Source organism: Pelobates fuscus, chromosome 2 (genome assembly GCF_036172605.1).
Source record: "Pelobates fuscus isolate aPelFus1 chromosome 2, aPelFus1.pri, whole genome shotgun sequence".
In the NCBI taxonomy this organism is placed as follows: Eukaryota; Metazoa; Chordata; class Amphibia; order Anura; family Pelobatidae; genus Pelobates; species Pelobates fuscus.
Window position 1 is genome coordinate 35,983,936 of NC_086318.1, and position 137,940 is coordinate 36,121,875.

The 137,940-nt window shown below is 42.0% G+C and overlaps 1 protein-coding gene across 2 annotated transcripts; it reads right to left on the bottom strand.

Annotated features, from left to right (window-relative positions):
- Nucleotides 1-11,506: 11,506 nt before the first annotated feature.
- Nucleotides 11,507-117,533, bottom strand: LOC134586524 (cytochrome P450 2K1-like). Of its 2 annotated transcripts, none has more exons than XM_063442082.1 (9): nt 117,307-117,533; nt 95,762-95,924; nt 43,584-43,733; nt 38,394-38,554; nt 31,173-31,346; nt 29,653-29,794; nt 26,500-26,684; nt 25,546-25,687; nt 11,507-11,780 (listed from the first exon to the last, which is right to left on the bottom strand). In XM_063442082.1, exons 1-9 carry the CDS (start codon nt 117,499-117,501, stop codon nt 11,599-11,601), a joined length of 1,494 nt encoding a protein of 497 aa, XP_063298152.1. In that variant the 5' UTR covers nt 117,502-117,533; the 3' UTR covers nt 11,507-11,598. The 2 variants fall into 2 exon arrangements, with proteins under 2 accessions (XP_063298152.1, XP_063298153.1); XM_063442083.1 differs by lacking the exon at nt 117,307-117,533 and adding an exon at nt 96,340-96,398.
- Nucleotides 117,534-137,940: the final 20,407 nt, after the last annotated feature.

The window sequence follows — 137,940 nt, forward strand, 5'->3', positions numbered from 1 at the left end:
CTCATACGAGGATACTCTGACTCTAGACGCAGAAGCGAAAAAAGAACTCCAATGGTGGCTCCTACACATGGAGGCATGGAATGGAAGAGCCATCTTCGGCTCAGCCCCAGATATAGTCATCGAGTCGGACGCGAGTTCTTACGGTTGGGGCGCACGCTGCGGAGATATCTCCACAGGCGGACGATGGTCGGAAGCGGAATCCAGGCTCCATATAAATTGCTTGGAACTCCTAGCAGGATCCTTTGCGATTCGCAGCCTCTCCCCGACACTGTCCCAGTGTTCAATCCTACTGAAGATGGACAACATATCGGCTGTCCGTTATATCAACCACCTCGGTGGCACAAGATCCAAAGTTCTAGCGAATTTGGCTCGAGATTTTTGGCAGTTTTGTCTGCAACACAACATGACGGTCAAGGCGGAATATTTGCCGGGGTTATGCAACACTACGGCAGATTGGTACTCCCGCCACCTGCGGGACTCCAGCGACTGGCACCTCGATCCCCAAATCTTCCAACGCATTTGGGATCTGTGGGGTCCTCTAGCAGTAGACTTATTTGCCTCTCGCTTGAACTCCCAACTTCCGACCTTCTTCAGTTGGAGGCCAGACCCCACGGCCGCGGCTACGAATGCATTCTCACAAGACTGGTCAACAACCAGGAACTATGCATTCCCTCCATTCGCCCTTATCCCTCGTTGCCTCCTCCATCTACGGCGCCACTTGGGCTGCCTGGTTATGATAACCCCCCTATGGCCCTCGCAACCTTGGTTTCCTCCTCTGCTGGAGATGGCCATAGATCATCCACGACTCCTCCCGGATGCCCAATCTCTCCTCCGGGACCCCGATGGGAACCCCCACCCCCTGATACTTCAGGGTCTCCTCCGCCTCATGGCGTGGCTGATTTCCGGGGACCCTGGTCAATCGAGGGAGTTTCGCAATCGACTCTACGACTTCTCGAGGGCGCATGGGCACCCGGCACGAGACAGTCTTACAAGTCCGCTTGGCGCACATGGGATGGTTGGTGCGTGGCACGGGGTGTGGATCCCCTATCAACTCCTGTGACAACTGTCCTGCAATTTTTGACCTCCCTGTATGATAACGGGAAAGCATACAGAACGGTAAACCTCTACCGATCAGCTATCTCAGCCGGCCATACCGGCATTGACGGGGTTCCAATAGGACGACACCCATTGGTTTGTCGCCTTCTAAGAGGCATCCACTTCGCAAGGCCACCCTTACCTCGCTATTCCTCCCTATGGGACGTTTCCCTGGTACTAACATTCCTGACTAGGTGGCCAGACAACGAGTCTCTATCCTTAAAACAACTCTCAGCTAAACTAGTTATGCTGTTGTGTCTAGTCTCATGCAAAAGAGTGTCAGATGTTCGAGCTCTCGATGTCACGGCCCGATCCTTCACCCCAGAAGGAGTCGTCTTTGACATCTCACGGAGGACGAAATCGTCCTCCAGATCGGTCCTGTATCCAGCGTTTCCCACGACACCGATCCTCTGCCCAGTAGCATGTCTTAGGGCGTACGAAGCTCGTACTGCATCTCTCCGGATGGGGTTGGACCCCCAACTCTTCATCTCCTTCCGTAAACCACATGCTCCGGTATCCTCTCCTACCTTGGCCCGCTGGGTCAAATGGATCATGTCCTTGGCAGGTATTGATACCTCCATATTCTCTCCTCATTCAGTTCGTGGTGCCATGGCCTCCAAAGCCTCAATGGCGGGTTGTCGCTTAGAAGATATACTGAAGGCGGCTGATTGGTCCGCAGAATCTACTTTCCGTAATTTCTATTTCAAACCAATTCAGCATTTCGCAGAAGCCGTGATATCACAGCTTTGAAATAGCATAATAGGAGCCTCCGGGTCTTAAAAAATTCAAGGATTTTACAATTATCATGACGGAAAGTCATGATTTTATTAAAGACACGGAGGCGAGTATTATCCCACCCACCCACCCTCGGACGGCTCAGTGGTGGGTCGAGGTAAGTTTTCAGAGAAAAGACCTCCAAGGTAAGTTCAATTTGACGGTAGGGATGATATCATATATCTACATCGCTCTAGAGCACTATATAATGATGGGACTTTATTGCCATTGTTGTCCTCAGGTTGGTAGTTGCCTCTTACTACTGATATGAAAAGTTATCACTGTTCATGCAGGCATTTAGACCTATATATATGCGGACAACCCATAACTTTCAAGAAATTACCATATTTCTCTTGTTTCTTTAGCGTGACCTGGCTAAAAGACCTCTTGGAATCACGTGCTTTGTTACGAATCGTTTGGTTTACTCTGGTTTCCTGTTCCGAGTTTGAGTTTCTTCGGGAGTCGCAAGAAAGAAAGAGGAAATGGTCATCAACACTCAGCCAGCTATAGGGAAAGGATGTCGCTGATTGGATGATCATGTTGCTAGGCGGACATTGCCTGTTGGAAGGCAGACCTGTTTTAATGTTTTTTTTCAATAATGTTTCTTTGCTGCTGAGGGAAATAAAGAAAGAGTGCAGCATAATACTCGCCTCCGTTTCTTTAATAAAATCATGACTTTCCGTCATGATAATTGTAAAATCCTTGAATTGTTGTGTTAATGAATGAATCAAGATTGAAGACCATGTCTAGAGGTATAACAAGCAAGATCAGCCATCATGGAGAAAATGCAGGACATGGTATTTGCTGTTGAAGTATTGACATGCAAGGTGAAAAATAGAGGCTGAATATGCATTAGTAGGGAAACTATGCATTGGGAAACAAAATGAGTGGTGCCACCAGTTATATATAATAAATCTAGCCAGAAGGAAGTCAGTATATAATTAAGCACTCGACTTAAAAACAGAATGTGAAAACACTTGTTAAATATAGAACATTTGTTCTCAGTTGCACCTTATCATTATTATGGTAGCTATCCAACAGAAGCAGTGAGGCATTACTACCAGAGGTTAAGTGTCTCCCAAAGAGGTCTTTGAGGCTCAAACCAAACAGTGACAGAAAGAAAAACTTAAGCAAAGCTACCAAAATAAAATATGGGAGTTAATAATATGGGTGCAAATGGTAAATGTCAGTGTCCCAGTTTCAGCCAATACCTCAATTATGGTCTAGCACTATCAAGTGACAAGGTGTCAAGGGCATTCGACAAGGCCTACATAACTTTGGAATCGAGGTATAAAGGCTACAAATGTCAAAACTGGCAAGTATGTCATTGTCACCAATATTCATATCTGAGACCTTAATCAAAATATCAAACGTTTTTTAAATAGGACCTAGTCTTTAGTAGGCATGGAGAAACAACTTTGTAAAAGAAAATTGACCAGGACGAGAGAACCAAGTTAACCCCCACCCCGTATGTGGATAGTAAGTATAATAGGTTTCTTATTAACCAAACATTACACAAGATTGGATTCTACTACACCCTCATCACAATGTTACACACTAAGTTATTAATATGTTGCAAATTTCATTACTAGGATTGTAGGACACCACAGAATAGGTTACTGTATCATTAAGTTGTTTCAATATCTCTGACACATAATCCTTGCTTTTCAAAATCCCAATAGCCCTACCCTTACTTGCTGGTTTGATGGTAATTGACTTATTTGACTCCAAATCCTGGAGTGGCAAGTGGCAAAATTAACTCTTTACATAAAACAAAAACAAACAAAAATGTTATGCATGAAGAGTGCTGAATCTCCAAATGCACACTGTTTTGAGTCTCCATGTGAGATCCCTTGCACTTGTTTTCAGTACGCTGAGAATTTTAAATTTTCCACCTACAGTTTTCTCCTATGATGCAGTGGAAATGGAGAGTATTCTGGGTTCAATCATGAGTTCCTCACATCACCTGATAAGGATATTGACAACCATGACTAGGACAAAGCACGTAAGGAATTAGTTGGCTGTCACCTACACGCTATTACTTTGGCTGAATACCACAAGGCATGTAGGATTCCAAGAGGTCTACGCTTGTGCTTGAAACCTACACTTTTCTGTGATAATGAGGATTTCACTAAAAGCTTCAAAAGTATTTTCAATAATGCTTGATAGACATTATGCTTTTCACTATTGGTTATTTCAAGGAAATAATCAAGTTGGAACAGGAAATTAAACAGTTGGAAGATTCACTTTGCCTTGCTGCAACTAAAGAGGAAATTGCATCTGTAATACTTATAGTTGATACGCACATTAACTCTGTCCAAAAGGATGTCAAGGCACATAAATGCAAGAAATTTCAACGTGACTTTGACAACAACTTTAAAGGATGGGTTTACACTTAGCAGAGAGAGCGCCAAGTTCAGAATAGAGAGTTAGCTGCTGTGCACTTCCGAAATGACATTTGAAGCCGTTATACCTCAATTGCAAACACAGAAGGCATGCAGGCCATGTCGAATACCATAGCACTTGATAGAACTAAAACTGAGTTTCTTTTGGATCTTTAACATACTGTTTTGGATAGGAATTATTTCTGCTTTGTTGGGAAATTTTATTTCCAAACCAGGGGGACTGCTAAGGGCTTGAATGTTGCAGCCACTTATGTTAGGAAAATTTTATTTATCAACATCTATAATCTGTGCTAATATGCGCTATTGGTTTTGCTATATTGATGATATTATGGTGGAGTTGGGGTGGCACGTTCGAGTCCTTACAATGGTTCCATAGTGAATTTAACTTACTTTCTGAAACATTCAGTTTACTATGGTTCATGGTGAATTTAGTATAATTTTTTATGGAAACTACTGTGTATAAAATAGACTTGATTCTTGTGACAGATTTGTTTGTTAAACCAAATTACAGAAATATTTTGAGAGTGCTCATCCTTCTCAATTACACTTTGCCCTCCCAGGTCGTCAATTTCTTAGGGTTGAACGTATAGTGCTGAATAATAATATTTGTACACAGAGACTTCTTGAAATCAGTAGCACATGTCTACAAACAGGTTACCCCAAAACACTACTGAATAAAGAATTAAGTGCTGGGGGAGGAATGAGACACATGGAGGGGCTGGCGGATGAGACACATGAAGGGGCTGTGGGGATGAGACACATGGAGGGGCTGGGTGGTATTGAGACACGTGGTTGACCTGGGGGGTGAGACACATGAAGGGAATTTGGGGGAATTGAGACACATAGAGGGGCTGGGGACAAATTGAGACAAAAGTAGGAGCTGGGGGATGGGGATAAGACATATGCAGGGGCTGGGGGTATATGAGACAAATGGAGGAGGTGGAGGAGGAATGAGACACATGGAGGAGATGTCGGGAAATGAGACACATGGAAGGGCTGGGGGAGGAATGAGACACATGAAGGGGTTGGGGAGAATTGAGACACATGGGGGGCTGGGGGAATAAGACACATGGAGGGGCTGGGGCAGGATGGGATGCATGGAGGGGCCGGTGGAGAAGGATGAGACACATGGAGGGACTGGGGGAAGAATAATACACATAGCAACGCTGTCACGGATCACAAGAATGGAGGACCTGCTGCTGCTGGTTGGGAAACAAGCGTGGATACTATTGATATGCCGGCCCTGTGAAAGTGTGCCCTGGGCACTCCCTTAGTGAGTGGTACCCGGGGCAGACCACCCCCACTGCCCCCCCTTAGTACGCCACTGTAACCACCTATAACATCAGGAGAATGATGGGGAGAATGAGACAAATGGAGGGGCTGGGGGAATGGAGACACATGGAGGAGCTGGGGGCGATTAGACACATGGTTGCGCTGGGAAAGGAGGATGAGATACATGGAGGGTTGATGGGAGAATGAATCACATGGTGAGGGGGGAACTGAGACACAAGGAGGGGAGAAATGAGACACATAGAGGAGCTGAGAGGGGATGACACACATGGATGGCCTGAGGGGGGATGAGACACATAGAGGAGCTGAGGGGGAGAATGAGACACATGTGGGGCTGAGTGGGAGAATGAAAAACATAGAGGGTCAGGGGGAGACACATGAAGGAGCTGGGGAGAATGAGACACATGAAGGGGGCTGGGGGAGATGAGACACATGGAAGGGTTGGGGGAGAATGAGACACATGGAAGGGTTGGGGGCGAGGAAACACATGAAGTGGCTGGGAGGGGGAATGAAACACATTGGAGGGGTCTGCAGGGCAATTTTTCTGCACCAGGCCCAGTGCTTTCTAGTTCTGCCTCTGATAGGCACTATTTTAAGAACATATTAGCACATTCAACAATGGGCCCATCCGGATCTTTCTGGGTTCAGTCAACCACCACTGAAGGCTCACAAATTCATTCAAGGCTCAGATTCATTCAGGAAGTTAAAACAGAATTCAAATTAGAAATAAACAGGCAAAAATGTTAAAAGTAATCACCAATTTAGTAATTTTCCATGTTTGAATTGCAGTTCATGTGGCTCAGTCATCAAGGGGCATTTTTTCACATCACTGTAATGGAAAAGAGTTTGCAATAAAGCTAATTTTTACTTCTGAATTCACTTTCATAGTTTATGTTCATAAATGCCCTTGTGGCTTGATTTACATTGGTGAACCACCCAGGGGCGTACTTGGAGTATTTGGCACCTGGGGCGGATCCTACATTTGGGACCTCCCCCCACACAACTTTAAAATGTAGAAAACACCCTGATTTTTTTTATGTATTTAGCACTGAGCAGTGTTTGTATATTTTTAATGTAAGCATGTTTTTGTATGGAGTATGTGTGAGAGAATGAACAGGTGTGTTTGCACGTATTTGAATGCAGGCGTGCATTTTTCTGTAGTGTGTTTTTTTAATATGGTGGTGTGTGTTTATGTAGTGTTGACATTTGGATGCAGGGTTGTATTTTTGTGTAGTGTAGGCGAAATGCTGAGATGTATGCACATATACACATATACTTACATATACACACACTGGCACACGTACAGAAACACAGACACATAGGTACACACATTCAGTTACATAGAAACACAGTTATACACAGATACAGACAAATACTGACACACATACAGACACACAGAGAGAGACACACAGGCACACATACAGATAGACACATACATACAGATACACAGACACACATATACAAACACAGACACACAAACAGATACACAGATACCCATGTATAAGTGTGTGTTTGTATAGTGAATGCAGTGTGTTTGTGTAGTGAATGCAGTGTGTTTGCATAGTGGATGCAGTGTGCAGTTGTATAGTGGATGCAGTGTGTGCGGTTGTATAGTGGATGCAGTCTGTGTAGTGGATGCAGTGTGTGTGTATAATGTATGCAGTGTGTGTATAGTGAATGCAGTGTGTGTATAATGCATGCAGCTTGTGTGTATAGTGTATGCAGCATGTGTGTATAATGTATGCAGCATGTGTATAGTGTATGCAGCGTGTGTATAGTGAATGCAGCATGTGTAAAGTGAATGCAGCGTGTGTATAGTGAATGCAGTGTGTGTATAGTGAATGCAGTGTGTGTATAGTGAATGTAGTGTGTGTATAGTGAATGCAGTGTGTGTATAGTGAATGCAGTGTGTGTATAGTGTATGCAGTGTGTGTATAGTGAATGCAGTGTGTGTATAGTAAAAACAAAGAAAACGTTACCTGTGCTCTGGCCTAAATCCCCATGTGCATTTAAACAAAATGGAGGCTCTTTAGTTTTATTCCAATGGCCATTTGAATATATAAGCTCACCAGCCATGTCAAGGTACTAAGCTACTGCTGTTGTAAGCGCGGTGCTTTATCTTTGTGTTTGTATATGTACTAAGCTACTGCTGCTGTAAGCGCGGTGCTTTATCTTTGTGTTTGTATATGAATTTTGTATCACACAGCTATGTTACATTGCTGCCAGGCTCCCCACGTTTGTCTTATTAAGACTTTATAAGTATGTAGGGGCAGCACCCCTTCCTGTCTCATCAGAGAAATTTGCCTTTTAGCTGATACCAGCAAGGTGATTTGTACGTGTTATAGCCCTATTCAGGGTAAAGTATGTAGGGGTTTATAAAACACCCCTTAATGTCTCATTAGAGACGTTTAAACTTTGTCTGATACCAGCAAAGTTTATTGAATGTGTAGAAGCCCTATAAAGGGTTAAATGTTAAAGGGTTTATAAAACACCCCTTCCTGTCTCACTTTGTCTGATATCAGCAAAGTTTATTGTATGTGTAGAAGCCCTATAAAGGGTTAAATGTTAAAGGGTTTATAAAATACCCCTTCCTGTCTCACTGGAGATTCTTGGGTGATATCAGCATATCTAATGGCTAGTGTAGGAACTCACCTATTGAGGCTTGCCTTGATGTGGCTGGTGAGCTTATATATTCAAATGGCCATTGGAATAAAACTAAAGAGCCTCCATTTTGTTTAAATGCACATGGGAATTTAGGCCAGAGCGCAGGTAACGTTTTCTTTGTTTTTACTATGTATTTTAAGCTATTGGATACTAAACTACTGCTGCTGTAAGCGCGGTGCTTTATCTTTGTGTTTGTAGTGTGTGTATAGTGCATGCAGGTTGTATGTATAGTGAATGCAACTTGTATGTATAGTGAATGCAGTGTATGTATAGTGAATGCAGTGTGTGTACAGTGTATGCAGTGTGTGTACAGTGTATGCAGTGTGTGTATAGTGAATGCAGTGTGTGTATAGTGAATGCAGTGTGTGTATAGTGTATTTAGTGTGTGTATAGTTCATGCAGTGTGCGTATAGTGTATGCAGATGCAGTGTGTGTGCTGGGAAGGTGAGCAGTGTTTATTGTATATTCTTTGCCCCCCCTCTCTGTCCAGGGAGGGGACGTTTCCTGGTGGTCCGGTGGCACAGGATAGATAGGGCAGTGAAGAGGGGCCCAGAATTCTGCACGCTCTTTTCCCATCCAGCAGCAGCATCAGCAGTTCCTCCGTTCTTGCAATCCGCGAGAGCGGATCACAAGAACGGAGGACCTGCTGCTGCTGGTTGGGAAACAAGCGTGGATACTTTCGAAATGCCGCCCCTGTGAAAGTGCGCCCTGGGCACTCCCCTAGTGAGTGGTACCTGGGACAGACCACCCCCACTGCCCCCCCTTAGTATGCCACTGGAACCACCTATAACATCAGAGAGCACATGTCTAAACACAGAGCTGATATCTAGTTACCTAGTTACATATCCTCACATATGTGTTTGCTGTTGATCCAAAAGAAGGCAAAAAACACAGTCAGAAGCACTTCCAATTTTGCAACAAACTAGAAAAAAAATTCCTTCTTGACCCCAGAATGGCAAACAGATTAATCTTTGGATCAAGCAGCTATTACCCTACTAATTAGACATTATATCCCTGTGTGTTATGTTTTTGCAAGTATATATCCAATTGCAGTTTAAACATATTTATGGACTCTAATAAAACCCCCTCTTCAGGCAGAGAATTCCATATCCTTATTGCTCTTACTGTAAAAAAAAAAAATGTTTCTTTGCCTTAGATTAAATCTCCTTTCTTCCAGCCTAAATGCGTGACCTTGTGTCCTATGTATAGCCCTGTTTGTGAATAGATTTCCAGATAATGGTTTGTACTGGCCCTGAATATATTTGTATAATGTTATCACCCTTTAAAGCGCTCTCTTTCCAAACTAAAGAGATTTACATTTTTTAACCTTTCTTCATAACTCAAATGCTCCATTTCTTTTATCAATTTTGTAGCTCATCTCTACACTTTTTCTAGTGCCATGATATCCTTTAGAACATTTGCCCAAAATTGCAAATGAAGAGAACTGATAAACCTGTCCCTGCTAATTTTTGTTTCCACAATCATGCAGTATACCAAATGAGATGGCAAGCAATTGATTTTTGTGCCCATGCAATTTAGGGGTGGTGAAAGACAAAAATTACTTAAAATTTGTGAGGAATTTTGGATGCACAAACTGGATTGTCTGGAACCAAGATGTCTTAATTGAGATTCTGATTTATCCTTATTTTTGTAATCCATGGTGTTCCCATTGTGTTTAGGTTATATATATATATATATATATATATATATATAAATATATATTTGTGTTCGGGGCCATTGCAGTAATGAAAATGTAATCGTGATTAAGTCAATTACCTTAATTAGCAAAAGTCAGTTGAGGTGTGCCGATATTGGCTGAGGCATATAAACAGCATAAGCTGATGGCTTCCAGCGGCCTAATGTTTTGATCACATGTACCGGAATTTATTGGCTTGAGGCACTGAATGCTGCCCCTATCCTGAATGAGTGCCCTGAATATTTTGTGGCTTTCTAGCTGAGTTGTGTAAATAATAATCATATGTATACCATGAATTTAGAAGTGGTATGGGTAGCCCCGTGAAGTGACAGGAGAGGGAGTGAGGCGTGAGGGGGTGTTGACAGTAGGTATATGTCAAAAACTTTCACTGGGCACCATGAATTGTCAGTGGGGTAGTAATGTATAAGAACTGCTTGACCCATCTGACTGGTCTTAACACCGTGTTGCCCCGTGATAGTGAACTCTCGTGGTCTTAGAAATCCATAGAAAGCCAAGTATATTGCTGTTTTGATAACAGAGTTTGTATGGGGTTCAAAAGGCGTTGTATCCAGTAAGCCTGAAATACGTTTGAACAGTTGTATGTCGATAGGCAACCTACATTGTGGAGTAGGACCATTTGCTTTGTATATACCCTTAAGGATGGTTTTGATGGGGTAGGATGTGAAGCGTGAGGACGTCCAGCTACGCTCTAGCACAGGTTTTCTGTGCTATAGAGCAGGAAGGGCCCTCTAGTGGCTGTCTAGTAGACAGCCACTAGAGGTGGAGTTAACCCTACAAGGTAATTATTGCAGTTTTATTCTTCCAATGGGCAGAAGTTGTCTGGGTGCCTGGCGTGTCCCTTTAAATAGAGAATGAGGTTAAGAATGGTGTGTTGCCCCATACATGCACACCACTAAGTGCTAGAATTAATGAAGAGTTTTTACAATATCTAAGTCACTAAGTCATTTGCAGTGGAAGGATGATTACTGGCATCCAGGGCGACAGCTTACCAAGAGCTGTTGTAGGTATATAGGCCAGGGAGGAAAAGAGAAAGATATACAAGTAGGGGTGTAAGGGAGAGAGAGAAAGGGGGTAGTAAAGACACACACACAGAAGGGGGATTGTGAACAAGGAAACCCAAAATAATACAAAAAAAATGTGAGTCACAGAAATTTGCAACAAAGAAATACACACCTTCATTTAAAATGTTCTGATTTAATGTTTTTGAATAACGTTTTCAAATGATTTAACATTTTGTTTATACATTTTTAAAATGATTCAATATTTTGAAAAATCTTTTAATATCGCAATACATTTTTGATTAATTAATAAATTTTTTTATATATGATACATGTTTGTTACGTTACTATTTTGAAAATCACTGTTAAAAGTTAATTTAAAAAAATATATATTAAATAATTTTAAAAGCTTATCCAAGAATATTAAACTGAGGCCTTAGCTATTTATCCATGCTGTATATTTGCCCCTAAAATGTCTTTGTCAATTTTGAACAATTGCTAAGTTATTGAATAAACTCATGTGTACATTAGGACACATGCATCTTAGCCATCAAGAGGTCTTACATTAATATTAGAAAATAATTTCTACAAGCCTACTGTTGTTCATCTAATGGAATTAAAAGAGATTCACACAAGATCTTGTTTTTTTCTGTTTTTAGTAACGTGATATAGCACAGATCTTTTGTGGTGTTGGTGTATTTGTAAATCCAACTAGAGTATCGAGGTTGACATCCGTAATACCAGGAGGAAGGTGGAATGTGAACTTCTGTAGTAAGCTTGCAAAAAAGATAAATAGTTCCATCCTTGCAAGGTTTTCACCAGCACATACTCTGCGACCTGCAGTACATACAGAGCATTTACTTGGTTATATATACATATACTATATTTAAAAAAAAACAAAAAAAAAACACTTGTTCTAAAATTGCTTTAAACAAAACAAATATGCATCCATAGGCATGCGCAGCCTATTGCATTAGGGTGTGTACCCTAAAGCACAAACACACGCCGCGTGTATATGTATGTATATATATATATATATTTATATATATAAACAAACACACACACGCACACACACACATACATACACTGCTGTGTGTGTGATGGTGTTGTGTGTTTATGGGTCCTGTGTGTGTGTAAGGGTACTGTGTGTTAGGGTGCTGTTAGTGTGATGTGTGTGCGAGGGTGCTGGTAGTATGTGTGTGTGAAGGTGCTGTTTGTGTGCTGTGTTTGTGTGAGGGTGTGTGTGTTTGTGAGGGTGCTGTTAGTCTTTTGTGTGTGTGTTTGTGAGGGTGCTGTTAGTGTTCTGTGTGTGAGAGGGTGCTTTGTGTTTGAGGGTGCTGTATGTGTAGGTGCTGTGTGTGTATAGGGGCTGTGTTTGTGTGTGGGTGCTGTGTGTGTGTGTGTGGGTGTTCCCTGGATCCTCTCCTGCCTCCCCCCATGCTACAATGGGCTGGTGGAGAGGGAGGCTTAGAGCAGATCCGGCGCTCGGATAGCTCCTGTGATCTCCCCTGCTGGTCTCAATACAAAGGCGTGCCACGGGGATTAGGGTGTGCCCAGGCACACCCAGCACACCCCATGCGCACGCCTATGTATGCATCACAAAATGCCTCCTAAGGTGATCTGATAGAAATGTTTAGTAAATAGTTTTAAAATGCACTGCTAATTAACTAATTGATGATGGAACAACCATAACTGCTAAAATAAGTTGTCCTTGAAGTTGGTAAAAACACTGAAACCAAATATTGCTGGTTAAACCATAAAATTAAGACATAATTGTGCTTGTAGTGTTCCTTTAGCAGAAAACAGCTTTCAAACTGTAAATTATTGATTTATTGTTGGTGTTAAGTGACAGTCCCTACTAGCATTAGCCACAGCAAATCAAAATTCGAATCACCCGAAATGATGGGCTATCGCACTATTCGGTTTATATGGAATTTAGGTTTCCGACTTTGTTTTGGAATTTGGAAATTCGGGCAAACCCTTCAAAATGTGGCGAAATTTTATTTTAGAGTGAACAGAATCTCCAAGTGTAATAGTTACTACTACATCTCATATAAATGTATTCCCAGTGTAAGCGAAGATAAAAAACAAAACAAAAAAACAGTAGTATATAAATTGTGCGATTAGGTATGTGAGACACCAGCAGGAAATAAAGCACACTTGGCATAACATTAGCCCTTATAGTGTTGCTACTGAAAATAGTGCATTGTATTGCTTTCTTCAGCAGCACTGAAAGAGAAAATAGTAAAAAGATACTCCACTACCCAAATACCAATACACTACCTAAATACAAGGGATATACCCATAATAAAATCATGAATGCATTTAATTGTTCATTTTTCCATTGGGTGTATATCTAAAAACAGTTTTCAAAGGCTGCAGATCTCGTCTTCTGCTTTTGCAAGCCATCCCTTTCTAATCATGGCTGAACTTTCTATGGCTGTCTAATCACAGACTTCCCAATGCAGCTCAATGAGAAGAGTTTTCAAGGCAGGTGCACTGGACAATTGCCTGTCTCTAGAGCTTAGCTCCACTGAGTTAAACAATCCAGGTAGTAACATGCACGGAATAACAGCCAGAGAGGTGTAACAAGGTTAATTTATTAGATGGACGAGTTGATCCATTCATTATTACCGATTCATTTCGAGGAATAATTTCATAAATTACATCACGATCCGTGCAGTATGGTATTTGAAACCATAATCTCTAGCTGTAATGTGTATATATTATTGTTATTTATTTGCTTTAGATCACTAAGCTATGGTGAAATACTGATCAAAACCTTAATAACAGTAAAATGTAGTGATCAAGGTGTTAAAGGGACACTATAGTCACCCAGACCACTTCAGCTCAATGAAGTGGTCTGGGTGCCAGATCCCTCAGGTTTTAACCCTTCAGATGCAAACATAGCAGTTTCAGAGAAACTGCTATGTTTACATTTGGGGTTAAGCCAGCCTCTAGTGGCTGTCTTCCAGACAGCCACTAGAGGCGCAACTGCAACGCTGGAGGCATATTATGCCTCCATCGCGCAGAGCGTCCACATAGGAAAGCATTGAGAAATGCTTTCCTATGGACACTTTGAATGCGCATGTGGCACTTTGTTTTCCTGACACTATAGTGATCCTTTAAAGTGGCTCTGTCACACTATAATTACCTTAGTTGACTATCAGCACAGAAATAATGATTCTTGCTGTTGGCTTAAGCCCCGAGTGGGCTTCTACGAAACTTGTCTCATTTTAGTTGATAAATATTGTTAACACAGAGTCTGTCACTTGCCACTTAACAGTAAGTAGGATTCAAGTGTGTAGGTGTGCAAGTGTGTTCAAAACTGCAGAGTGCCGATTCTGTAATGATTATATGCACTACACCGGAGGTAGGTAACTTTTGACACTCCAGGTGTTGTGGTCTACATTTCTCCTGATGTTTTGCAAGTGTTTTGCAAATGTGTAAGAGCATTATGGGAGATGTAGTCCAAAACATCTGGAGTGTCAAAGGTTGCCTCAAAACAGGGTAGTACTAGCGCTAATTTGCAAAAAGTGAATAACGGATGAGCAGCTTAAACACCAAGTTCTTATCTTTAAGAGTGAGTTCAGTGGTAGTGTACTGGTGAAGCGCTATAAAATATTCAATTATAACAATAGTGTTTTTTCCTATTTACAATTGGTGAATAAACTTTGACATGTGAATATATATATATAAACAGTACCTTTTAGGTATATACAAAGGTGTCCTAAGTTGGAAATCAGTACCTTAAAAAGAAGAATATACCAAACATAGTGTAAACTGTGACAAAAATGAAAATAGATTTAAATTAAGAGGGAAAATTCCCACTCACACTTTGGAGAGCTAATAGTGTATAGCTCAATTTGATCGCCTGTGGGGTCCGTGGAGGCGACCCTATCCCTTCTTTTTGCTGGATATTGTTGTCTTAAAACTCTGAAATGTTAAAACATATATATGGTGCAGTACCGTATGGTTCCAGATATGTGTGAAAAAGAACAGATTTGTACTCACAGACACAGAGCCATCCACATCGGCTCTGATCACGGGTATATGTGGTTAAGGACCACACACCTTCTTTAAGAGCAGGAACAATGCCACCAGTGTTTATAGAAATATAGGTAAATTTATTACATAAAACTATTTATAACAATAAAAAACTATATATAGCAATATAAAAACACTGTATAGGCATAAAAAAGTCCAAATAAATAAAGACCGGTATTCTCCAAGTTCCAGGACGCGTTTCGCTTCAACAGCTTCTTCAACTGGATAAAAAGAGTCTCTATTTCTTCTTTGGGACCTGTTCCTGCTTTTATACGTCTTTAAGAGTCCAATCCTTGATTAAGAGTCCGTGATTTCGCGGGCTATCTCCATGGGAACGGTGACGCCCTGCGATTCACGTCTCATTTTCGTGTATTTCCGGGTTTCCGCATCACTTCCGGTCACGTGTCTCTCGGCCGTTACGTCATGCGTTCCACCTTGCGGTTCACTCGGCCGATACCCGGAAGTGTGTGGTGTCATTCCACAATGATGGGAGATAGATGTAGGGATAAGAAAAACACATACATTCATAATGGCAGAAGTTTAAATGAGGGGAAAGGTTGATTCTTTCTTAAATCTTATACTGAAAACGGGATAAATATATTTGTATCTTTCTAAATGAATGGAGCTGTAAATATATTTATATTACAAAGAGACCGATAGTTTTATATAGAAACATTAAGCTAAATTTGCAGAAAATCCATTGTAGCTACAGGGGAAATGAATAATACACATGTATAGATAACCAGGACCATAAAGTGCATAAATTTTTTCCATAGTGAATCCTTGCTATAAGCGGCCAAACGGGGCGTTAATGAAGAGATCTAATGTGGCAACTAGGCAATTAATCATAGAAATGTATACATGGCCAGGACCATAAAGTGCATAAATATAGTCATAAGGGATCCTAGCTATAAGCAGCAAAAAAGGGCATATATAAAAATATCCAATGTATAAAATTAACAATATCAGAACTACAAAGGCATACAAAGACCCAATTAAAATTCTTCATAAGAACAATAACCTCCTAAAATTGAAATAAAACATATATTTATCTTAAAAAATGGCACATCTCAAAGTCCGTGTTAAGACCATATGGGATGAGCGTGTTTAGTTTAAAAATCCATTCCATCTCGTTCTTACTCATTCTTGTATCAAAATGTCCTCCTCTCCAATCTCTTTCTAGTTTTTTGATCGCAAAGAATTGAGTACCGGCTGTTTCACAATTTTGGTGGATTTTGTAATGGGCCGAGACACTATGGTTCTCAAACCCTTTAGATATATTCCTTCCATGTTCTTCAATTCTTATATGCAGTGCCCTTGTGGTTTTCCCTATATATTGTAAACCACAAGGGCATACCATGCAATAAATGAGATTATTGGAATGGCAAGTCAGGAGTTCTTTAATTTTATATTTAGTTCCGTCTTTGCTAAAAAAATGATTCAGGTGTCTTTTTTTGCTGGTAGTTCTTTTACATGCTAGACAGCTTCCGCATCCAAAAAAACCCTTTTCTAAACTTAAAAATGTGTCATTGGTTTTTCTTTCTTTTAGGAAGCTGGATGTAAGTGCCGTGCGTAAATTGTTTACTCCCCTATGTATGAATCTGGGTCTTTCAGGGAGGAAGGTTTTTGCTACCGGGTCTTGAAGGAGAATGGGCCAGAATTTGGAAATAATATTTCTGACTTTATGATTTTGCGTGCTATAATTGCATATGAAGGGGATTTCTTTGAGTTCATTGTCCTTTTTTTCTTTGTATTTTAAGAGCTTCTCCCTCTCCATTATTTTTACCTCTTTCCTAGCTTCTTCCAATTTTATTTCCTCATAGCCTTTCTCTATGAATTCTTGTTTGATCTTATTTGATTGGGTCTCAAAGGTGGTGAGATCCGTGCAATTCCTGCGAATACGCAGGAATTGTCCTCTAGGGGCGTTCTCGAGCCAGGGGGCAAAATGACAGCTTTCTCTACCTATGAAACTATTAACTTCTACCGTTTTGAAGTGGTTTCTGGTCTTAATACTACCATCTTCTATATATATTTGTAGATCCAGAAATGTAATTTCTGATTTGCTCCAGTTGTTGGTGAGTGTTATCCCCCATGAGTTATTATTGAGATAATTTAGAAATGTCATCAAATCTCCTTCCTCTCCTTCCCAAATAAAAAAGATGTCATCAATGTACCGGCCATAGGTGACCAAGTTCTGCCTCCAGCCATGCTGGCCGTAGATGAACTCTTCCTCCCAATGGGCCAGGAGCAGGGGAAAAGAAAGACACAAAAGGGAAGACACCACAAACATCACAACACCCTACAAAAGACAAAGAAATTCGAGTGTAGAGGAACTAGAGGAGGAAAACATATCCAAAAAGGAAAAACGAGAGAGGCCACAAAGAAATCAGATCCCATAATGGGGATCTTTAATTTAAGCCAGAAAATTCTAACAGAGCATCATAAAAAAGTGCTAACAAAAGGCCTAAAATTTGCCCCAAATAGACCTCTAAACCAGTTTGAATTTTACATAGATCTAAATAAATTTAAAAGAAATGTGTGCCTAAAAAAATACTTTGCTAGAAACCCTATAGAACGACAATATAATCAAGAGGAGGAAACAAGACACACCAGATTAAAAGAAAAATCTACATTTTATCCAAAACAAATGATCTCTGAAAAAATGGTCACATTTGAAACCATGGTAATGACGGAAATTAAAAAATTGGAGAAAAAAGATAATTTTAATTATAATCTTACCATGCAAGAGAGACAAGCCTTGAAAGATTTAAAATCAGACACTGACCTGGTTATCAAGCCGGCAGATAAGGGAGGGGGGATAGTCTTAATGTCAAAAGAGCTATACTGCAAAGAGGCCGAAAGACTACTATCAGATGCACACACATATCAAAAACTCAATTACAACCCCAGTAATGATATGAATCAAAACTTTTTAAAAATTTTTAACAAGGGAAAGGAGTTACAAATATTAAATGAAAAAGAATTCGACTTTTTAAATATTAAATATCCAAAAATTCCTGTATTTTATTTTTTACCGAAAATTCATAAAGATGTAAATAATCCTCCAGGGAGACCCATAGTAGCAGGAATAGACTCAATATCAAGTAGGTTATCCCAATATGTAGACATTCACCTTCAACCCCTTGTTAAGAAAACTACCTCATACATTAAAGACACCATTTCCATTTTAAATATTTTAAAAGAATGTTTTTGGAACTCAAACTGTTTTTTAGTCACTAGTGATGTTACGGCCCTCTATAGTAATATCCCACATAGTTACGGGTGTAATGCCACTAAATTTTTCTTAACCAATACCTCAGATCTAACAAGCACTAAAATAGATTACATTTTGGAAGGTATGGATTTAATCCTAAAAAATAACTTTTTTTGGTATGGAGAAGAATTTTATCTCCAGATCAATGGTACGGCCATGGGGACCAAGTTTGCCCCCAGCTATGCAAATTTATTTATGGCCCATTGGGAGGAAGAGTTCATCTACGGCCAGCATGGCTGGAGGCAGAACTTGGTCACCTATGGCCGGTACATTGATGACATCTTTTTTATTTGGGAAGGAGAGGAAGGAGATTTGATGACATTTCTAAATTATCTCAATAATAACTCATGGGGGATAACACTCACCAACAACTGGAGCAAATCAGAAATTACATTTCTGGATCTACAAATATATATAGAAGATGGTAGTATTAAGACCAGAAACCACTTCAAAACGGTAGAAGCTAATAGTTTCATAGGTAGAGAAAGCTGTCATTTTGCCCCCTGGCTCGAGAACGCCCCTAGAGGACAATTCCTGCGTATTCGCAGGAATTGCACGGATCTCACCACCTTTGAGACCCAATCAAATAAGATCAAACAAGAATTCATAGAGAAAGGCTATGAGGAAATAAAATTGGAAGAAGCTAGGAAAGAGGTAAAAATAATGGAGAGGGAGAAGCTCTTAAAATACAAAGAAAAAAAGGACAATGAACTCAAAGAAATCCCCTTCATATGCAATTATAGCACGCAAAATCATAAAGTCAGAAATATTATTTCCAAATTCTGGCCCATTCTCCTTCAAGACCCGGTAGCAAAAACCTTCCTCCCTGAAAGACCCAGATTCATACATAGGGGAGTAAACAATTTACGCACGGCACTTACATCCAGCTTCCTAAAAGAAAGAAAAACCAATGACACATTTTTAAGTTTAGAAAAGGGTTTTTTTGGATGCGGAAGCTGTCTAGCATGTAAAAGAACTACCAGCAAAAAAAGACACCTGAATCATTTTTTTAGCAAAGACGGAACTAAATATAAAATTAAAGAACTCCTGACTTGCCATTCCAATAATCTCATTTATTGCATGGTATGCCCTTGTGGTTTACAATATATAGGGAAAACCACAAGGGCACTGCATATAAGAATTGAAGAACATGGAAGGAATATATCTAAAGGGTTTGAGAACCATAGTGTCTCGGCCCATTACAAAATCCACCACAATTGTGAAACAGCCGGTACTCAATTCTTTGATGCTCTGTTAGAATTTTCTGGCTTAAATTAAAGATCCCCATTATGGGATCTGATTTCTTTGTGGCCTCTCTCGTTTTTCCTTTTTGGATATGTTTTCCTCCTCTAGTTCCTCTACACTCGAATTTCTTTGTCTTTTGTAGGGTGTTGTGATGTTTGTGGTGTCTTCCCTTTTGTGTCTTTCTTTTCCCCTGCTCCTGGCCCATTGGGAGGAAGAGTTCATCTACGGCCAGCATGGCTGGAGGCAGAACTTGGTCACCTATGGGCGGTACATTGATGACATCTTTTTTATTTGGGAAGGAGAGGAAGGAGATTTGATGACATTTCTAAATTATCTCAATAATAACTCATGGGGGATAACACTCACCAACAACTGGAGCAAATCAGAAATTACATTTCTGGATCTACAAATATATATAGAAGATGGTAGTATTAAGACCAGAAACCACTTCAAAACGGTAGAAGCTAATAGTTTCATAGGTAGAGAAAGCTGTCATTTTGCCCCCTGGCTCGAGAACGCCCCTAGAGGACAATTCCTGCGTATTCGCAGGAATTGCACGGATCTCACCACCTTTGAGACCCAATCAAATAAGATCAAACAAGAATTCATAGAGAAAGGCTATGAGGAAATAAAATTGGAAGAAGCTAGGAAAGAGGTAAAAATAATGGAGAGGGAGAAGCTCTTAAAATACAAAGAAAAAAAGGACAATGAACTCAAAGAAATCCCCTTCATATGCAATTATAGCACGCAAAATCATAAAGTCAGAAATATTATTTCCAAATTCTGGCCCATTCTCCTTCAAGACCCGGTAGCAAAAACCTTCCTCCCTGAAAGACCCAGATTCATACATAGGGGAGTAAACAATTTACGCACGGCACTTACATCCAGCTTCCTAAAAGAAAGAAAAACCAATGACACATTTTTAAGTTTAGAAAAGGGTTTTTTTGGATGCGGAAGCTGTCTAGCATGTAAAAGAACTACCAGCAAAAAAAGACACCTGAATCATTTTTTTAGCAAAGACGGAACTAAATATAAAATTAAAGAACTCCTGACTTGCCATTCCAATAATCTCATTTATTGCATGGTATGCCCTTGTGGTTTACAATATATAGGGAAAACCACAAGGGCACTGCATATAAGAATTGAAGAACATGGAAGGAATATATCTAAAGGGTTTGAGAACCATAGTGTCTCGGCCCATTACAAAATCCACCACAATTGTGAAACAGCCGGTACTCAATTCTTTGCGATCAAAAAACTAGAAAGAGATTGGAGAGGAGGACATTTTGATACAAGAATGAGTAAGAACGAGATGGAATGGATTTTTAAACTAAACACGCTCATCCCATATGGTCTTAACACGGACTTTGAGATGTGCCATTTTTTAAGATAAATATATGTTTTATTTCAATTTTAGGAGGTTATTGTTCTTATGAAGAATTTTAATTGGGTCTTTGTATGCCTTTGTAGTTCTGATATTGTTAATTTTATACATTGGATATTTTTATATATGCCCTTTTTTGCTGCTTATAGCTAGGATCCCTTATGACTATATTTATGCACTTTATGGTCCTGGCCATGTATACATTTCTATGATTAATTGCCTAGTTGCCACATTAGATCTCTTCATTAACGCCCCGTTTGGCCACTTATAGCAAGGATTCACTATGGAAAAAATGTATGCACTTTATGGTCCTGGTTATCTATACATGTGTATTATTCATTTCCCCTGTAGCTACAATGGATTTTCTGCAAATTTAGCTTAATGTTTCTATATAAAACTATCGGTCTCTTTGTAATATAAATATATTTACAGCTCCATTCATTTAGAAAGATACAAATATATTTATCCCGTTTTCAGTATAAGATTTAAGAAAGAATCAACCTTTCCCCTCATTTAAACTTCTGCCATTATGAATGTATGTGTTTTTCTTATCCCTACATCTATCTCCCATCATTGTGGAATGATACCACACACTTCCGGGTATCGGCCGAGTGAACCGCAAGGTGGAACGCATGACGTAACGGCCGAGAGACACGTGACCGGAAGTGATGCGGAAACCCGGAAATACACGAAAATGAGACGTGAATCGCAGGGCGTCACCGTTCCCATGGAGATAGCCCGCGAAATCACGGACTCTTAATCAAGGATTGGACTCTTAAAGACGTATAAAAGCAGGAACAGGTCCCAAAGAAGAAATAGAGACTTTTTTTATCCAGTTGAAGAAGCTGTTGAAGCGAAACGCGTCCTGGAACTTGGAGAATACCGGTCTTTATTTATTTGGACTTTTTTATGCCTATACAGTGTTTTTATATTGCTATATATAGTTTTTTATTGTTATAAATAGTTTTATGTAATAAATTTACCTATATTTCTATAAACACTGGTGGCATTGTTCCTGCTCTTAAAGAAGGTGTGTGGTCCTTAACCACATATACCCGTGATCAGAGCCGATGTGGATGGCTCTGTGTCTGTGAGTACAAATCTGTTCTTTTTCACACATATCTGGAACCATACGGTACTGCACCATATATATGTTTTAACATTTCAGAGTTTTAAGACAACAATATCCAGCAAAAAGAAGGGATAGGGTCGCCTCCACGGACCCCACAGGCGATCAAATTGAGCTATACACTATTAGCTCTCCAAAGTGTGAGTGGGAATTTTCCCTCTTAATTTAAATCTATTTTCATTTTTGTCACAGTTTACACTATGTTTGGTATATTCTTCTTTTTAAGGTACTGATTACCAACTTAGGACACCTTTGTATATACCTAAAAGGTACTGTTTATATATATATTCACATGTCAAAGTTTATTCACCAATTGTAAATAGGAAAAAACACTATTGTTATAATTGAATATTTTATAGCGCTTCACCAGTACACTACCACTGTCAAAGGTTGCCTACTCATGCACTAGACCCTAAACGTCAAATTGTTGCGGGTAGCTGGAGTATTGACAGATTAGGTTCTCTGTCAAAATCCGTTCCCTTACACCTCGGCAATCAGTCACTCTACCTCCCTTGAGATTACCGTGGCTGAAGAGGCTGCTCGGCAAGGTAAGTAAGATTACTGTTACATTGAACTTTACAGTAAGGGACTTCAGCACTGAGATTTAGGACATTTATATTAAGATGAAGGTTAATCTTAACCCTAAATGCCCTATGCTATTTACCTGTTTTCTATTTTTTTGCATTTTTTGTTATAAACAAACTACAATTAATGTCTTTAAATTATGGGGAAGGGTCAGTATCATCTGGTGGGTAGGTACAGGGTAGCTGCCAACGTTGTCACGCAATCTTTTTTTCTTTTTTTTTTTTTATTCTTTTTTTTTGGTTTGCCATCAGACATATATCAAGTCACACAGTACAGGATATTGGCAAGTATATTACATGCAAGGTTTACAATTTGAATTGTCATACATGACTGTTGCTATTGTGATGGATCATCGGTTTTCTGTATGTACAATATGCACTCTGACGACAAGAATTTTTTTTTTAGTATGGATACAAATTAACATTAACAACCATATGAAAACCAAACATGCAATACCATAGTGCCTTTGGTGAGTACTACAGGTGGTGATTTCTATTTTGTTGAGGACTGTACGTCTCACCTTCAGTGTTGCAGGTATTAGCAAAGGAGAAAAAAAAAAAAGATAAAGTAGAAAGATATAATGGGGGATTCTACGTTCTTTAACCCAGCATCTCCTGCTAACTAAGGATATAAATAAACCTCTATAGCCAATGATGTCATTATGATCAAATTTACATCCTTGTACACAGCAACCAAAATCAGTTTTGGTTTGGGTAGTGTTTTTAACTTATGACTTACAACAAAGGGATTTTGCTACAACATAGCCTTAATAAGCAGAAAGAAAACAAGTGAAAAAAATCACACGGCAGCAAGTTATTATTAAACAAGAACAAATAATTGTTTTCATTTTTTTTTTTTTTAATTAACCCCTTAAGGACGGTTAACGGTCTTGGGCAACTTACCTGATCGCTGTCGGTCCCACGGCGGCGATCAGTTCTCCTCCCGGTCCAGGGGGGTTGCCTGTCTGCCCGGGCAGTCCACCCTCGGCAGATCAGGACCCCACGGCCATGTGATCACTCGATCACATGACCGCAATAGGTGTCTGTATATCTGCCTGCAGGGGGACTGTCTGTGCTGACAAGCAGTCTCCCTGCAAGTGAAAAATCTAAAATAAAGTTAAAAAAAAAAACAATCAGTGTAAAAAAAAAATATGATATATATGATATATATACATGTATTATATCTATATATACCTATATATAATATATGTATATATATATCATATATATAATGTCATACTAAGTGTATTTTTATATTTATATATACGTATATTAATATAAAAATACACTTATATTTAAATTACACACAAATATATACAATATATATAATAACTATATATATGGTATATATATATTATTATAAAATACAAATAATATGTTAATAAAAATAAATAAAAAATAAAAATCATTTTTAATAATTAAATAAAATTATATATATATATATGCAATTTTATTCTAACAGTATTTTGATATTGATATATATATATATTTATATCAAAATACACTTAGAATGTAATGATATATATATCTATGTATAAATAAATAAATAAAAATAATACGAAATATACATATGTCCACATACATAATTACATAAATAATTTCATAAATATACACGTAGACGTCAAATATATAAATATGTATATATATTAAAATTATACGTGCATATTTATGTAATATTTTTACCTAATTAAGTAATTTTAATGATTGCAATTCGAGGGACCTGCCTGCCAACCCAGGCCGAAAGTCCAGATAATTTAATTTTCTAGCACTGTGTTTAACCCTGTAACTTTCTATGACACCCTAAATCCTGTACATGGAGGTACTGTTTTACTCGGGAGACTTCGCTGAACACAAATATTAGTGTTTCAAAACAGTAAAACATATCACAGCGATGATATTTTCAGTGAAAGTGAAGTTTTTTTGCATTTTTCACACACAAACAGCTCTTTCACTGAGGATATTATTGCTGTGATATATTTTACTGTTCTGATACACTAATATTTGTGTCCAGCGAAGTCTCCTGAGCATAACAGTACCCCACATGTAGATGTTTTATAGTGTTTGTGAAAGTTACAGGGTCAAATATAAGGCTTGATTTTACTTTTTTTTTTTTTTTATTGAAATTTGTCAGATTGGTTAGGTTGCCTTTGAGAGCATATGGTAGCCAAGGAATGAGAATTAGCCCCATGATGGCATACCATTTGCAAAAGAAGACAACCCAAGGTATTGCAAAGGGGGTATGTTCAGCCTTTTTTAGTAGCCACCTAGTCACAAACACTGGCCAAAGATAGCGTTTTTTGCATTTTTAACACACAAACAAATATAAATGCTAACTTTGGCCAGTTTTTGTGACTAGGTGGCTACTAAAAAAGACTGGACATACCCCATTTTGAATACCCTGGGTTGTCTACTTTAAAAAAATATGTACATGTTAGGTGTGTTTCGGGCATTTATGACAGATAACGGTGTTACAATGTCACTATTAAAACATTTAAAATATATATATATTGAAACAGCAATTTCCTACTTGTATTTATAGGCCTATAACTTGCAAAAAAAAAGCAATAAAGCATGTAAACACTGGGTGTTTTTAAACTCGGGACAAAATTTTTAATCTATTTAGCAGTTTTTTTCATTAGCTTTTGTAGATAAGTAAAAGATTTTTCAAGTAAAAGTCCAAAAACATGTTTTTTTTTTAATTTTTCACCATATTTTCTTATTTTTTTTAATACAATATATGACATAATACAAATAATGGTATGTAAAGAAAGCCCTTCTCGTCGTGAAAAAAACAATATATAACTTGTATGGGAACCGTAAATGAGAGAGCGGAAAATTACAGCTAAACACAAACACCACAAAAGTGTTAAAACTGCTCTGGTCCTTAACGTACAAACATCGCAAAAACAGGCCGGTCCTTAAGGGGTTAAAACACATACCTGCTGAAAATGGAATGAATGCATCTTTTTTTAAGAAATTCCCTTCTGAATCAAGAAAATTATTTGGATTAAATTCCTCTGGATAATCAAATTGTGTCTTGTCTCTCAGAACAGATGTAAGCAATGGAATAACATATGTTCCCTGCGTTAAATGGGAAACAAGGGCTTTTTAAAGGTGATCATAAATAATAAGCAATATTTATAATGTGAAATATATAGGGAAATGTATCCTATTATAGGTAGCTTAACAGCCCACAAATTATTAAAGTAGGCAACCTTTCATCAAGTACCCTTCATCACAAAATGTAATATGGCTTTATGCTCTGCTTTCCTTTTTATTGTTTAAAGTGGAAACAGGGATGGCAGCACATCCTTTCTAACTCAGGATATTCCAAATATTAACATGTGAAAAGATGGGATCTGTGCGGTAGGTTAAATGTTGTCATATTCAAGTAAGAAAACAGCACAAATATCACACACTTTACTGTCTGCCTAAGCAGATTTACGGAAGCTTTCACTAAACTCTAGTAACACAGTGACACATTTATAGATAGTAATTTTGGTGTAAATTGCAGTAAAAAAAAGCACAGTTATTTTGCCAAAGTTAATAACTTTTGAAATGTAGACCACCTCCAAAATTACTTTACATCTCCAAATGTTTTTAAAAGCGTCAGAATAGCAACCAAAAAAACTCAACTGTTCTACTCAATGCACACATTCAGGTACATTCTTCATACATAAAGTATTTCAGCAAACTGATGTCATTTATTGGTCTGGAATTTCCCTTGAAGTATAACTTTCTTAATATTTCCACAGCTCTCTAAGCCTAATATCAACTTCTCCAAAAAAAATACTGTACAAATTATGACGAGACATAGAAAGAGTATTCTTGTTCAAATGCAAATAAAGCCAATTTAGTAAATTTTGAATACAATATGTGTTAAACAAACTTACTTTAGGAATAAAATATCCTTTAAATATGACATCTTTTGTGGTTTCATGAGGAACGTTCAATGGAACCACATCAGCAAACCTCTGTATTTCATGTACCACTGCATTGGTGTATGGCATATCTCCACGATGATTGTAACTGGGATTGGCTAATCCAATTATTTGAGAAATCTCTTCCTGGACCTTCTCTAGACATAGCAACAATAAATACATTATCATTCTCCATCACATTATAATTAATTTATAGAATCAAAGTAAAATTATTTTTATGTTTAATGCCCTCCTTAATACGTTGCTGTATATGTTATGATATCTCAGTCAGAACTTCTTGCTGGCTTATGTAATAATGACAATTTCTGGAAAGCAAGACTAGCAATTTATAAGCTCTCAATATGAGTTGAATTTGAGTATTTAGCCTTAAAATTGGTTGCAGGATATTGCCTTCCACAACACCTTCACAATAAATTGATTTTCTCATTGCATGTGATGTCACATATCACTTGGGGGCAACCTTAATTTGTATAACGAGGTGGGATCATTTGATCTTTAGAAATGTTGAAATATAGTGGATGCCATTGTATTGACATTGTCACTTGCAGTGAAGGGGCTATGTGGCTTGACACAAAATCTAGGTACCCCTGGGTGCCTATCATTTAGACCAGGGTTCTGCAAACTCTGGCCCTTTAGATGTTGCTGAACTACAACTCCTATGATTCTCTTGCTGTCTATTTCATTCAAGGGATCGTGGAAGTTCTAGTTCAGCAACAAATGGAGCACCAGAGTTTGGAGAACCTTGATTTATTATTATTATTATTATTATTATTATTATTATTGCCATTTATATAGCACCAACAGATTCTGTATTGCTTTGCAATATTATAAGAAGGGAGAGTTAACTATAAATAGGGATATTACAAGAAAACAAGAAAACTTACAGGAATGATAGGTTGAAGAGGACCCTGCTCAAACAAGCTTATAGTCTATAGGGGGTGGGGTGTAAAAGACAATAGGACAGAGAATAGCAATCAAAATAAGTGGGAGTGAAGCAGAGCTGGAGGAGAGAGTAGAGTGCTGCCCTTCAGGAGAGAGCGAGAGACAGGTATGTGAGGTAGAGATTACTCTGGAAGGCCATAAGCTTTCCTAAGAAGATAGGTTTTATGGCACTTCTTAAATGATTGAAGACTAGGGGAGAGTCTGAATGCTGTAGGCAGGCTGTTCCATAGGAAGGGAGCCGCCCACAAGAAGTCCTGCAAGTGTGAGTTGGCCGTACGGGTGCGAGTAGTGGATGGAAGAAGGTCACGGGCAGATCGGAGAGACGGAGAAGGGGCATACTTATGGATCTGTGAAGAGATATAAGAGGGGCTAGAATTGGTCAATGCTTTATAGGTATGACTTAGCATTTTGAATTGACTCCTATAGGATACAGGAAGCCAATGTAAGGACTGACAAAGGGGAAAATTAGTCTGGCGGCAGCAGTCATTACTAACTGTAGCGGGGCAATACGGAAGACCAATTAGGAGAGGGTTACAATAATCCATGCAGGAAATTACTAGAGCATGGACAAGCTCTTTGATACCACCTTGAGTAAGGAAGGGGCGGATGCGGGCTATGTTTTTAAGTTGGAATCTACAGGATTTGGTAAGATGCTGGATGTGAGGCTCAAAGGTGAGGCTAGAATCAAATATGACACCAAGACAGCACGCTTGCAAGGATGGACTAATGTGGATACCACTGCAGTGAAGGGAGAGCGAAAGAAGATAATCTGTATTAAGAGGAGGAAAGACAAGGAGTTCCATTTTAGAGAGATTTAGTTTTAGAAAGCTGGAGAACATCCAGTCAGAGATGGAAGAAAGGCAAGCAGTGACACGTTGCAGGGCGGCAGGGGAGAGGTCTGAGGAGGAGATATACAGCTGGGTGTCATCAGCGTACAGGTGGTAGTGGAATCCAAATGAGGCAATACGTTTGTCAAGAGATGCAGTATAAAGAGAAAATAGAAGGGGCTCAAGGACAGAGCCTTGGGGGACTCCAAGAGAGACAGGATGAATGGAGGAGGTATCATTAGAAAAGGAGACACTGAATGAGCGTTGGGAGAGATAGGAGGAAAACCAAGAGAGGACAGTGTTACAGAGACCGAGTGATTGAAGAGTTTGACGATGGAGAGCATGATCAACAGTGTCAAAGGCAGCAGAGAGGTCAAGAAGTATTAGTATGGAATATTGGCCTTTGTATTTAGCTGCAATTAGGTCATTAGTAACTTTGATAAGAACAGTCTCAGTAGAGTGGAGGGGGCAGAAGTCAGATTGAAGAAGGTCAAGGAGAGTGTTAGAATTCAGGTGAGACATACGGGTAAAGACAAGTCTTTCCAGAAGCTTTGAGGAAAAGAGGAGCAGGGATATGGGAAGATAGCTAGAGGGGGTGGATGTGTCGAGGGATGTTTTTTACAGGATAGGGACTACAGTAGCATGTTTAAGGTCAGCAGGGACAATGCCAGAAGAAAGAGAGCAGTTGAAGATGTGTGTTAAGGAAGGCACAAGACAAGGGGAGAGAGATCTGATAAGGTGAGATGGGACAGGATCAAGTGGGCAAGTGTGGGTTGAGAGGAAAGGAGAAGCGCAGCCCCCTCTTGTTCAGTAGCCGGGGAGAAAGTCTGAAGGTTAGGAAAAGCATGATCTACATGTGGTTGAGAAAGAGGAAGGCAGGGAGGGGAGCATTCTTTCCTTAGCTGTTCAATTTTATCGGTAAAGTAGCATGCAAAGCTCTCGGCTGTAAGGTTAGTTTGAGGGGCGAAGAGAGTTAAAGGTGTCAAAGAGATGCCTGGGATTGTGGGAGCATGAACTAATGAGAGAAAAAAGGATGACTGTTTGGCGAAGGCAAGGGCTGCGCTGTATGAACACAGTCTAGACTCTCACTCAGCAGTTTGCTGTTATGGAAGTTACAATTCCACATTAGTAATATGAATTCTCTATTCATTGGATGAGTACATCAGTTGACACACTCAACACATGACTGTCATCCATATATGGACACCATTGATATTACAATGCTCCATTAAGCAGAATTCCTCAATTGGGTTCTCAATAATATGTTGTACAAGAAGATAATGACTACAGAAATAATAAAAAGTAAAATGATGATGATGATGATGATGATGAATACCTTGAACATGTGGGTACTTAATCATTAAAAGCAGACCCCAGCGGAGTGTGGTAGAAGTTGTCTCCATTCCTGCAGAAAATAAGTTCCTTACAAGACTGGATAGGTTATCATTGTGAAAATATGATTCACTGTTCTCTTTTTCCTAAGATTTCAAAACACAGAAATTGTAAAACTATTGATGGTTTTCACAAAACACATTGTAAAATTATCTTTTTATGTTGTTTTTTCCTCTTCTTTGTTGATTGCTTTTTATACTTTCAAACTTTGAGCGGTTAGCAAAAACAAATGGGAGAGCTAGCCCATTCATTTTTAACTACTTGATGAGAACAAGGATTTCATGGGGATTTTTGGATACATTCAAGGCAAATGGTAAGTGTATCATTTCACATCATAAGTATGTATTAATTCAATACAATAAATTAAAATTGTCAGACAAACAACACTAAGCTTATCATTGCACATCGTATGCTTGTATATTAAAGCTTAATGTAATATAATATACCCAATTCAGTAGGAATTATAGGAAAATGTATCCAATCTGCACAAAAAAAACCTACAGGGATGAGCTTCTTCTTCTGGTTTCATTTCCAACAAGATACTTGCTGCAAATAATACAGTTTTACATTTTCAGTAGAAAGAGCTAACACTTGCATTGATGGCAAAGGTATTATACTGAAATTTAGTAAGCACATATCTGCATGTGATAAGATTTTGAGTGTGTGAGTGAGCATTGAATTCACTACTTCTACAAGAAGCATAGCTTCTACTTTGAGCTATTGCTCAAAGGAACCAAGGAGAGCTCCCTCCCGGCTGTCTGTATGAGCTTTATAAATTTGCACTCTGTTTTGCAGTATTCTGCATTATTTAGCAAGTAAAAGAAAACTGTAGTAATTATGGATTTAGAGACCAAGACCTAGGTTACATAGCACGGTGACCACAAATGTGTTATGCACCCACAAGTGTATATTTAGTTTTTTGTGTATTTTACTATGCACCCCAACTTTCTTTACATGCACATACTTTCATTCACATACACATTCATATTCACATATACATTCACATAAAGAAATATATTCATTCACACACACACACATACATTCATGTACACACCCACGGACACATACAAAAGATACACAGTTTTACACACAAACATATGGACACAGAAACACACACATTTATACATACACATGCATTCATATATGTATGTGCATTCATCCATGTACGACAGCAGCAGAGGAGGCACGACAGCTACATGGCCAGCAATGGTCCAGTAGACTTTCTCAGATGGGAGAGGATGCTCTGTGCAACCCTCTTCTGCCTATCACCGAGGGTGGACTGCACCCGACAAGTATGCCACTAATGCATACAGTTAATATTCTCTTTTCACTTTAGAGGCTATTTTTAGATATTGCATTTTGAGCAGTAGATAATATCAATCAATATAACAAAATGTTAGTTCATGGAAATGTGGGTCCGTGTGCTCAGAGGGTTAGCTCTCCAAAGGTTCATATAACACTTACCTGTTTTTGACGTACTAGAAACGCATCAACTATACTTCGTGGATCAAGTATGTCTAAATTCTTCATATGTTCCACAAATGTACTTTTAATAAATGCAAAAAGTTCTTTCAAATTTGTTGTAAGCTTTTTGTAATCTCCAGGAAGAAATTGAATAAATGGAAATATGTTATAAAGCTATTAAAAAATAAAAGACAAATAACAAATATCATACAACATATAAGTGAGATACATGTGGTAATACACAAATCGTTACTGAAGACACATAGGACTATTTCCCATGATTATTGCTAAAATAAAACCATATTTATGGCTGCAGGACAGACTAAATCTGAGGGCAAGGATGCGGGCTCCTGTGGCTCCCTGGGTCTGATGGCGTGGTATTGGCTGGATTTCAGTGACCTGAAATTATAGCCATGTCCAAACTCAAGCTACTTTTCTCAGTTATAGATTTCTTTTTTTTTTTTTAAATTCAACATTTTTATTGACAAAATTTTCAAGGGGATGGGATGGGATACAGAAATAAAAAGAAGGGATGGGGTAGGGGTTTCAGGATTAACAATGCGTTCTGGTGTGTGATACAGCATGATATTGCGCATTTAGTTATAGATTTCTTAAGTCTAACGTTGGGACGCCAAAGAAAAACAAGTTACCTGCACTCTTTCCTTGATCCCTATGTATTTTTAAACAAATGGAGGGTTTTTAGTTACCTCCAATGGCCATGAGAGGATGAGCCCACCTGCCTTGACGTTGGCAAAAAATACCCCTTTCTGTCTCATTAGAGATTTTTGCCAGAGGCTCAAGGAAGCAAGCTAAGCTAAGTATGTATGCCAAAGGGTGTATGAGTCCGCACTCATACAACTCCTTCGACCCTGCGTTCCTGTGAATTTTTCATAGGCCACGTTTGTGGAAACGAGGTTCTGTAGTTCTAGTTTAGTTGGAACTGCTGACGTTCTCCAGTATTTTGCTATGATTGTCATTGTTGCCATGTGTATGAGATATATCGTTTTGCGTATGTGTTTCAGGATGATAGTTGGGAGGATGTGTAAAAGGCATGTTTCTATAGAAGGCGTCACCTCCCAGCCCGTGCTTTGAGTTATAATGTCTCCCACCAATTCCCATACCGGCTGTATCTGCGGGCAATTCCACCATATGTGTAGCATATCCCCATTAGGTCCCCCACATCTCCAGCATAGGCCATCTGTGTTAGTATACATTCGTGCCATTCTATCTGGCGTGAGGTACCACCGGTACAATACTTTTCTAGCTGTTTAAATGTGTGACGCACAGCTGGTCATTCCCTTATGGGCTGTGAATGCTGAGCTCCATTCCTGAGGTGTAAGGTCTCTCCCCAGATCCCTATTCCACTCTCTTTGAAATTTCCAGAGCTGTGGCTGTGGTTCCCTAATTAGTAGGTTATAGCACATAGACAGAGATTTACCCTGTTGTCTAGTGTCTAGGCATTTAGATTCAAAGTGGGTCAATTTTGTCTCCCCTCGTCCTGGCTGTGTTCCTGTGCCCTCTGGGCGCAGGGTGTGATACATTTGCATATATGAGAATTGGGCCTTGTTTGGTATCAGGAATTGTGTTTGTAGGTTATGGAAGCTTTGAACTGATCCCTTGCGGGTCACTTGGTGGATATGTGTTATGTTGTGTTCTGCCCATAGTTTATAATTAAATGTAGGGTTCACAGCGTGCAGCGTTTTCAGGGGGGTTGCCGGGGACCATTTTTGTTGCGAGCATACTCTGTGCCTATTTTTGTCCCATATGGACAACATTAGCCTGGTTGTCGGCAACATCTTGGGTGTGTGGGGTCTCCTATTTTTGGGTGCCCATAGGAAATATGTTAAATGGGACCCTTCTAGTCTGCTGGATTCCAGAGATAGCCACTGAGGGGGTTGGGTCATTTGGTGGCATCCCAAGATATTAGCCAAGTGTGTAGCTCTATGGTATTCTTTCACATCAGGGAACCCCAACCCTCCGTCCTCTATTTTTCTAGATAGGAGTTTCCAGGATACCCTGGTTTTTTTGTTTAGCCAACCAAACTTGAGTAAAGTCGTCTGTAGTGCTTTGAGGTATCTAGCGGGGACCTGAATTTGCAGCGATCTGAATAGATAAAGTATTTTTGGCAGAATCATCATTTTGACTGCTGCGCACCTGCCCAACCATGATAAGTACTTTCCCTCCCACTTCTTCAGTGTGGTCACTATTTCCGTGAAAAGTTTTTGGTAATTCATGGAGAAGAGCGAGTTGCGCGATTTAGTAAGTCTGATACCCAAGAACATAAGGTAGTCTTCCCTCCAGTCATAGTGGAATGCTGATTTCAGTCTGTCTAGTGTGTCCCTCGCTATTCCTATCCCCATTGCTTGAGTCTTGGAGGTATTGAGTTTATAGTATGATTGTGTACTATAATGCTGGAGTTCGTTTTGGAGGTTCGGGAGTGATATCAACGGTTGAGATAGTGTTAGTAGGACATCGTCCGCGAAAAGATTAATCTTGTATTCTCTGTCTCCTATGTTTATACCATGTATGTTTGGATTGCGTCTGATTGATTCCGCAAGTGGTTCAAGGGCCAATACATATAGGAGCGGCGATAAGGGGCAGCCTTGTCTGGTACCATTAGTGATGTCAAATGGCTCCGATTGGAACCCGGACGTTGATACCGCTGCATTTGGGCAGCTGTATAGAGCTTTGATAGCTTTGAGAAATGTGGGGGGAAATCCAAATTTAGTGAGGGTAGCCTCCAAGAATAGCCAATTTAGTCGATCGAAGGCTTTCTCTGCATCTAAGGAGATTATGAGTCCTTGGGTTTTATCTATGTGAATCGCTTGTAAAACGTCTACTACTTTACGTGTGTTTTCCGATCCCTGTCTCCCATGTACAAAGCCTACTTGGTCATCCGAGATTATAGTGGGGAGGATGTCTTTGAGTCGGTTGGCCACAATTTTCGCCTATATCTTGGCGTCTGAGTTTAGGAGAGATATAGGGCGGAAATTTTGGCAGTGTGTTGGTGGCTTGCCCGGTTTCGGGAGGGTGATTATTCTGGCCGCTAAATACTCTACGGGGAAGCTTCCGGTATGAAGTGCCCTGTTAAATGCCCTGCATAGGTGTGGGGCCAACTGGGGCAGGAATGCTTTGTAATAGTCGTTGGTGAAGCCGTCCGGGCCTGGTGCTTTCCCTTTTGGCAGGGCATTGATGCATTCTGCCACTTCGTTTTCTGTGATCTTGGCGTCTAGGAGTTGTTTTTAGGCATCGGATATTGTCGGTAGAGGTATGTCCGACAGGTAGGCCTGTATGCCACTATTGGTGGGCTGAGGTGTGTTTGGGTCTTTCGAGAGGTTGTAAAGTCTGCTATAGTATTGTGCGAATTCGCCACAAATCTCTAGGGGCAAATGTACTTTTTGTCCTTTCGTGTTTACTATGTGTGCAATTCGTGTTTGTTGTTGCCTTTCCCTTAGGTGATGTGCTACTAGTTTGGTGGCCCTATTCCCCTGGGCATAAGTGCGGGCTTTCACCTTGTTCATCATTAGACCAAATTTGTGGAGTCGAATCTCCTTGAGTTTATTCCTTGAGTTTATTGAGTGTAGTGATTTGTATTTTGTGCGCCTCTGAGGTTTGTGTCTGGTTTTCTGCATGGAGGCTGGCTAGATGCCGCTGGAGTTGTGTCACTTCTTTTTCCTGTTGCTTTTTAAGATACGAGGCCCTGCTGATCAGCAAGCCCCTGATTCGCTTTATGTGCAAGCCACACCATGTGTGCATTCATGTTTGTCGAGGTGTTCGTGTTGAAATAGTGTTGGAGTTCTGTTGTCAAAGTTGCGCAGTACTGTGTGTCTGAGAGTATGCTCTCGTTCAGGCGCCATGGACTCCTGTGTTTGTACTCGTAAGAGTTCGCTAGTGTTAGTGTTACAGGTGCGTGGTCCGACCAGTCAACCGTCAGGATGTCACAGTCTATTATACCGTTCATGGTTGATTCGTGCATAAAGCAATTGTCAATTCTGGAGTATGAATTGTGTACTTTAGAGTGGTGTGTATATGCTCTGTCCGTCGGGTGGAGTGCTCTCCAAACGTTGCGAAGACCAAATAGAGACAGCAAGTTTCTAATGCCTTTGCTTTGGTTTTTAAGGAGTTTGTAGTGTTGTGAAGCTGCCGGTCTGGTGGAGTCTAACCCCGGATCTAGTACGTGGTTGATGTCCCCGCTAATTAGTAATGTGCCTTTTCTTATGCTCTCTATTTTGGTAAAGATGCTATGTAGGAAGTTCCTTTGGTTGGTATTCGGGGCGTAGACATTCACCAATGTGTATTCGAGATCATTGAGTGTGCATTGCCATATGATGTACCTGCCTCCTGGGTCAAGAATTTGGTTATGGGAGGATACTGTTAGGTCCTTTCCCAGGAGTATAGACAACCCTGTAGATTTTTTGGAAGTGGTGGCGTGCGCTTGGTGGGGATATGAGGTTGGGTTAAGCTGCGGGTGGTCACCTGACCTAAAGTGGGTTTCTTGCAGGTATACAATGTCAGCTTGAGTCTTTTTGAGTTCTCTAGTCAGGACATGGCATTTGTACGGTATGTTTAGTCCTTGCACATTATGTGAATATAATTTTAGACTGAATGTGTATGTTGGTAGTAGTGCTGCGTAGTTGCAACGTACCCTGGTTGAGATCGTGCATATTCTGTGACAGTTGAGCGGATTTGTTACCATGACTACTGTATTGCGGATGAAGGAATCGCATTATCCCTTTACCTTGCCCTTCTGAGCTTCGTGTGTGACTGTATGTGGGAGACCTGATGGTGGACCATAGGAGTAAAACAAACATTGAACATATATACAAACAAAAATACAACAAGAAATATATCTTATCCATTGTGCCCTGTCTTTCCCTAAGGGCACCAGTTAACCTGCTAGTTACCCTCACTAGCTCTCCCTGTCCGGGGGGTTGAGGATGCCTGGTCTAGCCTGCAAACTGCCCGGGTGAGTGCAATCCCGAGCCTACGGCTCTTAAACTATCCGTAGTCCTTTGCTTTTTGTTTTTTTTTATTTTGATATATTACATTACGTGCCACTGGACCTGCTCCTAGGAGTGGAGCCTGGGGGAGCGTAAGCTTCGTCTCATATATTGGGAGACCTCCCTTGCATGTAACTCTTAATTGGACCTGGATTGGTGATATTATTAAAGCTATTGGTATTGGTATTGGTATTGGTAGGTGTGGGCCTGGCTGGGGCGTGGGTGGGGGTCATTTTCTCGTCCGCCATTATGAAGCTGGTGGAGAGGACTAGTTTATACGAACCGGGCGAATAGGACATTTAAGTCCCCCTGGCCGGTTCGGTAAGTTAGGTAAGGTTAGGCCCCTTTTTTCTTCTAATGGGCATTTCGTTCGTCTGATGCGGGACGTTCTAAAGGCTAAAGGGCAAATCTCCACACACATTACCGTCAGTACATTACCCACACCCGGTTTTTCGTCCGTATCATATGGACAGTCTGTGCCCCTTAGCTGTAGGATCTATCAATATAGTCCAGGTTTAGAGAGTTCATATCAGGTGTGTTGTGTTGTTTCGTTCGGGAGGGAAGTTCGGCTCAAGTGCCACTGGAAGGTCCTGTTCGTGCCTCCGTCAGGTGAACTTGGTCTTTCTGTGTCATTTATGCTGCCTCACCGTCTGCCAGTCCGGGATTAATGGTGGTCTCTGTAGGGGTCTAGTCGGACCCGCCGGTATGTCGATACCCCAGGAATGCAGTAGGCGGGTGCCGGTGTCAACGTCCGGTGCGACATGTGTTTTACCGTCTTTGTGAATTAATAATTTGATCGGGAATCCCCATTTATATGGAATCTTCCTGTTTCTTAGTTCGGAGGTGATGTCTCTGAAGGTTCTTCTGCGTTTCAGTGTTTCTGCTGAGAGATCCGTGAAGATCTGGATCTTCTTATATTGGTCCGGTAAGGTTTTTTGAGGCCCAACAGCACGCATGATGGTCTCTTTCACATGAAAGTAATGGAATTTGAGGAGCACATCTCGCGGCGTGGATGTCGGCAAGTGTTGGGGTTTTGCTACTCGGTGCGCCCTGTCCATGAGCAGCATGTCGGTAGGAATGTCAGGCGCCAGGGTCTGGAAGAAACCTGTTAGAAATGCCATTAGGTCCAAATTTTGGACGTCCTCTGATATGCCTCTTACCCTCACATTTTGTCTCCGAGACCTATCTTCAAGATCCATGTTTTTCAATTCTTGTTTCTCCATTTGTGCTGTCAATACCTCCAGCTTTTCTGCCAGGCTGTTATGGGCCTCGGCGTATTCCGCCATCTTGTTTTCCATATGTGCTGTGCGGTTCCCTATGTCTGTAATATCTTTTTTTAGATCTGCGATTGCCGTCTGGACAGATAGCTGGATATTCACAGCCATATCGTCCAGCATTTTTTGGAATATATCCACTTGTATTTGCATGGTGCGTTGTGGGGAGTGCTGTGGGGATTGTGGTTGAGAAGGCACCTTGTCTTCACTGCCGCCGTCGCCATCTTGAGAGTGATTCGCGGTACTTTTGGGAGTTACCGTTTTCGAGGTGAAAAACGCATGTTTATCCTTGTTGTCTCCCGTTTTTCTCAGTCCCCGTTGTGACATTGTGCTTCTTCCCCTTTTTGGAGCGGTATCCTGCTGATTTGCCGTTTAAAGATTTGCTTTAGATAGCCGCCGGCTCGGGAGCTCTGTCCTCACACAGCCATTCAGCTCGAGCGCAGGCTCCGCCCCCATCAGTAATATTCTTGAGACAAAATTGAAGCCTTTGGCACATAGTCTTTTTCAAGGACAATATTGCCATGTTGCTGCTGCATGAAAAATGTGGTTTCAGGAAAATCATAATACACTACTAGAATGCCCAGGTAATAGCCCTGACTTGAATCCAATAGATACATAATGATAGTAATAATATTAGTAATAATAACAAATAGCAAACAATACATCAGTGATATACTTGAGCCATAAAGAAGTCTTACAAAGGACACATTTGCAATTTGTTTTATCTACATTATGTCAATTTGTATTTATATTAGTAACTTTGTTATCTATACTACACTGTTGCAGTCTGTTCTCGGCAATTACACAGATGCATTTTTTGTTTTGAAATTATTAACTTGACATAGATGTACATTGACTAATAACTATCAAATTTCAATCCAGTTGCTGGTCTAATAAGACCTGTTTTAGATTTAAGTCAATAACAGATTAATAAAGTGTTTTATTACCGCAACTTGTGGTGATCCTAAGAGCTGCACATTCTCATTTACCAACTTTAAGAGTCTTAAGAATGTGTTGTCTTCATAATCCATGCGTTTTCCAAGTAATACTGACACTATTATGTTGGCAACTGAGCCATTCAGTATCATGGCGTTATCAAAGGGTTTACCTGTAAATTTCAAACAAACATCACGAGATGAAGGATTCATGCAATAAAATGATAGCTCAGATAAACAGGTAAGACAAAGAGGAAAGAAAACATTATACATTAATTTGTTCCATAAAAAACAGAAAATGACAACTGGGTGAACCTATGGTTTTGTAAAATCGAAATAAATGGACACTCCAAATAGGCTATGTAAAATTATTTTAAAAAAGAAATACCACTGCATTTAAAGCCCATTCCATGTGATTTTTATGATTCTTTCCTAAGTTCTAAAAGTGGGAAGAACTGGAAGGGGATACAAAAGTTTAGAGATCAGTAAATGCAGAGATCTTTAGGATGTAGGTCCAAAATAAACAATAGGCAGCGAGGAGGTGGGGCAAGGGAGAGCTCTGTCAAATTGTTCTGTCCAGGGTAAGGTATGGAGAATCATAGAAATTGGTGATAATGCAAAAAGTGAGGAAATTCTGTAGATGGAAGACAAGATAGAGAAACCTATCCCTATACCATATACATATCAGTTTGAAGAACTGGAACACTATTATGACTTTTTATGCAAACAAAAATTAATTTAATTCAACAAACATCAAACAATGATTTTTAAATTTTTGATACAAAGACAATGTCACAAATGTAACAATCATGGTTTGATTTTTTTTCTTAAAAGAACACTATAGTCACCTAAATTACTTTAGCTAAATAAAGCAGTTTTAGTTTAAAGATCATTCCCCTGCAATTTCACTGCTCAATTCACTGTCATTTAGAAGTTAAATCACTTTGTTTCTGTTTATGCAGCCCTAGCCACACCTCCCCTGGCTATGATTGACAGAGCCTGCATGGAAAAAAAAAAACTGGTTTCACTTTCAAACAGATGTAATTTACCTTAAATAATTGTATCTCAATCTCTAAATTGAACTTTAATCACATACAGGAGGCTCTTGCAGGGTCTAGCAAGCTATTAACATAGCAGGGGATAAGAAAATCTTAATTAAACAGAACTTGCAATAAAGAAAGCCTAAATAGGGCTCTCTTTACAGGAAGTGTTTATGGAAGGCTGTGCAAGTCACATGCAGGGAGGCAGGGCCGTTTGAAGGAATTTGGGGGCCCCAAGCAAAACGGACATGGAGCCCCCCCCCCCGAGTCCACCCACAGGGATCAGGGCCAGTGCAAGGATTTTTGCCGCCCTAGGCAAAAGTAAAGTTTGACGCCCCCCATGTGACATCACAGTGCCCCACCCATATGATCTGCCATGTTAACTAACACAGTGCTGCAGTGCCGCCGTGTTTCCAATAAAAGGCCAGCAGGGACAGGCTATAGACACCAGAACCACTACATTAAGCTACAGTGGTTTTGGGGACTATAGTGTCCCTTTAATGTGAGGTAAATTAGAGATTAGTGCCACGAATAATATACTAGATTGGAAGGAAGGGGTGAGTGTAGTTGGACTAGACAACTCCCACACACTCCAAATGGGTTACTAGAGGTATATAAGGGGCTTAACCCCAGATAATGTCAAGGAGAGAAAAGATATGAAAACTGAATCTGGAGAACACTCATATATAATGGGTGTAGACCAAATTTGCCTTCAAATATATATACCTCAGAATAATAAAAGTCACATGTACAGGGGAGGGAGAGGGGAACAAAGTATAAGTATCTGAAATCTAATAGAGGGGATACCAAGACGGGGCAGGAGAGGAAAGGCAAACAATGTTCATATAAGTGCTATGGACCCCTAGGTCCGAGATATTAACACAAAAACTGTGTATATAGCACTATATACATGAGAGTCCTAGGGAGTAGAAGGGCTGTGGTTGCTGCCAGGGGCAGGTGTTATAGAGAGTGGGGTACACAGGAGCGAGGGGAATGCTCCAACAAAAGGAGACACAGACTTGCTGCTACACAGCGCAGCTAGTATCCACACCTTAACCACATACCACACAAACGTCTCAAAACTTGCCCTGGGCTAGCTGTCTAGCTCACATCTGTGAGTGTCAGAGCTAACTGCTACTTCAAGGCAGCCTCAAGGTGTCCCTAGCTCCCCAGACAATACAACATGCAAAAATATATCAAAATTCTCTCCCACCCCTTAGTAGGTAAACCACATAACGGAGATTCCAACTATTCAAAGTGTTAACCCATCCAAATAGGAAACTTAGTGGTATAGATAAAAATATTCGACTCAATCTTAGGAATTAGCGTCGGCTCAAATCATTCCAAGTTGAGAATACAAAGTCTAGGAGTGAGCATCGGCTCAAAATGAACGCTCAACGCGCGTTTCGGCGTATCTACACGCCTTTGTCAAGAGCTGAAAAGTCAGTGGGCTCGTTGCCGGTTTTTGAAGGGGAGGAAATGCTCCCATTGGCTGAAAAACTTCTACTCCCTAGGACTCTCATGTATATAGTGCTATATACACAGTTTTTGTGTTAATATCTCGGACCTAGGGGTCCATAGCACTTATATGAACATTGTTTGCCTTTCCTCTCCTGCCCCGTCTTGGTATCCCCTCTATTAGATTTCAGATACTTATACTTTGTTCCCCTCTCCCTCCCCTGTACATGTGACTTTTATTATTCTGAGGTATATATATTTGAAGGCAAATTTGGTCTACACCCATTATATATGAGTGTTCTCCAGATTCAGTTTTCATATCTTTTCTCTCCTTGAATATACTAGATTGCCTACTTACAACCAGATGAGGATGATGATGGGCTTCAGCTGCCGTCTGGCTCCACTGGTCTGGTGTAGAACAGGCTCTCTCGAGGCGGTTTGTAACTGTGGTCACAAAAATCAATGTTCTGGGAGAACGGGAAGCAGCTCCATTTTTTGAGGGCCATTTACACAGCTCAAGGTCTGGGTCCCAGGGTCCACCTTCATGTTCCACCAATGAGTTTGTTCACAGGGGTGTGTGTGTGTGTGGGGGGGGGGATGTCCTGATGTGTGTAAGGAATGCATTGTGTGAATCTGTGTTTGTATGTGTAAGGGCTGCAAGGTGAGTTTGTGTATGTATGGGATGCAGTGTGTGTGTCTGTAAGGCAGTGTTTCACAACCCAGTCCTCAAGGCACACCTACCAGTCCAGGATTTAAGGATTACCCAGTTTTGTCTAAGATGTTTTTAGAAAAAAAAGAAAAAACACCTTAGACACAACTGGGTCACCCCTAAATCCTGGACTGGTAGGTGTGCCTTGAGGACTGGGTTGGGAAACACTGCTGTAAGGGATGCACTGAGTGTGTGGAAGGGATGCATTGTGTGTTGCTGTGTGTAAGGGATGCATTGCTTGTGTATGTGTGTCTGTGTGTAATGCATTGTGTGTTTTTCTGTGTGCAAGGGGTGCATTGTGTGTGTGTGTGATGGATGTCAATATCTCCCCCTACCCCCGTCAATTTCCTTCTTCTCCCCCCTCTCCAATTTCCTTCTTCTCCCCCTCCCTCTCATTGCCTTCTCCCCTCCCTCCAATTTCCTTCTTCTCCCCCCCTCTCATTTCCTTCCTTCTCCCCACCTCCAATTTCCTTCCTCCCCCCTCCAATTTCCTTCCTACCACCTCCAATTTCCTTCCTCTCCCCCTCCAATTTCCTTCCTCCCTCCCCCCCTCAAGTTTCCTTCCTCCCTCCCCCCTCAAATTTCCTTCCTCTCCCCCTCCCTCAAATTTCCTTCCTCTCCCCCTCCCTCAAATTTTCTCCCTTCCTCTCCCCCCTCCCTCTCCCTCAAATGTCCTCCCTTCCTCTCCCCCCTCCCTCAAATGTCCTCCCTTCCTCTCCCCCCTCAAATTCCTACCTCTCCCTCCCCTCCCTCAAATTTCCTTCCTCTCCCCCCCTTCGAATTTCCTCCCTTCCTCTCCCCCCCCCAAATTTCATCCCTCCCTCTCCCCCCACTCCCTCAAATTTCCTCCCTCCCTCTCCCCCCCACTCCCTCAAATTTCCTCCCTCCCTCTCCCCCCACTCCCTCAAATTTCCTCCCTCCCTCTCCCCCCCACTCCCTCAAATTTCCTCCCTCCCTCTCCCCCCCCACTCCCTCAAATTCCCTCCCTCTCCCCCCCCACTGCCTCAAATTTCCTCCCTCCCTCTCCCCCTCCACCCACTCAAATTTCCTGCTCGGGGCCCCAAGCAGTTGCTTGTTTTGCCTGTCGGGTAGCGACGGGCCTGCAGGGAGGTGTGACTAGGGTTCATAAACAAAGGGATTCAACTCCTAAATGGAAGAGGATTGAGCAGTGGGGCTGCAGGGGCATGTTCTATACACCAAAACTGCTTCATTAAGCTAAAGTTGTTCAGGTGACTATAGTGTCCCTTTAATTAAAGGAGATTTTGTTTGCATAAAAAGTGAGTGCTCCAGTTTTTCAAATTGATTGCTAAATACAGCATTGTAGACACCAAGGTATTTGGATTTGAAAGTAGAGTGTCAGTGTTTGTTTTATATAAAGTTGGAGTACAGATTTTTGGAAATACAAGATTTGGGAGATCCTCCCTTTGATCTAAAATATTTCTGTAGCAGAGAATTTTGGAATGACAAGATTTCGGAAAACCTATTTTTCTCAAGTTTGATGCATTTCTCATTGTTTAGTGAATAAGCGAGTGCGCTGGATTTTGTTTTTATATATGTATATATATATATATATATATATATATATATATATATATATATATATATATATATGTATATTCATATATATATATACTTCAAACTATACTAATTTCATATGATATTTTAGACTTGAGAAAGGGGGGTTCCCCCAAAGGTTTGTCATTCAAAAATTTAGATTCTGTTCGTCCAATAAAAAAGATATTATACAATACTAATTTCATATGATATATATATATATATATATAATTCTCCATATATATTCTTCAAACTATACTAATTTCATATAATATACTTGAGAAAAAGAGGTTCTCCCGAAATCTTGTCATTCCAAAATTCTCTGCTACAAAAATAAATACAAATATTAGTATATACATAAACAAAGATAAAACTAAATCTCAAATCATTATAGCAAACATATTTATATTTTAAAACTTTAAAATGTTTATGTTTACAAACCTTTAAATGATTCAAAATGCTGAATCAAGTGACTACATTCTTCAGTAATTTTCTCCTCTATGCTGGACTTTCCCATTCCGAAATCACGGAGTGTTGAGATGGTGAATCTTCTCATCACTTTCCAGTTTTCCCCATTTGACCAAACAATTCCTGAAAGTGGTAAATGGTAAATATCAGATCAAAGTAGCAATGAAGTAATAGTCTGTAGTGTTAAACGATAGATGCTGTTATTAGATAATAGTAAACAAAGGACCATTACTAACCATCATACATACATATAACATTTAGAGTGTAGGTTGGAGAGTTAGGTAGGGGGTGATAAAAATCAGTCCTCTCCCAAAAAACTCAGTGAGTGGAGCGCTAAAGCATACTTACCCCTAAAAACAGGGGTATCAAATGTCCCAAGGAGAAGTTGAGTACATAAATCAAAAAGATAAAAGTATAATAGTGAAGTATGCTAGGGCTGATGTGCAGGTCCTTAGGTATAAAAAATGCAACTCACAAGTGTAGAGCCAAGTGTAGGACTGGTTCAAATCTCAAACGCCATGGAGTACACAGGGAGACACCTTCCCTCTTGTTGTTTTCTTCCTTCAATACTCAGAAAGAAACAAAGGGGAGATATCTATCTAGTGTAGTATATTAGACCAAAGTATGGATATAAATAGATATCAGAAGGTATAGTGCTCACCTTATATAGAGCCAAATTGAGAATACCTGGCTCAGGTTTTAAACAGCTTATTACCCACTAAAGGGATGAAGATGGCAGCACAACAGACTAATTATGATCTCAAGGGTCTCGGTGTGTTTCACTCACTCTTTAAGTCTATATGTTGCATTCTAAATCTACATTTGAAGTGCTAATAAGAATTAACTTTAAATAGTTAAAGGGACACTCCAGGCATCCAGACCAAACTCCCACCACCCTTAACCCTGCAAGTGTAATTATTGCAGTTTTATAAGTTAAGTCCCCCTCTAGTGGCTGTCTATCATGAAAGGGGCTGTCTATCATGAAAGTCATGAAAGGGGTTTTAACACATACAGCAACTTGGGATGGGGTGTGGGAGGGAGAGGGGCACTGTAGGGTCCTGCAGTGCCAGGAAAATTAATATGTTTTCCTGGCACTGGAGGGTCCCTTTAAATAAAAGTTCCTAAACTGCATCTACTATTTCTTAGGTTTTTTGTTTGTTTTGTTTTTTCATTGATTAACCCCTTAAGGACGGCGGGCGTGCTAGGCGTCCAAGGCAGTGCCAGCAGGAGGAGTGCCTGTAAGGACAGTTACTCCCCCTGCTGCCTAAAAAAAAAGAAAAATAAAGTTTAAAACAGTGTAAAATTAAATTATATATACTTAGATCATATATATATTTATTATATATATGATCTAAGTATATATATACACATACATACATACACACATATAAATACACATACACTGTCTAAGTGTATTTTAATATTGATATATATATATAGTTATATATATATATATTTATATATATATATATATATATATATATATATATATATATATATATATATATATATATATATATAAATATCAAAATACACGTAGAATGATATTGATTAAAAAAAAAAAATATATATATATATTGATTAAAATATATATATATATAATATATATTTATATATAATATAAAAACAAAATATGCAAATACGTAAAAAAATTATAAAAAAATAAAATAAAAAAAATAAAAATATATGTTTTAATATTGTTCTAACTGTATTTTAAAATGAATATATATATATATATATATATATATATATATATGTATATATATATTGACATCAAAATACACGTAGAACAAAATAATATATATATATATATATATATATATATATCAATATACATAAGTATATATGTATATATCGCTATATACCTATATATATATATATATATATATATATATATATATATATATATATATATATATATATATATATACAGGACATAGGAAGAGCACTCCAGAGGTCTTATTCAAAGGTGTTTATTCAATGAAAAAATGAATGATTTTTCATTGAATAAACACCTTTGAATAAGACCTCTGGAGTGCTCTTCCTATGTCCTGTATATATACCTACGCTCTGCAGCACCGAGGCTTTTTTGCAAGTGAATCAACTTTAAGGTAGAGTGCCAGATTTTGAATATTTTTATATATATATATATATATATAAATAAAAATATATTTATGTAATAATGTGACATAACTAGAAAGCTATAATTTCTGGGGGAATATATGTATTAAGGCCTTTTGGCCTGTAATTGTGGGAGGGGCGTATGACACACCTCTTCCCTACTTAAGGGACACCCCTTACCTGGCTCTATATCGTTCGAGGTCAGCGCTGCATCATTTCCACTTCCGGGTCATCCAGACGCCATTTTACCTGATTACTCCATGAGGTTTTTTAAGCAGAGCTGTGTCAGGAATCCAGCCACAGGCTTTTCCGGCCTACCACCTTCTTTCTTCAATCCATCGCCGTGGATGGTGTCCAAGTGACTCACAAACTGTAAGTCAACCTACCCGTTATGCCAGGCATCAGTCCCACGGCACCATGCACGGGTCAGGTCCTCACTTTACGGCTGCATTTTGTCTAAGTCTGTTCTAAAACCATTGCATGTTCATGCATATCATTCGTTTAAACCCCCTACCGGTCTTTGGGTGTACTACAGGCTTCTTAGACATTATCGCATTTCATGTACAAACCAACGAACCACTGCATTTTCGCCTACACACTGACCCCTACCGGTCATTCGGTGTACTACAGGCTTCTCAGACATTATTGCATTTCATGTACAAACCATCGAATCACTGCATTTTCGCCTACACACTGACCCCTACCGGTCATTCAGTGTACTACAGGCTTCTCAGACATTATTGCATTTCATGTAAAAACCAACCTTGCTTCATTTAAACGATTGTCATTTCGGTTTGTGTTTTCTGGTCGGCACTTATTCATAGTATATTCTATGCACGATTGCTGTTCGCATTAAAATGCACACGGTTAAGCTATTCATGCTAACTTCTGTTTCCCTTCATACTAAGATTCGGTTATTCTGCTATGTATTCACATAGATCTTTTCTTGAGTTACATTTCACCATTTCATGTATTTACATTTGGTTAAAAAGTTGCTTGGTTAAATAGACAGACCATTTTCATGCTATTTTTAAGGTATCACTTATTACATCAAGGGTATGAAACCAGCTAACATTTCTGTATAGACATTGGACTCCCACGCTTACTGGAGTTTTTTTTTTTTTTTTTTTAATATAATTATCCATTTCATTACAATTAAATCAGCCTACGTTACAGGCCTCATTTCTTTGTTGTTAACCATGACACAAGGATTTAATTCCTTTTCATGCATACTCGGGTTGAATCACACGTACTGATCCAACCAATCATACGTTTCCTGCACAGTAATCGGTTAAACTTTCAAATACTTATTTTACACGATCTTATTTTGTCTATTTTGTTTCAGTTTGCTTATTATATATATATATGGTTTTAATAATAATAGTTATTTTATTTTACAATGCAGATATTACATGTATATTACTGTTATGGTTAGCCTACATTACGGCTCCTTTTTCTGTCATGCTCGTACGACATACCACGAGTTCAAGGACACGGTCCTATTTTCAAAGAGTATAATGGAGATATGATGTTATTACAACCATGTACATTACGATTACATGGCACTAACTATTCAGGACATTTCTTATCATGCTCATACGATATACCACGAGTATATAAGAACACGGTCCTACCTTCCACAGAGGGTTTCGGGTTGAATCACACGCATTGGTTCAACCACTCATACGTCACGTTACAACATTTTCTGCATAGATTGTCATTTCACATAATTTCACATGGCATTTACAAACTCAGGCCTTTTCTTGACACACTCAGACGACGTAACACGAGTATTCAAGAACACGGCATATACGTCTCACAAGACTTTCGGTTTTTGAATCACACGTTCTGGTTCATACATTCATACGTCACTTTACAGCAACATTTATGATTCTGCATATTGTCACTTCACATTAAAAAGTCCCTTGCATTCCCAGATCAGTTTAGTGACATGCATATCATCTGATCACCTTCCATATATACACATTACACGGCCAATCCCCTGCTGCCAGGTATCGGACTCAGCGTAACGCTTGTCACCAAGCATGGGCAGTCATGTCACTATCATACTCATAGATTTTACACCTCCCACACATACTGCTAGAAGCCCTAATCCCAGCCTATACAGATTACACAGGTCTCACAGGATCCATTCTCACTCTATCCCTTTTTAGGTTTATCCAGGTTTTCATACCTGTCGAATCTCAAAACTTCATACATACTACCAGGTACGTAAGCCTGCTCACGTTGTAGTTCACATACGTTTCATTCTTCTAGGCCATAGAGTACTGGCAAGTTAGGGGTATAGGCCCAAATAGGTACCTCCCTTCTTGGCATTTCTGCCTATCGTTTAGTGGTCCGCGAGGCCAACACCCCGCCTCAACGTTTCGGAGGCAAACGCCATCGGGCCACACGTGAGTTATCCGCCTCGCAATATTATAGAGAGGGCCTCACCTGTCACTCCCTCCCCCTGTTTTCTTTTACTATCACCGAGAGGCCTACGATTCCTGCCACTACGACGGGTGGCCTCAATAACCCCTCGCGCCAACTCATAGACAGAGCCTCTCATAGCCACTTGGCAACTAGCAGGGCCTCACCTGTCACAAAACAAGATTAATTTTTCGCCTTTCAGGCCTAGTTAGCCTGCCAGTATCACCCCTGGGGAATCGGTCACTACACCCCTTACCATGGCTGGGTCGGCAGCTGCGACCCCTCCAGCACTGGTTGAGTTGCAATCACTTTCTCCAGCCATCTGTTTCAGGGCACATGCTAAATCTGTGTCCAAATAAAATGTATCCCAAAACTATACTTAACATCAATAAACATTTCTGTACTTACGACATTACTGCCACATCATCCATCTAGACATTTGGTGGAATTCATTATCTTGGGTCTATCAGAAGGATTCACACAGGCCTCATACACATGCCTTCCGGAATCCTGGAATGTCCTAATTTACAATCCGCACAACAAACCCTACAGCGGTGGAGACACTCATAGCCAGGAAGTGGCAGAGGACTTCCTATGGGGGCCCTTCCAGTCCCCTCCGTTCACCACATAGCGGACAAACCCCATCGGTATTGTCACAGGGAAATCTTCTCACAAACAGAGACTTATCATTGATCTATCAACACCTCACACCTCTGCCACTCCTAGTTTGAACTCCCTCATACCCTCTGAGGAATTTTCACTGCAATATTCCACCATAGATCACGCCATTCCGGCTATCATGCAGGCAGGGGCCGGAGCATGGCTCAGTAAGACTGATATCACAATGCTTTCAAGTTACTGCCTATCCACCCTACACTGTGTCACCTGCATGGTATCAAGTGGGCAGGGAACTACTATTTTGCTCACGTTTAACATTTAGGTTCCAAAGTAGTCCGGCCATTTTCGACGTATTCGCCGAAACCCTATGCTGGTTTTATTAAATATAGCCAGATGCCCTACAGTTATACATTATCTGGATGATTTCTTACTGGTCGAGAAGAATATTTCCCCTCCCAGTAGCCTAAAAGAAACCATCAGTCTATTCGAACAGGTGGGTGTCCCAGTCTCCTCCACCAAGACTGAAGGACCAGATACCTTCATCACATTCCTGGGTATCATACTAGACTCAGCCACCATGCAAGCTAGCCTGCCACGCCCAAGGTCGAAAACATTCTGATCAACATAATCTCTACATACAACTCGGTACTTGCAACCGCAAGAATTACAGTCTCTGCTTGGGTCACTGAATTTTGCCATTCGCATCATACCTCAAGGCCGGGCTTTCATCTCACAACTCCTTTACATGTTTCCCACTTTTAGACATGATGGACACAGGTCACCCCTGGATACCCAAGCCACGGCAGGTGTAATTATGTGGAGAATTTTTTTAACCACCTTGAATGGTAAAAGCATGTTCCTTCCAAAATTGTCTGACTCCTCACCTACCATTTGGTCAGACGCGGCGTCTACCACAGGTTTTGCAGCAATTTTTCAGGAACGAATGGCTTTGGGGCAGCTGGCCTTCAGAAGTTCAGGACCTGGAGGGTTTTTCCACTACCTCAGCTCTGTTTGAGATATATCCCATCGTGACGGTTGCCGTGGCATGGGTGCATTTATGGGCAGGTTCGTCTGTACGTTGCTACTCAGACAACCAAGTAACTTGTCACATTATAAACAAGGCCGATCCAAATCACTGACTATTATGAGATTCTTGAGGAAACTCACTTGGCTGGCTGCATGTCATAATTTTCTCTTGTTTTGTATTCATGTTCCAGGTGTATGTAACACTGCTGCTGACAATTTGTCTCGCTTTAATTTCCAGGCTTTTCGTCAAATACTCCCGTCAGCCGCACTCACAGCCACGAACACCCCACTATTCCACCATCTAGTAATGGACTAGATGCTATTATGCAACATAGCAGAACATTGTCCCAATTAGCACTGTCTACTAATACCCGGGAAACTTACGATAGAGCTTTCATTTGATTTAAAGATTCCTTTCTGAACACAACATCTTACAACCTTTCATCGTGACATCCTGGTTGGGTTTTGCTTCTTTTTGCCACCTCCAACTCAAACTATCATACAACACAATCAAACCATATCTGACAGGCATCCAACATCACATGCTAACTTTACAACCAGACAAATCAAGTGTCCTCCTACCAATTAAGAACATCCTTAGGGGTATTCAGAGATCCGAACCCCCACGTACGGCCCAGAGGCTACCCATAGATTTCCATATTTCTAAAGACTTATACAATTCACTAGATGTAAACCCTTTGCCAACAACACAAACCTCATCGTTAAAACCGCCATATACATAGCCTTGTTTATGGTTTCTTGAGACCAAGAGAATTTACTGCCATCAGCACAACACAGTCCACTCACATCCTGCTTCATTCACACTTAACAAAACACATGGACTATTATATCTTGACTCTGCCTCACTCCAAAACCAGTCAACATGCACTTTCAGTAGAGGTTAAGTACTATCCTACTCACAACAGGTGGAGCCCCGTCAAACTACTGGACTCATATACCCAGCATAACAACGAACCACCATCTCAACCACTTTCAGTCTACAAGGTTCGGTACTCACTACCACCACCTTTATGACACACGTTAGGTCTTTACTTACACAGCTGGGCCTCAAATCAGCTAACTATTCGGGCCACTCCTTCCGCATAGGAGTGGCCTCCACAGCATCCAGTGCAAACATTCCAGTTCATGTTATCAAGTCACTAGGGCGCTGGAAATCATCGGCTTACTCTAGACACATACCTAACCCGGTACAAGAAGTAAGAAATGCCTTTCAAGACATGTCTGGTTAAAGTATGTATATTGCTGGTATGTAATAAATTTGATTTTCTACTTTTGCCCTCTTTATTTACAGGCCTACCTCATCGTCGGTTCCGGCACACCACAACCGACTTGCTCTTTTAATACCATCCTACACTTATCAGTGTTTGTATCTTCTGTACTATCATGAGCCCTTAACACAAGTATTAAGGCCTTTTGGCCTGTAATTGTGGGAGGGGCGTATGACACACCTCTTCCCTACTTAAGGGACACCCCTTACCTGGCTCTATATCGTTCGAGGTCAGCGCTGCATCACCCTCCCACCCACTCCTCATTATTAACTCCTTTTCTCTTTACATTTCTTCTTGGTGGGCCCTCTTTATTTACAGGCCTACCTCATCGTCGGTTCCGGCACACCACAACCGACTTGCTCTTTTAATACCATCCTACACTTATCAGTGTTTGTATCTTCTGTACTATCATGAGCCCTTAACACAAATATATATATATATATATATATATATATATATATACATCATAATTCTACAGATATATTTATGTAATAATGTGACATAACTAGAAAGCTAAAATTTCTGGGGAAGTGTTCTTGCCTCCACCAGTAGTCTATAACTGGAGTGGGCGGAGTAACTGTTATTATTTATTTATATAGCACATTTAATTGCAATGTTGTTGCCCAAAGTGCTTCACAGTTAAATTAACCCCTTAGCGACTGAGGACCTGAACCGTCCTAACGGTGCAATGTACTTACCCGATCGCCGTCGTTTCCCTGGCAGCGATCGGCGGTGCTCCCAGTGTGGGGAGACTGCCTGCAGCCCAGATAGTCTCCCCATGGCGGATTAGGACCCCTGGGGCCATGTGATCGCTCAACAGGGCGATCACATGGCCACAATAGGTGTCCATGTGTCTGCCTGCAGGGGGACAGTCTGTGCTGACAGGCAGTCTCTCTGCTAGTGTAAAATCAGAAAAAATAAATAAAGATACATGTTAATAAAAATAAAAATTATTATATATGTGTGAATATATATGATATATAGACATATATTATACTTATATAATATATGTCTATATATCATATATATAATGTTGTGGCGAAACCGACCTCGCCACGTGTCCTTGGAGGGGGCTGATTGCCCGCCTCTTGCCTTTGGACTATGGACCAGACTTTATGGGAATGTGATACCCCAGATAGCCATACCATGGAGCCTATTCATATAATGAAAGACTTTAGCTCCATGGCAATTGTACTGTGTGAGTAGGATCTGCGCGCTATTCGGTAGTTTTGTGCGTGCAGATCCCAGCTATCTGGGGATAGGTGAAATGTCTGTGTGTTATGTGTAAATGTGACTTTATGTATTTTAAAGTGTTTTATGTCGTTTTGCAACCATGTGGTTAATGGAGTCTGCCTTTAGTCCTGGGTAATTGGATTACTTCTCCAATTAACTCCAGGGCAGAAGGGAGGAAACCAGGGTGCATTGTGGGGATGTTTTTCTGCCAGCCAGAAAGGAACAAAAGATACTTTTAGTAACTTTTGAATCCCTGGTCGGATTCATGCCATTTTTTAATATGTTGTTCCCCTGAATGGATTGATTGTGGATATGTATTTTTATGTGAATGTGATGTATGGTTTTAAAGTTATGAAAGTTGTGTAAAAGTATATTTTACACTGTATGCATAATGGGATTATGTGTCACACTAAGGGGAGGGGATGTGTGGGAGGTAACATCTATGTCATTGGTTCTTTTATGCCTCCCCCTGGGTGTGGCCTGTATGTGTGAGTTGGAAATAAAAGCCAGGCTGGATGAGCCAGTCCAGAGTTCCTGTTTTACCCTCAAAGTGATGTGTCGTCTCATTATTGGGGGAAGGATTTATTGCATGCTGTTCCAGTTGACTGCTAGGAGTACAAGCCTATTCGTATGGTTCCTATTCAATGGTCTACAGCATTCATATGCTTGGGAGAATTTAAAGGTTTCACGGATTCGGTGATTGTGGTGTCTGCCAGAGTGCTTGGAGTCCTCAGGAAGCACTAGGAGCATCCTTTAACGGAGGTACCAAGTCGGGGTGCCAGGCGATCCGTTACATTGGTGGCAAGCGGTGGGATGGCGTCCTAGTGTGAGGTAAAGCAGCTCGGAGACACAGTTTGTTTGGATTACAAAGGGAGGGCAACGCTAGTACCCGTACAGCGCCCCTATCTACAAAAGAAGCAACGTCGGCAGGGCAAGCATGGCGCCCAGTTACAGTCAACAGGAGTTTGACGCTATGATGAAAATGCTGCTGGCTTTCTTTGGACCAGAACCCCCGGAGGAGAAATACATACAGAGCACAAGGAAAGTAGCGGCAGCGTATCTGCAGGGTCTAGCAGACAAAAAAGCAGCTGAAGGTGTCGTCCTTCCTCCCCAGCGGCAGTCTACGGTTCAGGGAGAGGAGCCAGTTATCCCCTCTCCCCAGCGGCTGAAAGTGTGTAACGGAGAGGAGTTTGTTACCCCCTCTCCCCAGCGGCAGCTTAGCACACCAAGGGGAGATAGTAAGCCCCTCACCAGCGCAGATGGGACCGTGGTCTCTGCGCCCAAGTTACAGGGAGCTGAAGGGGCCATCCTTGCTCCCCAGTGGCAGGTTACAGTTCAGAGAGAGGAGCTTGTTACACCCTCTCTCCAGCGGCAGCCTAACCCACCAAGGGGAGACCGTACGCCCCACACCAGCGCAGATGGGACCGTGGTCTCTGTGCCCAAGTTACAGGGAGCTGAAGGGGCCATCCTCGCTCCCCAGCGGCAGTGTGATTTGTTGGGAATTGGAAGCCCAGTCTCCATTCCCCAGCGTCAGAGTATCCAGCAGGGAATGGAGAGCCCAGCCCCCTTTCCCCAACAGCAGGACTCTGTGCTGGGAGGAGAGACAGTCGGTCTCCCTCCGCAGAGACTGGAAGTATGTATGGGAGAGGAGATTGTTACCACCTATCCCCAGCGGCAGATTATTAATGTACAGGGAATTGGGAGCCCAGTCTCCATTCTCCAGCGGCAGAGTATCCAGCAGGGAATGGAGAGCCCAGCCTCCTTTCCCCAACAGCAGGACTCTGTGTTGGGAGGAGAGACAGTCGGTCTCCCTCCGCAGAAACTGGAAGTATGTATGGGAGAGGAGATTGTTACCACCTCTCCCCAGCGGCAGATTATTAATGTACAGGGAATAGAGAGCCCAGTCTCCATTCCCCAGCGGCAGAGTGTTCTAATGGGAGAGGAGCTGGTTACCACCTCTCCCCAGCGGCAGCTTAATGTACCAGGGGGAGACTGTAAGCCCCACACCTGTGCAGATGGGACCGTGGTCTCTGCACTTCCAGCACAGGGGGTAGGGACGGTCGGTCCTGCCCCCCCACAACAGGGCTGTTTAGCCAAAGGGGAGACAGTCTGTCTCCAGCAGCAGAGCTGTGCAACTAAAGGGGAGACAGTCGGTCTCCAGCAGCAGAGCGGTGTATTTAAAGGGGAGACAGTCTGTCTCCTGCAGCAAAGCGGTGTAACTCAAGGGGAGACAGTCGGTCTCCAGCAGCAGAGTTGTGTAACTCAAGGGGAGACAGTCGGTCTCCAGCAGCAGAGCGGTGTATTTAAAGGGGAGACAGTCGGTCTCCAGCAGCAGAGCGGTGTAACTCAAGGGGAGACAGTCGGTCTCCAGCAGCAGAGCGGTGTATTTAAAGGGGAGACAGTCGGTCTCCAGCAGCAGAGCGGTGTAACTCAAGGGGAGACAGTCGGTCTCCAGCAGCAGAGCGGTGTATTTAAAGGGGAGACAGTCTGTCTCCAGCAGCAGAGCTGTGTAACTAAAGGGGAGACAGTCGGTCTCCAGCAGCAGAGCTGTGTAACTCAAGGGGAGACAGTCGGTCTCCAGCAGCAGAGCGGTGTAACTCAAGGGGAGACGGTCGGTCTCCAGCAGCAGAGCGGTGTATTTAAAGGGGACACAGTCGGTCTCCAGCAACCAGGCTCCAACCAGACTACTCCCGTGGTAGTGCTGGCAACAGGACAGAGTACCGCTGGTCTCTGCCCCCTCAGCAACCTACCAAGGCAGCCTACCAGTCCCCCACACAGCCGTGGTGAGGCACCTGAACCTGGACAAGATTCTCCCTCACCCAGGTGTAGTAACTGTTTATTGTGGGTGGGCTGCTCTGCTGTTTCTGTCTTGTGGGTGGGCTGCTGGACTAACAAGGGCACTGACCGGCAGGAGGTCAAGTACCCTGTTAGTCTGGGGGGTAAAGGGGAGAAGTGTGGCGAAACCGACCTCGCCACGTGTCCTTGGAGGGGGCTGATTGCCCGCCTCTTGCCTTTGGACTATGGACCAGACTTTATGGGAATGTGATACCCCAGATAGCCATACCATGGAGCCTATTCATATAATGAAAGACTTTAGCTCCATGGCAATTGTACTGTGTGAGTAGGATCTGCGCGCTATTCGGTAGTTTTGTGCGTGCAGATCCCAGCTATCTGGGGATAGGTGAAATGTCTGTGTGTTATGTGTAAATGTGACTTTATGTATTTTAAAGTGTTTTATGTCGTTTTGCAACCATGTGGTTAATGGAGTCTGCCTTTAGTCCTGGGTAATTGGATTACTTCTCCAATTAACTCCAGGGCAGAAGGGAGGAAACCAGGGTGCATTGTGGGGATGTTTTTCTGCCAGCCAGAAAGGAACAAAAGATACTTTTAGTAACTTTTGAACCCCTGGTCGGATTCATGCCATTTTTTAATATGTTGTTCCCCTGAATGGATTGATTGTGGATATGTATTTTTATGTGAATGTGATGTATGGTTTTAAAGTTATGAAAGTTGTGTAAAAGTATATTTTACACTGTATGCATAATGGGATTATGTGTCACACTAAGGGGAGGGGATGTGTGGGAGGTAACATCTATGTCATTGGTTCTTTTATGCCTCCCCCTGGGTGTGGCCTGTATGTGTGAGTTGGAAATAAAAGCCAGGCTGGATGAGCCAGTCCAGAGTTCCTGTTTTACCCTCAAAGTGATGTGTCGTCTCATTATTGGGGGAAGGATTTATTGCATGCTGTTCCAGTTGACTGCTAGGAGTACAAGCCTATTCGTATGGTTCCTATTCAATGGTCTACAGCATTCATATGCTTGGGAGAATTTAAAGGTTTCACGGATTCGGTGATTGTGGTGTCTGCCAGAGTGCTTGGAGTCCTCAGGAAGCACTAGGAGCATCCTTTAACGGAGGTACCAAGTCGGGGTGCCAGGCGATCCGTTACAAATGTCATACTAAGTGTATTTTTATATTAATATGTACATATATTAATATAAAAATACACTTATAATTAAATTGCACACGTATATATATATATATATATATATATAATATATATTTACTATATATATATTGTATCTTTATATATATTATAAAATACAAATAATAAGTCAATTAAACTAATTTAAAAAAATTAAAAATAATAATAATAAAAAAAAAATGAATACAAATATGGGTATTTTATTGCAGTAAAAGCAAAATTATGTTTCATACCTAAATATTTTATGTTAAATGAAAGCCCTTTTTCCCCTGAAGAAAATTATATATAATAAGTGTGGGTGCACATAATATGAAAGAGGCGAATTACGTCTGAACAGACATATGGCGCAAATTCAAGTTTTTGTTTACATTTTGGTTTGCTCACAACGTGTCCATTTGGCTCAGGCCTTAAGGGGTTAAATGTTTCATTTGAAGGAAATAATACTATAAATATATTACACAATGCATAACATAAATGTACATCTTACACTCTTTATTATGCCCACAAAAAACACACCAAATATTGCATGATTTAAAAAAAAAAAAAAAATTATCGTGTAAATTAAGCCTTGTAAATATTATAGCTAATCATCTAATGCTCTTCACCTGCTTTCACTGCTTTAATAAAAGCTGAATGAAAAGATTATTTGTAATGTTTAGATGGATTATGAAATATTGACCCTTAGTCTGCAAAATAACTCTGAGACTCATATTGTTAAATTGTTAAGCACAGTTCACTTGGTTCTCAAAGAGTTAACACTTGGGTGTAGAACTTGGCAGGTGACATAAATGACATACAATGAGTAAACACTTATACCCTGAGTTTCTGGAATCATTTAGAGATAATTATCCATGCGAAAACAAGACATATGATATGGCACAGCTTTTTGTATTTAATACCAACCTACTATTGAGTATTTTCTGTGCAAGATCAGGCATGAAAGTTTTAATGTGAAGATTGAAATGTTATGCAATGAGAACATTTTGTTATTGCAGGGTTTTTTAACTGTTTGTCTTTGCTGTAGGTGTGTCCTGGGAATGAACTGAGTTTACAAAAAAACAGATGTCTGTCTAAGAATTGTAAAGTAATTAATATCTAACCCTGATCTTCAAACTGTCTGTGCTAATGTTCAAACCATAATTTCTCTCTCCAATTAATCTATAAATTCTAGTTTTACACTCTAAAGAAGATCATTAGTGTTGTCGCGAACCCGAAATTTTCGGTTCGCGAATGGCGAACGCGAACTTCCGCAAATGTTCGCGAACCGCGCGAACCGCCATTGACTTCAATGGGCAGGCGAATTTTAAAAACAACAGGGACTCTTTCTGGCCACAAAAGTGATGGAAAAGTTGTTTCAAGGGGACTAACACCTGGACTGTGGCATGCCGGAGGGGTATCCATGGCAAAACTCCCATGGAAAATTGCACAGTTGATGCAGAGTCTGATTTTAATCCATAAAGGGCAGAAATCACCTAACATTGACACCTGTCCTCAAAGCCCAGCCCTGATACACACTGACACAGAGCAGAATAGAGACTGTTACCCCTACATAGGGTCACTTGGCAGATATGGATTGACACCTGTCCTCAAAACCCCTGATACACACTGACACAGAGCAGAATAGAGACTGTTCCCTGTCCACAGAGACCATGATACACACTGACACAGAGCAGAATAGAGACTGTTCACCGTCCACAGAGACCATGATACACACTGACACAAAGCAGAATAGAGACTGTCCCCCCTACATAGGGTCACTTGGCAGGTATGGATTGACACCTGTCCTCAAAGCCCCTGATACACACTGACACAGAGCAGAATAGGGACTGTTCCTCCTACATAGGGTCACTTGGCAGATATGGATTGACACCTATCCTAATGATCCCTGATACACACTGACACAGAGCAGAATAGAGACTGTTCCCCCTACATAGGGTCACTTGGCAGATATGGATTGACACCTATCGTAATGATCCCTGATACACACTGACAGAGAGCAGAATAGGGACTGTTCCCTGTCCACAGAGACCATGATACACACTGACACAGAGCAGAATAGGGACTGTTCCCCCTACATAGGGTCACTTGGCAGATATGGATTGACACCTGTCCTCAAAACCCCCGATACACACTGACACAGAGCAGAATAGGGACTGTTCCCCCTACATAGGGTCACTTGGCAGATATGGATTGACACCTGTCCTCAAAACCCCTGATACACACTGACACAGAGCAGAATAGAGACTGTTCCCTGTCCACAGAGACCATGATACACACTGACACAGAGCAGAATAGAGACTGTTCACCGTCCACAGAGACCATGATACACACTGACACAGAGCAGAATAGAGACTGTTCACCGTCCACAGAGACCATGATACACACTGACACAGAGCAGAATAGAGACTGTCCCCCCTACATAGGGTCACTTGGCAGGTATGGATTGACACCTGTCCTCAAAGCCCCTGATACACACTGACACATAGCAGAATAGGGACTGTTCCTCCTACATAGGGTCACTTGGCAGATATGTATTGACACCTGTCCTCAAAACCCCTGATACACACTGACACAGAGCAGAATAGGGACTGTTCCCTGTCCACAGAGTCCATGATACACACTGACACAGAGCAGAATAGAGACTGTTCCCGTCCACAGAGACCATGATACACACTGACACAGAGCAGAATAGGGACTGTTACCCCTACATAGGGTCACTTGGCAGGTATGGATTGACACCTGTCCTTGACACCTGTACACACTGGGGGGAGCTACTGTCCTCCCCAACCCCTGCGCGGTGGGTGGGGGCCATAAATCACAATGGGGGGACCTACTGTCCTCCCCCCTCGGCCCCCACCCCTGCGCGGTGTGTGGGGGCCATAAATCACCCCACAGTGTTTGGTTCTAATGAGTGCAACATAAATGGCTGCACAGGAGCTGGCCAACTGGAGAATTCAAAAGAGAAAACATGCACTGGAACTAATCGAGAAAGAGGAAAGACAGCCATACCAGATTCAGATGACAAAGCTGACACACAAGGGGTTAATTGAAATTGATACCGTGCCCGATCAGAACTTGACCCTAGAGGATCTGTCTGATTCTGTGTGGCAGCCTCAGGATTCTCAGCAGGATTGCATCTCAGAGAAAAGGGACACAACATCCCAACACAAGAGCCACCTTTTAGATCAGGACTGCCTTATATGCAAAGGGCTGATAAACCCCCCAGGTGATGCTGACTTAAGCCAATGGGTAATTACCAAGAAACCATGAATATGCTCCAAAATTTGAGCAATGGCCTTCAGTTCCCAGGAGAATTCTCTGTAATTATAGGAGAGAGTCAGGGTGCTAATATTATGCCACCTCTCCATGTGCCAAATACTGTTCCAGCAGGTCTCCCATATCCATCTTTTCCATTGTATCCAGAAGCAGCCTACCCTGGCTGGCATGGTATGTTGCCCCCTACTCATGCAGTAAATCCATTGTCCATTGACCCAGCCAATCTCTTCTCTTACCCGCTTTCACAAATAATACCACCTAACTTCTTATCTGATCAACATTTTACATATAAATATATATATATATATATATATATATATATATATATATCAATATTAAAATACACTTAGACAGTGTATGTGTATTTATGTATATACATAAGTATATATGTATATATCGCTATATACCTATATATATAGATATATAAATAAAAATATATTTATGTAATAATGTGACATAACTAGAAAGCTATAATTTCTGGGGGAATATATATATATATATATATATATATATATAATAATTCTACGGATATATTTATGTAATAATGTGACATAACTAGAAAGCTATAATTTCTGGGGAAGTGTTCTTGCCTCCACCAGTAGTCTATAACTGGAGTGGGCGGAGTAACTGTTATTATTTATTTATATAGCACATTTAATTGCAATGTTGTTGCCCAAAGTGCTTCACAGTTAAATTAACCCCTTAGCGACTGAGGACCTGAACCGTCCTAACGGTGCAATGTACTTACCCGATCGCCGTCGTTTCCCTGGCGGCGATCGGCGGTGCTCCCAGTGTGGGGAGACTGCCTGCAGCCCAGATAGTCTCCCCATGGCGGATTAGGACCCCTGGGGCCATGTGATCGCTCAACAGGGCGATCACATGGCCACAATAGGTGTCCATGTGTCTGCCTGCAGGGGGACAGTCTGTGCTGACAGGCAGTCTCTCTGCTAGTGTAAAATCAGAACAAATAAATAAAGATACATGTTAATAAAAATAAAAATTATTATATATGTGTGAATATATATGATATATATACATATATTATACTTATATAATATATGTCTATATATCATATATATAATGTCATACTAAGTGTATTTTTATATTAATATGTACATATATTAATATAAAAATACACTTATAATTAAATTGCACACGTATATATATATATATATATATATATATATATATATATAATATATATTAACTATATATATTGTATCTATATATATTATTATAAAATACAAATAATAAGTCAATTAAATTAATTTAAAAAAATTTAAAATAATAATAATAAAAAAAAAATGAATACAAATATGGGTATTTTATTGCAGTAAAAGCAAAATTATGTTTCATACCTAAATATTTTATGTTAAATGAAAGCCCTTTTTCCCCTGAAGAAAATTATATATAATAAGTGTGGGTGCACATAATATGAAAGAGGCGAATTACGTCTGAACAGACATATGGCGCAAATTCAAGTTTTTGTTTACATTTTGGTTTGCTCACAACGTGTCCATTTGGCTCAGGCCTTAAGGGGTTAAATGTTTCATTTGAAGGAAATAATACTATAAATATATTACACAATGCATAACATAAATGTACATCTTACACTCTTTATTATGCCCACAAAAAACACACCAAATATTGCATGATTTAAAAAAAAAAAAAAAATTATCGTGTAAATTAAGCCTTGTAAATATTATAGCTAATCATCTAATGCTCCTCACCTGCTTTCACTGCTTTAATAAAAGCTGAATGAAAAGATTATTTGTAATGTTTAGATGGATTATGAAATATTGACCCTTAGTCTGCAAAATAACTCTGAGACTCATATTGTTAAATTGTTAAGCACAGTTCACTTGGTTCTCAAAGAGTTAACACTTGGGTGTAGAACTTGGCAGGTGACATAAATGACATACAATGAGTAAACACTTATACCCTGAGTTTCTGGAATCATTTAGAGATAATTATCCATGCGAAAACAAGACATATGATATGGCACAGCTTTTTGTATTTAATACCAACCTACTATTGAGTATTTTCTGTGCAAGATCAGGCATGAAAGTTTTAATGTGAAGATTGAAATGTTATGCAATGAGAACATTTTGTTATTGCAGGGTTTTAACTGTTTGTCTTTGCTGTAGGTGTGTCCTGGGAATGAAATGAGTTTACAAAAAAACAGATGTCTGTCTAAGAATTGTAAAGTAATTAATATCTAACCCTGATCTTCAAACTGTCTGTGCTAATGTTCAAACCATAATTTCTCTCTCCAATTAATCTATAAATTCTAGTTTTACACTCTAAAGAAGATCATTAGTGTTGTCGCGAACCCGAAATTTTCGGTTCGCGAACGGCGAACGCGAACTTCCGCAAATGTTCGCGAACCGGCGAACCGCGCGAACCGCCATTGACTTCAATGGGCAGGCGAATTTTAAAAACAACAGGGACTCTTTCTGGCCACAAAAGTGATGGAAAAGTTGTTTCAAGGGGACTAACACCTGGACTGTGGCATGCCGGAGGGGGATCCATGGCAAAACTCCCATGGAAAATTGCACAGTTGATGCAGAGTCTGATTTTAATCCATAAAGGGCAGAAATCACCTAACATTGACACCTGTCCTCAAAGCCCAGCCCTGATACACACTGACACAGAGCAGAATAGAGACTGTTACCCCTACATAGGGTCACTTGGCAGATATGGATTGACACCTGTCCTCAAAACCCCTGATACACACTGACACAGAGCAGAATAGAGACTGTTCCCTGTCCACAGAGACCATGATACACACTGACACAGAGCAGAATAGAGACTGTTCACCGTCCACAGAGACCATGATACACACTGACACAAAGCAGAATAGAGACTGTCCCCCCTACATAGGGTCACTTGGCAGGTATGGATTGACACCTGTCCTCAAAGCCCCTGATACACACTGACACAGAGCAGAATAGGGACTGTTCCTCCTACATAGGGTCACTTGGCAGATATGGATTGACACCTATCCTAATGATCCCTGATACACACTGACACAGAGCAGAATAGAGACTGTTCCCCCTACATAGGGTCACTTGGCAGATATGGATTGACACCTATCGTAATGATCCCTGATACACACTGACACAGAGCAGAATAGGGACTGTTCCCCCTACATAGGGTCACTTGGCAGATATGGATTGACACCTGTCCTCAAAACCCTCGATACACACTGACACAGAGCAGAATTGGGACTGTTCCCCCTACATAGGGTCACTTGGCAGATATGGATTGACACCTGTCCTCAAAACCCCTGATACACACTGACACAGAGCAGAATAGAGACTGTTCCCTGTCCACAGAGACCATGATACACACTGACACAGAGCAGAATAGAGACTGTTCACCGTCCACAGAGACCATGATACACACTGACACAGAGCAGAATAGAGACTGTTCACCGTCCACAGAGACCATGATACACACTGACACAGAGCAGAATAGAGACTGTCCCCCCTACATAGGGTCACTTGGCAGGTATGGATTGACACCTGTCCTCAAAACCCCTGATACACACTGACACATAGCAGAATAGGGACTGTTCCTCCTACATAGGGTCACTTGGCAGATATGTATTGACACCTGTCCTCAAAACCCCTGATACACACTGACACAGAGCAGAATAGGGACTGTTCCCTGTCCACAGAGTCCATGATACACACTGACACAGAGCAGAAAAGAGACTGTTCCCGTCCATAGAGACCATGATACACACTGACACAGAGCAGAATAGGGACTGTTACCCCTACATAGGGTCACTTGGCAGGTATGGATTGACACCTGTCCTCAAAGCCCATGATACACACTGGGGGGAGCTACTGTCCTCCCCAACCCCTGCGCGGTGGGTGGGGGCCATAAATCACAATGGGGGGACCTACTGTCCTCCCCCCCTCGGCCCCCACCCCTGCGCGGTGGGTGGGGGCCATAAATCACCCCACAGTGTTTGGTTCTAATGAGTGCAACATAAATGGCTGCACAGGAGCTGGCCAACTGGAGAATTCAAAAGAGAAAACATGCACTGGAACTAATCGAGAAAGAGGAAAGACAGCCATACCAGATTCAGATGACAAAGCTGACACACAAAGGGTTAATTGAAATTGATACCGTGCCCGATCAGAACTTGACCCTAGAGGATCTGTCTGATTCTGTGTGGCAGCCTCAGGATTCTCAGCAGGATTGCATCTCAGAGAAAAGGGACACAACATCCCAACACAAGAGCCACCTTTTAGATCAGGACTGCCTTATATGCAAAGGGCTGATAAACCCTCCAGGTGATGCTGACTTAAGCCAATGGGTAATTACCAAGAAACCATGAATATGCTCCAAAATTTGAGCAATGGCCTTCAGTTCCCAGGAGAATTCTCTGTAATTATAGGAGAGAGTCAGGGTGCTAATATTATGCCACCTCTCCATGTGCCAAATACTGTTCCAGCAGGTCTCCCATATCCATCTTTTCCATTGTATCCAGAAGCAGCCTACCCTGGCTGGCATGGTATGTTGCCCCCTACTCATGCAGTAAATCCATTGTCCATTGACCCAGCCAATCTCTTCTCTTACCCGCTTTCACAAATAATACCACCTAACTTCTTATCTGATCAACATTTTACTGCAGGACCTCAAACTTTTGCATACATGTTGAAGTTTTGTTATATTTACGTTTTTTTTTTTTTTTTAACTGTTATGTTTTAGCGAAATATTGAAAAAAATACATGTAATGTGCTGTCTCAGTAAGTTGAAAGCCATACTTTCTATGGGAGTTTCAAATGTTCAATAATTGTTTCCTGAAGAAAGCATAACTGTCTGTTTTTAGCAAGCAACAACCCCATATTAAGCTGTTTATTCACTGAACATCTATTTGTACTGAATTGAAAACTGAATGACAAAATGTAGGCAGAAAACGAATGATTTGAATATATTCTTCAAATTCCAGAATTTTTTAATTTGTTTTTTAGTTCACTACTATTCTGTGTTTAGTAATGTATAAGTGTGCCAGATGTGACAAGTTTACATAGGTTAATTATAGCCACTGTTATATCTGGGCTACAAATACATGCATTTTGGCAAACACCTCAAAGCCCATGTAAGCTTTGTGTTGTTGAATTTCAGTGATTTCTCTTACATTTGTATACTAAAAATGTTAATATACGTTGAAGAAAAAAAAAAAAAGGACGCATGAGCCTACAGGCATTGCGCATGAGCGTCCAGTAACGTGGCAAAAAAATTCCCAGATCCCCAGAGGCTGTCCTAGCACCCCGGTCATACAAATATTCATTAACAGCTTTTTCTTGTTGGAGCAGGCGGTCGAACATTAGGAGTGTTGAATTCCAACGTGTAGGGCTGTCGCAAATCAAGCGCCTCACTGGCATGTTGTTTCGCCGCTGGATATCGGCAAAGTGAGCCATGGCCGTGTAGGAACGCCTGAAATGGCCACACACCTTCCTGGCCTGCTTCAGGACGTCCTGTAAGCCTGTGTACTTATGCACAAAGCGTTGTACGATCAGATTACACACATGTGCCATGCACGGCACATGTGCCAACTTGCCCAACTTCAATGCCGCTATCAAATTTTTTCCGTTGTCACACACCACTTTGACGATATCCAGTTGCTGCGGAGTCAGCCACTTTTCCACCTGTGTGTTCAGGGCGGACAGGAGTGCTTGTCCGGTGTGACTCTCTGCTTTCAAGCAAGTCAAACCCAAGACGGCGTGACACTGCCGTATCCGGGATGTGGAATAGTACCTGGGGAGCTGGGGGGGTGCCGTTGATGTGGAGCAAGAAGCAGCGGCACAAGAGGACTCAGCCGAGGAGGTTATGGAAGAGGATGGAGTAGGAGGAGTAGAGGAGGTGGCAGCAGGACTGCCTGCAATTCGTGGCGGTGTCACCAACTCCTCTGCATTGCCACGTATTCCTTGCTTGTCAGCCGTCAGCAGGTTTACCCAATGAGCAGTGTAGGTGATATACCTGCCCTGACCATGCTTTGCAGACCAGGTATCAGTGGTCAGATGGACCCTTGCCCCAACACTGTGTGCCAGACATGCCATTACTTCCTTTTGCACAATCGAGTACAAGTTGGGGATTGCCTTTTGTGAAAAGAAATTCCGGCCGGGTACCTTCCACTGCGGTGTCCCAATAGCTACAAATTTTTTGAACGCCTCAGACTCAACCAGATTGTATGGTAAAAGTTGGCGGGCTAATAGTTCGGGCAAGCCAGCTGTCAGACGCTGGGCAAGGGGGTGACTTGGTGACATTGGCTTCTTACGCTCAAACATGTCCTTGACAGAAACACAGGACTGTGGGCAGATGAGCGGGAACTGCTCAAGGCGGGAGACGGAGTGGCGGATGGTTGAGAGGGGGCAAGAAGGACAGCAGTGGTTGACGTGGCTGAAGATGCTGGACCAGGAGGAGGATGGCGGCTTAGAGTAGGCGTGCTGCTTGTACTCATGTGTTGATCCCATAGGCGTTTGTGATGTGAGATCATGTGCCTACGCAAAGCAGTTGTACCTAGGTGGGTGTTGGACCTCCCATGACTCAGTTTCCTTTGGCACAGGTTGCAAATGGCATCACTGTTGTCAGAGGCAGACACACAAAAAAAATGCCACACTGCTGAGCTCTGCAATGACGGCATTCTGGTGGTGGACACAGCATGCGTTGATTGGCGTGCTGTCGGGCTGACCCCGGGTGCCGATGCATGCTGTCTGACTGTGCCACTAGCTCCTTGCGACGACCCCCCCCCTGCTTCCAACTCGTCTCCTCCTCCTCTCTGTCTCCCCATCTGAACTTTCGCCCTGTTCTTCTTCTTGCCGAGCGGGCACCCACGTGACATCCATGGACGCATCGTCATCATCAACCGCTTCGCTTGTATCTGACAACTCAGAAAAGGAAGCAGCAGCGGGTACAACATCATCATCATCACACCGTACCTCCATGTGTTTAATGCTGCCTGCCTGAGACATATCCCTGTTATCTACATCCTCTAGCAATAATGGTTGCGCATCACTCATTTCTTCAAACGGGTGTGTGAATAACTCCTCTGACATGCCAAGTAAAGCGGCTGTGGTGCTAGTTTTGGTGGTGGCGGCAGGCGGGTGAGTGGTATCTTGAGAGGTGCCTGAAGCTAAGCTGGAGGAGGATGGTGCGTCAAGGTTCCGAGCGGAGGCTGTACAAGATTGGGTGTCCTGTGTTTGCCAGTCAACTATGTCCTCAGAACTTTTCAAGTTCAGGGTACGTGGCTTCTGAAAACTGGGCATTATTCTAGGGCAAAAGGGAATCACAGCACCACGACCACGACGGCCCCTGCGGGGTGGCCTGCCTCTGCCTGTCATTTTTTGGGGGATTAGTGGTACTATGCGTGCAAGCTACTGTGAGACCAGATTTGATTGGCAATGTGAACTGTAACAGTTCTGCAGAGCACACACTGTAGGCCTGACACACCCGCTTGAAGACAAGTAACTGCTATTCAATCTATTACAGTGAAAAACAAATTTTGGTTTTAAAAGCACGCTATAGAGACACCAGATATGATTGGCAATGTGCACTGGAACAGTTCTGCAGAGCACACACTGTAGGCCTGAGACACCCGCTTGAAGACAAGTAACTGCTATTCAATCTATAACAGTGAAAAACAAATTTTGGTTTTAAAAGCACGCTATAGAGACACCAGATATGATTGGCAATGTGCACTGGAACAGTTCTGCAGAGCACACACTGTAGGCCTGAGACACCCGCTTGAAGACAAGTAACTGCTATTCAATCTATAACAGTGAAAAATAAATGTTGGTTTTAAAAGCACGCTATAGAGACACCAGATATGATTGGCAATGTGCACTGGAACAGTTCTGCAGAGCACACGCTGAAGGAAGGACTGACAGAGCCGCTTGAAGACAAGTAACTGCTATTCAATCTATAACAGTGAAAAACAAATTTTGGTTTTAAAAGCACGCTATAGAGACACCAGATATGATTGGCAATGTGCACTGGAACAGTTCTGCAGAGCACACGCTGAAGGAAGGACTGACAGAGCCGCTTGAAGGACACTGACTGGCTGCTATTAGCTTACACTAGAAACCTTTTTTCTTTGTAAAAGCACGCTAAAGAGACACCAGATATGATTGGCAACTGTCAAAGCACGCTGGCACAGGTCTGCAGAGCACACGCTGAAGTAGGCCTGACACCCAGACGCTTGCAGACAACTAACTGATCTTCTATTACAGTGAAAAAAAATGATTTCTTTAAAATCTAAAGCTTAAGCTATTGTTAAAACAGATATGAGTGGTGGCACTGGGCAAGTAGGCACAGTATCCAATGTGAACCTCACACAGAAGCTGGCAGGCAGGCAACTGCTCTTCTATTACAGTGAAAAAAAATATTTATTTAAAATCTAAAGCTTAACCAATTGTTAAAACAGATATGAGTGGTGGCACTGACTGTGCAAATGGGCAAGGCATCCAACCTGACACAGAAGCTGGCAGGCAGGCAACTGCTCTTCTATTACAGTGAAAACAAATTATTTATTTTAAATCTAAAGCTTAACCAATTGTTAAAACAGATATGAGTGGTGGCACTGGGCAAGTGGGCACAGTATCCAATGTGAACCTCACACAGAAGCTGGCAGGCAGGCAACTGCTCTTTTATTACAGTGAAAAAAAAATATTTATTTTAAATGTAAAGCTTAACCTATTGTTAAAACTGATATGAGTGGTGGCACTGGGCAAGTAGGCACAGTATCCAATGTGAACCTCACACAGAAGCTGGCAGGCAGGCAACTGCTCTTCTATTACAGTGGAAACAAAATTTTGGTTGTAAAAGCACGCTATAGAGACACCAGATATGAGTGGCAACTGTCAAAGTACGCTGGCAGGGTTGTGCAGGGCACACGCTGAAGGAAGGCCTGACAGAGCCGCTTGAAGGACACTGACTGGCTGCTATTAGCTTACACTGGAAACCTTTTTTCTTTGTAAAAGCACGCTAAAGAGACACCAGATATGATTGACAACTGTCAAAGCATGCTGGCACAGGTCTGCAGAGCACACGCTGAAGTAGGCCTGACACCCAGACGCTTGCAGACAACTAACTGATCTTCTATTACAGTGAAAAAAAATGATTTCTTTAAAATCTAAAGCTTAAGCTATTGTTAAAACAGATATGAGTGGTGGCACTGACTGTGCAAATGGGCAAGGCATCCAACCTGACACAGAAGCTGGCAGGCAGGCAACTGCTCTTCTATTACAGTGAAAAAAAAGATTTCTTTAAAATCTAAAGCTTAAGCTATTGTTAAAACAGATATGAGTGGTGGCACTGGGCAAGTAGGCACAGTATCCAATGTGAACCTCACACAGAAGCTGGCAGGCAGGCAACTGCTCTTCTATTACTGTGAAAAAAATTATTTATTTAAAATCTAAAGCTTAACCAATTGTTAAAACAGATATGAGTGGTGGCACTGACTGTGCAAATGGTCAAGGCATCCAACCTGACACAGAAACTGGCAGGCAGGCAACTGCTCTTCTATTACAGTGAAAACAAATTATTTATTTTAAATCTAAAGCTTAACCAATTGTTAAAACAGATATGAGTGGTGGCACTGGGCAAGTGGGCACAGTATCCAATGTGAACCTCACACAGAAGCTGGCAGGCAGGCAACTGCTCTTCTATTACAGTGAAAAAAAAATATTTTAAATGTAAAGCTTAACCTATTGTTAAAACAGATATGAGTGGTGGCACTGGGCAAGTAGGCACAGTATCCAATGTGAACCTCACACAGAAGCTGGCAGGCAGGCAACTGCTCTTCTATTACAGTGGAAACAAAATTTTGGTTGTAAAAGCACGCTATAGAGACACCAGATATGAGTGGCAACTGTTAAAGTACGCTGGCAGGGTTGTGCAGGGCACATGCTGAAGGACGGCCTGACAGAGCCGCTAGAAGGACACTGACTGGCTGCTATTAGCTTACACTGGAAACCTTTTTTCTTTGTAAAAGCACGCTAAAGAGACACCAGATATGATTGACAACTGTCAAAGCACGCTGGCACAGGTCTGCAGAGCACACGCTGAAGTAGGCCTGACACCCAGACGCTTGCAGACAACTAACTGATCTTCTATTACAGTGAAAAAAAATGATTTCTTTAAAATCTAAAGCTTAAGCTATTGTTAAAACAGATATGAGTGGTGGCACTGACTGTGCAAATGGGCAAGGCATCCAACCTGACACAGAAGCTGGCAGGCAGGCAACTGCTCTTCTATTACAGTGAAAAAAAATGATTTCTTTAAAATCTAAAGCTTAAGCTATTGTTAAAACAGATATGAGTGGTGGCACTGGGCAAGTAGGCACAGTATCCAATGTGAACCTCACACAGAAGCTGGCAGGCAGGCAGCTGCTCTTCTATTACAGTGAAAAAAAATATTTATTTAAAATCTAAAGCTTAACCAATTGTTAAAACAGATATGAGTGGTGGCACTGACTGTGCAAATGGTCAAGGCATCCAACCTGACACAGAAGCTGGCAGGCAGGCAACTGCTCTTCTATTACAGTGAAAACAAATTATTTATTTTAAATCTAAAGCTTAAGCTATTGTTAAAACAGATATGAGTGGTGGCACTGACTGTGCAAATGGGCAAGGCATCCAACCTGACACAGAAGCTGGCAGGCAGGCAACTGCTCTTCTATTACAGTGAAAAAAAATGATTTCTTTAAAATCTAAAGCTTAAGCTATTGTTAAAACAGATATGAGTGGTGGCACTGACTGTGCAAATGGGCAAGGCATCCAACCTGACACAGAAGCTGGCAGGCAGGCAACTGCTCTTCTATTACAGTGAAAAAAAATGATTTCTTTAAAATCTAAAGCTTAAGCTATTGTTAAAACAGATATGAGTGGTGGCACTGGGCAAGTAGGCACAGTATCCAATGTGAACCTCACACAGAAGCTGGCAGGCAGGCAACTGCTCTTCTATTACAGTGAAAAAAATATTTATTTAAAATCTAAAGCTTAACCAATTGTTAAAACAGATATGAGTGGTGGCACTGACTGTGCAAATGGTCAAGGCATCCAACCTGACACAGAAGCTGGCAGGCAGGCAACTGCTCTTCTATTACAGTGAAAACAAATTATTTATTTTAAATCTAAAGCTTAAGCTATTGTTAAAACAGATATGAGTGGTGGCACTGACTGTGCAAATGGGCAAGGCATCCAACCTGACACAGAAGCTGGCAGGCAGGCAACTGCTCTTCTATTACAGTGAAAAAAAATGATTTCTTTAAAACTAAAGCTTAAGCTATTGTTAAAACAGATATGAGTGGTGGCACTGGGCAAGTAGGCACAGTATCCAATGTGAACCTCACACAGAAGCTGGCAGGCAGGCACCTGCAATTACATTACACAGGAAAAAAAAAAAAAAAGCAGCCTGATGTTATAGCCCTAAAAAGGGCTTTTTGGGGTGCTGTCCTTACAGCAGAGATCAGATGAGTCCTTCAGGATTGTAGTGGACACTGAATACCCTAGCCTAGCTATCAATTTCCCTATCTAATCAGCAGCAGCTAAACTTTCCCTCCTCTCACTAAGCATGCATCTTCCGAATGAATCGAAAATGGATGCTGGGAGGGAGGTTGGAGGGTGTGGAAGGGAGGGAGTGCTGCTGATTGGCTGGAATGTGTCTGCTGACCGAGAGGCACAGGGTCAAAGTTTGCCCAATGATGACGAATAGGGGGCGGATCGAACTGGGGCATGTGTCCACCCGCCGCGGCGAACGCGAACACACTAAGTTCGCCGGGAACTGTTCGCCGGTGGACAGTTCGGTACATCACTAAAGATCATCAACAGGTATAGTAGGGGACTTGACCGAGGAGTGGTATCATTGTAAACAACACAATTTGACCTTGCCACACTAAATATACTCCTTATTTTGACACTTATATTGATAATGCTCACTAGTCTCTTGCCACTTTATTAAACATATGGCACGTTGACCTTACCACTAAATTTCCTTGGGCAAAATACCTAACTAGATATATCTGCCTGCCTCAAAACTTCATGGATTGTAAGCTTGTTTGAGTAGAGCATTCTTCACTTCTAAATATCATTTTTTTTATATCATTATAAAGTTCTGTGAAATATGTTGGTGCTATATAAATCCTAATGTAAAAAAATTAATTAATTATATGTGTCTCTGAAAACATGGTGGATCTGGTCAACCTTATAATATGTGCTTTATCTGTAATCGAGACTCTAAAAGAGGAAGCAAGGTGTTCCTCCTACCTACATAAAATAACAGGTGCATCTTAAAGGGTCACTCCAAGCACCATGATCCCTTCAGTGATTTGAAGTGGGCATGGTAACTGTAATCTGTATGTGCAGTGTTTTATTATGAAATGCTGCACACACAAAAGGTGCCTCCTTTGCTGCTGGAGGTGTAATTTCCCCTCTGAAAGCATCATAGGGGTGTCATTAGCCAACCTAGAAAAATGGTCTGGCACAGCTTTTTGCAGGTCTGGCTTATGTCAATCTTATGCATATTTCTAAGCACAGAGTTGAATTCATTGGCTGAGGGCAGTCAACAGTCAGTATGCATTGTGCCCCTTAATCCGAGGATGAAAACTAGAATCAGTTCAAGACAATTACTAACTTGTTTGAGAAGACAAGCTTTGAGTAGGTCTTTCAGCTTCCAGACTACTGCTCCTACATCAGTGGAGTGTGCCACCAGGAACAACTTCCTTGTATTCCAGCAAGGCATCCATCTTGTTTATTGTTTATGGCATTGCAGCAGCTCAAAGTTTCTGTGATATCCTTAAATTTTACCACATGACAGGAGGATTCATATTTGCATAATCTTTCTTTACTTAACAACTCCAGCAGCACAGATCAATCAAAAGTTTTAACCAATCAGAATCAAAAAACGTTTCTACATATGTCTCTGTGGTGCCTGGCCTCTCTACCTGCGGTAAAGTTTTGGGAGGGTAGGGCACCGGTCTTGCTCCTCCTGCGGCTCGGTTTTGGCAGGGTGTGGGGGGTAGCCGGGTGGTGGGGATTACGGGGTGTTTCACCCGCTGCTCACACTACCGGTACCATAACCCATTCTGGGTACACCCTGTCATACAGGCGGATCTATACCGCCCGCTTCGTACCTCCCCACTGGCATAACACAAAGTATATCTAGAAAATAGAAATAATAGGTGGCGCCACAAAAACCAGTAGAAAGATGTGATAAAACCAAAGATAGATAATAGAAATAAAATGATGAGGATAATCACAACGCAACAGACTATAAAGTAATAGAAATATAGTTATGTACTTCCATATATCAATATAAGGTAAAATAAATAATAGTCCTGATAAAAAATGGGCATAAAGAAGACCGGGTCCACTTGTATGAACTTGAGTATAATGGCGGTCTATGCAGGTTTGTGGCGAAAGTGACCTCGCCACTGGTTTTTGGAGGGGCCTGTTTGCCAGCCTCCTGCCCTGCGACTATGGCCCTGGGATGTATTTCCCTTCTAGGAACTGATTTGGGCATATTGTATTTTATTATGCTGCTGCTGGTCCTTTAAGAACCATCTAGGGACATACTGTGGAGTTACTGAGTGGCCACCATGTCATGTATCAGAGGCACATGGTGAGAACAATGGATGAAGCACATGGTGAGAACAATGGATGGCGGCCATTTTAACTCAGAGACACTGTTTGGACTTTTCTACACGGTGCCATCTTGCCGGTTTTTGGTGCACAAAGACATCGTGCAGTAGTTTTAAACTATACAACAGGGGACACATTATACAGTAATTATTTTTCATATAGCCTGTATATGTTCTGCGGCATCTGCATTAAACTGTATCTTCCAAACTACTGAACGGATCTGGGTGAATTTTGGATATGTGGTTCACCCATATCCCCCGGTTCCGAGGATATATGGGGTTATTGCATGTTTTGGGGTCCCTGTGATGTGTTTTATAAAACTGTATTTCTCTGCCTGTAATAATTATATTACCCATTGTGTTCAGTAATCATATCACAGGCAGAGGGGAGGATTTTGTGTGGGAGTGTCTGTGTGTATTGTACGGATTGATTGGTTGTATTTCAAAACCCTGTGGGCAGTACTATGTTTGTGGATTGTGAATAAAAGAGGCTGTATGTGCCAGTACAGTCAGTTCTGCTTAACCTCAAAACGAAGTGTCATCTCGTTATTGGGGGAATTGGATTGTATGCTGATTGCCAGGAGTGTAAGCTGATAGTATGCTTTTCCTGTTCAGCTGTTTACAGCATTCAGATGCTTGAGAGCATTCGTATTCTTCTCCGGTTTGGTGGTTGTGGTGTCTGCTGCAGTGCTTGGAGTCCTCAGGAAGCGCTAGGAGCATCCTTCAACGGAGGTACTCAGTCGGGGTGCCAGGTGATCCGTTACAAGGTTGCAGAACTGGAAGTGGTCAGGTTCTCTTGATCCAGATGGAGATATGTGAATATAAAGGGAAAATTCCAATAGTGCAGACTGCGACTGAAAATCACGTGGAAGTAAAAACTTCACAGCAGGAAGGTATTTGAGCTCACCTATTGGAGAGTTAGAACTAGCTCAGGTATTACTGACATTCAGTGGCCTCAATCCCCCACTGGTAGGATATAGGTGTTGATAAACGGAAGAGGTCCTCATTATGGGGAGAGAATTAGAACCAAATATAGTGCTCACTGTTTTTATGTTAGGGCAAATAGGTATAGAAACATAGAATACTCACATTTAAGTGAGCAGGATCTACTGCTCACTATAATAGCGTAGGTGGTATAATCCCCACCTGGGATTCTTAAACGAGCAAGTGATTTGATGTGATGAATGACCAGGTTAAAATAAAGTAAAAAATAAAATAAAACTCTGGTACAGAACAGTATGTACAGAATAAACATAATATACTGTTCTGTACCAGAGTTTCATGGATGACTATCCACATACGCTGGATATCCTGGATGAATGGTAGGCGGATGATTCCACATCAGAAGGGGACGAATGGCAAGACCTAACCTCTCACTACTCCACGTATGTGAAGGAGTCTTATGCAGGCGAACCCTCATCACGAGGGCCATTACACGACCTGGAGACAGAGGGTCAGTTCATGGACCCCCAAGGCGGTCCATTGTTCGACCCACGGTCCATTAGACACATGAAATCATCGGAATGGGGCCTCCTGAGTCACCTAGCACAATTCGTGCACTATTGGATTCGTAAACCTTTGGACAAAGAGGTCAGGGCACAATTATGGGCTGAATACCCATGCCCTATCTGACTCCGGAATTTGACCAGACGGTGGTCATTTTCATGTCCCGGATGGGATGGGACCCCAGGAAAGGAGCTGAAGTCCACATAGGACAAGCTGCTCGATATCCTGGGCCACTTCACAAAGATACTTTACTTTGCAGACATAGCCCTGTCCCAGGGCACGCTACTTGATCCCCATGCAGTGCGGGAAAGGGCACAACAAAGCATATGCCTCCTAGACAACACAAATGCGGCCCTATGCACGGAAAGACGCAGAGGGGCACTGGTCCACATGGATGCCAAACTCCTGAACATGGCCACTAGGGAACTAGGGGCGGCTTCCAACGGCCTATTGTTTGGAGACACCTTCATCTCCAAACTAAATAAACATGTATCCCTCTTCACTACGCTCAAAAAGGCCCAGACGTCCCTCCGACAGGCCTTCTGTCAACCATCTTCCCGTGGTGTTTTCTGAAGGGCTGAGCGGCAGAGATGTCATGCCACCAGCCGCTTCTGGTCCTCGGGACCCAGGTCCAATGCACCTTCCAACTCATTCTACCTGAGTTCCAACTACCAACAGTCCACAAACTATCGAGGCACACCCAGGACTAGAGGCTACCGCAGACGGGGACGTAGTCACTTTCCCTCAGGTGAGTCCTACTTTACATTCCCCTTGTTCTACGCTAACCACAGGGAGACTGTCTCTTTTCTTTCAGAACTGGAGGGACATCTCGGTGGATGCATGGATATTGCAGACGGTGCAGGGGTTCATCATAGAAACCCTCTCCAATCACGACCTACACACACATTACGGGTTTCCGAATCCCAGGTGCTTCACATAGACGCAGAGTCGCTCTATTCTCCAAAGACGCTGTCCAGCTGGTTTTTTTTCAGCAACATTTTCTTGGTACAAAAGAAGACAGGCAAATTCAGACCAGTCATCAACCTTCGACAGTTGAACTCGTTCATGGTCTACTGCCACTTCAAAATGGAGGGTATCCATCTACTCTGCGACCTTCTACTGAAGGACAATTGGTTCACTCGTTTGGACCTTAAGGATGCTTACCTCTCAGTTCCCATCGCACCCTCCTGCAGACGATTCCTGCATTTCCACTGGAGGGACACAGCATGCCAGTTCACCTGCCTGCCGTTTGGACTGAGTTTGGTGTTTTACAAAACTGCTGAAGCCCGTCATGGCGCACCTGTGCACCATGGGTGTCCGGTGTCTAATTTACCTAGACAATATTCTGATCTTCTGCGATTCGGCCTCATAACTGCTATCTCAGACGAGATTTATCGTGGACTTTCTGGAATCACTGGGGTTTGTTGTAAATCGAGAAAAATCGTCCCTCATCGCAGAAGGTTCAGATCTTGGGATTCGAAATCGACTCCATGACGTGCTCACTGCACCTACCATTGTCAAAGATTGCCTCCATCAGGAAAATGCTACGGAGGAACTGCATCCCACTTCGACTCCTAGCACAGGTCTGCTCTCCACATCTATCAAGACAATATACTCAGGACCTCTCCATTTCAGAGCCATGCAACGGCTCAAAGCGTGCTTTCTGCAAGCAGGATACTCATGCGATCAGGTGATACCACTCAACACAGAAGTATGCACCAAACTCAGGTGGTGGTTCATCCATATGCAAGCCTGGAATGGGAAGGCCATCTTTGGTCCCTCACCAGACTTCATGATAGAATCGGATTCGGATTCACGAAGAGTCGGAGACACACATCAACTGCTTGTAACTGATAGCGGGCTCCTTTGCCATCAGGAGCTTGGCCAAACACATGTCGAATTGCTGTATTCTACTGCGCATGGACAACGTGTCAACGGTACAATATATCAATTGCCTGGGAGGGGCCCGATCCAGGGCACTTTCGGAGGTGACCAAAGACATTTACACCTTTTGCCTGGCCAGGAACATCACGCTAAAAAAGCGGAATACCTACCTGGGGACATCCAACCTCATGGCAGACTGGTACTCCCGCCACTGGAGGGACAACAGCGATTGGCGTCTGAATGTGGAAGTCTTCTGGGCTCTGTTATCACACACAAGTCCACTACAAATAGACCTGTTCGCTTCCAGGGCGAATCACCAACTGCCAAGGTTTTACAGTTGACTCCCGGATCCGGAATGCGAAGCAGCGGACAGATTTCTGCAGAAATGGCCACCCCAGGGGGCCTATGCGTTTCCTCCATTCTCCATGATAGCGAGGGTCCTACACAAGATACGGAATCAAGGGACAACCATCCTTCTGATAACACCACTCTGGCCGAGTCAGGCCTGGTTCCTGGACCTATTGGAACCAACCCTCAAGGGGAGTTACATGCGCTCGTCCTACAAGGACAACTGTGTTTGGTGGCATGGATGGTTTCAGGGGATCTTGGGACATCGATGGGATCTTCTAAGGATCTTCTATGGGACTCATGGGCCCCAGGCACTCGACGGTGCTACCTGGCAGCCTGGAACAGATGGGCTCGCTGGTGTTTGGAGAGGGACTCGGATCCCATTTCAGCCCCTGTTCCTTTAGTTCTGAACTTCCTATCTTCTTTATTTTCGATGGTTATCGTTTGGTTAATGTTACACGATCGGAGATATTGGCAGCACACTTCCCTGTCCTCGGACGCCCGGTGAGACAGAATCCATTGGTCTGTTGCCTCATGAGAGGCATACGCCTATCTCGCCCACCGGGCCCGAAATATTTGCGTCTGTGAGACGTCGGTTTGGTCCTGGAGTTTATTCAGAAATGGCCTGACAATGAGTCGCTATCCATGCAACAACTGTTGGCTAAGCTTACTTTACTCCTTTGTTTGGTCTCGTTCCGTCGGATTTCGGATGTCAGAGCGTTCGACCACATGGTCTTCTCACCGGAGGGTGTCTACTTTTTGGTTTTCTAGACGGGCGAAAACAAATTCGTCTTCGGTTTTTTAACCCATTTTTTCCTTCCGCTCCACTCGACTCTGCGTGGTCAAAACTCTTCTTCATTATGTGGAAGTTACCGCAACTCTCCGTCGTACTCCCTCGGGACAATTACTCGTGTCTTATATCCACCCACATGGACCGGTCTCAACCACGACCCTCGCTAGATGGGTCAGATGGCTTTTGTCTCTGGCGGGCTTCGAACAGTCGTTCGGGGCACATTCCATATGTGGCGCGGCTGCTATGCAAGCCTTTTCGTCGGGCGCCTCTTTGACGCATATCATACGTTCTGCGGACTGGTGTCGCGAAGACACTTTTCGGATTTTATACTTCAGATCCACTTCTCATGCTTCCTTTGCTCTTCTTACATGGCATTAAAAATGCAAATATGAAGCCTCCTGTCATGTGGTAAAATTGTAGATTATGCTAACGGAGTGTATCTATAATCTTAATTTTAGTAATGATAAGAGTTGAGTATTTCATTTCCCTCCCTTGTTTCTTCTTTACCCTCCCTAGTTGGGGGTTTTCCTCTCTACTTTAGTCTATTCGTTATCCTTTCTGATATGCTGCTTTTGTGTACGCTGCTATCCTTTGAGTTATGTTTGTTAGATCACATGTTCGTTTACTCAGACTATACTACAGTATATTTTGTTCATTAGATTATAAGTTAATGTTTAATCAGACAATATTACAGTATATTATGGTCATTATATTATGCATGAACAGAGGTCATTTCATTACCTTTCACTTATTTCTTTTCTTTTCAGTATGAACATTGGCTACCTATACTGAGCTACCACGGATTACTGGCCGTTTCCATCTGTTGTTAAAGTTTAACAGATCCACTACGTTATGGACTTTGTTCTTGTTCGTTGTTCTACTAGTTTTGCTTCAAAGAAAGAGGAAGAGGCAGGCACCACAGAGACAAATGTAGAAATGTTTCTTGATTCTGATTGGTTAAAACTTTTGATTGATCTGTCCTGCTGGAGTTGTTAAGTAAAGAAATATTATGCATATACTCGCCTCCTGTCATTACTAAAATTAAGATTAGAGGGTCCAGTCCGTTAGCATAATCTACAATTTATTAAGTTGCTCTTTTGTTGAACAATCATCATGCCCCAGGGGAAAGTCAACACTAATGAAGTGGTCAGAAGATAATCGGCCCTCATAATTCTTTCCAAAATGTCTAAAGTGGGGTTTGTCATAAATGATATGTAGAAACCCCTATTTTCTTTTTCCCTTGCCTCAACATTTTGCCAACCCTCAAGCAGTCGGTGTGCAGATCCCTGCTGAAGAGTGCATGTGGAAAATGTACTATGTTTGTTTAGTACAGTACAAGCTCATTTAACAGGAAGCTTGTGCTGCATTTGTGGCTGCTTGGCTATTTTGTCTCTATAATTAGCAGGACAGATGACAACATTAGGACAGGCCAGTGGCGTACTAAGGGGGGGGGGGGGCGGGGAGGGCGGCCCGCCCCGGGTGCCACTGACTAGGGGGGTGCCATGACTTCCAGTGTCATGTGTCACCCCCCATCATTACGCTGCGCACAGCCGCAGCACCTTTGCGGCCAAACACCGGCGGGACTTCCTTCTTTATGAGGAGGAGGGGGGGGAGCGTTGTGGGCCACGGCGTTGCGCAACGTGATGACGATGTGCGCAGCGCCGTCAGTCCGCCTTCACGGATCTTCAGCGGAAGGATCCATTTCCGGGCGGTGAGGCACCCAGTGGTCGGACTCGGCGGGCAAGCAAGGCATTAATTAGAGGGGGATGTATTAATTAGAGGGGGGTGTATTAATTAGATGGGGTGAATTAATTAGAGGGGGTGTATTAATTAGAGGGGGTGGATTAATTAGAGGGGGTGTATTAATTAGAGGGGGGTGTATTAATTAGAGGGGGTGTATTAATTAGAGGGGGGTGTATTAATTAGAGGGGGTGTATTAATTAGAGGGGGTGTATTAATTAGAGGGGGTGGATTAATTAGAGGGGGTGGATTAATTAGAGGGGGTGGATTAATTAGAGGGGGGTGTATTAATTAGAGGGGGGTGTATTAATTAAAGGGGGTGTATTAATTAGAGGGGGTGTATTAATTAGAGGGGGTGTATTCATTAGAGGGGGTGTATTAATTAGAGGGGGGTGGATTCATTAACGTTTTTTTAAGGGGGTGTGCAGCTTTTTTTTTTTTTTAATTAAGGGGGATGTGCAGGGTTTTTTATGTGTAGGGAGTGTATGAAATTTATGTGATCGGGGTGCAGGGTTTTTATGTGTAGGGAGTGTATGAAATTTATGTGATCAGTGTGCAGGGTTTTTATATGAAGGGCGAAGGGCAGGGGTTTTCTAGAAGGGGCGAGACCAGGGGCTTTGTAGAAAGGGGCAGGGGAGGAGTTTTCTAGAAGTTTCTCACCAGCCCCTTTCTACAAAAGCACTGGTCTTCCCCCTTCTACAATAATGGTGCATTTATACAAAACCCCTGCCCTGGCCCCCTTCTACAAAACCACTGCCCTAGCCGCTACATCTTTTGAACTCAAATCCCTTTCCTATGCTATTTCTAAGGATCCGCTCAATAAAATGGTATGGGTGCCAGGTCCCTCTAGTTTTAACCCTGCAGCTGAAAACATATGTTTCACTGAGGGTTAATCCAGCCTCTAGTGGCTGTCTCACTGACAGCCGCTAGAGGCGCTTCCGCAATTCTCACTGTAAAACTCACCGTGAGAAGATGCTGGACGTCCATAGGAAAGCATTGAGTAATGCTTTCCTATGGGCAGTTTGAATGCACATGCGGCTCTTGCCGCGCATGCGCATTCGGATCTAACGTCGGCAGGGGGAGGAGAGGTGGTGTGTTTTGTGGTTCTGCAAATAGACGTGCTTATATGTCTATGTTGATAGTTTTCATTTTTGGTTTGTTCTGTGTGGGAATGGGCTGTTTGTAGTGTAGTGTGTGTGTGGTTAGGAGTTGTTTGTGCTGTGTATGAATGACCTTGGCTACAAACCGTAGTTATTTTGAAAACATTGATGGAGATTAATAAAAACTAGAGTTGAGCGAACCTGAACTGTTCGTAGTGAACATTACGATATTTTGACCCCGAACCCGGACATTTCAGTAACAGTTCGGGTTCGAGTTCGGTATTCAGGTATTTAATGGCGCGTTTTGAAAAGCTGCAGGGCAGCCAAACAACAAGCATTTGACTTGTGTGCCCTTATAAGCCATCACAGCCATGCCTACTAATGGCATGGCTGTGATTGGCCAGTGCAGCATGTGACCCAGCCTCTATATAAGCTGGAGTCACGTAGCGCCGCATGTCACATGAGCTCTTATTAATGTAGGGAGAGGATGCTGCAGCTGTGAGGGACAGATTAGGAAAGATTCTGGTGTTGAATCTGCAAACTACAGTGATTATTTTTGTGGGTGCTATACTACATTTTTGTACCCTGCCCTGAGCCCAGTGCCACAGAGAAATAAGCAATCAGTCTGTTTGTTAGGTGGGCGTCGGGGGCCGTTTTTGCAAGTGCAGTGCACTTGCAACTGCATGTGTGCCAGGCACATTACTTTAATCCTGTTCTGGTAGCTCAGTGGGCAACATCTAGGAATTTTTAAATACTGCTGTGACATTGCAGTTTGACAAATTCAAATTTTTTTGGTGCTAAAAAGTAAGTTTGGGGCATGCACTTCATATCTGAGAGTCAAATAGAACCGTCAAATACTGCTGTGACATAGCAGTTTGACTAATTCACATTTTTTTGCTGCTAAAAATTACCTTTGGGGCATGCACTTCATATCTGAGAGTCAAATAGAACCATCAAATACTAATGTGACATTGCAGTTTGACTAATTCACATTTTTTTGGTGCTAAAAAGTCAATTTGGGGCGTGCACTTCATATCTGAGAGTCAAATAGAACCGTCAAATACTGTGGTTACATCGCACTTTGAAAAATTCACATTTCTTTGGTGCTAAAAAGTTAATTTGGGGCGTGCACTTCATATCTGAGAGTCAAATAGAACCGTCAAATACTGTGGTTACGTCGCACTTTGAAAAATTCAAATTTTTTTGGTGCTAAATAGTACATTTTCGGCCTGCGGTGCATTTCTTGCAGTCCAATAAAACCGTTAAATACTACTGTTACATTGTTGGTTTAAAAAATCAAATGTTTTTGTGCTAAATAGTACATTTGCGGCCTGCGGTGCATTTCTTGCATTCCAATAAAACCGTTAAATACTACTGTTACATTGTTGTTTGACAAATTCACATTTTGTGAGACAGTGAAGTAACTGTATTAATTACGCCTGTCACACTATTGTGTGACCTCTAGAATTTTTTTCTCTTTAGGACACCGGCACTGCCTTACTGTCAGTAAACTTAATTGTTGACTATTAGCAGTTACATTGTCGCCTGACATAAACCATCTGTTAGTTTGGTGGGTGAACGCAAAAAAATGAGGAGAGCGTCAAATAAGGGACATGGCCCTGGTCGTGGTGCTGCTGGTGTTGGTGGAGCTCCAGTTGCAGGGAGAGTATGTGGTCGATCTGTGCCAGCTACACGCATAAGTGAAACACCTTCCTTAGGTACGAGTAGGCTTCAGAAACTTCAGCATTATTTGGTAGGCCCGAATGCCTTTCTACGAATGGTGAGGCCAGAACAAGTACAGGCGATAGTAGATTGTGTGGCTGACAGTGCCTCCAGTTCTTTCACATTGTCTCCCACCCAGTCCCCTGCTGAAAGCTCAGAGTTGGCACCTGCAGCCCATGGCCATCTGTCTTTCACCTCACCCCCTTGCAAATCAGCCAAGCAGTCTGAGCCACAAGTCATGCAGCAGGTGCCTGCTGGTGGGGAATCCGTGGGCCATCCACCTAGCCCTGCCCCAGAAGTGGAAGAGATTGAGTGCACTGATGCACAACCACTTATGTTTCAGGATGTGGACATGCGAGGACCACCACAGCACATCTCTGATGATGACGAAACACAGGTGCCAACTGCTGTGGCTTTCTGCAGTGTGCAGACCGGCAAAGAGGGCAGGGTTGAGGAGTGGGTGGAAGATGATATGGAGGATGATGAGGTCCTAGACCCCACATGGAATTAAGGTCATGAGAGTGACCTGTGCAGTTTGGAGGAAGAGGCGGTGGTCGCACAGAGGCACCAGCAAAGCATAAGAGGGAGCAGGTTGCAATAGTGGAGCGGCCGTCCCATAGACAGTACGCCTGCTACTGCCCACCGCACACAGGGACCGAGCACACCAAAGCCATCTCAAAGGAGTTCCCTGGCGTGGCAGTTCTTCAGACAATGTGCTGACGACAAGACACGAGTGGTTTGCACGCTGTGCAATCACAGCCTGAAGCGAGGCATTAACATTCTAAATCTGAGCACAACCTGCATGACCAGGCATTTACATGCAAAGCACGAGCTGCAGTGGAGTAAGCACCTCAAAAACCAAGAAAGGTCTCAGGCTCCTCCTGCTTCCTCTTCTGCTGCTGTCTCAGTCTCTTCCTCCACCTCTGGAGTGACAGTGGCACCTGCCACCCCACAAACAGAGGATGTGGCAGCAATGCCACCACGTCCGCCACCGTCCCCAAGCGTCTCCACATTGTCCCATGGAAGCGTTCAGCTGTCCATCTCCCAAACACTGGAGAGAAAGAGGAAGTACCCCCCTACCCACCCACGATCTCTGGCCCAGAATGCCAGCATTTCAAAATGTGTGGCCTTTGAAATGCTGTCATTCTGTCTGTTGGAGATGGACAGTTTTAAAAAACTGATGGCGGTGGCTGTCCCACAGTACGTGGTTCCCAGCCGCCACTACCTTTCCAGATAAGCCATCCCTTCCCTATACAAACAACGCCTTCTGTGGCAAGGTCCACATAAACACTGATACGTGGTCCAGTAAGCACGGGCAGGGACGCTATATCTCCCTAACTGCACGCTGGGTAAATGTAGTGGTGGCTGGGCCTGAGGCGGATAGCAGTTTGGCGCATGTCCTTCCGCCACCAAGGATTGCAGGGCATTTGTCTTTGCCTCCTGTTGCCTCCTCCTCCTACTCTACTTCTTCCTCCTCTATCACCTACTCATCCAGTCAGCGTAACACCTTCACCACCAACTTCAGCACAGCCAGGGGAAAACGACAGCAGGCTGTTTTAAAACTCATATATTTAAGGGAAAAAAAAACACACCACGCAGGAGCTGTGGACAGGCAGGGAACAACAGACTGATGAGTGGTTGTTGCCACTGAGCCTCAAGCCCGATAATGGGCGAAATCTTGTGGCAGCTCTGGGCCTAGCCGGTTTTACGCACATCCCTTGCCTGGTGCATGTGCTGAATTTGGTGGTGTGGTGGAATCTCAGTAAAAATAAATTTACTAGGACAAGATTGCCACGTGGTATGTGCACTTGCATATGTTGATGTACCAGTTAAGTCAGTTACACGTAGCTAAGATACAATCAGTAGTGTAATGAGCATAAGTAGGAATACAGGATATACAAGTATTTCCCCTCCTCCATTGTGCTGAGCAAGCCATGTGGTCAAACAGGATTTTAGTCTCTATTCGGTTGATTAGATAAGAGTATGTGTAGGTTGAACTGATTATGGGAGGAGCTACATGCCTATATAAGGGACCTACACTGTATGATCAGGACTCAGACTTTGCTGTTTTTTGGTGACATTAGTCCCTCTGAGTCCCGGTCGGTGAATCGAATAAAGAATCTCTTCCTTCCTGAAGAAACCTGTGTCCATCTCTCTGTGCTTGGCTTCCGTCAGTTTCTCCGGTATCATTTGGTGCATTGGGCCAGGAAGCTCATCGTTCAATGGTAGCTGAGAAGCAGAGGCGTGAGACGGTCTATCTTTGCCCATGTTCTCTACGGCTGCACCCCTGAACTTCTGCGTGGACCTCCTTTCGTCTCGGCGCCACTGGTCTGTTGTCCAGGAGATCATCGGCCTCTACGTAGTAAGTGCTGGGGTGCCCCCGTCGATGAGTGTGAACCCAGGTTCAGGAACGAGGAGGTAAGACGACCGCTGTTTTAGACGGCGGACCCACTAGGGGTATTGGATACCGATTGTGCGGTAGGCCCATAAGGGGTTATTTGGAATCTGCCCCCTCCAGTGGAGGGAAGGAGCGAAGGCGCACCGCTCAATTAAACACCCTTTAGTAAGCCTGTTTAATTTTGGTTTGGAGTCAGGCGGGGTTCTGGTGTAAATAGCCCTAGCTGGACACCGGTGTCTTGTCTAGACTAGCGTTCTAGGGTGTATATTTTGTTCGCTAGGTCGGAGGGACCGGGAGACTAAGCGGCGTCTGTGTAAATTCGGTTTGCTAGATCTCAACCTATCTTGGCTAAGTGGGAAGGCGTGTAAATTTGGAACCCACTAGATTTTTGATAGAGTAAATAGACTAAAAGGGTGCTGTTGTAAATTCCGCCCTCTAGTTCGCTATATGTGGTGCTTGGGCAGTGTGGCTAACCAAAATGTATGTAGATAGTTTTAGGTAGTCCATCAAGGTACTGGCCAATAGATTAGTTGGGAATTGTAAATGTGTTAAAGATTGTTGTAGTAGTGTGTGTATCTTGCTAGATAGTGTGAGCTCTGCCGTCTAGCGAGAGTGTGAATAGTGTGTAACTGTATTATAGCACACGGTACCATAACCATGTATAATTACTAATACTGTAAATAAGTACTAATAATTGTCGTCTATGTTGCATGTTTTAACACCATAACCACTACTAATTGTACTGTGACTTTAAATTGTACTTTAACCTATGCTAACCGTACTGTAACTACTGTTTGTAAAGACGATGTTACTGGGGTATGTTATAGACGGGTAATTCAAATATAGGGAATTATAGCGTGGGTGACCGTATAGTTTCGCCAAAGGGCAACGTATTAGTTACTTAGTGACTGGTGTAACAGCTGTGTGTGTACGGGAATTCCCTGAGTGTTTTGTTGTGTGCGTTTCACTTAGTAACTGTACCACGTGGTGCTGTTGCCGAGCGAACGGGTGTGACCGTTGGTAGAGTGTTTGTATAGTTTCTGTTGGAAACGACGCTCCATTGTTAAGTATGGGCGCGTCAGATTCAACGATTTTGGATCCCTTAGGATGTATGATAAAGAATTTTAAAAAGGGATATACAGTATGTGATTTTGGGGTAAAGATGTCTCCAGCACGCTTGATTACATTGTGTAGTAGGGAATGGCCTACTTTGGTTGCCGCATGGCCGCCACGTGGCAGTTTGGATCCTAATCTGGTACAGCGTGTACATGTGGCTGTATCAGGTAGGCCTGAACTTTACGGCCAGTTTCCATATATTGATTGCTGGAGGCAGGCCGTAAAAGACTTGCCAAAATGGATCCAAGTATGCCACGAGGAACAATGTCGCCTCATGGTGGCCAGGACTCGCTTGTCCACTAAGGCCGTAATTACGCCCATTTTGGACACGCCTCCTGAGTCTGAGATCCCTATGCCGCTCCCTTACTCCTCCTCCACCGGAAGAGTAAGAGGAGGTGCTGCTGGAAACGCTCCTCCCCTTGCCCCGTTGTCCCCACCTACTTCCTCCTCTAGCTCAGAGCCCAGCCCTCTTGTTTTAAACCCTCCCCTCTCAGTACCTACCTCTGTCAACTCCACCTACCCAGATTTGGCGCCATTTCTAGTTCCTGGTCAGGCTCCTCCTAGCCCGGCCCGGAATATTTTACTCACCGATCTCCCCCTCAGTAAAGCGTCCCCATCCCCTTGTCTTACTACCCCTCGACCGGAACCCCTAACTGACGTTCCTAAACGAAGCCCCATACTAACCCGACAATTGACCGGTACCCTACAACCCCGACATTATCAAATGCCACTTCGACTGACACCTGGCCCAACACACATTAACGGTGACGGCCAGATACAATATGCTGATCCAGTATTCGTTTATGTTCCCTTCACATTTACTGATCTATTTAATTGGAAGACCCATAACTCCTCATACACCGAAAATCCTCAAGCCATGACGGATTTGTTTACCTCCATAGTCCAGACACATAATCCCACTTGGGTTGATTGTCAGCAACTGCTTATGACATTGTTTAATAACGAGGAAAGGACAAGGATAAACCAAGCGGCAATTAAAGCGCTGGAAGAAGTGGCCCGTACACAAAATCAGGCCAATCCGGCAGCATGGGCCGCAGCACATTATCCAAACACTGATCCGGAATGGAATATCAATGGCGCAGATATGGCCCATTTAAAAGCATACAGGGACGCTATTATTGCTGGCATGAAAGCTGGAGGAAAGAAGGCAATTAACATGTCTAAGACGGCTGAGGTATTGCAGAAATGTGATGAATCGCCCAGTGTCTTTTATGACCGATTATTGGAGGCATACCGCTTGTATACCCCCTTTAATCCGGAGGCCCCTGAGAATTCCCGGATGGTTAACTCTGCCTTTGTCAGCCAAGCCTACGGAGATATAAAGCGCAAGCTACAAAAGTTTGAAGGGTTTGTAGGGATGTCCATAACCCAACTAATGGAGGTAGCGAATAAAGTGTACATGAACAGGGAAACAGAGACAAAGAAAGAGGAAGAGCGCAAGATGCGTAGAAAGGCAGATATGCTAGCGGTAGCAATCGCAGGCGTAGATAGAAGGGAAGAAGGGCATTGGAGAAGTGAGTGTCCGCAAAGGGAACAGTATGAGAGAGACAAACCTAGGGCAGGATATGGTAATTATAGAGGCAGAGCGAGAGGTAGAGGAGGTCCTGGAGGGAATAATGGTAGCAATAGAGGAAGTGTTAGAGAAGACAGGTATTATCCAGCAGCGCAGAGATCCCGCGATAGAGAAGATAGGGACTTTGTAGGATTGGCTGACACGGTCATGGAGGACTATTGATATCGACCGGGCTCTATCCCCCTTGGCCGAGCGGAGCCTATGGTCGATGTATCAATAGGGGGAAAAAGGAGTGCGTTCATGATCGATACTGGTGCTGAACATTCGGTGGTGACTGACCTAGTTGCTCCTCCATCCGGAAGAACTATCACCGTAATAGGAGCAACTGGAAGGAGTGCTGCTAAACCGGTTCTTAAAAGTCGACTCTGTACATTGGGAGGCCACGTAGTAAAACATCAATTCCTTTATATGCCTGAATGTCCAGTCCAACTGTTAGGACGTGATTTGTTGTCAAAACTACAAGCGCAGATAACGTTTCTACCAAATGGAACAACATCTTTAAAGTTCAATGGACCTTCAGGTATAATGACAATATCTGTACCAAAGGAAGAAGAGTGGCGACTTTATACAGCGTTGACTAGCCAAAACCCTAAGAGTGATGAATCCTTGTTTAATATACCAGGAGTGTGGGCAGAGAACAACCCACCAGGACTTGCTCGCAATATCCCACCAATTCGAATCGAACTGAAACTTGGGGTCTATCCAGTGAGCTTAAGGCAATATCATATCCCACAAAAGGCCAAGAAGAATATACAATCGTATTTGGATAAGTTCATACGGTATGGTATCCTAAAATTCTGTACTTCCCCCTGGAACACCCCATTGTTGCCTGTTCAAAAGCCCGGTACAGATGAGTATCGCCCTGTGCAGGACTTGAGAGCAGTCAATGATGCGGTCGTAAGTATACACCCAGTTGTGCCCAATCCATATAAACTGCTTGCTTTAATTCCGGGCGGGGCTACCTATTTCACTGTCTTAGATCTCAAAGATGCCTTCTTTTGCCTTCGAATTGCTGCGGAAAGCCAGTGTATCTTCGCATTCCAATGGGAAAATGCTGTAACGGGCTCGAAACGCCACATGACTTGGACAAGACTGCCCCAAGGGTTTAAAAATTCACCCACCCTATTTGGATCAGCTTTAAGTCAAGACTTACTGGATTTCAAGTCCATCCCAGGAGAGTGTGTACTATTGCAATATGTAGATGATTTGTTGATAGCGGCAGTTACAAGAGAAATATGTCCGCAAGCAACACATGATCTACTACACATTCTCTGGAAGGCAGGATACAAGGTGTCTAGGAAGAAAGCTCAGTTGTGTCAGCCAACTGTTAAGTATCTGGGATTCCATATCTCTGAAGGTCAAAGGATAATGGGGCCAGAGAGAAAAGAAGCTGTATGCCAAATACCAATACCCAAGAATAGAAGACAAGTGCGGGAATTCTTGGGGGCAGCAGGCTTCTGTAGGATATGGATTCCCACTTATGCGATATTGGCGAAACCTCTTTATGCAGCTATAAAAGGTACAGAACACGATCCCTTCCTGTGGACCCCTGAACAGCAAAAGGCATTTGAAGATGTGAAGAAGGCTTTGATGAGTGCCCCAGCATTAGGTCTACCTGATCATACACGTCCATTCTACTTATATGTACACGAGCAAAGAAGAATGGCTGTGGGAGTATTGACACAGTACTTGGGATCATGGCAAAGACCTGTTGCATATATGTCCAAACAACTGGATGCAGTGGCCAGTGGTCTTCCACCTTGTCTAAGAGCTGTAGCTGCCGCCACCCTGCTGGTAGCCGAAGCTGATAAGCTCACTCTGGGTCAGGAACTCTATGTGCGAGTCCCGCACGCAGTACAAACGTTGCTAGACTATAAAGGCAATCATTGGTGTAGTAATAGCCGCATGACTAAGTATCAAGCTATGTTGTGTGAAAACCCAAGAGTGCATTTAGAGACTGTTAATACCTTGAATCCAGCTACCCTTTTGCCACAACCTACTGAGAGTCAACATGATTGCCTGGAGGTGATGGATGAAGTGTTCTCAAGTAGACCGGACCTTCGTGATTTTCCTATCCAGAAACCTGATGTCCAGTATTATACGGATGGCAGTAGTTATGTGAAAGAAGGGATTCGCTATGCAGGATATGCAGTGACTACCATAGACAAGGTGATAGAAGCTCGGCCATTGTCAAAAGGAACATCGGCACAGAAGGAAGAATAACGCAAAGCAAGGACCAGTGAAACCACCGGGAGTCCAGTATATGGGGGGACTCCCTATGTCCGATCTTCAAATAGACTATATGGTAATGCCTAAATCCGGCGGACATCGCTACCTACTAGTAGTTGTGTGTACCTACTCAGGTTGGGTAGAAGCATGTCCCACTCGTACAGAGAAAGCAGGAGAAGTTGTGCGATTCCTGTTGCGAGAAATAATACCCCGATATGGACTACCATGTTCTATAGGATCGGATAATGGTCCAGCCTTTGTTCACCAGTGCCTACAACAACTGACTCATATGCTTGGTATTAAGTGGAAGCTTCATACGGCATATAGACCTCAGAGTTCTGGGAAAGTGGAAAGGATGAACAGAACTATTAAGAACCAATTGGCAAAGATGTGTCAAGAAACTCAACTTAAGTGGAATGTTCTTTTGCCTATAGCTCTCTTACGTATTCGTAGTACACCTACCAGAAGGATGGGTCTCTCACCTTTTGAAATCATGTATGGGCGTCCACCTCCCGTACTTGGTAACTTAAGGGGGGATTTGAGTCAGTTGGGAGAAGGAATTACCTGGCAGCAGGTTGTAGAGTTGGGTAAAACTATGGAGGAGGTACAGAAATGGGTACAAGATATATTACCTGTGAATATTTATCCCCCTGTTCATAGCTATCATCCAGGAGACCAAGTGTGGAATAAAGAGTGGAACAGTATACCGTTAGGGCCTAAGTGGAGGGGTCCTTATGTTGTTCTTTTGTCTACCCCTACAGCAATAAAGGTGGCTGAAGTGACTCCGTGGATTCATCACTCCAGGGTTAAACCAGCAGCAGTAGATTCTTGGCAAGCTACACCAGATCCAGAGAATCCCTGCAAGATCCGGTTAAAGCGCATGACTCAGTCGGAGTAACGAGGAGATATTGGGATTACAAGTGTGTTTAAAGAGATCAGTAAGTGAGTGTTTTGTCGGCCATAATAAAGCCAGACCACTCACCCACGTGACATAGCCAGGGTGTCTCGAAGGGACCTCTGTGAAGGGAAGAGAGGACCTGCAGAACTCCATTCCTTGCAGCCCTTACATCCTGGAAGCTGAGGTGCCATCGCACGGACGAAGACTGAGGATGAAGACGTCGAAAGAAGTGCTCTTGATAATGTGTATTTTTATGTTTTTTTATTATTCAGGAAGGTAGAGGTACCGACACACCTAGCTGTGAGGTTTGCATTAAGACTACTATAACAGGTAATCATATTTCCCAGACCCTAATTTGGCATTCACAATATGAATGTAAAGGATATGTATCAAGGTGTAGATACTTAGGTATAGAGTATAGTGTATGCCATTTAGGAGTAGGCGAACCTAAATGCTTCAATCCAGAGTATCAACCCCGTACAATTTGGTTGACCCTCCGGAATGGAGACTCACAGGGGACCCTAATAAATAAAACAGTATTAGAAACCGTACATTCTTCGGGTGTTCTGCTATTTGATGCATGTAAGGCGATATCAAGTGGTAGAAAACCGTGGAATGTATGCGGGAAACTTAAGTGGGAGAGAACGTATGGGTCTAACGATAAGTATATTTGTCCCAGTAGTAAAAATAAGTACAAAGTCCAAAATGCCCAGATAGGGATTATAACTATTGCCCATATTGGTCTTGTGTGGGGTGGGCAACTTGGGGACAGACAGTAGATAAGGATATGATTGTTACTATGTTGCCTACCAAACCGTATTGTAAGTCTATGGAGTGTAACCCAGTCCATATACTTATTAATAATCCTGAACAATTTTTAGATAGGTTTGGTAACTTATTTGGGTTCCAGATATATGGGACGGGTTTGGATCCTGGGACAATATTATTTATAGGGATAGAGACCGATACCGTAGCATCCCAAACTCATCAGGTTTTCCATTCTTTTTATGAAGAGATGAGTGTAGAAAATAAGATTCCCCATAATGCTAAGAACCTGTTTATTGATCTAGCCGAGAGTATTGCTGGTAGTCTTAAGGTGACCAACTGCTATGTGTGTGGAGGTACTAATATGGGAGACCAATGGCCCTGGGAAGCAAAGGAGGTAATGTATTCTGGTTCTGAGACAATTGAACAGATAACATCTTCTCAAGCCGATTATCAAATGAGTGTTAGAGGTAAATCTGAGTGGCGATTAAAGACCTCCATTATAGGTTATGTTTGCATAGCAAGAAAAGGAATAATGTTTAACACATCTGTAGGAGAACTAACTTGTCTAGGGCAAAAAGCTTATGATGATACTACAAAGAATACAACCTGGTGGTCGGCTTCAAATGTCTCAGAACCACCTAACCCGTTTGCAAGTTATGCCAATTTAAAGGACGTGTGGTTTGATCTATCTATCACATCTAGTTGGAAAGCCCCAGCAAATTTGTACTGGATCTGTGGTAAGAAGGCCTATTCAGAGTTACCACGGGACTGGGAAGGGGCATGTGTGTTAGGTATGCTCAAACCATCCTTCTTCTTGTTGCCTATTGAAGCAGGAGAGACTTTGGGAGTTAAAGTATATGATGTGAATCATAGGAAGAAAAGGGGACCCCTAGAGATAGGTACCTGGGAAGATAATGAATGGCCTCCCCAGCGTATCATAGATTATTACGGGCCAGCCACTTGAGCAGAAGATGGTACTTTCGGATATAGAACCCCAATATATATGCTCAACCGCATTATAAGGTTACAGGCAGTGGTTGAGATAATTACCAATGAGACATCACAAGCGCTCAATCTCCTAGCGAAACATAATACTAGGATGAGGACAGCCGTTTACCAAAATAGATTAGCTTTGGATTATCTATTGGCAGTAGAGGGAGGTGTATGTGGGAAGTTTAACCTAAGCAATTGTTGTCTTCAAATAGATGATGAAGGGCAAGCAATAGCTGAGCTTACTAGCCATATGGTTAAACTAGCGCATGTGCCTACCCAGGTATGGAAAGGGTATAATCCAAGTAGTTGGTTTGGTAATTGGTATGAGCAGTTTGGAGGACTTAAGGCATTGGTAGGTGGAGTCATGCTAATTTTGATGCTTTGCCTTCTCCTACCATGTCTGATTCCTTTGGTAGTTAGGTCTGTGCAGAGCATTATAGAGAATATAGCAGAGAGAAAGGTTGCTGCACAGATAATGGCTATATATAGGTATGAGGCTCTAAATCAGGGAGAACTAGTACAGGAAGAGGAATGTTGAGGGATTCATATCGTTAGGGAATCGCAAAGTCTGGTCTGGTTCATAGCAACCTGAGGTGTAAGCAAACTATGGTTAAGTGATGCATCTGGAATTGTGAAATATCAGAAGCATCAAAGGGGGGAATGTGGTGGAATCTCAATAAAAATAAATTTACTAGGACAAGATTGCCACGTGGTATGTGCACTTGCATATGTTGATGTACCAGTTAAGTCAGTTACACGTAGCTAAGATACAATCAGTAGTGTAAGGAGCATAAGTAGGAATACAGGATATACAAGTATTTCCCCTCCTCCATTGTGCTGAGCAAGCCATGTGGTCAAACAGGATTTTAGTCTCTATTCGGTTGATTAGATAAGAGTATGTGTAGGTTGAACTGATTATGGGAGGAGCTACATGCCTATATAAGGGACCTACACTGTATGATCAGGACTCAGACTTTGCTGTTTTTTGGTGACATTAGTCCCTCTGAGTCCCGGTCGGTGAATCGAATAAAGAATCTCTTCCTTCCTGAAGAAACCTGTGTCCATCTCTCTGTGCTTGGCTTCCGTCAGTTTCTCCGGTATCAGTGGTGCAGAAATTCTTGAAAAACTACCCAGATATATCAGAGCTGCTGCAGAAAGTGTGGGCCGTCTGTGCACGCTTTCAGCGGTCTCACCCTGCTGCTGCTCGCCTGTCTGCGCTGCAGCGTAACTTCAGCCTTCCCGCTCACCGCCTCATATGCGACGTGCCCACAAGCTGGAACTCCACCTTGCACATGCTGGAGAGACTGTGCGAGCAGCAGCAGGCAATAGTGGAGTTTCAGCTGCAGCACGCACGGGTCAGTCACTCTGCGGAACAGCACCACTTCACCACCAATGAGTGGGCCTCCATGAAAAGACTCCTTGAAAAAATGCTTCGGGCGATGATGGAAGAGGATGTGGCACAGGAGGAAGAGGAGGAGGAAGAGGGGTAATTTCCATGGTTATCAGGCCAGTCATTCACAAATGGCTCGGAGGGTGGGTCCCTGCACCAGCATAGGCCAGGTACACAATTGTCCAGCCAGGGCACAGTTCTGGAGGATGAGGAGGAGGAGGATGAGGAGAGGGAGGAGGAGGAGAGACCGTGTTCACAGCAGGGTGGCACCCAACGCAGCTCGTGGGCATCACTGGAGTGTGTCTGGGGGGATACGGAGGACACAGACCATGCACCTCCCACAGAGGACAGCTTGTCCTTGCCTCTGGGCAGCCTGTCACACATGAGCGACTACATGCTGCAGTGCCTGCGCAATGACTGTTGAGTTGCCCACATTCTAACTTGGGCTGATTACTAGGTGGCCACCCTGCTGGATCACCGTTACAATGACATCGCGCCATCCTTAATTCCCTCACTGGAGCGTGATCGGAAGATGCGTGACTACAAGCGCACGCTGGTAGACGCGCTGCTGAGGGCATTCCCAACTGACACCGGGGGCTCAGTGGAAGCACAAGGCGAAGGCAGAGGAGGAGGAAGAGGTCGCTAACGCAGCTGGGGCACCGTCAGCACCTCAGAAGGCAGGGTTAGCATGGCCGAAATGTGGAAAAGCTGTGTCAGCACGCCACAACAACCAGCACCACCAGCTGATATGGAACGTCTTAAAAGGAGGCAGCATTTCAGCAACATGGTGGAACAGTACGTGTGCACACGACTACACGTACTGACTGATGGGTCTGCCCCATTCAACTTCTAGGTCTCCAAATTGGGCACATGACCTGAGCTTGCCCTTTATGCCTTGGAGGTGCTGGCCTGCCCTGCAGCTAGTGTATTGTCTGAACGTGTGTTTAGCATGGCAGGGGGCGTTATCACAGACAAGCGCAGCCGCCTGTCCACAGCTCACTTTTATTAAAATGAACCAGGCATGGATCCCACCAGACTTGTCTGTACCTTGTGCAGAATAGACATTTATACCGGCCTCACCCAGCCATTGTTATACTCAAGAGCACTTATTCTTTGTTTTCTTTTTTTATATGTCCCAATATTTGGGGGGGCTACCCCCAAAAAAAAAAAGTGTTGACTACCTCCTCCTCCTCCACCGCCGCTTCCACCTACACCGCCACGGTCACCGCCTCCTCAACCTCCTACTCCACATCCACCTCCTCCTCCTAGTTCAAGATTAATATTTTTTATTTTTATGTATTTTATGTTATTTTAAGTTATTTCCCTATCCACATTTGTTTGCAGGGCACTTGTCCTACTCTTACTAACATTTTACTTCCTTTTGCAGCCCTCTAGCCCTTTACAGGACTTTTTTTGAGAGCCATTTTAGTGCCCAAAAGTTCGGGTCCCCATTGACTTCAATGGGGTTCGGGTTTGGGGTCAACGTCGGGTCAAGTTCGAGTCCCGAACTCGAACTTTTTACCAAAGTTCGTCCGAACCCGGCAAACCCGAACATCCAGGTGTCCGCTCAACTCAAATAAAAACTGATCTGTACTAAAAAGTGTGCAAAAATAAAAAGAGGAAGAGTCACTAATAGAATGTGCCTACTGTTTTCTCTGATTTCCATGGTAATTGCCTCGCTTTAGTATTTCAGACAACTTTTTAGAGCACTTTGATAAACGTCCCTCAATAAGTAAGGCCATGAAAATCAGATATTTAATAGGGTTCTTTCCATCACCATGTGTGAGGAACCAGTTTGATTACTGAATTGGACTACATTTTACAAATGCAACATAATAATAATAATAATAATAATAATAATAATAATAGCAATATTAATGACAATAATATATTAGAATCATAATGTGCATAATTGCAATGCAATTTAAGAATGAATGCTAATTGATTTATACAATGTCAAACCCAGTAACTAGAATATCCAACGTTTAGATGTATCTTTATGATAATATGGCAAATACTGCACAACATATGATCTAAACTTACCATTCCCATGGTCCATCTTTTGAAACATTGGTGCCAATGCTCTCCCACTAAACTCGGCAGCATGGTTCACAAGTGCGTCTCTCACAGTTTCATAACCAGCCAAGATCACCATTCTCTTGCTGCCTAGCTGTATGCTGAACACTGGGCCATATATTTTGGATAGCTGAATGCAGAAATACAATAGATAAAAATGAGTAGAAAAATCTATAGGAGGAAAATTTTATTTTAAATTTAGTTAATTTAACACACATGTAGTTAAAAATACACAAACCAAAAAAAAAATGGGGACAAAACATGCAATTTCTGGTACCAAATACATTTTGTGAAATAATCTGCAAGACATAGGATCCTACCTTTTTTTTTTTTGTGATAACTTATATTTAACCCATGAATACTAACAGGGTTGGTTTAGTTTTTTTGTTTAATTATTTAAAAGATTTTTATTGAATTGAACACAAAGTAAAAAATTGTTCAATTAAAAATCACAACTACATTTTTCTACATGCTAATATACACCGATCAGTCAAAACATTAAAACTCTCTGCCTAATATCATGCAGGAACTCCCTTCCTATCTACCTATATGCTGTGAACCTACTCTCCATGTGAGACCTGCGTGTCTCAGCTCTTCTTGTTCGTGTGGAGATTTGCGTATCTCTTTTTACCAGATGTTATAACCTGCATGTTTCCTCATCCTCACAATCTGCATTTTTGTTGAAACTTTGAAAAAAAATTCTCAATAAAGAGATATTTACAAAAAAAACTTTATTGTAAGTTACATCTGATTGAATGTATTCATGCAGGCAGTGTCTTGTTTCCATGCAGGCAGTGTCAGTCACAGCCAGCGGAGGTGTTACAATTTGAGATTTGAGCAGTGAAACCTCACAGGCATGATCTATACACAGAAACTGCAAAACCTGCTTCAGAACGCTACAGTTGTTTTGGTGACTATTGTGTCCCTTTAAGTCCTGCAGGTTGCGAGTGGTGGCCTCCCTGAATCAGATTTGTTGTTCCAGCACATCCTACTGGTGTTCAATTGTATTGAGATCTGGGGAATTTGGAGGCCAAGACAACACCTTAAACTCTTTGTCTTGTTCCTCAAACCATTCCTGAGCAATGTTTGCATTGTGACAGGGAGAATTATACTGCCATCAGGGAACATCATTGGCAAGAAGTGGTGTATGTGGTCTAAACCTATCTCTAGGTAGGTGGTATGTGTCAAAGTAATGTCCACATGAATGCCAGGACTAAATGTTTTCCAGCAAAACATGTTTTCCCCCAGATATGTGATGCACATGAAACTAGGCAGCCTGATCTAAAAGAAAACATGAGTCATCAGACAAGGTGACGTTTTCCATTGACCCATGGTCCAGTTCTGACACTCACATACCCATTGAAGGTGCTTTTGGCAGTGGACAGGGGTCATCACAGGCCCTCTGACTGGTCTGCGACTATTCAGCACCATATACAACAAACTGTGATGTACTGTGTGTTCTGAAACCTTTCTGTCATGGCCAGCATTAAGTTTTTCAGCAAAATGGGCTAAAGTAGATTATGTGTGATCGGATCAGATGGGTTAGCCTTCCCTACCCACATGCATCAATGAGCCTTAGACACCCATGACCCTGACGCTGGTTCACCAGTTGTCCTTCCTTGCACCCAGCGTCTGGAGGAAGAATGGAGAGGCACACACTGCAAGATGCTTGAAGTCCAGTGTGAAGTTTCCACAGTCTGTGTTGATTTGGGGAGCCATGTCATCTGCTGGTGTTGGTCCACTGTGCTTCATTAAGTCCAGGGTCAACGCAGCCGTCTACCAGGAAATTTTGGAGCACTTCATGCTTACTTCCACAGACGAGCTTTATGGGGATGCTGACTTCATTTTCCAGCAGGACTTGGCACCTGCCCACACTGCTAAAAGCACCAACGCCTGGTTCAATGACCATGGGATTATTGTGCTTGATTGGCCATCAAACTCGCCTAATCTGAACCCCATAGAGAATCTATGGGGCATTGCCAAGAGAAAGATGAGAGACATGAGACCGAACAATGCAGAAGAGCTGAAGGCCGCTATTGAAGCATCCTGGTCTTCCATAACACCTCAGCAGTGCCACAGGCTGATAGCTTCCATGCCGCGCCGCATTGAGGCAGTAATTGCTGCAAAAGGGGCCCAAACCAAGTACATATGCATGCTTATACTTTTCAGAGATCCGATATTGTTCTATTGTTCTATGTACACTCCTTGTTTTATTGATTGCATGTAATATTCTAATTTACTGAGATTGTGGATTTGGGGTTTTCATGAGCTGTAAGCCATAATCATCGCACTTATGACAAATCACGGCTTGAACTATCTTGCTTTGCATGTAATGCGTCTATCTCATATACTAGTTTCCCCTTTTACATTGCATTAATGAAATAAATTAACTTTTGCACGATATTGTAATTTTTCGAGTATCACCTGTATATGTATGTATATATATATACATACACCTTATATATATATATGTATATATATATATATGTATGTATATATATATATGTGTATATATATATATATATATATGTATGTATATATATATATATATATATATATATATATATATATATATATATATGTATATATATAGTAGAAAGGACCGCACTACAAGGTCTTTGTGATAAATTTCAAATAAAATGTAACTTTTATTTAATCCATATAAAAGTCAAAGTTTCAGCCCTCACATGGAGCTTTCATCAGGACAAGAAATAAAATACAAATGTGCAAACACAAGAATATATACCCCTACCCCTTAAGACAATTACACCTTAATAGTGTACTCACCAAGTCATGAAACATCAAGCCCATCATTGTATGATGTATCTCTTAGTCTGGTGTCCTCGTGTGCAGGGCCTCAAAAGGGGGAGTGGCTAGGGTTAACAGCCAGGGTATGTTTGCGTTCTAGGTTGTAACTTAGCAACTACTGGAAGGGTAATGGGTAAACAGAGGGAGATGTATAAAAAATGCTTCTGAGTGAGCACTTCCCTTCAGTTCGCCAGCGGCCGGGTACAGGAAACAGAAGTTCCTGTCCCGCGTTCCGCGCTGCCCGGCCACGCTATATAGACAGCAAGGAAGGTAAGGACCATTGGGGAGAGGGGAGGAAGGGTAAGAACCATTAGGGGAGGGGGGGAGTAAGGACCATTAGGGCAGGGGAGGGGGGGTGGTAAGGACCACTAGGGGAGGGGGGAGTAAGAACCACTAGGGGAGGGGAGGGGGGGTGGTAAGGACCACTAGTGGGAGGGGGGAGTAAGGACCACTAGGGGAGGGTAGGGGGGGTAAGGACCACTAGTGGAGGGGGGAGTAAGGACCACTAGTGGAGGGGGGAGTAAGGACCACTAGGGGAGGGGAAGGGGGAGTAAGGACAACTAGTGGAGGGGAGGGGGGTAAGGACCACTAGTGGAGGGGGGAGTAAGGACCACTAGGGGAGGGGAGGGAGGGTAAGGACCACTAGTGGGGTGGGGAGTAAGGACCACTAGTGGAGGGGGGAGTAAGGACTTACTCTCTCTTACACAATCAATGCACCCCTTACAGACACACACTGCATTCAATTACATACACAGAAACACACCTTGCACCCCTTACACACACACTCACACACAGAAACATACAATGCATTCCTTACACGCAAACACACACTGCATCCCCTATAAACACACTACATCCCTTACTCAAATTGGTATCCCTATACACTACATTCCATAAGAACATACACACATTGCATCCACTACAATAACACATAAAACATCCCCTACACACATACACTCCACTTCCTGTGAGAGAACTCATGGGTGGGCCATGTAGGTATTTATGGTTGGGCATTGTAGGCATACTCACGGTCAAGCCCTGGGGACCCAGACCTTGAGCTGTGTAAGGGGCCCTAAAAAATGAAGCTGCTTCCTGTTCATTAATTGTTGTGAGCACTGTTAAAAACAGTCTCCAGAGAGCCTTTTCTACACAAGACCTCTTCAGCCTATTGTCCTCATCTGGTGGTAAGTAGGCAATCCAATATATTATTAGTGGCACTAATCTCTAATTTACCTCACATTAAATGAATACTATAGTCACCAGAAGCACTACAGCATAATGTAGTGGTGCTGGTGTCTATAGCCTGTGCCTGTAGGCTTTTTAATGTAAACACAGTCTTTTCAGATAAAATACACTTTGTGAAGACTGACGTTGGCCCATATGGCAGAGCATATGGGCAGGGCATTGTGATGTCACATGGTGGGCAGGACATATGGGGGGGGGTGCGGCAAAATGTTTTTTGCCTAGGGCGGCAAAAATCCTTGCACCGGCCCTGACTATAGAAGCATTTTTTATACATCTCCCTCTGTTTACCCATTACCCTTCCAGTAGTTGCTAAGTTCCAACCTTGAACGCAAACATACCCTGGCTGTTAACCCTAGCCACTCCCCCTTTTGAGGCCCTGCACACGAGGACACCAGACTAAGAGATACATCATACAATGATGGACTTGATGTTTCATGACTTGGTGAGTACACAATTAAGGTGTAATTGTCTTAAGGGGTAGGGGTATATATTCTTGTGTATGCACATTTGTATTTTATTTCTTGTCCTGATGAAAGCTCCATGTGGGGGATGACTTTTATATGGATTAAATAAAAGTTACATTTTATTTGAAAATTATCACAAAGACCTTGGAGTGCGGTCCTTTCTACTATATTTATATGATTTTGCCAGACCTGCACCGGGCATTAAAAATTTAAGTGATAAAGTCTCTAATGAAGGGCAACAGTGGTGGTCTTTCCGCTGCCCAGTTTATGTCATAGGCACATGTATACTTTGTTTGAACAAAAGTTATATAACGTTATTTTTTGATAAGTTTCTTTTTTCTTCTTGAAATCTGGCTATCCAGCTAATAGTGTTTTCTGCAGAGACAGAACCTGCATTCCTCTCCTACGATACAGGTGCATTTAGGGAAATTTTGCAAGTATTTTTATTCTCCCCTGTGAATTGTCTTTTCTTTATGTATGTAAGTATGTATGTATGAGTACTGAACCCCACTGGAAGAATTTAACAATAATTATAATAATTATATATAAATTATAATTTGAGATTTGATTTTTGTTCAAATATATAATGATTACATTTAGCTTGATAATGTTGGTAATGTTGATTTAGGGACATTTCTCACTGGCGTTTGGAAAGAAGAATTGCTTTTGCCCCCTTTGGCACAAAACTAGAGAGACCTTGACTTTCATGTTGATTTAGGGAAATTGCTCACTGGCGCTTGGCAAGAAAAATAACTTTTGTTCCCTTTGGCACAAACTAGGCAGGCATGAATTAGCTCATCTGTCTGGAAAAAAAAGTATTTAGAAAGGTTAAACCTCTCAATGAGGCAGATGCACAGAGTGGGTAACAACCAGGCATTTGTAATTCATAAAGGTAATTGCCTTGATGTCTGACAAGTTTTAGGGCACCTCTGAGGAGTCCACGGTTCTGATATCCACTACAGAGGCAATAAATACTATATGGAGGAGCTTATTTTTATTGGTTCTAGTGAAAGATTTTGTGATGCCATAAATATTAGCAATAGTTCCTGGCGAACATCGCAAGTTCGCCTTCGCCACGGATGGCGAACATATGCGATGTTCGGTCCGCCCCCTATTCGTCATCATTGAGTACCCTGTACCTCACAGTCAGCAGACACATTCCAGCCAATCAGCAGCAGACCCTCCCTCCCAGACCCTCCCACCTCCTAGACAGCATTATACATTATCCTCCATAGCCAGTAACCTGTGTTTATTATACATTATCCCCCATAGCCAGTAACCTGTGTTTATTATACATTATCCCCCCATAGCCAGTAACCTGTGTTTATTATACATTATCCCCCTATAGCTAGTAACCTGTGTTTATTCTACATTATCCCCCATAGCCAGTAACCTGTGTTTATTATACATTATCCCCCATAGCCAGTAACCTGTGTTTATTATACATTATCCTCCCATAGCCAGTAACCTGTGTTTATTATACATTATCCCCCCATAGCCAGTAACCTGTGCTTATTATACATTATCTCCCCCATAGCCAGTAACCTGTGTTTATTATATATTATCCCTCCCATCGCCAGTAACCTGTGTTTATTATTCATTATCCCCCCCATAGCCAGTAACCTTTGTTTATTATACATTATCCCCCATAGTCATTTATCGTTGGACCTAGGCAGCATGATGTCTTAGGCCAGCCCAGAGAGTGAGTGAGTGAATAATATAATAAATATGTTCAGAAACATATAAGTAATATATGTAAATCGGGTTCATGCAAAGAGGGTGAAAAGGTATTAAAGAAAAACACACTTATTGCATCAAATTTACAAAGCCAAACTTTTAAAAGCTTTCCTCATTTCTTTCTCGGGATGAGGAATATATTGGTTGTAGACTGAGGATTTCCATCTGCCCAATCTTTTAATAATATGCACTGGAGTGTCAGTGTTGAAGGAGACCGAAGCTGCCCCTATTCTAAATGAAAGACCCGAGACATGGATACAACCCAATCTTAGGAGTAGTGTTCTGATGTAGAAGATTCATTTAGCCGTAGTCAGAGGGATTCAGTGAGAGTAGTGGTGAAATGTGTGTGGCATGACTGAGTGTGGGTAAGTAAGAGTCAAGTATTTTAACTGGGCACTAGTTCTAGGTGGGATAAAGTGGTATAGCGGATGGATGAGTAGTTTGGTTCGTTTTAGAGGTTTGTAGAGAAAGTATATAGTGATCGTGATTTTTAGCGATATCCAATATTTTCAAGGTGGTCCCAGTGCCACCACTCATATCTGGTGTCACAATAGCTTGCATTAAAAGAAAAAAAATGTTTTTTGACTGTAATATAATAGCAGTCAGTTTCCTTCACATGTGTGCGTTTCAGGGCCTGCTAGGGCACAGTGTCACACCAGTGCAACTCATATCTGGTGTAACAGTAGTGTACATTTAAAAAAAAAAAAATACAGGGGGTTTGTTGTCACCTTTCGGGGACCCTTGGTGTTATACGTGGCTGGGTGGAGGAAGAGACCTTCAATGACATCAGTGAGGACAAGGAACGGGACATGGCTAGCTTGGTATCCAACCTTGTGCAAATGGGGAGTTTGCGGTTGTGCAAATGAACTGTTTGCGGTTGTTTGCGGTGCGTTAAACGGGGAGTTTGGTCTGTCACTGTGAAGCGGTCATAACCCTTACACTACGTGATCGATACAACATCATACCTGATGTTTTAAAGCACGTTATTCCAAACAATTTAGGAATGTTAGGTGATTTATGCCCTTTATGGATTAAAACCAGACTCTGCATCAACTATGTAATTTTCCATGGGAGTTTTGCCATGGATCCCCCTCCGGCATGCCACAGTCCAGGTGTTAGTCCCCTTGAAACAACTTTCCCATCACTATTGTGGCCAGAAAAGAGTCCCTGTACCTATTGAAGTCTATGGCGGTTCGCCGGGTTCGCCCGTTTGCGAACATTTGCGAAGTTCGCGTTCGCCTTTCGCGAACGGAAAATTTCATGTTCGCGACATCACTACAGGCAACTGCAAATAGAGGAATACATGTTCTATAACCAGTGGCACTGTAACTACTCATCCAAACTACCACTATGACTTTATATCATGTCATTACTATTACTCACACAAATACCTGTGTGTGCCCCTGGCATACCTCTTGTTTCACCCTGTAGACTGGCTCTCGAATTACTCAAGCAATTTGATAAAATTAAACTGCTGGGTGATAGTAGCTAAAAGGTTAATGGATTCTATCCCCTCAATCCAGGATGTCATTACTAAAATTTAGGAAAACTTCCTAATGGATAAGTTAACTTCCTTAAGGTGAGGGACTATTGGCTCAGCTACAAAGAAAGCTGCAAAATGTGAGCATAGGGTATCCTCAACAGAAATGGAATCACCCCCCCCCCCCCTCCTTATCCTTCCCCTTTCCTCATTCTTCCTTGTGTTTAACTGGTTAGAGTATCTCTGCTTTAAAACTGGGAAACCAAGTTTAAATCCTGGTCAAACCCCCTCACCAGTAGGTGTCCTTGGGCAAGACACCTAGTGATATAAAGTATATCTACCTCCTTTAAATTCTCATAGATTGTAGACTCTTTTGAGCAGGACCTTCTTTACCTCTAAATATCCCCGTTCTATAATTATAAAGTTCTAATGAATATGTTGTCTCTCTATAAATAATGAAAGATCTATGTCTCCTTGATTGATACTGCAATTTTAGAAGAATTCTATTTACAATTATATTTATTTGTCCCTACTTACATTATCATCTTTTTTATACTTCTGTTCTCATAACCCAATCATCCTGAACTCTTACTCCCTTAACCTTTAACCCATTAAGGACACATGACATGTGTGACATGTCATGATTCCATTTTATTCAAGATGTTTGGTCCTTAAGGGGTTAATACTCAGTTAGCTCACTATACATTTTTTCTCCTATTGTTTATTCTGTGTTGATCCTACTATTAGCTACTACAGAAAGACTAAACAAGACGAGATATGATTTGCTACTACTTACAAACCTCCAAAATAAGATTCCTCATGAAATCCTTATATTAAAAAAAAAAAAAATGATACTTGATATGGAGGGACGGTAGCAGAGTAAAGAGAAATTGCTTTAATATTTTTAGGCTTTTCTAAGTCTTAATTCATAGGCATATGGTGATTTTTATTTAAAGGACATGAAATTGTATCCACTAATCAAAGTTTGTTACTCAATCATATGCATAATCGTACGCAAATAATCTGGTGTACAGATCCAATCCCATCTGTACTGCTAATTAGTGATGTACCGAACTGTCCGCCGGCGAACAGTTCCCGGCGAAATTAGCGTGTTCGCGTTCGCCACGGCGGGCGGACACATGCGCAGTTCGATCCGCCCCTATTCATCATCATTGGGCAAACTTTGACCCTGTGCCTCTCGGTCAGCAGACACATTCCAGCCAATCAGCAGCACTCCCTCCCTTCCACACCCTCCAACCTCCCTCCCAGCATCCATTTTCGATTCATTCGGAAGATGCATGCTTAGTGAGAGGAGGGAAAGTTTAGCTGCTGCTGATTACATAGGGAAATTGATAGCTAGGCTAGGGTATTCAGTGTCCACTACAATCCTGAAGGACTCATCTGATCTCTGCTGTAAGGACAGCACCCCAAAAAGCCCTTTTTAGGGCTATAACATCAGGCTGCTTTTTTTTTTTTTTTTCCTGTGTAATGTAATTGCAGGTGCCTGCCTGCCAGCTTCTGTGTGAGGTTCACATTGGATACTGTGCCTATTTGCCCAGTGCCACCACTCATATCTGTTTTAACAATAGGTTAAGCTTTACATTTAAAATAAATATTTTTTTTTCACTGTAATAGAAGAGCAGTTGCCTGCCTGCCAGCTTCTGTGTGAGGTTCACATTGGATACTGTGCCTATTTGCCCAGTGCCACCACTCATGTCTGTTTTAACAATAGGTTAAGCTTTACATTTAAAATAAATATTTTTTTTTCACTGTAATAGAAGAGCAGTTGCCTGCCTGCCAGCTTCTGTGTGAGGTTCACATTGGATACTGTGCCTATTTGCCCAGTGCCACCACTCATATCTGTTTTAACAATAGGTTAAGCTTTACATTTAAAATAAATATTTTTTTTTCACTGTAATAGAAGAGCAGTTGCCTGCCTGCCAGCTTCTGTGTGAGGTTCACATTGGATACTGTGCCTATTTGCCCAGTGCCACCACTCATATCTGTTTTAACAATAGGTTAAGCTTTACATTTAAAATAAATATTTTTTTTTTCACTGTAATAGAAGAGCAGTTGCCTGCCTGCCAGCTTCTGTGTGAGGTTCACATTGGATACTGTGCCTATTTGCCCAGTGCCACCACTCATATCTGTTTTAACAATAGGTTAAGCTTTACATTTAAAATAAATATTTTTTTTTCACTGTAATAGAAGAGCAGTTGCCTGCCTGCCAGCTTCTGTGTGAGGTTCACATTGGATACTGTGCCTATTTGCCCAGTGCCACCACTCATGTCTGTTTTAACAATAGGTTAAGCTTTACATTTAAAATAAATATTTTTTTTTCACTGTAATAGAAGAGCAGTTGCCTGCCTGCCAGCTTCTGTGTGAGGTTCACATTGGATACTGTGCCTATTTGCCCAGTGCCACCACTCATATCTGTTTTAACAATAGGTTAAGCTTTACATTTAAAATAAATATTTTTTTTTCACTGTAATAGAAGAGCAGTTGCCTGCCTGCCAGCTTCTGTGTGAGGTTCACATTGGATACTGTGCCTATTTGCCCAGTGCCACCACTCATATCTGTTTTAACAATAGGTTAAGCTTTACATTTAAAATAAATATTTTTTTTTTCACTGTAATAGAAGAGCAGTTGCCTGCCTGCCAGCTTCTGTGTGAGGTTCACATTGGATACTGTGCCTATTTGCCCAGTGCCACCACTCATATCTGTTTTAACAATAGGTTAAGCTTTACATTTAAAATAAATATTTTTTTTTCACTGTAATAGAAAAGCAGTTAGTTGTCTGCAAGCGTCTGTGTTTCAGGCCTACTTCAGCGTGTGCTCTGCAGACCTGTGCCAGCGTGCTTTGACAGTTGCCAATCATATCTGGTGTCTCTATAGCGTGCTTTTACAACCAAAATGTTGTTTCCACTGTAATAGAAGAGCAGTTGCCTGCCTGCCAGCTTCTGTGTGAGGTTCACATTGGATACTGTGCCTATTTGCCCAGTGCCACCACTCATATCTGTTTTAACAATTGGTTAAGCTTTCGATTTAAAAGAAATAATTTTTTTTCACTGTAATAGAAATAGTGGGGACGTGGCCTGAAGCCGGAGCAAGATGGACGTGTCCAAGTGAAGCTCCGCTAGGACCACGAGGCCAATTGCTAACTACAGCATAAAAAAAGCCTGAAAGGCTTACCTGACCGAAGTACGTTGTTGGGGAGTCGATATGGACAAACGTGCCCAGAAGAAACAGCCCAGAAAGCCGGTGGAGCAGGGAGCGACGGTGTCCGACTTGTTCGCTGCCTCCCGCGCCATGCGATCAAGCACTCAAGATGGCGGACGGGAGAGCCCGATGGCGCCTCGCTCCCCTCCCAGCCCAGGCGCGGCGGCGGCCTCGGGTATCTCTGAGGCCAACGCTGCTCAGATTTTGGCTAAGTTGGCAGAGGTCCGGGGCTACCTGGCGGCCGAGATCACCAGGAACACCCACGAAGTTAAAGCCGAGATCCAGGCCTTGGGGGCGAGGACAGCGATGCTTGAGCAGCGTGTGGAGTCCACGGCCGTGGCCCACAACACTGCCTCAGCCCAGATTAACTGGCTCTCCGCTAGATTGACTGCAGTGGAATCTTCCCTGGATGATCTGGGGAACAGGTCCCGGAGAAATAATATCAGGCTTCGGGGCCTCCCTGAACAGGAGGGGGAAGGCCCGCTGATGGATGTCGTGACCAAGATCCTAAGGCCTCTGCTGCCAAACGTGCCGGACCATCAATGGCACATAGAGAGAGCGCCCGAGGGACGTGATTATCAAATTCCTGTTTTACCGGACGAAAGAAGCCCTCATGCTGCGTGGGAGGGAAAGCCCTATCCGATTTGGTGAGGCGGAACTTACCACGTTCCATGATCTGACTCCGGCTACCCTCCAAAAGCGAAGGCTGTGGCGCCCGGTGACGGGGCTACTGCAGAAACACGGTGTGAAATATGCCTGGGGCATCCCGTTCCGGCTGCTAGCCTTTCGAGATGGTCGCACTAAAATTCTGCATGCGGATGGTGACCCGGTGGAATTCCTGAAGGGTCTTGACATACGAGATCCTGTACCGTTGATGGAGCTCTCTCAGGCTGAGGAGGTGCTGTGCCCCCTCCCACGCGAGTGGTACGAGGCGGGTGAGTGAGGCACACGGATCTCGGCAGGTCCGGATGCTCGGGGAGTCAGCTGGAAGGGGAGCGCGCCGGCTGAAAGCCCAGGGGATGGTATGTAGGATGCGTGTGGGATGGCGGGTCCTGGGGCCTAGCCTGATACGGGGTGTCGTCATGGGGGCTCAGAATGGGAGCAGCAGTTAGGGCTGCAAGGGTTATTGCCGGAATTTGGCGTGTTTGGGGGGCATCCTCCCCTCGTTGGGTGGGTTAGGGTTGTTTTTCTTAGTTTTTTGTTTTTTTTTTCATCGAGCCGGACTGGGGTTGTTTTTGTTTTTTGTGTTTTTTTGTGTGTTTTTCCTTCACTGTCCCTCTCCTGTTGTCTGAGGGCAGCGGAGCTGGGTGGGGTCGATATTCCTTTTTGTGGGCGGAGGGGCCGTTGGGAGATGGGGTGAATGGGCTTTTATTCACCACTACTCCTCCCTACCACTGCCTCGGAGTGGGCCATGGAACTTCCGCACATCGCGGCATTGACTCCTCCTGGGGACTGGCTTATGTTCATACTTGTGTTTATTCGGGGGGCGGGGGGGGCGGGCACCTGGCTATTCCACTGTGTGATGTTATGTATTTATGCCTTGGCCCTGAGATCGTTTTTATTGGGGTGTGTTTGGGTGCCTGCTGGGTGCGGTGGCTTGCGTTGGGAGGCTCGCGGGACCTGCTCTGCTTGGCCCAGAGGGGATCCTTCCTTTGGGCCGGCGGGGTGAGTCGTGGGGCACCTAGATGGAACCCCTGGTGGTCGGTGCTGTGGTGGAGGGGGGGGGGAGGGCGGCGGGGGCGAGGGGCACGACGACTGGGGCTTCCTTCTGTATCATCCCCCCGTCGGCGGGTGGGGGTCATCTGGGAGGAATAACTGTTTTAATGTGTCAGGGGGTCCCTTGTTTGGCGGGGTCATACACTCCCGCTTTCTCCTCACCATTGTTTCATGTGTCCAGCTCTCTGTCCCATAGTGGATCCTGGAGCCCCCCTGTACGTCAAGGGACGGCGGTCAACACTTTTGTGTGCATTGTATTAGAGCGAGTTACAGCGCTGTGTCTCTTCTAGGTCCCTCATGCCACAGCGTTTTGCGCTGAGACCTCTCCCTCCCCCTGATTTCCGCTGGGACCCCCCTCCCCAGGCAAGCAGCAAAAAAAAAAGAAAAAAATAAAGAAAAAAAGGAAAAAAAGAAAAAAATATTTAAAAAAAAAAAAAAAAAAAAAAGAAAAAAAATAATAACCCCCAAAAATATATTACAATAAAAAAAGGGAAACAACAATAAATGGAAAGGAGAAAAAAAAAATACAATTGAAAATATAGTATTAGTTGTAGCAATGAAGTGTACTGAGTTTCATGCCCTACCCTAGCATTCCAGATTGCGCCCTTTGCTGTGCCCTTAATAGTAGCCTTGCTCACCCTGCATGGTAGCGCAGGTTATAAATATGTTATCTTTTTTATTGTGATGAAGATGACACTCTAGTAGTGTCTTTTTTGGCTGGTCCATGTCCCTAACATCCCAGGGGTCTTTAGTCTTTCTGGGGATGTTGGGACATCTACCCCCATTACGCCTGGCAATAGGTGAGACCAGGCGATATATGTACATAGTGTTTGGTTCTTTTCTTCTTTTCTCTTTTCTACTTTCTCTGTTTTCATTCCCTATTACCCTTTCTCCTTTTATGTCTCCTCTGGGGGGGGAGTCGATGGTTGCCCTGTTCTACTTGTCCATGTTTAGACGTATCGAACTGCTTAAACTCAGAGATATCTTGCAGGATAACTCATGCCTGTGAAACTAATATCCCTCAATGTTAAGGGCCTGAATGCCCCGAATAAAAGAAGACTTATGTTTAGGGAGCTAAAACGCATGAACCCCGACATTGCTTTCCTGCAGGAGACACACTTGCCAAAATCGGCAAAGTTTGCTCTTAAGGACCATACATTTAGGACCACGTACGAAGCCAGAGCCCTTAATAAGAGAAATGGCGTCGCCATTCTTGTGCATCATAGATGCCCGTTCAGGGTTAGCAAGGTTAGTACGGACCCGGGTGGACGCTACGTTATGGTCTCGGGGTCCTTACATTCCCAGGCTGTACATTTCCTTAATGTCTATGCCCCTAATGAGCCAGCCAGAGATTTCTGGGCGGAACTGACGCACATGGTGCTCACGCTGCCACACGGTATCGCTGTGGTAGGGGGGACTTTAACGCTGCTCCGACCCCAGCAATGGATAGGGGGCCGTGTAGGGGAGCTCCGCGGTCTCACAGGAGGGGGGGGGGCAGGACAAATTACTGCACACGTTCATGCAGCAAACAGGATTGGTAGACATATGGAGGGCACAACATACTGACGATATTGACTATACGTTTTATTCGTCACCTCACGGTACGTATTCTAGGATAGACCTCTTTTTGGTGAACTCACTAGCTATTCCCAAGGTCTCGGAATCCACGGTGGGTTCCATAACGTGGTCAGATCACGCTGATGTCTCCCTTACCTTGGATAAACTGAGTGTGGCATCCCCTTGGTCCTGGAAGCTAAATAGATCCTTACTTCAGGACCCAGGAGTCGTCGACGTCGTCCGTAGAGAACTCAAGGATTACTTCAACAGAGAAGCGGAGTCGGGGGTTTCGAAAACCACGATGTGGGCGGCTCATAAGTCTGTTATTAGGGGTATTCTGATTAGGGAAGCGACGCTGCAGAAAAGGCGGAAGTCTCAACTATTAACGTCCTTGCTGGCAACTTTAAGAACGGCAGAACAACGGCATAAGTCGGACCCTACGCCTCCTAACTTATTATTGGTACAAGACGTACGGCACTCGATCAGGGAACTGCTTCTAGACGACACCGCGAGAGCTATCGTATGGTCCAAACGCAACTACTATGAAAAGGCGAACAAGATGGATACTTTGTTGGCGAGGTCCCTTCGTCTGCGGCAACGGGGTACTCATATCACGAGGATCAAAAATGCAGCGGGAAAATATCAGACGAACCCCACAGAGATAGCCAAAGTGTTTACGGATTTTTTCACTAAGCTCTATAATCACTCTGCGGAGGACGGCGCGGACTCAGGTCGGGCCCTAGATAAGATACGGGCTTTCCTCTCTCGGTCACACCTTCCAAAGCTGGATATGGTCGCCTCGGCGGCCTTGGAGAATCCTATTACAGCTGACGAAATTGATGCAGCAATTTCCGCCTTGAAGAGCAACAAAGCGCCGGGCCCTGATGGTTTTGATGGCAGCTACTATAAGACCTTCCGTGAAGAGGTTCTGCCCCACTTGGAACCCTGGCTCAATGACTTGATGGATGGAGGGACACCTGATAGGGAGATGTCTTTAGCCAATATTGTTCTGTTGCCTAAACCAGGGAAGGACGACTCGGCTCCGGAAAATTTTCGCCCGATATCTCTAATAAATCACGACTCTAAAATTCTAGCTAATGTTTTGGCAGGCAGATTGAACCCGCTCCTTACAGGCCTGATACATCCGGACCAGGTTGGCTTTATTCCAGGTCGACAGCTTTTTGAAAACACGAGGCGTAATATTGACCTAATAGGGAGACAGGTTGCGAGGGGCACCCCGACACTGATGCTGTCACTAGATGCCGAGAAGGCGTTCGACAGGGTCAAGTGGGATTATTTATTCGAAGTATTATACCACTTCGGCTTGCCGGGCAGATTTGTGACTGCTGTTCAGGCGATGTACTCCAACGTTAAGGCGCAGATACAGATCTCAGGAGCGCGAGTCGCTCCGTTTCGCTTGAGCAACGGCACGAGACAGGGATGCTGTAACGCTCAATTATTGACAAGATGGAACACAACTGCAGATAACTGAAACTGAGAATGTTTTATTGCTTTAAATAAAGAAATAATCAAATTGAACTGTCTCTTTAATTCCTGGCAGAAAATAAGCAGCAGCAGAGTTGCAGTGGGTTTAGGGTAAGGCAGAATTAGTCCAACCAGAGAGGAGTTCCCAAATAGATATAATAAGTGGCAGTTGATTTATTAGTAATTGTTGGAAACAAAGTTATTAGTTTAGGTGGAGATGATAGTGAGTAAGCAGAGAAGTAAGATAGGTATTATCCAGCTTGAGCCAATTTGTTTACTTAGCTTTTGTAGGAGTGCTAGTCCAAATTGGTGAGATAGATTCCCACAGTGGATCGAGTTACAGCAAGCAAGAGAATATCCGAAAACAGTTCCGAGGTCGTAGGAGAGGAGAAGGAGGGTAAACGATTAAACAGTCCGGGTCCGATACACAGTAGAGGTAATAGGTAATTCAGATTTTGAAGTTTCGCGGGAGCTTTCAAGTTGATCCAGCACTGTGGTGTTGACGCGGTCTCCCTATGTATCCTGGGAGCAACCGCGTCAGAGGAGGGGGAGTGGCCGCGCTCCGTCTACCCGGAAGTCCACGGTTAGCGAATGCCGGAAGGTCTGACAGATGCCCACTTTCGCCACTGCTGTTTGTCCTCTCGCTGGAACCCCTCTTACACGCTATACGGGGGGCCCCGGGTATCAAAGGAGTTACTGTAGGGAATTCGCAATATGTGGTCTCGGGATTCAGCGGACGATGTATTGCTGACGCTCACTGACTCGAAAGCTTCCATGGCGGCTCTTACTGAGATATTAACGGTGTACGGCGAAGTTGCTGGCTATAAAGTCAATTTGGGAAAATCGAGTGCGATTCCTATAGGCGTACCAGAAGCCGAGGTTTCGTTTATAGCGGAGACTTACCATATCCGAATGGAGAAAAGTCAGATCAAATACTTAGGCATCTGGTTGACGGCGGACCCCTCCCAACTATATCAGCAGAATTATATTCCGCTGATAAGACAGTTGATCATCGACATGGAAAATTGGATTCATAAGCCGATCTCGTGGATCGGAAGGATACACACAGTGAAAATGAATGTACTGCCTCGGATACTTTTCTTGTTCCAGGCTCTTCTGGTCCATGTGACAAAATCTAACTTGGGGCCGCTTCAACAGGCCATAGGCAAGTTTGTTTGGCAAAATAGGCGCCATAGAATCTCTCGCAACGTTCTATATAGAGCAAAGGATAGGGGAGGCCTTGGCCTTCCGAACCTTTACTATTACTACGTGGCGGCCCAGTTGGCTCAAATAGCTTTGTGGCACTCACCCCCAGAGGAAAGGAGGTGGGTAGATTTGGAGTCCTCTATGATGGGCCAGGACCTACCTCAATTCCTTATGTGGACCCATAAAGAACAAAGACCAATTGATCGAGTGGCGTGCCCGGCGATACACGGCTCCCTTAAGATTTGGGACTCTGCCGCCGTTAAATATGGCCTGACCTCTGCCCTATCGCCCATGACCCCTTTCTTGAGAAACAAGGCTTTTTCGCCAGGATTGTATCCCCGAGATCTCAAGGGTATTGAGAACGCGGGGTTGCAAAGGTTTTGTGAATTGTTTGAAAATGGATCCTTTATTACGTTCGATGCGTTGCGGAGCAGAGTTCCGCTGCGTCCATTTGACTATTTTAGGTATCTTCAGCTCAGAGACTTTGCTTGTGATCCCTGGATCAAAACGGCAGCGCTGACTCCGTTGACTTTCTTTGAAAAGATGTGCAAAAGGGAACAGTTCCCGACAGGCCTTATATCCTGTTTGTACTCTCATTTAAGCTCACGCACTCTGGAATGGGGGGATCTTGTGTATACAGACCAGTGGGAGGCAGACCTCAATGAGATATTAGAGGGTGCAGAATGGCAAGATATTTGGGAGATGGCTGCAAAGTCTTCGGTTTGTGTCTCTCTGCAGGAACAATCTTACAAGACGATGTTTCGGTGGTACACCACCCCAGTGAAACTGTGCCGTATGGGGGTAAACCCAACGGACCTTTGCTGGAGGGGCTGCGGTCTTAAGGGAACTTATATTCACATGTGGTGGGACTGCGTAGAGGCTCAGGCCTATTGGAGACGGATTGCGGCTCTGCAGCAAGAAGTTTGTGGAAGGGAGGTTAAGTTAGATCCATGGGTGTATCTGCTATCCAGACCCATAGATGGTTGGACGAAAACGGAACAAGACCTCGTCCATAAAATAAACCTAGCTGCTAGGAGAGCGCTGGCGCAGGTGTGGCTGCAGAAGAGCTCGCCTACTATTGCGATCGTCAAACAAAAAATTAGAGATACTTTCCTGATGGATAAACTGACTGCTCAGGTCAGGGGGACACAGAGGAAATTTGATAAAATCTGGGACCCCTGGATAAATAGCACTGCGAACGCTTGAGCTGGGTCGGGAAACTTAGGGATCCCACTTGCGTGCAGGGTAGTAAATGAAGGGAGTGGAATATAGTACCTTGATCTGGCCACAGGGAAAGCTAACATTACCTACTGAGGGAGACAGTGGGGACAAAACGAAAAAAAAAAAAAAAAAAAACATTTTCAGGCACCTTATTCCTGGGCACTATTCCTCGGCCTACCCCCCCATCCCCCTACCTTTCCTACCCCTATGTCCTCTTTTTCTAAGTCCTCGATCCTCCGAGGTGCCTCTTATGCTCTTCTTTTCTTCTTTACCTCTACAATCTTTATTTGTTGATCAAGATCGCACATGCGGCTAATGCGTAGGGAACACCCGAAAAAAAAATAAGCGGACACGTTGTGTTTTCTGCACGGGGATTGGGTGTAATGTCCCTAATATTCTTTTTGCATTATAAACACGATCTTTCGTTAATGTCTGTTATCAGTTTACTGTTTTATATATTGAAAAAACCCAGACGGGATGTCCAAGCCTCCTTTGGACTGATGTTTACTCTGGAGATCGGGGACATGCTGATACTTAGCGATCTCTAAAAACGGAACTTTTTTGTTAATTTATTTTGCAAATGTAAAGTGTTCTAATCTCAGTGTATAGGCTTGTTTATGCTGATCGCAAAGTTGATGTATGTGAATTGCTTGAGATGTCTTGTACTGGAATAAATAAAGAATAAAAAAAAAAAAAAAAAAGAAGAGCAGTTAGTTGTCTGCAAGCGTCTGTGTTTCAGGCCTACTTCAGCGTGTGCTCTGCAGACCTGTGCCAGCGTGCTTTGACAGTTGCCAATCATATCTGGTGTCTCTTTAGCGTGCTTTTACAACCAAAATTTTGTTTCCACTGTAATAGAAGAGCAGTTGCCTGCCTGCCAGCTTCTGTGTGAGGTTCACATTGGATACTGTGCCTATTTGCCCAGTGCCACCACTCATATCTGTTTTAACAATAGGTTAAGCTTTACATTTAAAATAAATATTTTTCTTTCACTGTAATAGAAGAGCAGTTAGTTGTCTGCAAGCGTCTGTGTTTCAGGCCTACTTCAGCGTGTGCTCTGCAGACCTGTGCCAGCGTGCTTTGACAGTGCCTCTAAAGAGTCCTGTATTGTTATTTGTCGTCACTACCTTCCCACGTCGGGAAGATTTCTTGCACAGGGCACCCAAAGGCCTAAGGCTGGCCCTGCGCATGGGTCAGTGGCTCTGCACCAGACTTCCCTCCAATTGATCAAAGTTAAAGGATTTCAAGTGGACTGATTACAATTACAGGGCCTCTAAAGAGTCCTGTATTGTTATTTGTCGTCACTACCTTCCCGCGTCGGGAGTGGGTCATTTGCGCCCCTGCTGCCTTCCTTGCATGTGGTAGCTGTTTGTCAGGGATTTGTCAATCCATATCTGCCAAGTGACCCTATGTAGGAGGAACAGTCCCTATTCTGCTCTGTGTCACTGTGTATCAGGGATCATTAGGATAGGTGTCAATCCATATCTGCCAAGTGACCCTATGTAGGGGGAACAGTCCCTATTCTGCTCTGTGTCAGTGTGTATCAGGGGTTTTGAGGACAGGTGTCAATCCATATCTGCCAAGTGACCCTATGTAGGGGGAACAGTCTCTATTCTGCTCTGTGTCAGTGTGTATCAGGGGTTTTGAGGACAGGTGTCAATCCATATCTGCCAAGTGACCCTATGTAGGGGGAACAGTCTCTATTCTGCTCTGTGTCAGTGTGTATCAGGGATCATTAGGATAGGTGTCAATCCATATCTGCCAAGTGACCCTATGTAGGGGGAACAGTCTCTATTCTGCTCTGTGTCAGTGTGTATCATGGTCTCTGTGGACGGTGAACAGTCTCTATTCTGCTCTGTGTCAGTGTGTATCATGGTCTCTGTGGACAGGGAACAGTCTCTATTCTGCTCTGTGTCAGTGTGTATCAGGGGTTTTGAGGACAGGTGTCAATCCATATCTGCCAAGTGACCCTATGTAGGGGGAACAGTCTCTATTCTGCTCTGTGTCAGTGTGTATCAGGGGTTTTGAGGACAGGTGTCAATCCATATCTGCCAAGTGACCCTATGTAGGGGGAACAGTCTCTATTCTGCTCTGTGTCAGTGTGTATCAGGGCTGGGCTTTGAGGACAGGTGTCAATGTTAGGTGATTTCTGCCCTTTATGGATTAAAAGCAGACTCTGCATCAACTTTGCAATTTTCCATGGGAGTTTTGCCATGGATCCCCCTCTGGCATGCCACAGTCCAGGTGTTAGTCCCCTTGAAACAACTTTTCCATCACTATTGTGGCCAGAAAGAGTCCCTGTTGTTTTTAAAATTTGCCTGCCCATTGAAGTCAATGGCGGTTCGCGCGGTTCGCCGGTTCGCGAACATTTGCGGAAGTTCGCGTTCGCCGTTCGCGAACCGAAAATTCCGGGTTCGCGACAACACTACTGCTAATGAATCAGTATAAGAAACAAATAGAACAGCCATTGGATAAATATAAGTAACAGAATACAATTAATGTAAAGTAAAACAATTCAAAGTAAAACGGGAAAAAGAAAAAAAGCAAAGTGCACACACACATGCATATGTGCTGATCAGCCTCAATTGATGAATTAATAAAAACTATGAATGGTACAAGAAAATAAAAAAGTTGCTTAATAACATGTCTCATTTTCTTTATTTGCACCTTAACCATTCAAAATCAAGACAAATAAAATAACTGTGCAACTGTAATAAATAGTAAATAAAAATGCACATTTGCACAAAATACATATTAGTTAAATATATTAAGTCAACATGGTAACATAGTTCCCATTTGCTAACTCTCTATTTTAGAATACTAGTGCTATATATATAATAAGTGCTAATGGTTTGTTGATGTCTATTTTTTCTGTCATTTAATAATACATGTCCCCAAAAGTCAATTTTGTAAGACTATTGTTATATTATTTCACAGTTAATTTAATTAAATTTTATTTATAATTAATTCCACTGGGTCTCACGCAACATGTTTAAAATTCCAATTGACTTTTAAAAGCATGTTTCTTTTTGTGTTTTCAACATATATTTAACTTGACTTTTGCCAGTATTAGATATGTAGAAGGACAGACATACAGATATTGTACTTTAGCATGTAGGCATTAGAAGAAATGACTAATATCCCCTGTATCAGAAATATTCCCAACAGAGGTGGGCAGTATGAGTGGTACCCACTCACTCTGGGAATGAACCCTAGAAACATAACATAGAATAAAGAAAATAAGGAATTTATCCTGGGGTATTAATAAGTAGAAAGACTGATCTTTATTCCACTTTAGCATGTAATCTGAAAACTAAAATAGGAATGGAAGTGTTCTAAACTAAATGTTTTCTCTAATTAAAAAGACACCTTCTTACCTTAAAATAAGCCAGATGTGGTTTCTTTAAATCAACATTGTGTAAATTTCCAATGAATGGCAGACGTCTGGGACCAGGAGGAAATTTTTTTTGGGGGGGTTTACTGTTTTTATTCCAGTTGCTTGAAATACTGAAAATATATAGAGCAGCCAAAGTCAGAACTACACATATTGCAGTGTAAAGTGTTGTATCCATTGCTGTAGTGTTTAGTGATGCTTCAAGTTAACAGGTACAATTATCTGCTGCTTAAAAACACTGCTCTTAGAATATAAAGACTTTTTTTTCTCCGCCTTTGTTGGATATTTAAATGAGGTTAATATTGGGCAATAACCTAGCATCTGAAAATCAAATTGGTTCACATAAATAAATAAGTAACTCGGTGTTTGTGAGACAACCACAGATGCCTCAATATTAACATTTCATATTATTTCTCTGGAATAAAATAAGTGATTTTCTAAAATTCAGCAAAAATGCTACTTAGAAGTTTTGGTTTTGTTTGTTTTTTTGCAAGGCTTTTATCACAATACAAAACATAATCTAAAACATTGCCATAAGCAGACACACTGATATTTTAATAAATAATTAATCTAATCCATGTATCGTCAGTTTCAGATTAGTCTATTGTCAGAAATAGTATCACTGTGCAGCAGGAGAGAGGAAACTGCTCTGCATTAATCATTTTGACCAGACTCATTCCACCGGTCAGAATGTAGCAAAGTGTGTGAATCTTTTAGTCATGCCCAATGCACTTTTCCAGCATTACTAGGGATAGGATATTGATTAGTTAGATCAATGTCACCCCTGGAGTGGGTGTGAAAAGCATAAGCAATAAGAAAGAAACAGTTTTTTTTATGGCAAGTTCATATAAAAGCAAGAAAGAAGGCTGGGGGACCTGTCTTGCTTGCTTTTATATGTTGACTATAGTGTCCTTTTAATATTAAAAATTGTAGGAAGTGACAGTTCTACTTATACAATATACAAAAGCTTACTCACTCATTAAAAGACCATTATAGTGTTTGGAATTCAAACCTGTGTTCCTAACAATCACCCTAACTTATTAGGTTCCCTCTCCAAGGGCAGAGTAAAAATCTATATTTTTCTTACCATGATTCCAGTGCTGAGGCTCTCTCTGCACTTGCTAGTTCTCTTCTGCCCACACAGTCACGGCGCTGGTCTGTCCTAATGCACATGCATGGGGCTCACAGCCTGCACATTAAAGCTTCCCCATAGAGAAGCACTGATTCAATGCTTCTCTATGTGGAATTCGAAAACATTAGACGTCCTCAAGCAAAGCATGAGGACGTCCGGTGTCGTTTTACAGAGTAAAACACCATCAGGCACCAGGAAGTGCCTCTAACGGTTGCTTAGACAACCTCTAGCAGTGGACTTAACCCTGAAATTTAAACATTACAGTTTCTCAGTTAGAAAGGCCCTCAGCACCCAGATCGCGTCAATGAGATGAAGTGGTCTTGGTGCCTATTGTGGTGCCTTTGATACATTTTACACTGGTTCTCTGTTTTCACAACAACAATATATTTTTACACTTTGTTATATTAGTGTTTTCTGACAAGACCTTTCAAAATTGAAATGTCAAACATGAGAGCACATTCATGGTACTAAAATAAATGTACTTTTGTTAATATTTATTCTGGTTAAAATCTAATTATCTTTTAAGTAAAATGTATTGTTAATCCATTTGTGTATATTTTATTTTTTTTGGCTTCTCCTGTGTCAAACATTGGCTTAGCAGACTGGAGATGAAGGGATGGGGATCAGGAGTTACTATATCTGCTCTAAATGAGATTAAGTATTTATAGTGCCTAGAGTGTTCTATTAAAGACTTTTCTAAGCTGATTAATGTGCAGGTAATAATGTGAACCTTTCAAGTGTTCAAGGTCTGCCTAATACATACCTGTTTTATGTGAAAATAAGATGAACGTATCTTTTTTTGTGTATTTCAGTATTTTCTTTTTAGTGTAAAATAGCTTGTTGATGATTAGTACACCACAACATACACAGAGAGCTTATTTTTTTTACTTTTAGTACCTTGCTTTGCCCCATTGCAGTTCCCTCTCCTACTAGTCTAACAGCTCCATGCTAAGCAGCTAACCTCACAAAGAAAATTGCTGCAGTCAGGCAAGACATCTCAAAACGTTCTCCTCCCCATACTCATCCTTACCCTAGTCTGATCCTCATCTCTACAATATACTCATGCAAACCCACAACACTCTGCATCAGTTCCCATACCCATATATATGTCCTATTTCATCTAATGCTCTATCTCCCTGCTAGAATTTGCTCCAAGCTCCCTGAGAGTGTATACACAAGCCTGATTAACCTCCTTGGATCTAACTCTCTGCTTGAGCAACTTCAGTCTGGTTCCCTCACTCATCACTGTGTTCAAACAGCATTAACCAAAGTGAACTTTTACTTCATTGCTGCGAAATCCATGGTTCACTACTCTGCTCTAAATCTCCTTGAACTGTCCTCTGGTTTCAACACAACTTTTTTTTTTTTTACTCTTTATAACCTCCCACTACAGATTATGTTCTTTTCTGGCTCTACTCCTACCTCTCCCAGTACTTTTTTACTCTCATTCTGCCTTTTTCTCCACTCTGCAACCGTGTTGTTTTCAATATTTACTTTCTCTGTTCCTTTGGTTTCTAATATCACTTTTATGCTGATGACAGCTAAATCTATCAGTCTTCAGTTGCATCTCTGCTATTTCTAATTAGACAGCAGCTTATTTCCCTAAACTCAATCTCTCAGAACCGAAACAGAACTTTTTGCCTTTGTTCCTTCAAACTACTACCACTATTAACTCTACCCCACCAGTTCACTGCCTTGGTGTTCTCTTTGATTACAACCTCTTATTCACCCCTCATAGCCAGTAAGTCACCAAAACCTGTCACTTCCATCTTACAAATCTAGCCCACATCCTCTTCTACCTAACACGGGATCCAGCTAAGGTGCTTGTCCATACCACAATCATCTCCCATCTCGACTACTGGAAAACATTTCTCATTGACCTTACATAAACCCGGGAGGAACAATAGGGCATCACCCAAGCTATCATCCTTCATATCTTTAGTATTATTTATTTATTTATTTATTTATAAAATATTTTACCAGGAAAGATACATTGAGATTTATCTCGTTTTCAAGAATTGCAGACTTCTTCAGTTCAGGTATATTCAATTTTGTGAATTGCTAACTTGCTATGTTTGTGTAGCAAAAAAAAGCAAAGAAAATAACACATATACAGAAGTGTGATAAGGCTGGACAACTGAGTCTGCAGTTAAAGTACAGGCATTCCGAATAAAAAACATATGCAAAAACACAGAAGTCTAAATTTAGAGGGGAGCTGAGTACATTGATTCCACCTCTTTTCAAAATGTCAAAAGTACATATTGGTCAGAAGTGTGATAGAATTTATCTTGATTCCAAGGCTCAAGCTTATAGGTGTCATATACTGATATCCTATATTAACCCCTTAAGACCGGAGGGCGTACTATTACGTCCTTTTAAAAGCGGCTCTAAACGCCGCAGGGCGTAATAGTACGCCCTCCGGTTTTTAGTAACTTACCCGGTCGCCGGCGGTCCCACGCCGGCGATCGCGGTTGGGGGGACTCCCAGGGAGCCCCCCCGCGGCACATCTTCCTCCTCCGGTCCCTCCCGGTCATGTGAGAGTGAGGTCCTTGCGAGGACCTCACAATCACATGGCCGGTATAGCTGGCTCAGGCATTGCCAGCAGGGGGACCAACTGTAATGACAGTTGGTCCCCCTGCTGGCTGAAATCAAATAAAATAAATGTTAAATAAGTGTAAAAAAAATAAATTATACTTAGATCATATATATATATATTATATATATATATGATCTAAGTATATATATATACACATATACATACACACACATACACCGTCTAGGTGTATTTTAATATTAATATATATATAATTATATATATATATTAATATCAAATTACACGTAGACTGATACTGATTAAATATATATATAATTATTGTTATATATATATTTATAAATAATATAAAAAAATTAATATGTAAATACGTAAAAAAAAAATAAAAAAAATTATGAAAAATAAAATATAAAAAAATATATAGATGTGTTTTATTTCGTTCTAACTGTATTGTGATATTAATATATATATATTTATATCAAAATACACGTAGAACGAAATAATATATATATCTATATACATAAATACATACGTATATATCACTATATATATACCTATATATAAATAAAAATATAAAAAAAAATATATATATATATATACGTATATATACACATATGTATATATATACATATATTAATTCTACACATATATTTATGTAATAATTTTACATAATTAGGTATCCTAATTAATTACAATTAGCGGGACCTGCCTGACCACCCATGCCGAAAGTATAGGGAATTTAATTTGCTAGCACTATATTTAACCATATAACTTTCCAAGACACCATAAAACCTGTACATGGGGGGTACTGTTTTACTCTGGAGACTTCGCTGAACACAAATATTAGTGTTTCAAAACAGTAAAATGTATTACAACCATGATATCGCCAGTAAAAGTGACGTTTTTTGCATTTTTCACGCACAGACAGCACTTACAGGGACGATATTATTGCTGCAATACTTTTTACTGTTTTGAAACACAAATATTTGTGTTCAGCGAAGTCTCCTGAGTACAACAGTACCCCTCATGTACAGGTTTTATGGTGTTTTCAAAAATTACAGCGTCAAATATAAGGCTTGTGTTTAATTTTTTTCACATTAAAATTCGCCAGATTGCTTACGTTGCCTTTATGACCCTATGGTAGCCCAAGAATGAAAATTACCCCTATGATGGCATACCATTTGCAATAGTAGATAACCAAAGGTATTGCAAATGGGGTATGTCCAGTCTTTTTTAGTAGCCACTTAGTCACAAACACTGGCCAAAATTGGCGTTTTTTGCATTTTTCACACACAAACAAATACGAACGCTAACTTTGGCCAGTGTTTGTGACCAAATGGCTACTAAAAAAGACTGGACATCGCTTATTTGCAATACCTTGGGTCGTCTACTATTGCAAATGGCATGCCATTATGGGTGTAAATTTATTTCCTGGGCTACTATACAGTCTCAAAGGCAACGTAACCAATCTGGCGAATTTCAATTTCAAATGTAACACGCTATATTTGACCCTGTAACTTCCCAAAACACCATAAAACCTATACATAGGGGGTACTGTTTTACACGTGAGACTTTGCTGAATACAAATATGTGTATTTTATTGCAGTAAAAGCAAACAGTATTATGACATTGACAGTTAAAATGTCATGTAGAACGAAAAAAATCAAAAAAAATCTTATTTTCTCCCATTTTTTCATATTAAATTATGTTTCATAGCTAAATATTTGATATTAAATGAAAGTCCTGTTTCCCCTGAATAAAATGATATATAATAAGGGGGGGTGCATTTAATATGAAAGAGGTGAATTACGGTTGGACAGACATATAGCGCAAATGCCAGGTTTTGTTTACGTTTTGTTTCGTTCACAACTTGTACATTTGGCTGCGGTGTTAAGGGGTTAAAATTGGCTAACTTGGAATTAGGATTGATTGCTTGATGCTTGAACAACACTTAAGACCATATATGTCTAAGTCCCGGGAGCAGAGAGCCCCCACCCAAGATGTCTCTACTCTAACCTTGTTGTTCTCTCTTACCCAGAAACTTATTTGTTATGTATACATGGCGCTCATTCCTATGTCTTATCTGTATTCCCTTGCTATTTTTGTTCTAAGAGTATTTGCACGTAAGCACTTACTTTTTAATGTATAAAACCCAGCTGATGAATAAAAAACGTCAGAGGCTTATTTTGAATACCAACAGGTGTCTGGTGTCTAATTCTCGCTTCTCCAAGTGCACTTGTAACAACAATTTGGGTTTCCTCTGAATATAACAAAGATCATTATTTGGATCCACAACAATTTGGTGCCGAAACCCGGGATCAGACGAATCCAGTTCATCCGGACCCAGAAGGGTTGGCTCGGAGCACAGACGGTTAATCAGCTGCAGCGGGTAAGAAAAAGCTTTTATTTTTCTACCTATAAATGATTTAGACTCTCTGGTGCTCTTTGAGACCCCGGTCCGGGTGGGTAAGGATTTTAAAAACGTTTGATCTAAAGAACTTGTTTTCTGTGGTATTATGGTTATATTCAGGTGTAGGTTATGTTATGTCTTGTGAAAGGAATCTTGAGATAGTGGAATAGAACTGTGGGTTGTAAATTATTTTTATTGTTTGCCTTGTCATTTGTTTTATAATTTGAGTTAGAATCCTCCAAGGGCAGATCTCCGGATCTGTGTTTAGAAGACAGAACTGTGAAAATTCCACTGCAGCGGTCATAAGTGTTTAAATACACTGTTATTGTACAGTTTGTCTTGTGTAAGGAAGTAATTAACCCTTACAAGTTTTAAGATGGGCAGCTCTGAAAGTACCCAAGGGGGATTTACGGCTTTGACTATTGTCAAGCATCACAAAGGACAAGGAGCAATTAAGAATGTTAAGAGGTTACTTAAGAAAGCTGGCATGCCCTCAGAGGGCACTCTAGACCCACATATATGGAGTGAATTTATGGCAAATTACAGAGGTTGGTTAGAAGATAATAACTTAGTAGAAGTTGCACAAAAATGGCATGATACTGCTGTTGAATTAACTAAATGTGGTTGTAGAGAAACCACCAGGAAAGGTGTACCATATTATCAATGTTTTGGACCTCTAGGGTCCCAGAATAGGCAGGATCCTGGGAAAAATCTTGTAAACCCACCCCTTTACCAGGATAATGCAGGGACTCCTTTGGTCCCTAAAGGACAGGCGCTTTCCCTTTTACAGAGATCAAAACCTCTCTTTCCAGTAATATTACGCAGTGGGACTTCATATGGTCCCCTGTAAGACCTATGGGTTCATTAGAGCAGGCAGATAGTCCAGACTTAAAGGGACCCCTAGTTGCCCCCATAGACACCCCAGTGGGGCCATTAGCTCCACAATTTTCTACTCCAATGATACCAAAAGTTGAGAGCATGTACTATGAGAACAGACAGCCGAGCTCAAGTATCAAATACTGGGAAGAATATAAGCCCTGGACACCCAGTGAACAACTGGCAATAATACAGCAGCTGGCAGATGTTGAAAAGGCCCCCTTAGCTCTAGTCCAGTCTCTATCCACAATTCAAGCTACTTACCAGTGTACTTGGATGGATTTAAAACAGATTGTGGCACTAAAAGCTGGCCCCATTTTGGCTAGAATAATTGCTAAATATACTGATGCCCATGAAGATAACCTCAGAAAAAGCAACATGCAAACAGATGAATGGTTTAGAACCAAGTCTGCATCTGGAGCATGCTATGTCACTGCAATAAGAGAATGGGCTAAGGTAAAGACAGAGGAACTAGCCCATAAATTAGGAGATATATTACAAGGGAAAGATGCACCTATAGAAACATTTTTCACCAGACTACAGATGGCTTGGGAGGCATTGGGTTACACAGATATTGAAACCACTTCGACCAGACTGCTTATTAACTGCTTCATGGATGGTATCCACATACCCATAAGGACTGGTCTCCAAAATGCTAGACCTGAGTGGAGAAGTTTAACCTAAGGTGATCTGGTGAAGGTGGCTAGGGGAGTGGAAGCTAATCTAAATACTAGAAAGAGGAGCACACCTCTAATGGCTGTAACTGTCCCTAGAGCTGACGGAGACAGAAGGCAGGTAGAATGCTGGAATTGTGGCAGGAAAGGACACATTAAACGTAACTGCAAGTGTCCTCCTAAAAATAGAAAACCCCAGGATTCTAATGATAACTCCCAAGACAGCCAACCACCTCCACCACCTCCCCCTCCCCAATAGGAAATTGGCAAACCAGTGTCCCTGCATATTATAAATATCTCTGACTCTGCAGGACCCTCACCCATTTTCAATGTTACACTACCTGGGGACCGAATAGTCCCTTTCCTGTTGGACACTGGCGCTGCTAAATCGATGTTACAGGAAAAATATGTGTTCCCGTATGAGAAATCTAATGATGTATTATCATGTGTAGGGGTGGATGGTATCGAAAATGACATTCCCCTTACCCACAAGCTAAAATATCGATGACCTACTGCTATGTTGCGATAGTATGGAATCTTGTATTGAAAACACTCTTTCCTTGCTAAAATTCTTAGCAGAAGCAGGATGCAAAGCGTCAAAAACGAAACTGCAAGCTTGTGTAGAGAAAGTTATTTTCCTAGGACATTGCATTTCCCAGGGCATAAAACATCTCACAGAGAGTAGAAAGACTGCAGTTCAAAATATTAAACCCCCCCGCAGCTTAGCCCAGCTTCGCACGTATCTCGGTTTGATATCTTACTGTCGTCCTTGGCTGCGTTCTGTAGCTATCTACATGCAACCACTGTATGACTGTCTTGCCAACGAAAACAAACCATTTAAATTAAATCATGCGGCAGAAAATGCCTTCTATACACTTAAGATACTGGTAACGTCAGCTCCAGCACTGGGTCTCCCAGATTACAGAAATAATTTTAACCTGTTCTGTACTGAGCAATCAGGTTATGCTACTTCTGTCCTTACACAGGACCATGGTGGTAAACAAAGACCAATAGCTTACTACTCCACCAGATTGGACCCTGTTGCCAGGGGTGCCCCCTCATGTGTTAGGGCAGTGGCGGCTGTTACTGCCCTCCTGGACAAAGCCACTGATATTGTTTTAGATAATCTGGTGACCATATACACACCACATGATATCAACAGCATACTGTCACAAGTTCAACCAAAACACATACATACTGCAAGGCATCTCAGAATGCAATGTGCCTTGCTTATGCCACCTAATGTTACTCTTAAAAGGTGTATGGTGATAAATCCATCTACATTACTTCCCCTGGATTTAAAAGAGGGGAGTGGGAATGGTACTTGTACTTCTGATCTTTTTGTAAATTCACTTTCACCAGATGAGTTAGCTGATGCCCAGGTACCCCATGATTGTGCAGCACTAATGGCACAAGAAACAGCAGGTTTTTTGCATGTAACTGATTCTCCATTATCTAATGCAGATTTTGAGTTTTTTGTAGATGGTTCCAGATATGCTGATGAGAAGGGTAATTTCCATACTGGATATGCTGTAGTCTCTGCACATGAGATAATAAAAGCTGAACCACTCGCTCCTCACTGCTCTGCACAGGAGGCAGAGCTGAAGGCACTCGCTGAAGCGTGTAAAATGGCTTCTGGTAAGACTGCTAATATTTTTACAGACTCCCGCTATGCTTTTGGTATAGCCCATGATTTTGGCCCTATTTGGCGGTCTCGTGATTTTCTCACCTCAGCAGGAACTCCAATCAAGAATTCTGAAGCCGTGAGTGCACTTATGGACGCTATCCTGTTACCCACTCAAGTAGGCATCATCAAGGTGGCAGCTCACATGAAGATCACAGATGAAATTTCAAGAGGAAACCACAGAGCAGACGAAGCTGCCAAGCAAGCAGCAATTCAAGTTCATCCCTCTAAAGGTAAAACCTTCCTACAAGTTGTTCTTACAGATGACGCCGTTGACTACAATATACTGTTGATCTTACAAAGACAGGCAAGCAAGGAAGAACATGACCTCTGGAGGAAACAAGATGCAGAACCTGATGATGACAAAATGTGGAGGAAAGGTAAAAGACTGTGTTTGCCACGAGTATTGTACCCCATGATGGCCCAGATTGCCCATGGACCTACACATCTATCCAAGATGCACATGAACAGCTTAGTAAACACCCATTGGGTAGCACCCGGATTTACTGTTGTAGCAGCTAAACACACCCAAGCTTGCATGATTTGTGCTAGAAACAATCCAGGACAGGCTGTCAAAACACCGAGTAAGCACACACCAAGGCCACTTTACCCGTTTCAAAGACTGCAGATAGACTATATTCAACTACCTAAGGTAGGAGTGTATGAATATGTGTTGGTGTGCATTGATCTCTTTTCAGGTTGGCCAGAGGCCTACCCAGTGTCGAAAGCCACAACAAAGATAACAGCGAGTAAGCTTCTGAAGGAACTGGTATGTAGATATGGAATACCTGAAGTGATTGAAAGTGACAGAGGTAGCCATTTCACTGGGGAAATAATGCAAGAAATTATGAAAGCCTTAGGGATCAGTCCGGCCTTCCACACCCCTTATCACCCCCAGAGTAGTGGGAAAGTAGAAAGGGCAAATGGCACCTTAAAGAACAAGATTGCAAAAGCCATGCAAGACACAGGGAAGCCCTGGACTGAATGCCTTCCCCTAGCACTCTTTTCTATGAGATTCACCCCCAATTCCAGACATGGCCTATCCCCTTTTGAGATCCTGTTTGGATGTTCCCCAAAGACAGGCCTCTATTTTCCCCAAACCCTCCAGATGCAGCATGGTAGTATGACTGCCTATGTTCAGGCCCTACAACAAAGATTAGACAAGGTGCATAAACAAGTCTTTGATTCTATTCCAGATCCAGACTCTGACTCTGCAACTCACAAACTGCAGCCTGGTGATTGGGTGGTGATAAAGAGGCATGTGAGGAAAGGACTTGAACCACGCTTTGACGGTCCATTCCAAGTGCTCTTGACTACGGCTACCTCGGTAAAACTAGAAGGAAAAGCCACGTGGATACACGCCAGTCACTGTAAACAAGTCACTCCGTCTGATCCACCAACATGAAGCTGTTCATATCCTTTACCATATTATGCTCTGTTCAGATATGCTACTCTGACTTGAGACCAGAAAATAATAATGCATGGCAGGAAAATATATGGTTGCAGATAGCAAAGGCTTTCAATTTAACCTCCTTTTGCCTCAACCCTCTCCTTAGTACTTAAAACGCCATAGAATCTTGTCTTATAGCTGTCCCTACACCAATCTCACTGTTGAGGAAGTACCTACATACCCATAGACTCCAAAAATCTCTACAACTATATTCTTATGCCTTCAAACCACTGGTAGGCATGCCCCCCCTATCCCTGAAGACAATTAATGGGACAGGCGCTGAACTATGTTGGTCTTTTTCATGTAATTGTTCAAGAGACCCTAATACTGAATCCCTGTTTTGCCCCACATGGTGGAAAAATACCACGAATTGTAGAGCCCTGAGCACCACTATGAATTGTACCAAAACTCACCAAGTTATGAGTTACCACTACAATGTCTATCTTCCTAAAGGATGGACTTTCTCCTGTGGAAATATTACTTATGCTTATGTCCCAGGTAACATTACAGGAGGTCCCTGTGCAATTTCTCGACTAACCATGACCATGTTTTCCAAATCTGACCTGATCACTAAAACCACCCAGCTACACAAACTGCTGAGAGACAGGAGAGATGTTAAAAACACCCTTACTTCTGATTGTAACTCTGAAATCACTCTCTTATCCAAAGCCGAATACTCTGCCCTAGCGTACACCTTGGTAGGAGTCCCAGGCTTAGCACTGTATAATACCCGAGTAGTTAATGCTGTAGCCTGTTCCCTTGCAAAAGGTTTAAATGCCACTTCACAGGCCCTAGAAGAGCTACTTATGGACAACCAGGCAAATAAGAAGGCAATCCTTGAGAATAGAGCAGCCATTGACTACTTACTAATGAAACATGACTTAGGATGTGAAGCTATTGAAGGTATGTGCTGTTTTAACCTATCTGACCATGGCACTATGATCCATAAACATATAAAAGATTTACATGACTTAGTACAGGATATCAAACAAGATAACGGCTTCTTTGAGGATTGGGATTGGACATTTGGGCTAGGAACATGGTTGACTTTACTAATTAAGAAAATTTTTTACTTTTTGCTATTAGCTATATTTGTCATTATGGCTATTTTTCTAACCTTTAGATTTTTTTCATGTCTACTAACCTCTCTATGTAAAAGCAAACCTACTGTTGGTCGTACCTTAACTTACATTCCAGCTCCGACTTCGGAAAGGTTTTATGATGTTACCTCACCTAACAAATGAAAGAACTCTCCTCTGCTGATTCTGGTGGTCGCTCAGTCCAAGGGAACCGTGGTGAAGCAATAAATGAAAGTCCCACAGGCTTTGGCTAGCAGGCCTGGATATACCTTGGACATTTGGGTGACCCTTGGATCAAAAGAGGGGATTGTGATAGAATTTATCTTGATTCCAAGGCTCAAGCTTATAGGTGTCATATAATGATATCCTATATTAAAATTGGTTAACTTGGAATTAGGATTGATTGCTTGATGCTTGAACAACACTTAAGACCATATATGTCTAAGTCCCGGGAGCAGAGAGCCCCCACCCAAGATGTCTCTACTCTAATCTTGTTGTTCTCTCTTACCCAGAAACTTATTTGTTATGTATACATGGCGCTCATTCCTATGTCTTATCTGTATTCCCTTGCTATTTTTGTTCTAAGAGTATTTGCACGTAAGCACTTACTTTTTAATGTATAAAACCCAGCTGATGAATAAAAAACGTCAGAGGCTTATTTTGAATACCAACAGGTGTCTGGTGTCTAATTCTCGCTTCTCCAAGTGCACTTGTAACAACAATTTGGGTTTCCTCTGAATATAACAAAGATCATTATTTGGATCCACAACAGAAGCCACACAAGGAACTCCAAATATACACAGCATCATCCTCCAAGATACATTAAATTGCAGTACTTCTATTTTTATTTTATAGCTACATAAGCTGTATATCAAGGGGGGAAAGCAGGAGATGATGGGGAAGACCATCAAAAGAAGAATGTTGGACCACTGTCTTATGCATTTTGTGCATTTATTACTTCATCTGAGCGTTCATGTGGTTTATTTTGTGTTGAATGCTGGCTATTTGCTATATGTACTTTCAATTAACATTGCACTACCTATCATTCTCGCTTTAAACACATTAAGCTTAATTTTAGATACACCATTGTGTGTTTACTAGCTATTCTAGAGAATCAACTTCTAAGCTAAAACTTGTCATGGTGTTCGTGAATTTTTATATTTGTTTATGTATGGTGTATTCTTGTATTTAAATCAGCTTTGTTATGGACTTAGCTTATTTTTTGTAAGATACCCCCAACTTTGTGTGGTCTAAATGCTTTTACCTTCTAAATCTCCTCAAATTTGGTGCAGGATTTTCATACAATCCATCTTCCTGAACTTGATATTGATGTATTGTCTCTCTGTGCCCTTTCTCTGCCTTGTGCTTCTGAACTTGCACATGCCACTTTGCCATGAATACTGATAGGCTGATAACTGTGTGAGCATGGCCAAGACCCAGAAGCAAGTAGATTGTAATAGGTATGCATGGAGTTTGCTCAAAGACAATGGAGAATCACAAGATTTGAGCCTGAGGGGTGCAATAGGAAGTTAAGTAAAGTACTTAACTCACCTTAAGTCAACTTTTAGGTCAAATATTATCAAGTGTAGGTAGGATAAAACACAAGGCAACATAATCCCTGCCTAGTCTTATGTATTTTAAGAAAAATTTAAGCAACAAGAAGAGAAGAAGAATAGATTCAGAAACCGGAAGAAATGAATTAAGGAAAGATAAATGTGTCATACCAGAGCAGATTTAAGTAAACACAAAAACTTAAAATGATCTATGTATCATAAACTTTATTCACAGAAGTTTATGAAATGTAATTAACCTTGTTTATGCACAGAAAAGGGCATTTTACAGAAAGAATTCTAAATGCTTATAAAAATGAGACTTAAAGAGCAGACGAAGGCGCTTTAGCAGCGCCGAAACGCGAGTCAGGCAGGCTTTTTAGGCAGGCTTTTTTCACATATAACCATATTCTATATTTTTTTCTCTGGGAGCATGGTGGGAGGATTGGCTCCCATACTCTGCCCCATACCCTGCCCTACTATTATAGTAAAGACACAACTTTAGGTTTAGTTAATTTATTAATTTTGTTTGGACTTTTTTCAAGACTTTGTTCACACCTATATTACAAAGATTTTAACTGCAACTGTGTTAATAAAAGGTATATTTTAAATTTATAAATATTAAGCAGATCCCCCAGGGACTTCCTTTTTTTCTGTGCCCCTTATGGTTTTTCTTCTAGGGGTCATTTGTTCTTTAATTTTCACAAATCTGTGAGGGTTACCCACTGTATGGTTGTTCCCACACACATTTGCTAGCTCCCCTTTGAGGGAACTAGTTTACTCTTTACTAAAATTGAGACTTGCACAAGCCCCTGGCTTAAATCATGTTCTCCTCCCCAGTCTTCTGGCTCCCATACATTGTTACATAGTGAGTTAAAAGGCACTAGGAGTTATATTGCACACTAGTATAGAGTCAGGCAGGCTTTTTAGGCAGGCTTTTTTCACATATAACCGTATTCTATATTTTTTTCTCTGGGAGCATGGTGGGAGGATTGGCTCCCATACTCTGGCTCCCATATCCTCGTATTCAAGAGGATAGCACCTTCGTATAGTTTTACCTCTCGCCACGCTGAACCAGTATGTGTGTAGTCTAGACTAATTTAGCTGCTTGCAGGACCTAACGAGAGTCGTAGTGATACTTTGTATATACCACCTAGTAAAAGGATGCTTCGGTTCAAACTGCAACAGTAGGAATTTGATAGACAGTGTCAGTAGAATCTATTTCACCATCGCTCTTACTTTTCCATCAGGTTTGCAACCTAGTTCCTATTGTGTTTAGTTACTTTATTGATTATGCAGGAGCATCAAGAGGGCATAATTTCTTTGAACCAAGTACATCCTCTAGACGTATATACAATATTTTCTTAAAGGCACACAGGCACATTCTGTGTGTCAATTGTTATTCACTGCAGCAGCAATTTAAGAGTCATGACCACAAGTATCTGTTAGGTTTCATAGGCAAGATTAGAGTATCTTTGAGACTTGTCGTTTTAAAATTGCAAGTACCTGTTATGTATAATGGGCAAGACTAGAGCAACCATACGACTTGTTGTATTGACACCATTATAAGAATAACGGTTACTTGTGTTGGTTCATGCCCTACTATTATAGTAAAGACATAACTTTAGGTTTAGTTAATTTATTAATTTTGTTTGGACTTTTTTCAAGACTTTGTTCACACCTATATTACAAAGATTTTAACTGCAACTGTGTTAATAAAAGGTATATTTTAAATTTATAAATATTAAGCAGATCCCCCGGGGACTTCCTTTTTTTCTGTGCCCCTTATGGTTTTTCTTCTAGGGGTAATTTGTTCTTTAATTTTCACAATTCTGTGAGGGTTACCCACTGTATGGTTGTTCCCACACACATTTGCTAGCTCCCCTTTGAGGGAACTAGTTTACTCTTTACTAAAATTGAGACTTGAACAAGCCCCTGGCTTAAATCATGTTCTCCTCCCCAGTCCTCTGGCTCCCATACATTTTTACATAGTGAGTTGAAAGGCACTAGGAGCTATATTGCACACTACTGGCTCTCAATAATTATGAATAAGCAAATAAAAAAATCAGATGTGAATGGCTCTGCCACAAGAGAAAATGTTACCTGTGCATTTTGAAAGCATATTACACTAGTTAGTTTTCTCTAAACATCATCTTGGAAATGAGTAACATGAAGAACACATTGATTAGAATTGACTAGAATGATATTTCTGATATTACATATTCTGTTTATTCAGTTTCAGAAGCTAATTTTTAAATGGGCTGTCTAAGCAGCAAAACCAATTTAGCTTAATGATTATGCCCCTACAGTCTCAATAATCAATTATCTGCTGTTTGATTCTGCTGCACTAGCCACACATTCTTAACTGACTCTGGCAAACTCCCTTCACCCCCTATAGTGTTTTAGAACCTTATCAGTGTATTTTTACTTCAGAGGTTCCTATCTCCTGCTCTGTTAGTTGCAAGCTAATGAAAAGTAGCTTCTTATGTGAGATTTGATAAAGTTGCATAAAGAGGAAATCAAAACTTCACAGTAGAAACAACAATTCTTCCAAGGCTGCAGATGTGTCTGTTTTAGAGAAGTACAATTTGTGATTGATTACAGCACAATGTACTTTATTCTATTCATGCCATTTATAAAAGACCCAGCCTTAAATTATTGAATAATGCTATTGTGGCGGGCTCCCTGTACCCCGGCCAAGGAGCGCTTCCTAGCTGGAACCGGGAAAAACCTCAGCGCTTCTGCCCCAGTTGCCGTGGCTTGACTGGGGTCCTACTGGAGCCTGTCTGTATTGAAACAGGAAAGGGGACTAGCTCTATTCCCTTCCAAGGGCTGGACGACACACAGTCCTTGGAGCTGTAGTCCTTACCAGGACATTCCCAGCTGAATCCTCCATCCTGGAACATGGTGCTGAGCAGTGATTAGCACTTTCCCCTCCCATTAACTAAACAACACATAGTTCTTGGAGTATAACTGATTTTAATGAGCTAAAATTGCCCTTTTATGCACAGAAACCAGCAGGGGGTCTCCATTGTATTCAGCACAAGTCCCTCCCAGAAATCTCTGGGGCAGGGGGATAATTGCGTTAAAGACTGGTAAGATAATTATCTGCCAGGAACAGAGAACCAAACACAAAAATCTAAAAACATAAACGTACAAAACATAATAAAAACATAAAATAACCCCACAAATAATTGATCTTTAAATAGCCCTGATCTGAGTGTCCACGTTCTCCAGATAGCGCTCAAATCTATGCAGTGTAGGGGAAATAACAATAAGTTCAGAATGTAGCGCTTATATGACAAGAAAATTTATTATTATTCACCTTTTAGAATTTTGAAGCAATAATCCACTATCAAATCAGTTCATAACCTAAGAAAGATAATCATACATAGTGTAAAATTGTACAACTTATTTGAGGTTAATAGTGGTGTAATTAACACACTCACAAACAGAGAGCTATGAACCCAGCTCTGGTATGAATGGCTTCTGGGTCTGTACAGGCGACCCACCCCTATTCGTGTTGTAAAGCAGGAGGTCTGGAAAATATTAAAAGTACACTCAATTGCGCAGTATTGTTTAAAATGTTTAAAACATATTATATACTTGTCCCAAGTGAATACTCACAAGTCAGGAGTCAGAATATACTGACTCACTTCCACAGCGTTGTGCAGATTAGGGACTGCACTCCCTGATGAATGATGCCGGGAACCAGGATCCGTAAAAGCAAATCGATTTATTGTAATAAAATAAAATATAACAAAATAAATAAAAATAGCTGCAATGAGCTTTAAAAGCAATCCGGGACGCATTTCGCCACAGCAAACGTGGCTTCTTCAACCGGGTATAATCGATAAGTGTCCTAAGGTTCCCTATACAAGTTTAAATAACTAAAAACGGCGGGCAAACACATCATGCACAATAATCGTCACACGTCAGTACCACCCACAGGTACGACGTGTGCGGTCCAAGTCTCTTTTTGGTATCAGGTAACTTCCACGGGACTGAAATAGTTAAGTTCATTTTCCTCTTTGTGGCTACGTTGGTAGCTCCTTGTGACAAGCTGTGTGTGTATGCCTCCATTACTGTTCGTCTGTCTTCGTGCTCGTCATTTTTTTCTCTCTTTTATTTAATATTGAAATGCCGGGTCTTTTATTAAATGTCCGCATTTACTTTGTAGAAGGTAGTTTCAGCATATAGAGGGAAAAAGGGAAAACAAAAGAGCAGTATCAATTGCCTTATCATAATCAATAGATTCCGTAAACTTTAATTTCTAACATTAGTATGTCTTATTTGTTCCAGTTTTAGATAGGCAATTCATTTTCGTTTTTAGTGCAGGAAATATTTCTTATATATGTGTCCAAATTAAATTACATAAGTTACATTTATACAGTTAACATATAAAATACAAAATTGTAATCGTGTGTCTCTTAATTGGTTAATGTTATTCATATTCCAGTAAATGTTATTGTATCTTTGTCCAAACAATTCGTTTAACAGAGTGATTGCAATTTCAATGAAAGGGAGAAAAAGGAAGAACGGAACGGAGTAAAAACATTAAATACGATTCATGCAGTTTTATGATTAATACCATTTTCCCTATGGAGTAATTGAAAACATTTTGGATAATTAAATAAGTACCCCATGCAACATTAATTAGAAACAGTTTGAATAATTAAGTAAATAAACCGGACTGTAAATCTGTCCTTTTTAGTTGCCCTTTTAATGATTTGTGCGATTTATGAAAGGCAGATTATAAATAATTTAATAGATTGGGCTGTAATTTCGTCCTTATTTGTTATTTAATGATTAAGTTACCGCTATTCTATGTTTAGTATAACGGGATCAAGTCCCAAGGGTATTCTGCATAGTCCTATTTAGGGAAAGGTGTCCTGACACAACAAATAAACTTTTTATAATAGTGTTATTAAATAAATAAACCGTACAGAAATGATTAAAAACAGTTTCGGTACTTGAAAAAATTATTATTTTTTCAAGTACCGAAACTGTTTTTAATAATAATTATTTTTATTATTATTTTTTAATAATTATTTTTTCAAGTACCGAAACTGTTTTTAATCATTTCTGTACGGTTTATTTATTTAATAACACTATTATAAAAAGTTTATTTGTTGTGTCAGGACACCTTTCCCTAAATAGGACTATGCAGAATACCCTTGGGACTTGATCCCGTTATACTAAACATAGAATAGCGGTAACTTAATCATTAAATAACAAATAAGGACGAAATTACAGCCCAATCTATTAAATTATTTATAATCTGCCTTTCATAAATCGCACAAATCATTAAAAGGGCAACTAAAAAGGACAGATTTACAGTCCGGTTTATTTACTTAATTATTCAAACTGTTTCTAATTAATGTTGCATGGGGTACTTATTTAATTATCCAAAATGTTTTCAATTACTCCATAGGGAAAATGGTATTAATCATAAAACTGCATGAATCGTATTTAATGTTTTTATTCCGTTCCGTTCTTCCTTTTTCTCCCTTTCATTGAAATTGCAATCACTCTGTTAAACGAATTGTTTGGACAAAGATACAATAACATTTACTGGAATATGAATAACATTAACCAATTAAGAGACACACGATTACAATTTTGTATTTTATATGTTAACTGTATAAATGTAACTTATGTAATTTAATTTGGACACATATATAAGAAATATTTCCTGCACTAAAAACGAAAATGAATTGCCTATCTAAAACTGGAACAAATAAGACATACTAATGTTAGAAATTAAAGTTTACGGAATCTATTGATTATGATAAGGCAATTGATACTGCTCTTTTGTTTTCCCTTTTTCCCTCTATATGCTGAAACTACCTTCTACAAAGTAAATGCGGACATTTAATAAAAGACCCGGCATTTCAATATTAAATAAAAGAGAGAAAAAAATGACGAGCACGAAGACAGACGAACAGTAATGGAGGCATACACACACAGCTTGTCACAAGGAGCTACCAACGTAGCCACAAAGAGGAAAATGAACTTAACTATTTCAGTCCCGTGGAAGTTACCTGATACCAAAAAGAGACTTGGACCGCACACGTCGTACCTGTGGGTGGTACTGACGTGTGACGATTATTGTGCATGATGTGTTTGCCCGCCGTTTTTAGTTATTTAAACTTGTATAGGGAACCTTAGGACACTTATCGATTATACCCGGTTGAAGAAGCCACGTTTGCTGTGGCGAAACGCGTCCCGGATTGCTTTTAAAGCTCATTGCAGCTATTTTTATTTATTTTGTTATATATTATATTATTACAATAAATCGATTTGCTTTTACGGATCCTGGTTCCCGGCATCATTCATCAGGGAGTGCAGTCCCTAATCTGCACAACGCTGTGGAAGTGAGTCAGTATATTCTGACTCCTGACTTGTGAGTATTCACTTGGGACAAGTATATAATATGTTTTAAACATTTTAAACAATACTGCGCAATTGGGTGTACTTTTAATATTTTCCAGACCTCCTGCTTTACAACACGAATAGGGGTGGGTCACCTGTACGGACCCAGAAGCCATTCATACCAGAGCTGGGTTCATAGCTCTCTGTTTGTGAGTGTGTTAATTACACCACTATTAACCACAAATACGTTGTACAATTTTACACTATGTTTGATTATCTTTCTTAGGTTATGAACTGATTTGATAGTGGATTATTGCTTCAAAATTCTAAAAGGTGAATAATAATAATTTTTCTTGTCATATAAGCGCTACATTCTCAACTTATTGTTATTTCACATGCTGATAAAGAGGAATTATTTGAATGTTTAGCAGCTGATAAATCAACAAATTCGATACTGTTTTAAATATTACTTTATAACAAGCGCTGGTTCCATTATAACTCATATTACAGTGTAGGGGAAATGCCACTGTGTTAAAGTTCTGACTGGCCACACACATGGTCCTAAGTCCAAAATAGTTCCACGGCGTTTGGTGCTTTTGCCGGTCAAGTTTTGGGAGCTCCTGCAGCCGCAATACAAGAGTTACTTATATGCATGCATTGCAAAGTAATACACACATAGGCTATAATACACGTGATCTCTCATTTTAAATAAAACATAGGTAGTGTTTTCCTTTAAATGATAGGTTCCAATACTAATTGTTACTCATCAGTATTATGTTATGAACCACTGTAAGACAGTCTATGTAGCTGACTACCATTTAACATCTCAGGTAGCG

Excerpts from the sequence above, each read along its gene's own strand:
- LOC134586524 (XM_063442082.1), bottom strand. The coding sequence starts at position 117,501 with ATGGATACAACACTTTACACTGCAATATGTGTAGTTCTGACTTTGGCT. Across the intron at positions 31,347-38,393 it reads TAGGATCACCACAAGTTGCG|CTTTATAACATATTTCCATT; the intron begins GTAATAAAACAC and ends ATTTTTTAATAG. Across the intron at positions 26,685-29,652 it reads TAAGTACCCACATGTTCAAG|AGAAGGTCCAGGAAGAGATT; the intron begins GTATTCATCATC and ends TGCTATGTCTAG.